The sequence below is a fragment of the Takifugu rubripes genome, chromosome 2 (genome assembly GCF_901000725.2).
Source record: "Takifugu rubripes chromosome 2, fTakRub1.2, whole genome shotgun sequence".
NCBI lineage: Eukaryota > Metazoa > Chordata > Actinopteri > Tetraodontiformes > Tetraodontidae > Takifugu > Takifugu rubripes.
In genome coordinates, this window is record NC_042286.1 from 4,735,402 (window position 1) to 4,873,768 (window position 138,367).

The 138,367-nt window shown below is 48.0% G+C and overlaps 5 protein-coding genes across 15 annotated transcripts; 1 reads left to right on the plus strand and 4 right to left on the minus strand.

Moving 5' to 3' along the window:
* Positions 1-493: 493 nt before the first annotated feature.
* On the minus strand, positions 494-14,999 carry palm1b (paralemmin 1b). 10 transcript variants are annotated; one of them, XR_003887559.1, is made up of 9 exons: positions 14,557-14,999; positions 6,703-6,745; positions 6,115-6,195; positions 3,198-3,313; positions 2,705-2,775; positions 2,111-2,491; positions 1,515-1,557; positions 1,003-1,047; positions 494-884 (listed from the first exon to the last, which is right to left on the minus strand). XR_003887559.1 is itself a non-coding variant. In XM_011615257.2 (8 exons), exons 2-6 carry the CDS (start codon positions 6,742-6,744, stop codon positions 2,112-2,114), a joined length of 690 nt encoding a protein of 229 aa, XP_011613559.1. In that variant the 5' UTR covers position 6,745; positions 14,557-14,999; the 3' UTR covers positions 494-884; positions 1,003-1,047; position 2,111. The 10 variants fall into 10 exon arrangements, 9 of the variants coding, with proteins under 9 accessions (XP_011613559.1, XP_029688456.1, XP_029688455.1 ...); XM_011615257.2 differs by lacking the exon at positions 1,515-1,557; XM_029832596.1 differs by having other exon boundaries at positions 494-1,047.
* Positions 15,000-20,918: 5,919 nt separating this feature from the next.
* plppr3a (phospholipid phosphatase related 3a) lies at positions 20,919-37,210 on the minus strand. Its single transcript, XM_029832891.1, has 9 exons — positions 36,492-37,210; positions 33,122-33,225; positions 32,775-32,960; positions 30,531-30,660; positions 29,778-29,973; positions 28,843-28,900; positions 27,533-27,706; positions 24,400-25,221; positions 20,919-24,248 (listed from the first exon to the last, which is right to left on the minus strand). Exons 2-9 carry the CDS (start codon positions 33,200-33,202, stop codon positions 23,238-23,240), a joined length of 2,658 nt encoding a protein of 885 aa, XP_029688751.1. The 5' UTR covers positions 33,203-33,225; positions 36,492-37,210; the 3' UTR covers positions 20,919-23,237.
* A 2,674-nt stretch (positions 37,211-39,884) lies between these two features.
* Positions 39,885-90,843, minus strand: grin3ba (glutamate receptor, ionotropic, N-methyl-D-aspartate 3Ba). Its single transcript, XM_029832922.1, has 12 exons — positions 90,057-90,843; positions 63,820-64,511; positions 59,737-60,233; positions 59,133-59,404; positions 58,317-58,553; positions 55,343-55,489; positions 54,984-55,129; positions 52,764-52,879; positions 45,335-45,486; positions 44,338-44,502; positions 43,341-43,408; positions 39,885-42,889 (listed from the first exon to the last, which is right to left on the minus strand). The coding sequence occupies exons 1-12, from the start codon at positions 90,585-90,587 to the stop codon at positions 41,941-41,943; spliced, it is 3,972 nt and encodes a 1,323-aa protein (XP_029688782.1). The 5' UTR covers positions 90,588-90,843; the 3' UTR covers positions 39,885-41,940.
* A 27,408-nt stretch (positions 90,844-118,251) lies between these two features.
* Positions 118,252-120,964, plus strand: cldn11a (claudin 11a). Its single transcript, XM_003962376.3, has 3 exons — positions 118,252-118,655; positions 118,789-118,953; positions 119,967-120,964. Exons 1-3 carry the CDS (start codon positions 118,430-118,432, stop codon positions 120,227-120,229), a joined length of 654 nt encoding a protein of 217 aa, XP_003962425.2. The 5' UTR covers positions 118,252-118,429; the 3' UTR covers positions 120,230-120,964.
* A 1,425-nt stretch (positions 120,965-122,389) lies between these two features.
* Positions 122,390-136,437, minus strand: slc7a14a (solute carrier family 7 member 14a). 2 transcript variants are annotated; one of them, XM_029832909.1, is made up of 10 exons: positions 136,347-136,437; positions 130,095-130,611; positions 129,778-130,014; positions 128,778-128,995; positions 128,541-128,687; positions 127,593-127,801; positions 127,366-127,513; positions 126,771-127,269; positions 126,462-126,698; positions 122,390-126,118 (listed from the first exon to the last, which is right to left on the minus strand). In XM_029832909.1, the coding sequence occupies exons 2-10, from the start codon at positions 130,399-130,401 to the stop codon at positions 125,820-125,822; spliced, it is 2,301 nt and encodes a 766-aa protein (XP_029688769.1). In that variant the 5' UTR covers positions 130,402-130,611; positions 136,347-136,437; the 3' UTR covers positions 122,390-125,819. The 2 variants fall into 2 exon arrangements, with proteins under 2 accessions (XP_029688769.1, XP_003962448.1); XM_003962399.2 differs by lacking the exon at positions 136,347-136,437 and adding an exon at positions 135,984-136,040.
* Positions 136,438-138,367: the final 1,930 nt, after the last annotated feature.

Genomic DNA, 138,367 nt, shown 5'->3' on the forward strand with positions numbered 1-138,367 from the left:
CTGCATCACTCCCAGAACACTTTTGCCTGTTAAATTTAATTCCTCAAACATTCCCTGAATATATATTTCCTAAAATATTCCGGTTCAACATAACTGAACATTGAACCTAGTGTGCAAAACAGCTATTTATTCATTACAGAGACAGAAGTGCTGCTGCAGAATTATAGTTTAGCCTTTGGATCTCTGACCCCTACTGGGTGAGTACCCTGTTTACATTCCCCTCTTTGTTTTCACCCTGAACAACCCCCCTCCACCCTACAACACACGGAATGCACTAATTAAACGTCGAAACCTACCTCTGAAGTAGTCCACAGGCGCCGCCTAGTGGCGCGTCTGAGCAAATGCTGGCTTTCGTGTAAGACTTGTGCGGGATATTTGAGAATCTTTTAATTATTACCCACAGTGTCTGAAAATTAATACAAACACAATCGATCTGCCTCCGAGGCTGCGAATCATCTTGCCATAAAGGTGCCGAAGAATGCACACGACATCCTTCCAGGTGTGTGTAAACAAAGAGCAGTTTTATTGGACACCAGACATTCAGACAAGCACAGAATGGATGAACAAGCATCATCCGAACACAAGGTTGCCGTTTTCTGTTGCTGTCGGGGACATCCGCCCTCAGACAAAACCTCGGCTCCACCAATTTGCACGGAAGTTGATGCATGTTGATAATTCTAAACACGTCATATACATGTGTATTTATATATGCTGAACACAGACGAACAGTCTCCTGCAGAAATGCTTCAGTCCGGGGATTCGTTCGACTTTTCAGTCTGCATCATCTGCTGTGAGAGCTGTACTGGTTGAACCGGTTGGTCTGATTGACTGTAAGAGAAGGCAGTGTTTCCAGTGGGTCGGGGAAATTGGCGGACGAGTCCAACCTGACAAAAAGGCACCAACAATACACAAGTGTAGTCAGCGTGTCCTCGGAAGTATAGCTAAACACAACAAACCACCGCAAGGAAACATGCTGAAAGGTGTGGAGAGTGTTTGTTTCACCAGCTCGCCTCCCTCTGGGCTCCTGGGAGGGATCTTTGCTGATCTCTGCAGGAGGAGATGAGATTATTTAGCACCAACTTCAGGGGGCTGGAGTCGCACGAGCAGGCTGCTGCCAGTGGCGGCGAGGGGTCTTTACTGGGAAAACTGGACTCGTGTGATGGCATTTTGGAGGGAAGTCAGGGGTTAAACTGGGAGAGAGCAGAAGACACGCCAGCAGCCAACTAACACACAGCGGAATTACAATATCATCAGTTTATTTGGTTCATAAAGAGACAAAAACAAGCCCCCCCCCCACCAATTTAACCCCTGGTTCTACATTCATGTGAACGTGACAACGAGTGGACGAGTGACGAGCAGACAGAACAGTTGCAAGGCTTCATGCAGCGCTACCTTAACTACCCATGGCGAGACGAGTGGAACTAACACACCTAGGAGCTCTCGGCTGCGCTCTGCACCCCCCCCCCCCCATCAACACTAAACACACCTCAGGTTACCTGGGTGCGAGCACACACCTGAGAGCGCACGCCCTCACCAGCTTTGCCATGCGGCCAACTTCTGGAAATGAGTCAGAGAAACCGAAAACAATAAATACATTGTATAAAACATAATTTCATATCAATATATTAATATTAAAATACTATTCAAAATAATATCTGTGACCATATTGCGATATGAACTTGGCTGATAAATAGTTGGCCCGCACAGACGGATGGATTGATTTATGGATCCATCCGAATTGGCTGATTTGACTTGAAATTAATTTCCAGGTTTCTCCCACTGGGTAGCAGTACAATCCAGAGAGCTATTACAATATCTTTTTTTTTAATATATATATATATATCCACCAATAATAACAATGAACTTACAGTACACAGTCCCATAATAAAGATATACATACTGAATACGATATAAATGCCAAGACGGAAAAATAGAAAAATATTGATAGAAATCAAAGGTCAAATACATATCAGAGAGTTTACAGAGCAGAGTGTACTAATGAGTCTGTGGTTCTTGTAGCTGGAGCTCGGAGCGGCTCCCATTGAAACTGTACTTGGGTTTTGTGTGTTTCCTCCCTCCCCAGTCCTGACACGTGCCCACGCACACGCACCTCACATGACCGTGCAGCATTTGCAGGTCTGTTTCTTCTCCTTCTCCTTCTCCCCTTCCTCGCCGCCCCCGCTGGCTTTCTCCTTCTCCGCCATGCTCCCGTTGGGGGGGGCCTGACCCGCCGTGGCCGCCTCGCCCCCGTCCTTTCCCTCCCCGTCCTCGATCACCACGAACTCGGCCTTCACGTTGCCGTCCACCCCTTCCATCCCCAGCGCCGTGCGGGTCTCCTGCTCCTCCTCCACCGTCTTGTATCCCATGAACACCAGCGTGACCGGGTTGTCGGCGCTGGCCTGGTCGGGACTGGGCCCCAGCAGCTTGGCTTCGATGCCCGTCACTTCTCTCTTGGGGGTCTGACAGGAGTTCTGCACTACTCCGTTCTCACCTGTAGGAGGCGCCAGAGGATCATTGAGACATGAGTGCAAAAAAAGACCGACAGCCAGAGTCGGAGAGAAAAAGATAATGTTATTTTAATAACCTCCGGAGGAAGGGGATGATTTAATATAACAAACCAAGAGGCTATTGTTAGCTTGCGTTCTGGCTGCAAAGGGTGGCCAGGGTTTTGTTGCCATGGTTTCGTTGTTGCCCGGGCGCTTACCTCCATTTTCTTTGGCCACACCCTTATTGGTCAGCACGCCTGTTTCCAGCTCTTCAATCTCCTGCTCCAGCCTGGTTCAGAAGCCAACAGATGAGAAACAAAATTTAGAGATGCTCCATGTGCAGCGAAACCCTCCGAGTCTTCACAAGAGCATCAGAACAAAAGATCCGTATCCTGATAGAAAGGAAAGTTTCTTCCGATCGTCTTAAGTCTGACAAATAAAGCTTGAAAACCTTGAAAATCCACGTGAAAACCATGGTGAGGTGAGCCGCATCCTGATAATCCTGATAAATCCTGATAAAACACTGACCCCTCACATCTTAAGCCAGGAATCCTACACATGATATTAATTATTTACAGTTTCTGAGTCATCCGTCTGGACAGTCAGAGCGGATTACGTCAGCCTGGATGCGTCGCCGCCATCGCTAACCTCATCTAGGCGGCTCGCAGGTTGGTCACAGGTTTAACGCCCGTGCGTATTTCAGATGCTGACCTGAGGATCACCTGCTCCAGCAGTTTGGTCTTGACTTCATCCTCGTGCAGACGCCGCTGAGTCTCCTCCTCCGCCGGAGCGCCGTCCAACAACCAGCGCTCTCTCAGCGCCTTTGACTGCAGGAGACAAACACTGGCGTGAGCGTCTGAACGGGAAGTGGACTTTTGATTAGCAGGAACTCATGTAACGGCTCTCTCAGCCATCAGCAGCGCTCCACACACTGGAGCTTGAATGAACTGACCCTTGTGCCAACCAGCCGGAACAAACAGGAGAACAGCTACTACCAAATTTTCCTGTTTTAGTTCTGTCTTTCTGTGTTTATTTCCTCCATGTCCCCCCTCTTATCTGGACCCCAGCACACATTCCCTCCTGCAGATAAGCTAATATCAAAGCAAATACTTGGCGTGCTTCGAGGTAAATATAACGGCGTCTTGCTCGCAGCTGTTATGTGGCACGGTGGAAGACAACGCCGCTCGGCCACCCCGGAGGGAAAGTGTCAGAAAAGCTCTTGTTTTCACAGGCTGGCCTGGAAATCTGGACCTGCGCTTGATGCAAATTCCTGACCGGTGATGCAAGCAGAACTTCTGCAGACCCTCTTCCCCTTTTCTTCTCTCATACCGGACCGCCGCCCCTTCCTTTCCCCTCCACGCATCTCTCTATCGGGAACGTTGCGCCGCGTCGTGTTAAACATCAGCAGGGTTCCAACGTCTACTGTTTGTCTGTGTGCTGCCTTTCAACACTTTGCTTTCCCATTGAAGAATTGAGACACACGTGCGCGCGCGCATGCACGCGCACACAAACGCTGTAACCCAACACTCCTCGTACTCTGGCTCTGCAGTCTCCTGGGCCCTGAATCTCCCCCCATTCCCCCCTCTCTCTGTCTCTCTCATTTTTTGCTCTCTAACCACACCCTGCTATCCAAAAGCCTGACATCACTTAATGTACTCACTCATGCATATGCACACGCACACACACATGCGCACACACACATACACAGACGGTCAAAAAGCTTTCTTGCTGAAGTTACATCTCTCTCCATTGTTCTTCGGAGTAAAAGCTGCTAACGTAGAAGACAAAGAGCGGAATCAGGATGCAAACACACACGCACGCACGTTTACAAACACACGCGCACGCACATTCACAGCTGGTTGTTTAAAGAGCTTGATTTCATATTTACGCTCATTTAGAACCCAAAGAGCAAACCTTTTGGAGGACGTGGGCACAATTTAACTTGTAGCACATCAGTTATGAGTCATTAAGAGAGCAAGTCTGTTGCTCAAGGTCCAAATTATTAGATAAAAACAACACGCAACCTGTTGCTTTAGTGTTTCCATTTGTATAAAGACATTCTAACAGGAGCCACAGTAGTTTATATAGAAACTACTATATAGAAACTTCATAGGGACCATATGGATCCTATAGACAGGAGACACATCTACTTATGACTGAAGCCAGTAATGTAGCGTGTTAGCATGTGCTGCACATGTGGCCTCGAAACAGAGGACGAGGCCGAAGCATCACTGGCCTGTAACAGCGTTTAAAATGATCTTTCCATCCCCACACAGCATCAGCACCCTTGCATTACTCTGCTGCAGCCATCCTGGAGCACGTGGCCCCGCATCAGTGAGGCGTCACAGCAGGGTGCCGCAACAAAACCCAGTTAATGGCGACATTCATTGGCTTTTCCATGCAAATGCAGCCTCTGGAAAAACCAACATACGTGCTTTTCCAGAGAGCCCTCCGGTGCCTCTGTGTGGCGTGATTGCACTTCCCTTCGCCGTGTCTTTTTCTGCGTGCCTGTGAGGCGAAAGCGGGGCGCGGTGGGTGCGAGAGCGGTTTCCTGTTGGTGGGAGTGGGACACAAATGTGTTTCCTCTGCCGAAGCCCACCTCATTGTCTGAGGCCTCGCTGGTCTTTCATGCGGCGACCCGCACAAAGAACCGCAGACACAAACGTACAGACACGCACAAAGATTCGCCCTAAAAATAGAAAAAAAAAAAGGGGAGCACACGGGGGCAGCGGCGCAGGTCACATGGGCACGGGACGCGTGCACGTCCGTGCGCCGCGGCCTGCGCCGCTTTGATAGTGCTGACACACACGGCGAATAGCTTTGATAGTGCTGACACACGCCGGCAAAGGCACGGGCCCTGATATAATGAGTGTGTGTCTGCGTGCAGGCGCGTGCGAGCGGCTGGCGGAGGAGGCGCTGGCGTTATCTGCTGAACATTCCGTGACGGGAGCAGTTGGGCAGTATCTGACTGTGTGGGACTGTCGGCTTTGAAAGGAATTGCTGAGTTAAGTTGTTTAAACATCTACAACCCAAACTTGTGAAAACAGGGCTCTGGCGCAGAGAGGAGCATGTGGAAATGTGGAAATGTGGAAGTGCGTCCGGCTGCTGCGGTGCGTTTCAAAAGCTGCGACATTTTTGGGTTTAACGCGCCAGGAAAATGACAAACGAGATGATGGTTTTTATTTGTGACTAAACCAAACAGGAATTAGAGATTTGGAGCAAAAGATGAGCTGCACGGAGGATTTATAGTTGGGCGGGGTTAGAATAGAATATTAACTGTTTGCTTACACAGTGTGATCATACTATATAATCAGAAATGGGATAAAACTCAGAGATAAAGTGAATTTAACAGCCATTGACACGGGTCCCCCTCCATGGGTCAGGACGTTGCTTCACCATGTCTCTACGGGAGCCTGGAAAGGCCAAACTTGAATCCAAATAAGTCTTCTCGAGTACAAGAAATGAATCCAGGTCCTCGAGGAACAATGCAAACAACTGATCTAATCGAGCCGCAACCTTTGTTTCCTCCATCTTGAACCGGCTTTTCTGATTTTGAGATTTTCACAGATGAAATAAGTCAGTCGCACAAGAGCATGAAGGCGTGCAGGGCGAATTAAAGATGCTGTACCTTGAGATGCTGGAGTTGCCGTCGGTCATCGTCCAGCTGCCTCCTCTTGTTTTCAATCTCTGTCTGTTTCTTCCTCTTCTCCTGTTACAGGACACACACACACACACGTTGATTTCTCCGTGAGGATGCACAGCAGGTACACAGCAGATGGCAAAACAACAACATGGACATGGCCACTTAATATGGCGGTGTTTTTAGATATAACTGAAGCAGCAGATATGCAGATGACACCTTGCTATTCAAGATGTTTGGCTTTTCTAGATTGGGATTATTCTTCACTCTGGAATTTCCTGCTTTAAGCCTTAGCCTTTCCGCACAAGTGCATGGAGAGGCAGGCAGGCGTTCTCTCTCTGTGGAAGCATTTTTGCCGCTGACTGGAATTCTTCCATCAGGGCAGGAGGAGAAACGCGGCGAGACACGCTTGCTGAATTAGCAATAAATGTCCTCTAATGGCCAAAGGAGATGGCAGCTAAAAGGTTAAGTCAATAAGATGAGCAGTCAGATGCTGAGAAGCATGTTGTTTCTGCGAGCCTCAGTGTGCCCTGATGTGCACTCTGTGTGTGTGTGTGTGTGTGTGTGTATACGTACAGCGATGGCCTGGAGTCTCTCCTCTTGTGACACCTCAGCCATCCTGATGGAAAGAAAAACAGATATATTGAGGGAGGGACAATGTCAGGGGACCAACCTTGTGACCGCTAACAGCAACAAGTCCCACCAAACCCGCCCACACACACACACACACACACACACACACACACACACACACACACACACACACACTCCGTGCGAACGCTGTTTACCTTACAACAACGTTCTGCCTGACCGACGACACATCTGCCTAGCTGCCCTGGGAACGCCGTCTCGTTCCCGTCAGTGTGACGTAGCGCTGCGAGCACATGCTAATGTGCAGGCGGCTCTGTTGGAGATTCCTGCTCTAATAGATTCCAGGAGGGGAAGAAGGACAGGAGGAGGAGGACTGGAGGCTTCCCCCCACCGCAACAATGTCGCTGACCCTTGACGGAGCAACCTGGCACCCTGATACATGCCGCTACCCCGATTCAACATCAAAATAACACCGTAGATCAAGCATAAACACACACACACACACACACACACACACACACACACACACACACACACACACACACACAAGGCATCCTCCTTTTCAAATTATTTAATCAAAAGTGAGTTCATATAAAACTGGGATTGTGACTGAATCTCCCTGTTATGTGAATGCGTCCCCTCCCTCGCTGGGAGCGTTGCCTGGATTGCAACACTTATTTTCACCCCCATAAAGGCACGTGGTCTGAAAAGATCTCGGAGCAGCAGAGAACGGTGGGGTTGTTAGAACTGTACAGAAGTGTGAAATCGCTGAGACCTCAGGGCAGGATAACAGGACATCGCCATCACATGGAGGAAGACCACAATCAGCTGATCAACCCACAAGAACTGCCTTCACCATGTTTTTAGCTTTAAACACGGGTTCTGGATGCAGAAAGAATGTGTTCATCAATAATGTCAAGCTACTTTCCCCTCAGGTTGGAGCCAAATCAGAAGAATGGATTACTGATGCTGGATGTGCAGAATAAAGCTAATTTAAGTTTCTGTCTTTTATATTTTGAGACTAAAAGCAGAAAATATTGAACACAAAGTTCTAATAGATTACCAGATTATGAAACAAGCCATGAATATCATCTAGATTTAGGATGCATTTATAGAGTACAAATATAAATTTGGCAGGTTGATTGATAACATCTGTTATTTTAAAGCTAATTCGCTAACCTGATTCTATCAGTTTGTTTTTGCGTATGAGTTCCATTACTGGACCAACTGGTTTTTAATGGTAAAAGCCACTTGCCCCTTTGAGCACCAAGGCCCCCGACAACTTAAGGGGTCACAGGTTAGCAGAACTACCCTACATCTGCCCCAACGTATTGGTTAAAACTGTCCAAAGACGGAGAAAGGGGTGGACCGACGTCTCTGCAGCGCCGGCAGGGGAATAATTACATTTACGGCCGAGATGGAAGGAGGCAGGAAGCCGCTCACAGGCAGGTCCAGCAGAAACATACTGAGACAGATAAGTCTAATATCTCTCAGGCTGCAGGGGGAGGAACTCTCAGCTGGGAGACGCACACGCGTACAACACCAGCGGCTCTTTAGTCAATACTTCGAGGCAGGTACATGGCAGGAGGACTCGAGAGAACAGACTAATGGCTGGCCCGATTCCCTGCTGGGTTCCTGCCGCAGACTGGAAACCAGGAAGGCATTATCGGTCTGCCCAGAGCGCTGGTTAAATACAGCGTGCTCATGGTCGTCCAGCTGCAACTTAACACCCTTTACGGCGTGTAGAGCTGCTATATCTGTATATATTTGTGCTGTAGATGAGTGGATGCCTCACATAGTCCGAATGTCACACTATTTTGGCACCAGTTGAAGCAGAAGCCCACGGATCACCTGAAGGGAACGCTGAAGAGAACATTCACACGTTTGGACCCCAACTCGTGCGTGAGGGAGAGCCGGCGTTCTATTGGCTCCATGTCATCAGACCAGCTTTCGCCGCAGCCATTCGAACTAATGTGTTGTGAAAAGTCGGAGAAACCTCCTGTGAATAATTTACGCTACACTGTCTGGGAGTGAAAAGGTCAGGCAGTACGCGCCTGGCGTGCCCCAGATGATGGCATCATCATCGGATAGCGAAGCCTCGCAGCTCTGGCTGGGACAAACGTGGCACCGGAGGTGACGATACACCGTATTTGCTAATGCAAACGCCTCAGTGGGGATTAAACGCCATCACCACCACTAGAGGCTGAAAATAGTGCGGCTAAATACGCCGCCCCTGCTTCCAAACACCACAGACACCAGCTGCTCCAGCAAAATATTACTAAGACCCATTTGTTTTTAAAAGGGCTCCCAGTTCAGCGCTGGGAAAGAGGCTTCCTCTTGATCAATGAGTAGATGGATCGAGCGGCGTTAAACGAAGATTACTCACACCTCCCCGCTCTCAGAAATTTGGCTGCTCTTGAATGAAATTTCGACACCTCCAGTTGGCACAAAAGCGTTTCCTCTTCAGAGAGACTATAAAAACGAGTCTCTGGGCTTTAATGACCCAGAACCAGAGCTGAGGGAGGAAGCTAATCTCCAGTCCTCTCACACTCAGCGTCGGTGCTTCTCTGCTCACCCCCTCACACACACTCTTACCTCGCTTCCTTCCTGTAGGCCGGGTGAGCGCGAGGACAACAATGCTCCTCCGGGCCGCACAAACGCGCCCGTCTGGGACCGGCGTGCACGCCGCGATCTCTCGACTCCCTCAGAGGAGCGGCACAAACCGCACCAAACAGAGTTTGCCACTAATAAAAATGACAGGAAGTGTGCTGAGGTCAGATGTTACTATTCAGGTTCAGAAGGGCAAACCAGGGCCAACACCCCCCGCCCCCCCCCCCCCCCCCCCCCATTAATAACCCTCCTTTGAGTGCAGAAGACTGTAAATTATCGCAGATCAGTGGAAGGTACTTAAAAAAAGACTTAACTTTCAGATGAGGGCCCTTAAATCTGTCTGCTCCCTAGATGGGGGATTTTGAAAGAGGCGGGGTCCGGACTTCAGACTCCTCTGCTGCCCCGCTCTGCATCTCATCTCCCTCCACGCCGCCGACTCACCTCTACCTCGAAGGTCTTCGCCTCACCACCTCTATTACTTCCAGGACGACGGCATCTGATGCTGCAAATCTCTGGCGTTCCGGCCTTTTGCTCGTTACTTTCACATCCCTGCTGAGACCGGGGCTCCTGTGGCACGGCGCTGACCCCCGCCCTTTCATTACAGCCGCCGCTCGGAGCGCAGAACAGTTCACGAAGGAGAAAAACTAAGAAAAGCTTGCAGCATCTTCTGACGCCAGGGAAAAGTCTTGGCTCCCTTTAAATCAATCCGCTCTGATTTTAAAGCAGTGCGTTTTAAACCAGGAGCACATTTACTCTATGGATGTACAAGGTCACCGGCAGTTACCCGGCGTGGCTATTGATTCACTTGTCTACGGCATCATATTGAACCACAGAAAGCAACAAGAAGTCAATGATGTCCATCAGGAACAATTTTGTGTGTTTCACCACTGATGCAGCACTCAGCAGTTAATCTCAACATCGCGTCTGTGGTAGCTTTGGAGCATGCTAAAGTACGCTAGTATGCAGAAGAATACCGGGGTCATTACAGTCAGTAAAGAAGCTACCCTTCAACTGATACATCCACACAACAAAACTATATTCCCAGTTTGGCCAAAGGGTTCGGAATGCTCTTTTTAAAGAAGCCATTCTCCCTGTAACTGCTTAAATAAAAAAAAAGGACAGAAGACAACGTTTCCTTTGTGTTCTCCATTCTCATATGCCTCGGTGTGACTGGACACATCAGGCAGCTTGTGCTCCAGGAATCCTTCCCGACAGGGCTGAAACGTGTTGCACCCAAACGCTTTCAGGAAGTCCATCTTTTCCCCTCCGTTTTGCATTAGCATTAACATGAGCTGCTGACAGCCGTGTTTTATGTTTACAGTTGGTCAATTTCTATAGAGGCTGCAGTCTCCTGTGTTCCGGCAAGCTCTCAGTAAACTCTGTATCCGGACATAACAGGACTGGGTGGCTGCAGCCTCTCAGCAAGAACCATTAGGCTAAAGTTACTGTCCCCTATGGCCAAGTCCCAATCCCCATTTGTGGCTCTTAAGATGTTTTTTTTGCAACATTTTGCAGCATTGTTGAAAAACAAATATGGTTGCTTTTCAGCGGGACAGGACATGGATTCATCCTGCTGGGTTCTGCTTATCTCCGGGACACAAGGGTGGATGATGGCTGCTTATCAATAGTGCTTTTGATAACATCGCTGTAGCAGCTCTGGTGATGGTCATATGAGTGTTGGGGTGCGCGCTCGTGTTGCAGAATATGCCATTCAACACAATTCCCTCTGAGGTTCAAACCACTCGGAGGAGGAAAATGACAGTTTATCAGCTGGGAAGAGAGCGGCGAGGGGGGAAAACACACAAATCCTCTAACAGGCCTCATCAGACATGACGAAGCAGCACTGAGGGAGCAGTTGTGAGAGTTGTTCCGGGGAAAACAGAGGAAAGTGAATGTGCCTACCAGAAAGGAAAAAACAGAGGAGGAGATTTATAAAAAGTGGGGCACGAAAGGGCAAGGTGGATCGCACTGCACTATCAAATATCTGAGTGTGTTTGCTTCTATTTCCTCTTTTTATCCCACCACTCAGTTTTAAACAAACACCACTCTCAGCGGATACAAAAGTATCCCAGTGACACCAGTGTCAATTAGAGGAATTAAGAAAACCCGCTGCCCCGGAGCTACAGCTCACCGCAGGATCTGGCCTCATGCTGATGAACGAGCTAATCCTGTCAGAGAGATGTGCCTCGTCAAGAAACAGCAAACACACTCCCGGTTTGTTTGACCCTCCCAAAAAGATGCCAACTTTGAATTCTTCTTTGGCCGGTTTACTTGGATTTAATATGATATTTTCCAACCTTTAAAGACTGTTTTTACTCAGCATTCAGTTGCTAACAATGAACAAAATTAGAAATGCTGTGGGTTGGTGAAACAGGAGGAACCAGCCACCCGGGGAGCTGGTTCCATTAGGCCTGTTTTTCTTTTTGTTACTGATGTCTGCTTGCTGACCCAACAGCAACGGCAGCAACAACAGGGAAACACAGAATGAAACTTTGCCGTTTCCCTCTTCGTTTGGCACCGCGTTGAATTAGCTGCAAAATAAGATGTTTAGCTGTGCAATTGTTCCCAAGTTCCTGTAGCGCAAACACACCCAGAAGGATGAAGTGCTGCCAAACATTTTTAGGAACTTTCTACAAATTTTTCCAATGTGTGTGGGGGTTTGAAACCCAGCAGCCTTCCAAATTGTGCCAATAGATGTATGTGTATAAAAACTTTCTGTCAATGAACTTTTAATGAAGCTTCCCTTTGAAAGTGGATTTCTTTGAGTATTTCTTTCATCTATAAAACTTTGCCCGTATTTAATGCACAGTAGAGCGTCACTTAAACCTAATTTACCTAATCTTTCAATAATAGCCCAGGATTAGGATTAATGCACTTCCTTTCAGCCCATTTCCTCTCTGAATTAGTGAAAACCGATCTGTCTGGTACCAAACCCGCCACCAGGCCGCAACACAACCACCATCGTTCATCTTTTTTCCCCCCCAATGTGCAATGACAAAGAAAACACTCACAGAGAGAGAAGCAACAACACAACGACGGTTGTCCAGATCCGTAATGTCGCGCCCTGATTGGCCGGACAGGACAAGCGCTGTCAGCACCAGTTGCTGATACAACACAGAGCAGCCGGCCGGAGACGAAACGTCAGCTAACACGCTGCCGGGCAGAGGCCTAAAAAAGGCTTAGCGTGCTCGGACAACAAAATGACAGGATAGACCACCAAACTGTGGGAAGGGTTGTCAATTGGGAAGGCCCTTGTTTTGTGGTATTCTACGGAGTTATTGGCGACTCGTCTGCTGCGCCAGAGAAAACGGTTCTCACGTCCAAATGACGCCATTTTGTACGGGCAGCCCTGGTTTGAGAGCTTTGTTCTCCACACTTCTTCCAGGTAAAACTTTTCCCACTCCTGGTGTTTGAGAACTGTTCTGTGATTGGTTAGAAATGTAGGATGGGCGTGGCCAAAGACAGGAAGTAGAAAAGTTGTCATTCTAAAGTTCTAAGCAACAGCTAGCCAAGGAGGAGCCAAGAAAAAATGTAAGACACAACATTTATGGTAAATAAGGCACACAAGCAGGGGATAATGTGAAGAAAGTGGTAGAAGTAATGTGAAGAGAAGAACGTCTAGCGTTAAAGAGAGTGAGAGTCAGAAACACTTTTTACAGTGTAGCAATTGCGAAATTTAGCTGGAAGATGGAGGGTGACCCCTGAAAGGAGTTCAAGTCACATGCGTCTAAATAACAAAGAGGGAATAAAAACACCAATAAAACCTTGGAAAAAGATGCAAAAGAATCGTTAGCTATAGCTGGGCTAAACAAATGCTAAAAATATTTTTGTACTAACAGTTGAGGCCCAGAAATGCATCAAACCTCACCAAGACAAGATATTTTTTAGGATCTGGGTCTAGAACATGTGAGATTAGAACAAATAGAGCTTTGGTCCGCCTTTCAGAACCAAAGCAGAGTTTCTAGCGAACTTTTATCAGCACAGCTGAAATGTGCAGACTAATGAAAACAGTTTCTCACGTAAATGTGACATTTATAAAAGGTTTTTATGAAGTTGTCATGGATACATTAAACAAAAACAAATGGGTGTGGACAAAAACTTGTATCAGAATATGTGCTCTTTCGCTCCTTAAGTACTCTAAAATGTGGCGTTTCAGGGCCTCTAGTTTTTAAACGACCTTTACTCGAGGAAAGAGGAGGTGATAACGAGTATCCATGTAAGGAACGCGACGGCATCGAAGGCCGTCGCGTGTCTCTCTGTGCTCCAGGACTCAAACAGGTGTCCCGTCTGAACTCCCAGGACTCCCAGGACTCCGGCGGGTGTGTTGCCTCTGAGAAAGCCGGCAGAACAACAATAGAGCCGAGACCAAACCCAAACATATCCGTGTCTGGTTCTGCTTCGCCCGCTGTGATCAAACAACCACACAGAACAACGATTAAAGAAACAGTCCCGTCTGAATGCCGGTGCATTCTGGGACAGGAATAGACACAGCAGCCTACGTGATGAGGCTCAGGAGTCTGACTTTTATCACCAGCGGCGCCCAGAGCTGAATTTAAACCCCGATAGGCTGATAGTGATGCACAAACTCATCCTCTGGACCCTACAACCAAATCCTGGTCCGGTGTCTCAGGCCCGGATTCCAGCAGGACTATGTAATGGCCCTGGGATTTGGGCTCACGCACGCCATGTTGGAGCAGCCAGCTCACATCACAACAGCAGACCCCCCCCCCCTCCTCCTCCTCCCTGCAGCCTTCCAGCATCTCCCTCTCACGCATCACCGAAGGATCCCTCTCCTCAGAAACAGATCGATGGCTTAGATCCCCGCCAGCGCGAGCACGTCCACCGCTCCACCTGTTTGGATGCGCCGAGCCGTCCAAAAGTGGCCATCTGGGCTTCTAATAAAGGATGTTGACCCTGACAGAACAGCGAAGCCACATCCTGCGATTCAACAAGCGCCCTTAAACATTTGCATGCGCGCCTCCTGAAGGATGCTGTAACCTCCCGGTGGCGACCGCGTCCGCGCGGAGCGATGCCGATATTTAAAGCCCGGATTATTCCTAGTTTCGCCTTAATCTCCCGGGAAAAAGATGCCGCTCGGCTCGATCGCTGAAATATTGCGCCGCTGCGCGACGTGCCGCTCGCCAAATCGCCGAAAGCAGGTCAGCTTCGGGGACACGCCGGTGCACACGCACGCACACGCACGCGCGGGCGGGCGAAAAATCTACTCACTCAGTTACTGGATCCCTTCGCGTCGCAGAGCTCTCCCGAACGGGGTGTCTCCGGGGTTATTTTAGAGTGTCAGGTTTGGGAATGCTCCTCAAACACCTTCTCCTCCTCCCTCTGCTCCTTCTGCTGCCCGGGCCCTCTGATGATATTGCCGAGGTGATGGCGTGCGCGAGCGGAGCGCACAACGCGTCTCTAACGCGAGCCCGGCGGTGTCTTCTGGAGCGGAAAATACGCGCGGCTGTGCGGGTGGAGAGCTCATGGGCGTCGGGGCGTCGTCTGAAGCAGGTTGTAGGCTAGTTAGCGTATGGGTGAGTGCGAGGGGGGAGTGAGAGTGGTATGTGAAGGGGTGTGTGTATGTGTTGGGGTGGAGGGATACGCCTCCTTCCCTGTCAGAGATAAAGGGGGCCCAGGCCGCGCGTGTTGACGGAGATGTGGGTCCTCCTCTCCAAACGGGGGCTCTGTTGGCGCCGCTCCAGCCTTCTCCGATGACGTCCACGGAACGAGACTCGCAGCTTTCAAGGCTGCAGAACCTAAAAGTGGAACTGGATCCAGATGGGAGGAAAGGACGGTCTCCTCAGCACCACCTAGCGACGCAAGGCCTCACGACTCCTCAAGATGTCTTACGTAAATCATCCCCTCGGCGAGGCTGTCCCCTGTCCCCGGGTCAAAGGCCTTTGGGAAAGAAATGTGAAATAAATCAGTTCAACTGGGATCATATTTGACGTTTAAAACTATTGTGAATTTGCCAAGCAATTTATACTTTCTGACAAAATATTATCCGTTACTTTGGAGTCAACCGAAAAGCGCTGCACCAGCACACGATAACCGGCAGGTGGCGAACACGTGCAAAAGATTTCGCGTGTTCTGCCGGTTCACCTGCAATCAAATGTAAATAAGATCACGGTACAAGGGCATCACATAAGATAAACTACTCAAAACACGAGAATGTAAAGAGACTACACAGATTCAGATTCAGTTTATGATGTTATTTCTAATCATTGTAACAAGACATCCATTGTTAAATTTGAACATCACAGTTGTGTATGTGTATGACATCATTTTAACCTGTAAATGATCCTGATACGAATAAATTTTACTTGTTTTGTTTTAGGCGGGAATTGATAGTGTAGCTTAAATATCATCAGAGACGAAAACCCTCGATGTGGAATAAGAAACAAAAGATTATGTTCTAATCGCATCTCCGTCCTAACATTCCGAAGGTGACTGTTTATGAATCTGTGGGTGATCAAAGAGCCCTAAATTCTCTCGCAAAAAAGCTCCTGCTGTGGAAAAAGCAAAGAGCACTCAGGTTACGTAACTCTGCAAAAGCATATCAGTGACTAAACATCAAACGGCTCACTTTTAAACTAAATATAACCAAAACCTCTGAAGAAAAAAAGAGAAGTTCTCCAAAGCATTATTATCTCCAACTCTCCTCTAGCTGTGACGTGGGAATAATAATGATTAAAAAAACAAACTTATTTGTGGTTATGACAGCATCTGCATATGTACGTTCGGATTTATTCTGTGTTTTGACTCAGAGCCCTTGCGGCCCCCGGAGCCAGCTCCGCGCTCCGCTCCTTATCTCCCGCTCAGAACCACAGTCATGAATAAACATGGACGGAGGGGGGAGAAATCACCCAAAATGAAAATAACCAAGTGGAATTTGGAAGAGGCGGGTGTAAAACCCACAGCAGGGGAAGAGGACTGTTGAGAAAGTCGGTGGATAAGAGGCTCCAGGATGGAAGGAGGGGGCTCCGGGATTGGAGGAAGGCAGGTTGAGGCCTGGGGTCGGGGGTATGAGGAGAAGGTGCAGAAGGATTCTCCTCCAGCCTGGAACACATGGGCTCCTCGCAGTCTGGTTCCGGTGTTCTGCTATAGGTTCCTCTGCACACCGGGGTGTTTGTCTTCTGTCTGTGGGCGTGTGGGTGCTTCCATCCTTTTCACCGCCTCTCCGAACTCGTTGCTTTGTCACGAGCTGTTTCGCTGCAGAAGAGCAGAGGAGAAACCCGCCGACCCCTCACCATCTCCCATGCTTGCCGTCTCATTTCTGACTCTTTGTGATTCTCCGCACGGCGGCCGCCAGACTCGACAGGAGCGGTGTGGATAACGAGCGCTCGGTCCGCCTCCGACTCGTTTTTAATAACGGCTCCGCGAACATCCGTGTTCTCCAGCCTGCGCTTCCACTGGGGGATGATTAGGGCACCAGGCACTGATAACGCGTGTGTACAGACTCATTAGGTTACACCACTCAGCTCTGCTGCCTCTAACAGCAACGCGTTTACGCAATAACTTGTATATTAATGGCCAATTGTCCTCACTACGCACTTTCTATATGTAAAACACACACACACACACACACACACACACACACACACACACACACACACACACACACACGGAGAGAGAGAGTCAGTGATGCAATGTACACAAAGAGCAGCATTTTCTGTACATGCAACAGAATCATGCCTAGATCTGATTCTAGCGCGTGCACACCATCCATTCTCCAGCTGCTTATCCCAACCCTCACCATGACAAGTGAACCCCTAACCCTAACCCTAACCTAAACCCGATACTAACCTCACCCTTCAAGTTAAACCTCAACCATCAGCCTTTTAATGTTTGCTCGTTGCAGGTGTGTATCGGTGCCCATGAAGAAAAGTGAAATCGATATCTGTCTTCTGTTCTCGGGAAGTCTTTTTTCTACAGAATTAATGGTTTGTATGGATTTTATTAGAGTTCCATTTTTGATACTGTATTTTTTTTAATATACAGTAGTGTAATGCACTTATAATGACGTTCTTCGCCTTGCAGACTAGTAAATTTACAGCCATAAATAGCAGAAAACTCTCGTGGTTTATATTTGAGTGGGCAATTCTGATGTTATTCCTGTCTTTTATTGCTCTTCTCTGGTTTCTGTTTCAAACTGACACCAGATGTGATAACGTGGTAATCTGTGACGAATTTAATCTTTGCTTTTCTTCTTTCATCTCTCTGTTCAGCTCTTTCTCTGATCTCATGCTGCTTTGGAATCATTTTATGGCCTTAACTGTCCCGTCTCTCATATCCTCTTTGGCCTCGTCCCTCTTTTATTCTTCATTTCCCTCCATCCTTCTATTGTGTGAGCGTAGATCCTTCCTGTCGCTGCATAATTCACTCGTATTTACTCATGTGGATAAACTCGTCTCCGGCCTTGTTGCCATGTGAAATAGAGCAGATCGCGCGCATGAGGACAGAGCAGAAGAGCGCTGCAGCTCTCTAATTTTGTCATTAACTCGACACTCCCCCAGCAACTGATTTAAACTGGATTAACAATTGGGCCGTCTTTTATCAATTCCATGCAGGGTATTTCAGCAGGGAAGGCGCGCGCGCGCAGGGGCACGTGCCTGGTTTCCAAAACGTTTGTGTTTTTGTGTGTTGCACCCCCTCAGCATCATAACTGCGCTGATGTGAGGGCTGAAACTGGGTCAGGCGGTTGCGAGTGTGCATGATCTCGTTGCCAAAAGGTTTGCATTAAAAAAAACCCCAAAACAAACAAAATCCCTGACAGCTTCTCCCGGCAGAGGAGAGACGCGGGACTTTGAAAAAAGAAAAGGCAAATGTGAGTAAAAGGTAAGACGAGCACGCCAACATTAGGCATGCACGAAGGGAAGAAGCCGCTGGGAGAGCGAGAGGAGATTGTGCATTTGCATGGAGGCGCGCGTGGACCAAATGTCTGCTGCACAGACGTACATAAACATAACCCGATTAGTCTGGTCTGATAACTGTGTCAGTGTGTTACTACCCATCGCAGAGCCCGTGGCTGTTCAGGTCATGTGCTGGAAAGTCTTACTCATGCATGTAAGGCCACACACATCTGCCCAGCGACACACAGGTCCCCTCTGCTGCCACCCATTTAATGAGGTTCCACTTGTGTATTCCCTAAAGAAGAACCCAGTCCCCCATGTTGTGTATGTTTGGTTATAAAACTGTTTTTATATGTGCATGTGGGGTAAAATGAGGAGTCTGTTTTTTTCCTGTTTTATAGCCTAAAGTCTCTGAGGGAGGCGCGAGGCCGCTGAGCAGAAGCAGCGAGTATAATTGGAGAAGCAGAGCAGACCAGAAGTCTGCTTAGCAGAGTGTGTCTTTAAGCTGTCACACCAGAGCTTTGCATCTCTGTCGAGCCAACTTTTGAGGAATTTTTAGAAGCATCTTTTTCTGCCGACTGTCAGCCGTGCCGCCAGCCGAGCGCCGCCGCTGACAGCATCCTGGTGTCCTCTTTGTGTTCCCCACCATTCAATGCAACCATCCACAACCTCCAGAGTGTGAGTCTAATTGACAGTCCTCTGCATCGCCGGCGGGCTGACATTTGTGGTTTGACTAAAATGGATGTTATGATATTTATTGCAAATGCTCATCTGCCCCTCAGGATAAATTACCCCACCCTGGTAACTACGTGAAGTCCCCTCAGTCATTGATCGGCCTATTAAAATTGCATTGAGATTTTTGTTGTCAAAAACTAAATAGACACCGACGCGTTGCTCCTTTTAGCAGCAGTAGCATTAAAATTGCTTTATTTATTACTTTTTACTATTGGGGAGATAATTATAAAAACATGGATCATCACTAAATATACAGCAACACACATCTGGACTGGAAAAAGGCATGGAAGCTATCGGGTGGTGTATATCCTTAAAATAAACTGCACATTAGCCACAGCGATGCAATAGTCCGTAATTGCATGCGGGAGTTGTGTTTTTCTTCGGTCTCGTTTTAAAATAAACTCCCCCCCCAGCCTCCTCCCCCATATATGAGCCTGATTCTGCTTAAGTTTTCTTTTTGCCACTATAGCTAGCTTTGACTCCAGCCTGCAAAGCGCCTAAAGTCAATTTTGTTTGTACTAGACACTATAAAGCAATTGGAATTCAATTGGGATGTTTATGAGGATAGTTTGAACTGTTTTGGTCCAAAGATTCAGTGCTCTCTACAAATGTCAGCCTCCCCCTCTGGCAACTGACTGGAAAAATTGGGCTGGGGGGGCTGTTAAACAAGACGCAGAGGATTCCATGGCCTGATCATATCACACATTGTAACCAGAGGGGGATATTTTCATGAAAAAGAGAGCTATAATTGATCCCAGCCATTGATTAGACAGAAAATACACCGATCTCTGTCACCCTTCAGAAGTCTAATCCGTCATTCATGAAACTGAGAACTGGAGGCGAGTCAGGGTATAAGCTTCAAATCCCCACGTGTGAAAGGATCACAGGGGATGGGCAGAAGGCGGAAAGTTGGGGGACATGAGGAAAAACCCACCTGAAAGAAGACCTTCACGCTGTCCTGGAGCAGCCGAAGAGTCCTGATAGAAGGTCAGCAGCATCCTCCAAACAAACTAGTACTTCTATCTCTCTGGGGACTTTCATAGACATTTCCTGTCCTTTCTTCTTCACCACATATACAGGCAGAAAGAGACAGAGACACAGAGAGAAGGGGAGAGAGGGAGGGAGAAGGAGAGAGAGAGAGAGAGAGAGAGAGAGAGCTGGCTTGCTGGGTGTGATTCATGGACAGGCCTCCATACACCATCTGCAACCTCAATGCTTATACAGTCTCATCACACACACGCACACACATACACGTGCACAACCCCTAACTCAAAGCAATTTCAGCCAACCCAACCTTTCACCCTCAGTTCATTATTGGCCCTTAAATACAAGTCAAACCCAATAATGTGGGATCTAAAATGGTTGGTCCCCACAGTGGGATGAAATAATACACCAGAAACAATAGAACCTGTACAAAGAGTACAGTACCCCAGAAATACAGAAAAACAATAACACAAACACACACTATTTGCTCCGTCTTTGCTGCTCTCCTAACTTCTAATTTGAACTCTTGAATAAACTGTTGGCTCCAGTCTAATATAACATGTTTTTGTATATAGTACAAAAGCACACACTTCTATTCGCTTTATGTTAATGTGCACAGCTTAACCCTCACACACACACACACACACACATACACACATACACAGGCAGGAACACACACACACACACACACACACACACACACACACATACACAGGCAGGAACACACACAGAGCCACCACCGGCGGTCATTTAGGATTGACCAACATTCCGGGAGAATTCATTACGGAAACCCGACACTCGCCCGCAGGAAAACTGCAAATGTTGCACTGCAAATGCAACACATCCGTCTGGCCGTGAGTGTGCACACATACAGCGTGTGTGTGCCGAGAATGAATGAGCATGAAAGTACTCATTACCAATGAATCCATGGAGAAGGTCCTTTTCATTAGCGTGGCTGGAAGCGCCGACGCTGCTCACGTACGATTTGGCTGCCGAGTAACGAGATAAAACCTCCATTAAGAAGTCCTTTTTTTAATTCAATCAGCTTATTAATAATACACATCAACACAGATATAAAACATGAGCCCATAAAAGAGGACCACGGCGTGATAACAGAATGAATAATATCAGGTTAATATTGGGATATTTTACAGTCAAAATGGGGGAACGCAGTACGATAATCACCAGCACTGAAAAACGCTGCACGCTCTGTCGGAGGCGACGCTGCAGACTTGAGCCACAGAAACTAAAATCAGGGATGCACAAGATTTATTGGATGGGAAGAATTCTGCTTTACCTCTTACACACAATACACCAAAACTGAAAGCCTTTGTTTAAATATTTCATACGCTGCTGTGAAGACACCTTGAATTGGTGGTTGTGTCATAATACCATTGTGCATCCTTGTAATTAAAAATTCTTTTAAAAAAAACCCCAAATAAAAACACGCTCGTACACACATGCAGCACGAACTAACGAGCAACAGTTTCTACCAGCTCTTGTTTCAGGAGCTCCACTACAGAATACAAACTTGTTACCTTCGACCCCCCCGTCAACAATATCCTGTAACCTGCCCTCTGGATCAGTGGAGAGAAAAACCTGTTTTCACCTGTGTTTTTGTGGCAAAGATTGAAAATAAAGGACCAGTCTGTATGATCCGCACCAGTTCACGACTTTATACAATATACAGTAGATACACAGGAAGGAGGGGTGTTCGCCCCCCCCCCACAGATATTTTGTTCATGGTTATTTTCAATAATTTATTACAGTTTCTGTGAAATGGTTTACTCTTCTTAAAATGTGGCGTTGAGGTGCTGGACTAAGTTAAAGGACTGATGGCAGTGCATGGTCCTCATCTACAGATGCATTTTGCCCACCAACCGTTTCCACGGCAACTGGGAGACCATGTTTGCTGATCAAGCCATCGCTGTGGCAATATTCCAGAGCTGGCGAGGAAACCCACTTTCGCGGCCTTTTACAGATCTTGTCAGCGTGAAGTAACGTGTTGGTATCACTTCCTCATATGGCATACTTAAATAAGGGCGGCGCCGACAGCGCCATGATGAAGGCGTACGGGAGGATGGATCACCTGCCCTTTCAATTTCAAACGGACAATCCCGAGGCAGCTTTTAATATTGGATTTCTGATCAATAACACATAAATAAGCGCTCATGAAAAGAGAAAATACTCAATAATAAACCCTTCATTAAGTATGCATAGCTAGAAGGTGGTACCAACGTCACTCAGATGCTAGCTGACATTAGCAAGTCATGACAAACGGTCCCAGACTGAGTCAGTATCCATGCTGGTGGTGATGGCAGGCTTCACTCCCAACTGGCCACCTTTGCATTGACAGTCCCATCTCTGTGAAGAGCCACGGAGGAGAGGCTGTGCTAGCACGGTTTGATAAACAAACTTTAATCTCCTTAGAGCCGCCTCGGGCTCTGTGGCAGGTTTTTTTTATACACAGAAAGAAAAAAAAAGAAGAGAGCGGCTGCCTGACTCACTATGGTTCGGTCTGCCCGGCCTACCTTCATCAGTTCAGAAACAATTCCTCACTCCGTTCCACCACCTCTCATGTTTACCGTGCTAATCCAATCAGTGTCTTCTGTGTAGGGCTGCCCAACTGTGAGCAATCCTCCTTATACCCATGATTCCTCCTCCTCACGCTCCTTTCAAGACGGCCGCTTCCGAAGCTTTCTTTTTTTGGTGGAAACCGACAGATTTGTTTGGCTTCAGACGTAAAATCCCCTATTAGGTCGGCTTATTTCATGAGTAATGTATTTGTGGGTCGTGGCTCTCGCAACTCTAGTTAAACTCAGTATCGCTGCCTTCAGGTTGTAGGGTTTTATTTGGCTACAATAGCAAGTTTTTTTCTTTCTAATGGATAGAAACCTGAAGCAGCTGTGCCAGTTTATGGAGAGCAAGCATTGCCTGCAGTTGTTTTGCTTCCTCAGTCTTATTTACCTTCTCAAGGGAGATTTGAGCGAACAAATCCCAAACCATTCTGCCTGATATCTCTTTCAGCTGCAGCCTCTTCTGTTCTTTCTATGAATGCAGGGAAACAAGCAGGAAGTGTTGAGTTGAAACTGGGATCTTATCAGAGCTGTTGTGAGCAGGGAAGAAAAAAAACAGACCCCCTGCTGAGAATGTGTGAGCCAAAGCTCCCAGTGGTCCTCCAGCGCTAATGCTCCTTTCTTTACAGCATGATGACTGAAGATATCCAGGTAATGACTCGAAACCTTTTTGTCAATGGTCACCTGCTTTGTTTCGCCACCTCTCCCAGATGTTTCTCCTCAAGTCCAATGGCTGATGTAGCAAAGACCTCTGTCGTCGCTACTATAGCATCCTCTCGTTCTGCATGGCCTTGTAGTAATGCTCCTGCTCTGCGTGGCTGCGTGCGGACACGGAGGGCCGCCGAGGCAAAGTGGAGGTGCGGGACAGCGACTGGCTGTGGCCGTCCAACAGTAGGTCGGGATGTGGCGGAGGGGGGAGCATGCTGGAGGACGAGGGGTGCGGCGGTAGTGGCAAAGGAGACAATGATGGGTGCGGATGGTGGGACATTTGGGAGGACGATTGGTGTTGGTGTGGGTGCATTTGAGAGGAGGATGGGTGTGTTGCCATCTGACACGAGGACGGGTGGGGAGGTGGGGGGATTTTACTGGAAGATGAGTGGGGAGGTGGGTGCGTTTGGGAGGGTGGTGGTAGTGGCGGTGGAGCCATCTGAGAAGACAGATGAGGTGGGGGAGGCATGTGAGAGGAGGTCGGCGGAGGGAGAGGGGGAGGCATGGGAGAGGAGCACGGCTGTGGAGGGGGAGGCAAGGGGGAAGAGGAGTGGGGGGACAGCGGAGGTAAAGGGGAAGAAGACAACTGTGGAGGAGGCGGCAGAGGGGAGGAGGTGGTGGGGAGAGGTGGGGGAGGAAGCTCAGCACCTCTGTCTGCACCCCCGCTGGCTGAGGAGGAACACTGGGAGTCTGTTTTCATGGGGAGTGTCCGGTAATCGCGGTACTGAGCGACGCTGTCCTGTCGCTGAAGAGCTGCCCGCTGTTTGTCCCCCGCCATGTCGGAGGCTATCATGTGTCCGCTGATGGTGTTCCTCCACTCCCATGGCTTCCCATTACTGGCAGACACGCGGACCACCGGATGATGGGGGGCGTGAGCGTCAATGGTTACAATGCTCCCGCTTCCAGCGATGCTCCCCGGGTTGCTCCCCATGCAGCTGTCGCGATCAGACGGGATCCGGTAATAGGGGGACTCGGAGCAGTTGGAGCCTCCGCCAGATGAGGAGCCACCTTCTGATGTTTTTGTAGATGCGGCGCTGGGTCCCTGCTGCTTAGACATGGCTATTACCTGGATGATAAAAGGAGAACAGACTGGCATCAAGGGCTAGGACCTGCAGGATATCTATCAAAATATGTTGGACCAATCTTAAAACCTCTTGTTAAAGAACTGAAGACATCCTAACCCAACGGGGTGTCAAACGGAGGTGAGGTCTTCTTACCTGAGTGACTCTTTGCTGGCTGGGGTGCTGGTTGGGCTGAGTGTTGGGCACACGGGGAGTAGACACCTCAATGGGGCCTTTGGATGGCTCCTTCACTGTACCCCCCTCAGTTAGTGACAGCCACTTAGCCCGGGTCTTGGCGCTCTTGGGGGAGACTGGTGGCGGGCGCAAGGCCTCTTCTGGGATGTGAACAAGTGGGGGTGCCACAACCATCCTGGGTGCAGTGGGGGTGGCAATGCCTTTGTTGGCTTGCACTGTGGGATAAAGAGAAGAAGGCATCTCCTGGTTCCTCAGTTCTCCCGATCCTCCTTCATCTCCGTCTCTTTCGTCCGGCCCGTCCTCATCCTCCCTGGAGCTCTGGCTGCGGAGCTCCAGTGACCTCTGTTTCCACTCAGTCACCAGCTGCCGTGATCTCTGAGAGTCATAGGGGACGTGGAAGGTCATGTGACGTTGGGTGGTAGCTGGCTCGTCCGATGGGGAGATGGGGCTGTTACCATTTGCGACTCGGGGCAGGGTGTTGAATGTTACCATGGTTTCCTTGCCCATAGGGCCACGAGTTGCCAAGAGCTCCACGTCAGCGCTGGCTCGTTTCAGGGAGCCCAGGGAGGCCTTTTCCCTCCTCACTTTGCTGCGGGCCCCAGACCCCAGCCCTGCCCCCAGCTCCTCTCTGCTCTCAGACACCCTCGGAGTTTTCCGGTAGAGCGAGTCATGACTCCGCTGACTCAACACCCTAAGGCCATCCTTCTGCTGAGCCGGGGTCAGTCTCTGTACAGCCGGGGCATCTTCTTCTGCTGCTTTAAAATTTCCCACTGCGTACACAGCCTGACAGAGGACAGACAGAAATAAATATAACTTTTCTAAGCATCCTGAGAGCTCTCGGAGTGTCCTCCAGGGTTGGATATTATCCTTAGATCCTAGGGTAGAAATTCTAAACATTTGCCTCATGCAGTCTATGAGGACCTATGTTCTCTCCACCCAGGCTCTGCCCTGCACAACATTGAGAGCATTACCTCCTCCTGATTCCAGCTTTAGCACTTGATTAGCAACAACGCTGCATAACATTACCAGACTAGTTTATGTGAACTGGATAGATTCCCACGGAACAGAGCTGGAAATTTGTTTGTGCCTTCATCAGCAAAGACATTAAACCTCATCCCTCACCTTACCCCATGTTACCAGGATCGTTGCTAAGATACGGTGGCAGCTCATTTTAATTGTTGGATTGTGGGAAGACTAAATCCTCAGATGCGTTATGAAAAGGTCAAAAATACAGTTGCCCTTCCAGGCTGAGCGAAGAAACTGACGACCAGTTGTTCGTCCTGTTTAGCATGAGAGTAACCTGAAACATTCCCGGTAACATTCCCGACCGCCTTGTCTCACAGTTCAAACAGTATTGAAACAGATACACGTCCCACCTCCTTAAAACAACATGAAAAGACAGTAAGAGGAGGGAGAGGCATGAAAAATGGCAATAACAAGTTTCTTTTAAATCAAGTGTGAAATTGTTCCAGAGAAATCTTATCGGATTATTCTTTCTTTCTTTTCCCTCCGTAATAGGAAGAGCTATAAATAGAGCATGCCAAAAAAAAAAATGCTGAAAGAGGTGGCAAAAAAAGCAGTGTTTGTTAGCACATGCTGCCACAGTGCTAAATTGTGACTAACACAAAGAGACACAGCAGCCAAAGCAAACCCACCAAAGCAATTCAAATTTATATGGATAGGTCTGTTTGCAAAACATATTTTTAAATAAACACCAACACGGAAAAATTCAAAAGGAATTTTGCAAGAACAAACGTATTTTTGTTAAGAAGCAATTAAAAACACCCCCCCCCCCCCCCCAAACTACTGTTGGTGTAATGTTCCCTGTTGTTATCTGTGTTCATTTATTCCCCATTCAAGTCCCACAAAACTCATTGTATTGTTCAATGTTTTGAGGAGATTTTGATGATTTGGTGTTTTGAGGTGAATTTTTAGCATAAGGCGGGGAGTCGAGGCACTTCAAGCGGCACGTTTGATTGTGCTGCTTGAGGCTGCTGAGACTCGTTTCACTCGGGTGAAAAATGTCAAAACCGGCAGCAAAATTTGCTTAAAAACATGCTGGCAAGTTGGGTCCCAAAAAAGCAAAAATCGCTTCCGGGGATCAAGAAACCTGGAGACCAGGGAGGATACCAGTACATCTACCAATAGGCTAATGCTGCTAATGAACCGGGCGTGAGCATTTCTATGTATTTTTATATTGAAGTCCCACAAGCAGCCTGTTGACATGGAGTGTTTGTCAAATCCAGTAGGTGTTTTGGTTAATTTAATATCCGATAGAAAATAGCTTTTTGTGAAAACAATTGTTGCAGTGCATTTGGTTTGACGTTTCACACCCAGGCAGTGCAGTGTTACATGTTGTGAAATAAAATAAATGTCGCCATGGTGTACACATAGTGTTGTTTCCTTTTTGAGCCAGAAAGGCTATATAAGGTGTTGCTCCGTTTTTGCACTGAACCCCGTTTTGTTTCGCTGAATCCACGCCTCAATCAACTCTGAGACCTCCCGACTTCCTTCACAAATTAAGCACTGGCAGTAATACAAGCCTACATAACAGCTGGTGGCTATATGATCAAGCCTTCCTGTATCTGGATCACCACCAAAATTTACCGTATTTTCGCGACCATAAGGCACACCGTATTAAAAGGTGCAGTCTCAGTTACGGATGCCATTTCTGTAGTTAACACATCCATAAGGCGCGCTGGATTATAGGGCGCGGGTAAAACATACTGGTATGCTAGCTTAAAACATGCATGCTAGCATGTGTTTAGCAATGTACTCACGTACATCATCTTCTGTATCCGAAAAGAATCCAAAATGGCTTTTGCGAAAGCCGAAAAGCCTTTACAGATTTTGGAACTCGGTACACACATAGGGCGCACCGCATTACAAGGCGCCCCGTCCATTTTGGAGAAAATGTATGACTTTTAAGTGCCCCTTATGGTCGTGAAAATACGGTAATCTTCCATGAACCACAATCAACATTTTGAGTTATTTTGCGTAAAAATGCTGGCTGTGGAGGTAATCATTTCCTTTACACATAACAAGCTTTATATCAAGCTGAAATGTTCCCTGAGGATGCGCTTGGTTTACTCACCAGGTAGACACCAATGCCGGCTCCTACCAGGTACCCCACGTAGACGTCGATGGGGTGACTGCGATACTGGGTGATCTGGGTCAGCCCCGCGAGGCCCGCAGCCATGCAGAAAGCAAACACCAGCAGCGGCTTCAGGAGCTTGGTGGTGCTGCTGATGGTGGCATTGAAATACATCTGCACGGAAGGAAGAGGAATGATCAGATGCGAGGTCTTTCACATGTCCGTCACATGCGGTTTGAGATTTGGTGATCGATAGAGAGAAAACAGGCCGTAAGTTAGCAGTTAGCTCAGCTTATTAGCACAAAGCAAACTTTGGGGAGACAGTTGCCTGGCTTTGTTACCCGCATCAATAACCTCACCTTTAAAATCAATAGGTGACAACATGTTCAGTAACAACTGAAATGTGATGGATGACAGGGTGAGAGTGGGGAGGAAAGCTGGAGGATCAGCTGCATGCTCGCTATACTGTGTTCCGACTGCGTAAAGGGTTGAATGACAGGAAAGCTGCCTTTGCAAAAGTACAGATTTTAAAGTCTTCTCTTTCAGTGGTGATTTTCCTACAAAAGCATGAGAGGGACAGAAACGTCTCTGCAGGGGGCCCTTCGACTTGCTGTCAAAAGCTCTTTCTGTCGTTCTGCAAAGGCCTTGCACATACGAGACTTTTCCCTGCTTCTTAACTCGCTGCGAAAGGACTCTGATCACAAAAACAGGGAACACGTGTCTCTATGTGGTGGCAAGTAAGGAACAGAACCCCGGAAAATTGATCGGAGGGCTGCTAATTTACTTTGCAGAGAGAAAAAGCCCACACAATTCTGGGATCGAAAGTCTCTTCTCCCCCTTACACCCCCCCCCCCCCCCCCCCCATCCCCTCTCTGCTGCCTTTGCTGCCTTTTCTAATGAGCTTCCTGTCTGGCGAACTTTAATGAGCCAATGTCGGCTCAGCGAAGCAGCAGCGGTAGGACCAGCGGAGAGAATCTGCATGTGGAGGGAGGCTAGCTTAGAGAAAAATAGAATTTCTACTTTTCTCTGCACTGAACTAACTTTGAAATTGTAGTTTCCAAGTTCTAATCGGATTCAAAGTCTAATGACTGAGAGGGAAAAGATGTCTGATGTCGGTGTATTTCTTTCTACACAGTTTAAGCAGCAACACTTGTTTAGATTTAGCAGGACAGCTGGCATGAATGCAGATAATTACACCAGTAAATACAGTGCTGAAAAGAAATGTAGTGTAAAGACACTAGTGCAAAGTGAGAGGTAAATGCTTTAGGTTACAAAAAGGCGGTTGTCAGGTGAGAAGCAGGAGTGCTTACGGAGATATAGACAGCAGCGAAGCCAGAGAGCGTTGCATGCTGGGATGGGAAAGTTTTCCTGAGGGGAGAAAGTGGGAGAGTTAGGCGCGAAAGACTGAAACATTAGCTTTGAGTGTATTTATCACGCCTGGAATAAACCAGAATCCAGGTAGGAGGGTTGATTATTAAAGGATAGAGTGATAAACATGTCTTTTCCAGAAGCTCTTTTAAAATCAAGAAGTTTGAAATTGAACTCCAACGTGGATCAAAGGATCATCAAAGGGCCTGCGGCCGTCAAAGCCCAATTCAAATGACAGCTTAGCTAGAATTTTGCATCTGTTCCTGCATGAGTGAAAAACTGATTTGTTTTTATCATCAAGCTAAACTCTGGTTGCAGAACTCCAGAAATCCCGGACCATCTTGATGCCACCGATGATTTTTACCTTTTGATGCTTTGTTACATCAGCTTGTACTCATCCAGGCTGCTTTCCTCTGAAACACACTTATTTGGCCCCTTTTGACTCTCTCAGGGGTACGATTTGGAGCGGATCCACTCCTGTGAGCTGATTTGGTGGAAACAGTACAGCAACAACAGGCCCGCTTTGATAACATCGCGAAGCTGCTTCCGCCTTCGCGACTCATGTGTTTTTGTTGTTTCTGGGGCAGATGTGGAAACAGCTGGCCTTGGCACTGGCCAACATCATGCCGGCAATATGTTGTCTGGACCCTTAAACCAACCGCAGCAGCTCTGGTGCAGGAACTTCCTGCAACTGCTCCCAGGCAAGGAATAATAGCCCTCATGAGCAGGGCAATTGTCACAAAACCAGCTGCAGAGTTGCCGGGAACAGCGGCACAACTCATCAAGTTCCTGCATCTGGGATTAACTCGTCCAGACGGAGCCGAGAACATTTATCTGCAGCTAAAATTCCCTCAGAAATGAAGCGTGAACATCCCACCTTGCCGACATGATGGCGTACTGGTCTTTGCCCATGCAGATGTCCTGGGTGATGTAGGCGTTGTTGTCACATGACACCCCCGGGGCTGTATAATTGGGCTGGCACACGGTGAGGAAGAAAGGGGCGTGATACCCGGTAGCTAACTGGATGACATCTGTCACCAGAGCTGTTGCCAGGAGACCAAACACATGAACACCTGAGTGAGAAGGATAGAAGAGAGACAGGGAATAAGATAAAAGCCCCTGGTGGATTGGCCACCTTGAGCTGGATTGGCCACACCTGTGGTCGAAAACAACGCTGAATTAGCTCCAGCGGCTTTAAAAAGGCTCTGGGAACAGATTTTCCTGTGTTGTGACGCGTCTGCAGTGCTGAATTATACTTATTTTCACTTCAAAGCTTAAAACTGGTTCAGACATCCCCGATTTGTTGCGCTTATTATATTTACCCAATCACTTAATGCCCATGTGTAGCTCTGCTGCATCCAAACAACAACGACAACGATTCTGGGTGGTTTAAATGATAAATAGCTTCTTAATCATCTTCGTCAACATCAGGGGTGCGCATCTATGGAAAATAATGTGTTTTGACAGCAACAAGAGCCTCTGAAAAGACCCCCCGAGGCTAAACTTTCCGCAGCAGTGAAGGACAGGAAGTGCTGTCGATTTTTAATGTGACCCCAATTCCAAAAGACTCGGGATGGTGGTCTGAAAAAAGAGGGAAAGACAGAAGGTAAGAGGTGCGACTCATACGTACCAACGAAGCGCACGGTCCTGCGTAGGAAGGAGTTGAAGCTGCACCCTCCAGCGTTGATGCTGCTCTCCGATTTGGGACACGACTTCAGTTTGGACTGCATGCAGTACATCAGCCCCTCCCCCAGCATGATCTGCAGAGAGACGGAGAGCGTGAGGAGCCGTGGCGGACGTTTGTGACAAAAGGAGCCTGAAAAAAAAAGTCTGTAGTTATCAAGGATCCATCTCTGTGAGGGAGGGGGGAGGAGGGGGGGTTTGTTATTGAATTGTAATCAGTTACAATCAGAGTGACGGATGAGTGTTGGAGGCGTTTGCTCGTTTCCGCGCTGCTGATGGATTAGCCGTGTGTGTCTGCATATAGATCGCGGCGAAGGTTCCCGCAGCGTGTTTGGAGGCGCGCCTCAGAATGTCAGGTGCGCATTAATCAACGCGCACGTCGATTCCAGGTTTCCGAGGGAAGAGCGAGGTTGCTGTGAGGTGACAGTTTGTGTTCCCATCATTGCTCAGCAGATGCTGAAGCCATAGGACAGCTGGGAAACGCCGCTGTCGGCCCAGTTTACCTGGCTAGCAACACCTTAGCAGCGGGCTAGTGGCATGTTAACAAGGAGACCGAAAGACCAACAGTTGAAGGAATATTGATCAAATACGGGTCGCGGTAATGTGCAGTGAAGTGAACGCTTTTGCATTTTTAACCCTGCCAACCAACTGGCTGGCTCATTCAGCGCACGTTACGGCGTGCAGAACGGAGTTATTTTGAAGGATTTAGGATTTTACCAATGTCTCTGAACTGATGTTTCCGTTCTTTCATCTATAATTGATACTGCGGTGCTTGGTGATCTGTCGTTTACTTTCATGCCAGATGACTTTGAAAGCAGAGTTTGAAACCTAAAAATACGAGAAATGATGCATCTCTTAATAAAATCTCCCGGGAGAGGACTCAGCGACCCTGAGCCCAAGCTGCAGACTGGGGGTGTGTTACTGACTTCAACATGTTTGTGCATCCGCTCTTGCTAAACTTATGTTGGTTCATTAAAAAGAGCAGCTGATCCGTTTATGCAACCCTGTCTGCATATATTAGCTTTTCCCCCATCAGTTAGCAAACACCTTTTGAAGACAGAACAACATTTTATCTGTTAGCTTGGCTGCCGATGTGAGGCAGAGGACTGTAGCAGCTCTGTTTACTGCCTGAGCTTCAGGCTCCATGAGAAAAGTGGCCACCGTGGCCCAGATGGTCTTACTGTAACAGCAACATGGAGAGCTTTCCCACCAAAATGAGCAGTTTCAATTTAAACTTAATGAATCATTAATGTTGAAACTGGGAGCACTAATCAGTTAGGCTGCTCAATAGCGCCAGGATAACGAGCATACACAATGACTACAATGCTAAATACCATCATTCTGTGTCATTCCACAACTGAGGGGGAAATGTTTTCACAGGAACCACAATCAGGACACGTCCAGAAACACGGTGAGGCAACATTCTAACTCCCATAAAAGATGGTGCCTAGTATTTATGTTCAGTATTATATCAAAATACATATCGTGGGACCTCTACTACCTACTACTTACGTCTCTACATGCGAAATTCTCAGGTTACGAAGCGTCTCAACAGGAAAAAAAATCCTCTTGTTACGAATGAAATTTCAGGATACTAAGGTCAAAAATACGCTACCGCTGCTACTCGCAGCTCGTGGAGTTTAGCGAACGCAAACATGCTTGTAGCTGCTCTGCCATTGGCTATCGCCTAGCATCTTCCTGTAATCCCATTGGCTAGGAGGGACGTCAATATGTACAGGTTTGTGTGTATCCCAGTGTCGCCTTCATTTAATTTTTATTTATTGTGGGTGTTCGTATGTTTGTCCATTAGATGGCGGTGTTACCACAAGTGTTAACGTTTGTTGCTAGTAATGACGGCTAATGTAAGATTAGCCTGTAATAAAGTAAATTTTGTTCCTGGAGAAGCCTTGCACTGAATTCCTACATTTATTGTGCGGTAATCTAATTGTAACATGTATTTGTTACATGTTTTGATGCATTTTTATGATTTATAAAAAATATTATGTCCGAATTTTTGGGGGCTTGGAACGGATTAGGGCATTTACATGGAAAACGCGTCTCTACTGATGTAATTTTCAGGTTATGAAGCAACTTCTGGAACAAATTAAATTCGTAAGTAGAGGTCCCACTGTATATGTATCGCTAGATTCAATGTTATTCCCTGATGTGCGTGCAGTCAGGTTGGACTTACAGATGCAGCCGGACCAGCGAAGGCCAAACTCAGGAGCATCAGCAGGGGAATTAGCTCATCCCCCGTCTCCACGTAGGGCATAGAGAGGTCACGGTCGTGGCAGCGGAAACCCACAATCGCCGGGGACAGCACATCCGTCAGCTCCAGGAAGTACAGGGACACCAAGGAGGACAGGACGATGGGGAGCTGGACAGGCACGACCACACAGGCAGCAGCGCAAGGACAAAAGAAGGACTGATGTTTCATAATAAGGCCATTCAACCATTTTTAGCATGATTCTAATTTCCCATGCACTTATTTTGCATTTTATTTCTCAAAGATGATTCATCAATGGAATCTACACGTACCTCCACAAAATAAAAGCATGGCAGCAGCGTGAGGCTGTCCTTGGGTGGTTTCTTCTTGGCCTTGCTTTTGGGCGACATCATCTTGGGGTGGGCCCAGTCGCAGCCTGCCGCGAGAGTGCGAGAAAGTTTGTGACGCGCTTCCGCCATCAATACTTCACACAGCGCGAAAACCCGCCGTTAATCCTGGCTCCTCCCACAGCCCAAAATTGCCAAGGGAAAATGTTAAAAATTAACTTTTCCCCCTGAGGCTTCCTCATGTCTGAACCCATTTCCCTTCCTTCCCGTTACTTAATCTCCCACCTTTCCTCTTCCTGTCCCCATTTTGATCATTTTCTCAGCTTCTTCCCATCCTGCCTTCAATTTAAACTTTCCTTCCTGCTCCCACGCCAGGTTCCATCTCAAAATTTCTCATTTTGCAGACAAATTGGTGCCTATTCCTAACTTTAATTGACAACTGAGGATGGAAAGACTTTCAAAAAAGACTGCTTTTTGTAACATGAGCATCCAATAATTGACCAAAATGCCTTTAACAACACTTCAATATGCAGCAATTACAGTTGGAATTTTTTTTCACAAACAATCTAAACCTGATCTTGTAGCCAATAGTTGTTCCTGAGGGAACTATGCTAACAATCCCTCTAGATAACAAAATGCCACTTGTTAAATTCCAACATTTAGATTTAGCCTAAAAATCACTTTCTCAGAAGTAACTATTTAGAAATGATGCATGTGTGGGCCTGTAGGCTGGATGGCTGCTGCTTTCTGGCCACTTTTAGCCTTATTTGTTTTGGTTTATTGTGACGGTTTAGAAAAAACATAGATTTCACATTCAGTTCCTGGATCTGCACCCAGATGTCACCAGCTCAAAGGCCTATAAAGGGAATTGGCAGAGGTATCAAGATGAGATGCGATGCGTGTGATGCAAAGGCAACCTGACGCAAGTCGGATTGGCTGATCTGAGGCCAGCCGTCGCAGCACGTCTACCTATTTCTGCCTCTGCTTCAATTCAGATTATTGTTTTTTGCGTCCTTGTTGAGCACTGCTCTGCTTTTTTTGCTGATGTTTGCTTGCCCTTCTGCCTCCTAATCCCCTCTCTCTTCTCTCCAGCACCTTCTCTTTCCCATGTTCCTCCTCTCTTTCATCACCATCCTCCCAGTTTTCCTGCCATGTCTCTCCCAGATAAGAGGCCCTGACCCTGAGGCGGTGCGAGGAGGAGGAAATCAAAGACTTCCACAGTCTCATTTCCATAGCTGCCAATAATCAAGGATGAGTGGAGAAGAGGGAAAAGGATAAATACATTAACAGCAATAAAACAAACACAAGAAAACACACAAAAGTTTCAGTGGATGGATGGATGGATGGATGGATGGATGGGTGGATGGATGGAGTGGAGATGTAAGCAGCTTAAGAAGGGTCTCATTCTCCCAGCCACTTGGTCTTATTGACCTACTCCACTTGACAATTAAACCCCTCTCTCTCACACACTCACACACACACACACGTTTAAATTTCCATCCTTCTGAGGACTCTCATTGATGATAATAATGCATGCCCCAGCTCCTATTCTTCAGTGCTACATGCCTGACCCTAAACTCAATCAATTTCTGACCTTAACCTCAACCAGGTCTGAATTCTAACTCAGTAATGATGACCAGGCAAAATGTCTTCTCTTCCTGTAATGTCCTCATTTTGCAGGTGAAATTTGCATTGTGGTCCTTACTGTATAATGTTAGCAAGAACACACACACACACACTGAGGGAAAAAAGTCTCTCATTTATCGGTCACAGCAGAATTTGTCCTCTGGGACACATCATGGTGTGTGTTGGGCTTCAGAACGTGTAGTCTGTGTGCTGCATGGTCCTTGTTGCCAACACCGCAGCAACATTTGCAACGCGTGTGAGACTGAGGTGGGCTAGACAGCCTGTGGTGGCCAAATGCAGGACTCACAGTCCACCTACAAGGCAATCGTGGGGGAGAATGGTGCACAGTGGTATCACACAGCAGTGAAATTTGATGTACTCGAATGCAATCAATGCTGATTTTTGGGCACATCTGTAGCTGATGACATGAATAATTGATTACACGGACATAGATTTTATCATATCACTAGCCTAACCTAATGGAGCCTCCAGAGCAGTGAGGGGAGATGCTGGTAGAAAACAAACACCTGAGAAAGATGAGCTGATCCACGAGCTTCCTCTGGCTCTCCCACAGATCCAGGAAACGGCGAGGGATTCTGTGCTAGCGCGTTTGTAGCACCCACCTCTCCCTCATCGCTCAAGCGATCTGATCCCAGGGCTTCCATGTAATTCTACACTTTTGCGCTTCACCATGTGTCGGATTGGTTTGCCATGACATGACATCATGTCAGCGTGACATCATCACCAAGGGCCTCTGTACTCAGGTAATTTAAAAAAAGCAACGTGAACATGTTCAATTCTCATATTAATATAGAAAATGTGACTGGGACAAGATCAGGAGCTGACCAACAGTGTCCAATCGGTGGAAAGCAGTGCGATTGGCTCCGCCCATTCCGTACCACTCTTCTGGGCACCAAAGTTTGGGAACCATGATAACCCCACCGCCTTCAGCAGCTTTACCTCCTTTGCCAGGGCCGGCCGTTTCAAAGTTCCCAACCCTGCACCAGTTCAGTCCCACACGTTTACACCACAAAATGAGTTGACTCTTCAAAAACAAGAACTGCTCGTGTCAGTCAACAGAAACGCCCCCTGCACATGAGGACGAGGTAGAATAAGTTAAACAAGCGACCCACCCAGCCTGGTTCCTCCCCTGGTGTTCAATTTCTGAATTCTAAGATGAAAAATTCACAGCGCACGCAGCAATAATTCACCCTACGCAAACCGTGTTTGGCATCATGTGGCGCCCACAGGTCCTATAAGCGTCATCAGAATGCACATGCGACTCTCACACACATCTGAGAATCAATCCTCCACCCCCCTGATCAGGCTCCTGTCAGCCCAGGCTCAGCTGCAGAGCCTGGGCCACTGCAGGGCCCCGAACAGCAGACGCACATAAAGAGCCATATGCTGCCCTGGATGTGGAGGAGGGCTGACACAACTTCATCGGCCGCCTTTGTATTGGAGATCGGTCCCGATATCGATTCAATACGGTGCATGCAACGGAGAGAGAGGCGTCCGTATGTGAAGGGGGTTCGTGGTTTTAATTAATCTCCATCTCTTGATCGAATAAACCCCGATAAATCTAAATATTCTAAAAGCACGCTGGATGGAACTCAAACACGGGCTGAAATGTGCACATCGCGCATGAGATCATCAATAATGGAGGCGTGAAACCCATGTGCTGGAGAGAAGAGCCCCACAGTCACGGTCGGACAGCCCGAGCACTCACCTCTGTCCCGGGGGCTCCGTGAATTCACCGAGTCCCGGCGCCCCCTTCCACCCCGGCGTGGTCGCGCGTGCTGCTCCAGTTTGGCGGCGCCCTTTAATCCGTCATCATCGAGCACACCCCGGAGCCCGAAACCCGAACCTCCCGGCGGCAGCGAGAGGAATTCCTGGTCGAGGATGGACGGACGGCGGGAAGAAGGTGTGGGAAGACAGGGGGGGGCGCAGTCGGGCCGCGAGGGGGAGCAGGAAAGTCCAATTTGCGGCACTTGTGCTCCTCTTCCTCCTGCTTCCTGGCTGTGGATGAGTGAGATTCACGTGCGTCCCGGTTCCTCCCCCTCTTCACTTCCACCTGCAGCTTTTTCTCTTCCACATCAGAATTGTCCTCCCCCCCCAAAACGCTTACTTCCATGCAACGCGCCCGTGTCGTGGATTTTCGGGTACGCAGTCAGCTTCACAGCACGCGCAAGCACTCTCTCTCTCTCTCTCTCTCTCTCACACACACACACACACGCACACACACACACAAAGGCACGAGGGCCGTGCGGGAGGAGGGGGTGAATGGGGGTGTGCAGGGGGAGGCGAGACGGTGCTGTGTGTGCGATTACGGTTGGGGGAGGAGACAGTCTGGTCAACACAGTGACACGCACGCACGCACACACACGCACGCACTCTTTCCTTACTGAATTCCTCTTTCGGGGTTACCACCGAGACAAAGAGATGGATTCGGAATGTGCGCGGATGTGTGCGTAATGGAGAGTGGGCGGGTTTTGGGAGCTATGTGCGCCCCTGGAAACAGGACGTCTCTGTGATCACGAACATCTGATGGGAAAATCAGATTCCCAGATTCCCCCTGGTGAGACCCTCGCTGTAATGCTGTGACGGCCGTGATGCATTTGCCTTTGTTTACCCTGAAAGGGCGTGGCAGCCCCCCACCCCCATGGGGGGGCGGGCTGGCTGGCTTCTAAAACACGCGTACCGTTTCAGCACACCCACAGACACCCATACGTGGCGTTCACTGACTCATCTCCAATGACATTGCGGCAATTAACTTCAAAGTACGGACTGTGCGTGCACGTGGACGCGCGCAATCCTCCATTGACGCGCACGCACCCTCCAAGACGCCCACCATTCCCCCATGATTAACCCAAGTGAAGGTTCAAACCCTGAATTTAAATCCTCCCAGTGAGGCGTTCACGGACAGTTCGAGAAGCGCTGTCCAGGATCACTGTTTCACACTCATTCAAGTATTTTCACCTCCCCTCCTTTTCTCAATCCCTGTCATTTGACTCTGTGAGGGTTGGAGTGAGAGGAATAGGGGCTCCCCCCACCCCCCACCATCCTGTTTAGTGTAGATCCTGTCTCCAGTTGCCAGGGAGTTTCTCTCCGGTCCTCGTGGGGGTACTCCCCCTGTGGGTCTCACAACAAAATTGAAGCCCCCTTACCCGTCGCTCCTAGAGCCCACACACGCACGCACTAGACATCGTCACACATGCATAAATCGACCCCCCCCCCAAGACAAATACCCAGGGGTAGGTCACAGCTGGCACGAGCTAATAAACTCATCACTCACCGGTTCTGCCTCCATTCACCTACTAGAGAAAGCAAGATTGGGGAGTGAGGTGCGTGCGTGTGTGTGGGAACGGTGTGAGTCTGTGTGTGTGTGTGTGTGTGTGTGTGGGGGGGGGGGGGGGGGGGGGGGGGGGGGGTCAAGCCGATGCAGGGATGCGGCACGTGCAGAACCTTGCCTGGCATGCATGTTAGTGCACGACAGGAAGTCCTTAGTTATTGCGTTATCACCATAAAGTTGGATCCTAATTGAGTGCCGGGGGTGTTAGTGGGGGGGGGGGGGATACGTTGGGGATTTTTACGTTTGATTAAGATCCTTCCTGACTGCTGTTCGCACATGTGACCCAATTCCTCCTCCTGAGCGCAGGAAACGGCCACCTCTCCGCCGTCAGACACCCACACAAAGCGCGTCAGCCTGTCTGAAATGTCAGCCCCGGACGGGTTTGATGCCCCCCTGGAAGCCTGTCGCCGCTCTGCTGTTCAGCTCTGCATTATTTTCACTCCGCCTCTGACAAAGGCCCCATTGTTTGTTTTATTACCGGGGGAAGGAGCAGGTGAATGATTGGCTTCATCGCCGTGACATTATCTCCAGTTTGTAGGGCCGGGTCGATGCACCGGCGCTAAATCATCAGCATGCCGGTGCCATCGCTCTCCCTCTGTCTCTCTTTTATCCTCCTCAAACACCCTGCGCGCTGTTAGCTCTCATCTCTGCTGAAGAATCATATTTTGGAGCATCAATTTCAATTCTCCCCTCGCCTAAGAGTGTCAGGTTACACTTAAGCTCTCAATTTGGGGTTGTCAGCCAGTCAGTGATGTGTGAAAGATGTATTAATGCCTCTGTGTAAAGCAAAAAATAAAGGGGGGGAAGTGGGAAATCCACTGTGGAATATGGCAAAACCAACAGATTAAGTATGTAGCCGTGACGTCTTTTATGTAGGCCACTACTTCACAGGAGCAAGAGTGGTTAGAGGAAGTACACAAACATGCTGGATGAAAGGCGGCCTGCTGGTTTTGCTGGTGGAAGGATCAGAGACGAGCACATGTCTCCATCCCACCAGGACCCAAGAGTCCAAGGTCGAAGCTCTGCATGCCTCCACGCGCCCCCGTGTGGCCAAAGGACGCCATTACGCCGTAATCCGGGTGGAGATGTGGCGCTTAAAGCGCCTCTCAAGAGCCTCAGAGAAGAAAAGAGGCTTCTCACAGTGAAAACACACTTTCCTTTGTCTGCACTTGTTAGATAACTGAGTCTTTAGAGGCTGTTTGGGTTTTCTTAGGATGATCCGAGTCCCACATGGCTCAAGCGCTCAGGGGTAAATTTACCTCACTTTTTGTGTCTTTTAGTTACATCACTGTGCTCCTCACATTAGCATAAGCGTGGAGCCAACAGACATTCTGACGCACACAAGAGCGGAGGCCCTGCTTCACACGTCCAGGGGTGGGAGGACGCTCCACACGCACAACTACAGCCCGGGTTTCAAGAGCAACATGAATAACGTGGCAGCACCAGGGCAGGTGTTAAAAAGACAACTCACGTCAAACAATTACTGACAATAATGTGTGAAACTATTTGTAGGCTTGATTAATACAGATCTGACTCAGCCAGTAATGAATTTTTTAATTCATTTTGTGTTCTGACTCTAGCCAGCTGGTCTTCTGGGCCTGTTTGACCTTCGCCCATTGAGCAATAACACATCCGCCACAAGCGTTTCAAACCTCACTGAAACGTGGTTTATTGGCATCAGAAATGTGCCAACCTGGGAAAGAAGATGAAGCTCTTTTCAGCATTGAGACATTTATGAGCAATATCCAGGAATTCAAGTAAATATATAAATATTTATTTCAAAACATGAGAATGGTTATTGTGATTAAACTTAATCATGTCCATAAGGAGTGAATTTAAAAGTATTTGTTTAAATATCAGTACCACAAGCGCTTCCCCATTAAAGATCTAAAATATATATATGTATATATTCTCCGGCAGACACCATGGCATGTGAACACAACCACTTCACACCACAGCAAAGGTTTAAATGTACATCTGATCACTGTAGAAAATACCCTCAAAGTTCAGCAGCAGAAGGACGAGCGTAAAGCTCCCGACACTGCAGCCGGGAGCTGGGAATCACAATCTATTGAGTTATTGTTGGGGGGGTATCACACGGATCCTCTGCTGCACAAACAAAACCCATCATCCAGCTGTTGGCGTTTCTTCATAAACTCACATTAATTTCAGAGGGATTGTAGAAAAAAAAAACCATTAAGAAAAGCACAACAACATAGCCGTGGGAAGCAGCTCCCCCTGGTGGTCGAACGCCTGAATGTCGGTCCAAAGAACCTCTGCCATCATTTATATTTACTAAGGAGAAGCATAGAATCACATATATATTTATTTTTTGTAGAAAAGAAGATATCATTTTTGAGTGTAGAAACAGTACATCGGTTCTGATTGCGAAATAAAATCACAAACATGAGCTATCACTTGAAATTCACTCAGCTCTGCACTCTGCCAGCAAATCGATTGTAATCTTCCGACCTTCCACTGTGTGAAATCAAGCACAGTATTGCCACTGAGCGCAAAATTATCGCCAGAGTTGCGATTTCCGACGGTGGCAAACCAAGGCGAACAAATGAGGTTTAAAAGGGTTCGGGCCGCAGCCGCCTGGGGATTTGGGAAAATGACAGATTTGATTGTGTTTTGGTTTCAGGTCTCCATATTCACACAGTGTTTTGTACATTACACCCAGGCAGATCCTGGAGATGAATCGTGTGCTTCGACACCTTGCTACGACAAGGTGCTTTTCATTCCTCGTGTGGCTCCAGATTTTCAATTTAAGATAAACTGAAGCCGCGTTTGACCTCGGGCAGATGTCGTAAATATCGTGAAGATTTGATGCTACAAATGGGAAAAGGAATTTTAAGGTCCAGTGTGTAAGATCTTTCATGATTTATTGCCAGAAATTTGACGTATTTTTCATCACACTGCTTTGTTGGTGGGATTTATATAAATATTGGAGTGGGTCCCCCGTCCAAGGATAGTCAACGGTTGCTCCACCGTGATTCTACGGTAGCCTGACATGGACAAACAGCCTGCATTACAAACGTTAGTATTATTTCAAATTTTGTCTGTGACTTTTGTTTAAAAGCTGGAGTCCAGATTTATACTAATTTTATATAAAACAGATCTGGCAAACCGACACAATGCTCTAACATAGGATTTCAGTGCAACTAAATATTTACAAAGGTCTTGAAATCCCCTTTTATCTGCTCGGTTAGCTCCTCTGACCCTCAGGGTTCCAGGATGTGTTCAGTAATGGCATAATGCTGCCACCAGATGGCGTCTGGTTTTACACACTGGACCTTGAAAAATAAAAGTCCGGGCTCCTTATATGACGACACGGATCTATTTAATCCTTGATCATTCACATTCTTGGGGCACAATTACCTAAAACATATATTGCAGGGTGCCTTAAAAGCTGGCTGCTGCATGTGGTTTAGTTTTCGGTCTTTTTGGCTAACTTCCTGTGCTCTTTTCTCCATCGTCCGTCTGTGCTTCAAGGCCTCTCAGTTGAGCAGACTGACCCCTGTCGTGTGTCTCGTAGTCCCTTCTGCAACTCTTTTAATTAGCTCTGTGATGGAAACGGCCAGATGGCCCCGGCCAGCGTTAGCGGGAGGATGTGGAGATTTTACCCAAATTGCTTCCCGAACGATAGATTATTTGTTTGTGGAAAAATTCTCTCAGCATCAACGTTATTAGCTCATAGGAGAGATGTAAATTAACATTTGCCGTCACTTTCCGCAAGCATTCGCTAAACTGAACCTGCTCTGGAAAATGGCCACCTTCCCACGGCTACGCCAGCACTGGCAGTACTCCTCCGCCCTCTGAGGGATCAAGTCCCGCTGCTGACGCTAGACTGGTTGGCTTTTGTCCTCTCCAAAGTGCTCGACAGGTTAGCCTTGTGTCTGTCCAGGCTCAAAGTGTTCCGCGATTGGACAGTTACGTTCCCAGGGCCCGGCTGGTTGACCCGACTCCGCTCCAAACTGGCAGAAATGCGTGACGCGACAGTCTTTTCGCCCGGCGGCGCGTTAAAAGAGCGTAACTGGTTCGCCCGTCCCCTGTCCAGACTGTTAACTGTGTTTAAGTGGCTGCTTCTCCCCTGCTCCTGATGGACGCCACCGCCTGATTGGCTGGCCCGCCCCGTTTGCTGATTGTTCAGGGTCTGCAGCTGGCTGGTCCTGTCTCTCTGAGGGAGTTTGGGCTGACTGGAGCTACTTCTGTCCGTGTTGATAGTCTGTCTGTCCCGCTCCCTTTCCAGGCTGGTATCCCGCCGTACGAGTCCGCTCCGTTCTCTCTCCAGGCTGGTCTGGATCTCAGCCCTCCTGGCCAGGGCCTCTCTCAGGTGGGAACGGTACATCTCGATCTTCCCCTGCAGGTCCTGGAGCTCCCCCTCCCACATGCTGGTCTGGTCCCTGCTCCCCAGAGGAGAAAGCACCAAGCCGGTGGAGGCCAGCGTAGAGACCGGGCCCCCGTTGACGTGCAGGCTCATCGGTGGAGGGGTGGAGAACCGCCCCAGGTTTTCCAGGCCAAATCCTCCCAGTCCCAGTCCAGGGCGGCCCACCATGCCTGGCCGGCCGCGCACCGAGGCGGTGTGAGTGCGCAGGCGGTAGCTGTGGAGGGTCTGTAGGTCAAAGTGCACGCGTTTCTCTTTGGGCTCGTGGGACGGCGAGGAGGTCTCCCCGGCTGCAGTGCAAGGATTGGCAGCAGGTGGGGGAGAAGGGGGAGGATTCAGGTGCTGCTTCCTGTGGAGGGTGCAGTTGTCTGAGATGCAGGAGGAGGGGCTTGAAAAAGACAGAAAAACAACAGACATGAGCGTTTCTCCCGTCACGTTCTACGGTTGAACCGCATGTGGGGTCTATTTCCATCCCACCGGCATGACCCACTTTAGCTGCACCAGCGTTCTGATCTATTTAAACTGAAATTTCCCATCTGCCCTTGGCGTGCACGGATCTAAGACTCCAACACCAACCTGACCCCAAATGCACGACTCCTCACCATCATCTACACTAACGTACTGTGTCTATAGAGGATGATGAGGCCAGAACCTGGACTGGATTGGTTGCTATGGTAACAGGCCATCATCAACTCTCTGGCTGTTTGGCCTCTCATTCTGAAGCTGCTGTGGCAACTTAAAATAACATGAAAATGTCCTTCTGGCAGCCTGAAAGCCCTAGTTTGGCAGGTTTAAAACAGCATAAAGACAATACCGCGGTTGGATTCTGCTTTATTTACTTTTCATCCAGGCCTTGCAGCTCCTTCCCAACATCCTCGTAAGTGGTGTGGAGGGCTCGGTGGATTTTCTGCAAAGAGGACAACCAAAAACTATCTATTACTGCAAAGATTATTACTTAACGTATGATAATTGGAGCAAAAAGCAGCAGAAAGGGTGAATTTGAATTTCAAACGGCCGTCATGTTATCAAGTCAGACTCTGTGTCTCCAATGCCTCGCAAATCCTGCTGAGCTGTTCCTTTGAATGGTTTATAGTAAATCACTGCAATTTAGAAAACGAAACCAGGCTGTTTTTTTTCCTCATTTATTTACCCGACATCTTTAGTTAGACCGAGAGGGGGAAAAAAGAAACTTTAAATTGGAAAATTACTCAGCTTTGATTAATCAAAACGTGTCTAAAGCTGTTTAGGTTGACTGGGACGCTGAGCTGTGATGAATGTTAGGGACGGCTTGGGAGCGCCTGCCCTTTAGAAGGGCAGCGGCAAACATATGCGAGCGATCTCAATATTCACATTGTCGACTCCATCATTCACTCAGCTATATTTCCACATCTCATTTGGTAATGGCGAGACTGGCGTAAACAACGAAATGACCTTTTATTTCCAATTGAAGGCACCTTTGGTGTGCTGTGTCACTGTCACCGCAGCCTCTGCAGTCTTTATTCTGCCTTACTGATCAAATAATCAATATTTAAGAGTTCACAACACAGTCAAATAAATTTTTGGATGAAGAAATGAAGTGCATTATGCTGATTACTACAGTTATACAGTTAAATATGTAAAACTCCTGATAGCTTCTTAATTAGTTAATCACGTTACTGTAATTAAAGCGCTAATGAGGCAATTAGCGGTGTTTCTCTAATGTTCATATATTTACTTTACATATATTTATTTAAATCAATCCTGTAAATGGTGCTGTTCTGCGTCCTAACCACTAGGAGGAGTAGTTTGCCTGTAGAGAAAACAGAGCGCGCCATTGTGCGGCGCGCATGTACTCACCTGGCTGGTGTGCAGCCAGTACTGCAGTGACTGGGTGCGCCGCAGGCGGGGGATGACCAGGTGATAGAAGGTGTGCTCACCTGCCAGCGTCAGCAAGGCTCCGCCCACTCCGATGCACAAGAGCACGAACAGGCCTGAGAAGTGCTGGATCCCCATTTGGAGAGTCTGAGGAGGAGCAGGAGGGGGTGGGGGGATGGGTTTCTCTTTACATAAGCAGGTTTTAGGGCATTTTTTGGTGAATCGGAAACGCGCTGCTGTTTTCAATCCAGTTTGGCTCTATAAGATCACGTGAGTGGAGACGAAAATGAGATGCTGGGAGGCGGCGGAGGGATAGAGCCGGAATGGCTGATAGGATGACGCAAAAATGACATTAATACAAAGAAACAGCAGTAAGCGTGGAGATGGTAAGAGGACATGACGGTTAATTGAAGAGCGGTTTGTTCCCATTTGCTCCGCCCAGATTCCCCCTCTGTCTCCTGAGAGGCATTCATCGCCCTGGAGGAGCGGAATTTTCCCTCACGCGGCTCATTTCTGTGCTCAGGCAGCAATTAGTCCCGCGCTGACTCTGCAAATTCATCAACGACAACGCTGACCTCCTTTTTGCTGCCGATTCAGGGGGCACGGCCACATTGTCTGAGCGCACGGTCCACTTTGTTAGGCGGCGGCGGTAACTTCCCAAAGTCAAGGTTTCCATCCCAGCGGAGAAACCCAGAAGTGTGTAATTGCATTTGTCTTAATGATTGGAGTCAACTCGGAAGTGGGATCTGAGAACAAGGGAATGGGATCGGCAGTGCTCCTGTGCTCACAGACAGAGATCGCCTACAGATACAGAGATTCCCAGGTCTTCAGAATGGATTAGGAAAGGCGGCCGGGAGCAGAGGGGGGACACAAACAAGCATGGACGCTCGGATGCTCCACGCCGTATCCGTCTGTAAACAGGCGACTCGGTGGGGGTCAGCGTGCTTCTGCACCCCGAACACGTGCGGCGGCGACTTACCTCAGTGGCTGCGAAGACTCTCTTCCCGCAGGGCACCACCTTATACCACTTGTCATGCAGCATGTCCATGAAGCCGTCAGACTTGTAGCGACTCACGAACTCTGACACGTTGCGCGTTAGAGGGGAACCCTGTGGCAGCCCGATGCCGTAGCCTGGAAGAACAACATACGCTTATGTAAACGCATATTACGCCCGCCGTCCGCCGTTGTCCGCGCCTCGGGCAGCAACTACTCCTGAAACAGAGTGTAGAAACTGGCGTCCAGGTCGGTGCTGGACAACCGTGACCGTGTGCACTTTGCCAAAGGACAGATGCCCCCCGGAACCCCAGTGATCAAACTCCGGTATTGATCAGCAAGTTGCTCCCTTTATCTCCTTCCAACTAGCCGCCCCTCCTGCTAAACCCCAGGCAAGGATGAGATCAGAATACGGTTACTGTGAAGGAACGGTATCATGGGGTAAGACTGGATCCCTCAACCCCTGCAGCCTCACTAAAGTTGAGAGGCCACCAGCGCCTGATTGGCACCTTGGGTTGAGGTTTGGAGCTGGTGTCTGGAGAGAATAAACGGATTCCTGCAGCCCGAAGCTACAGAAAGACTCTGGGGATCAGTGTCAAGACCAGTATTGTGCGGAGAAGCCATATTCCCATCAGGGTACTGTAGATTATCCCATACTCGTCTTTTAATGAGAAACACAAGCTCTGATGACAAACTGCCATCTGTGATTGGAGGATTTTTGGAGGGGGGGGGGGGCAGGCTGACATCACCCAAGTCGGACTCAGACTGATTCCAAGGATGAAATGTATTAAATAAGCTCATATTTTACGCCACTGGGCTCCCTGCACATGGTGACATTGCTTTGGGTGCACTCGCGAGGCTGATTTATTGGCTCGTATAAATTACTTCTGTGGAAATGGAAACGCTCTTTGTGAAGAGTTCAGTCCGGCATCACAATGTGACGGCCTTCTTTCATTATGAAGTTAACATTGGAAGTTTGGGTTTAAACTCTCTCTTGAACCAGCTCTTCTTTTGGTGAACCTCAAGTTATTTTTGCTTTCTCATTTGCTTGATTGTCTTATTTGGCCATTACATTTTCATTAGTGCTGCTCCCCTGAGGGGTGCCTGAAGAATATTAGGAGGTACTTAACACTAATTCAGCCATCAATCAGTAATAGATGCTTCACTAGCAGCTTTGACAGCAAATCTATAAATAAAGGGATATAATAATGTGTCATGTGTTGGGCTTCTCACCAGCAAAATGTAGCATTAAACAGGAGCGCAACCTTTCGCTACCTTGAACTAATCGACCCGAACACTTTTTTCAGATTATGACACATCCATCCCTCTATTCCACTCTCACCCCCCCGCTAACAGATACAACGCCAGGTCTTGTACAAAAGGCTCATTTGCATAAAACCTTGCTGACATGCTTTCGTTAGCGCTCTTGTTCTGCCGCTGGCTTGTTCAGCTCGGTTTGAAATGCTATAGCTTAGCACCAGGGTGACAGAGTGTGATTTGTAGAGTTATATCTGTGAAAGTTGACCTTTAAAATATCAGAGAAGAACATAACAACCTTCGAGTTTGCCTACTGAAACAGCACAGTGTGAAAGTTTTCAACTGTCAGACACCAAACAGAACAGGCGAAAAAACAGAACATTCCCTCCACATGGTGCAATTTAACAGATTGAAACAGTGTTTATCAGTATCGCTCATCAGCTTAATCAACCTTGTTTGAAGCAAAAAAATACATTTTAAACTCTATGAGCCTCTGAAATCGCAATCTACCCTGTCACCACTAGGTGTCGCAAACATTTACATCATACAAATTGTATGTTTACACATGGGTCCCACCACCAAATGGCTTTTGTTAGTGAGGAGTTTTTGTTGAACAGGAAAACAACAACCTAATGAGTCTGATACCATCACAACTATTGTTGTAAGGAAAATTGGCATAGAAATATTTACGTTAATCTTGCTCAACTTGAACCCAATAATTCCATCCCGTGATAAGATAGACGGACTGATATGACCATTCTTATAGTCCAGAGTTTCCATGATTGGTGTTCTTCCTTCGTTAGTCCAACTAAAACTGGATTTTAAATGCGCATGAAAACATGTTCGCTTGACCTTAATCTACGTTTTTAAAGTCAAGCTAACAGTGCAGCTAAAGCCAAGCTACTCCTACGTGTCTAAGAACCGGTTCAACTGGAACAAGATGTTCTGCTCAGGAACTAGAAAGGCCCTAAAGCAGGTAAACAGAGCAGCTCTAACAGAAGAAGCCAGCTGAAACCTGGAGGTTGCTTTTTGGACAACGAGTCTCAGGTGAAGGAGCAGAACAATTCAAAACACACGGACTGGAGGAAAAACAGGAAACTGGCTTTTAAAAAAGTTAGCTAGTCCTCCACTGATATGATGACAACAATGAAACATTTACACCCCACAACATGTAGCCTGGGACAACGACAACAGCCCAATTAAACAGCTACTTGATCTGTAGTTGGACTGAACGCTGCATGGAATCGTACTGACTGACTCTGACTTGCAGCTGCGACCGTCAACAACAGGAAAGGACATTGAGGTCTGTTAAAAATAGTCCTAATATGGACTCTATCCATCTGATTTGGTCTACATCAGGCCCCAAACCCCCAAACGCAGACGTTCCTCGGAGCTACTGAGTCACCGGAGCTTCATCGACATCACACAGGAAGTGCGGCAGCTGTTGCGCAACCACAGAGACAATTTGAGGCCGTATTTTCCCCATCAAAGGTAGCGTGGGACAACTCCATCCCGCAGACGAAAAAGGTAAACAATGATGAAGAGGGACACGGACACGATCAAAAAGGTCCCGCTTGTTATGTCGAAATCTGTCACCGGTAGAAGAAAAAGAAAAAGACGTTTGGTTTCAAATGGGACGCGAACCGCGGCCTCAATCCCGATTCTTCCTTTAATCTGTTTACACGGCGCTCGCCTGCTGCTGTCACACACGGATTTAAAACTTCAAACGGTGTGTTTTTTTTAAATTATGCAGCCGCTAATGCAAATCAGCGTCAACATACATTAAATATCTTTCTCTGCTCAGTTTGTATTTGTCTTGAACTTTGCCGTCTCCTGACAGAAAGCAAAGGCAGGAATTCAAGTGCGCGGCAGCGAAACACAGCGCATTTACAGGCCAAAAATGGGAGAAGTGTGATATCTAAATTAAGAGGCGGGCTTAATCACATCCCTCAGTGTTCACTGCTTTAATTCCAGCATTAATTTATCACCCAAGGCCTTACAGGAAGAGACACTCGCTGCCTTTCAAACACTCTGAAACGGCAACTTTCGGCGGCGCCGCACACACGGTCACACGCCCGCAGGTACGAAATGGGGGGAAATGTGTCCCTCAGCTCGGACCCACGGGGATGGATCGCATCTCCTGGGGTTGTTTGTTTCATTTCAGCTGTAGCCGCCCTTCCGTGTGCACGCCTGATTGAGTCAGAGCCGCCATAGCTTCGCGCGTGTGTGTGTCTGTATTTGCTATATAATGTGTATCAAACTACTCACTCTACTAGCAAAGTGAGGACATTTTTGTGAATTGTGTCCTCATAAATTCAAAGGACTAGTTTTAGGGTTGAGGTTAGAGTTGGGTTCAAGTCAGGGTGAGGGTAAATAGGGTGAGAGGGTTAGTTGGGATGGTTAGGGTTAGGGTTGGGAGCGAGGTAATAAAAGTCACCACAGAGATAGAAATTCAAAGGTGTATGTGTGTGTGTGTGTGTGTGTGTGTGTGTGTGTGTGTGTGAAAGGCTTTGCAGCCATGCAGGACACAGTTAAGGTTCATGGAACTGTCACACACTGCTTAACTTCTCCTCTCTTTGTCCTGCTGCCTTCCCCTCCAGTGTTCCCGCCCGTCTCCCATCGTTCCCTGACCGAGGTCATTTCTCTCCCACCGTCGCCGCCGGTCCCGCCCCCACCTCAGTTCCCCTCTTATCTCCTTCATCCCCTCAGTTCTGTCCAATTTCTGCTCCACTCTTCTCGTCGCATTCTCCTCTTTATCTCTCGGCTCCTCCCTCGAGTCGTTGCTTTGTCTCGTCGTGTCTCGCTCGTCTTTCCGCGTTTTTGACAGAACGGCAGCGTTTTCCTGCCGCTGTGCACGTTTGCTTGTGTGCATGAGCGGGCAAACTTGTCCGTCATTCTGCTTCTTTACTCCCAGATAAACAGGCCTGGAGTCATTTCAAGTCTTCTGCACAGCTATACACACACACACACACACACACACACACGCACACACACACACACACACTCCAGTTGTTCCGGTCCATCTCTCCTCTCAGCCAACCTTCTTAAAATTCGATATGAATAATTTTATGTGTAATAATTTGATTTGATTCCTACTGGAAATGCGCTGCAGTGCTGCCAGTGATTTATAGATAAATCGATCATTTTGATCTGCGACGTGACATTTTATAACTTCTAATTTGTCCCTCGGGGCCTCTGGGGCCGTTACGACTGTAATCACTGTTTTGTTTGTTTGCTGTAGTCCTTAAAGATGAAGTAATTCATGGTTGATTAATTTTACATTCTGTATTGAGGATGCCTTACTTTTTAACTGCTGAAACACACACACTCGCACACACACACACACACACCCACACCCACACACACCCACACACACACTCGCACAGCTATCTTTGTGGGACATTTACACTCACATAACCCCGGCCGATTAAACCCGGGTCCCAACTTTAAAGTTTAATGTTGATTGCGGTATTGATTGATCGCTATTAGAGTTAGAGGATCAAGCCAGAAGATGAGTCACTGGAATTCCTTCAAAATAAATTCTGGAATATTTCACTGGTGTGTTTGGCTCACAGTTAAGGGTTAAGGATGGCCGGCTTCTGCTCTAATTTATTGCTTTGTACGAGACATCCGTCGCTTATTATTTAATCTTGATGATTAACTTTTGTGAAGAGATAAATAAGGTCTATAATTCAACGAGTGTCGTGGTGCAGACTTATGGGTCAAAAACAGATGCTTTTTTAGGGCTGGGATTAATCTTTGGATCATTTTCTCCAACGTGCTCACTGATCTTTTCACGCTCGCACAGATCCATCCACCAACGCCATTCCCGGTGGGATAGCAACAATACCAATGCCGCGCTGAAGCCTCCTGCCAGCCACACTTCGAGCTGGGGGTCCTGCACGATCGAGCTCCTGCAAATCACTTCTGTGCACGGGGACGCACGGCTACAGAGGAGGAGCGCGGCGAGTTCGGCGGCAGCGTTATTGATGGTGTGCGTCTGCGCTGTCGTAAACATCTCTGCGCCGCCACACCTCTCCCCACTTAACTGGCCTGAGGATTCCAGCGGGGGCCTCTCGCCTGCAGCGACTCCACCGTCTCCCAGCCGTATCTCCTGACCACAAACAGCTCCATAAATCCTACCGGCATCCTCATACGGATCACAGAGCTCTTCCTCCCCCCTCCCCACATCTCCTACATGCTTCCCTCCCCACCTCCTGCTGTCCGTCGTCCAGCTCCCTGACTCCATATGCTCCGGGTGGAGGTTTGTCTTGATTAGGGGACTCAGCTGGCCGGCTCTTTTATCACTGGCCGTGCAGAAAGGCACAAACTGGCAGTGGGCAAATGAAAGCTCTCTATCTCCGTCTGGAGCTCAACTCCCTCCTCTGCACTCCTGGCCCTCCCTTCTCTTTACCTTTGTTGTGTTTCCCCTCCTTTATTTATCTCCCCTCCTCCACTTCCTCCACTGTTTTTCCTCCTTCACATTTCCTTTCTGGACGACTTCCTGCCCTTTCTTCCTCGTATTGAGTGTTGCTGCCCTGCGTCCGCTTCTTCCTCTGTGGATTGTGGGCTTGCAGAGCCAAACGCGGACCGTGAATCACGCAGCCATCAGACTGACCACCTCCACATCCCAATTAGATCTTGCTTTCTCATCCTGACAATAAGGAATGGGGCTGTAGCGCCGTCTCTCCGCTCATTTTGTCCGATGCGGCGAGGATGGCGGGAGATAACCTCCGGGGAACGAGAGCGGCGCCTCGAATATCAAATGTGGGAGCGGGGTCTTTCTGAGGCTACAGGCTTTTGAAAGATAGAGTCTGCTCCCATGCGGGGTGCCATCTATTTGCTTTTTTTATCTGCACGTTTGAGGATAAATGCGCTCAGACCTGCAAGCAGACGCGTGCAGCATGCATGTGGACACAAAGGCAAACTCCACACCTGTAAAGACCCTTAATCTAGTTTAGATTGAACCGATAAATCCAACAGGTCACCTTCACCATGTGCACATGTGCAGATGATGTAAAATACAGTAACTCTGCGCACCTCAGTGAAAGACAACTGCAGCGTTTCCCCCCCTGTATTATCATAGCAAAAAATAAATAAATCTGACAGCCTGACAGCAGTTATTTTTCGAAAACTACTATAAAATCTACTCTACCTTTAACTCCTGTAGTCTATCTTTAGCTGCAATTCCACGGGGCCGCCGGAACAACAAGATAATCACAACTGAATTGTTGCTTTTAGGGGAAAAAAAGTGAAATGATGTGCAGTAATAGCTTATCGACATGCTGACCTGCACCAGGAGCGCCGCCGTGATTCAAACTGGATGACTAAATGTTGCTGCCTGCAGGAGAATCTAACTGCATCCACATAAGCAGCTCTGTGTGTGTGTATTTGACTGTATCTCATGTGTATTTTTGAAGATGCTGTGGTTATTATTAATGTACAGAGTATATTGATAGCAGCTCTACGTAAGCAGAAGCTAGTGAGGAGGAGGAGGAGGAGCAGATAAACTGAATGGCATGTTTGTGATGATGTTAGACCTTCTGTAGCTCACAGTGTGATTTTCAGATGGAGGAGGTGTAAAAACAACATTACGCACAAACATCCACGAGAATACACCCACTCATTCAGCTAATGAGAGCAGGAATGTGGCGTGCCTACAGTCCGCTAACACCCAGCGCCAGTTAAAATCCTGACTTTGACTGAGTAGATAAGGTTGCGTTAAACTTGTGCCGGGGCATCCCAAAGTCTTGGAGCTGGGCCGCACCATGAATAATGGATGAGCGCGTACAGCGGTCCATGTTCACGTACTGAATCGCAGCATTATGCCGTCAATCCCACAGCTAACGTCAGCGTTTGATCTCCTAATACGTGCTAACCATCGCCTCGTTAGCTTCAGCACGACGTAGATTAGTCCACAGAAAAGAGGTGGGTGCCTTTATTATTAGAATAAAAAAGGTGAAAATTTGTTAATTTGTTCTGTGAGAACATAAACTGCTCGCTGCAAAGTCGAGTTTCATTTCAGCGCCGTGGTTCCTGCTGAAGTGGCTCCTGATGTACATGCGCTGATGTTGAGAGGGGAGGAGAAGGTGTGTTCGAAGGAACCTGCCGGAAAACGTTGCTACGACGTCCAAAAGTGTGCGGGTCTGATTTGGTACCTTCGATGGCGAAAGGCTTCCCCACGGTCAGCAGCTTGCACTCCGCGTCGATGGACACCTCGAAGTCCAGCAGGGCTTTGTCCATGATGAAAGCGTCCAGGGTAGGAGGATCTGTCCTTCACCACCAATGCACACACACACACACACACGCACAGACAAACACACACACATAAGAGAGGTGTTTTGACTTCAAACCTTTGAAGCCCTGCTCATCCAGCCCGCAGGACCACTGAGTTTGGGTCCAGCAGCCACTTTTGGACTTGACAGAGGACGAGATTAACGACATTCTGATACACTGTGTAAACATATACATCATTACCTGCACCAGCAGCCTCTGTGGCAGACTGATAAGCCTCTAAACACACTCCAGCAATATCTCCTGCTCCCGCGATATTGATCCAATTGAAACTAATTGACCCCTAATTATGGACTGTCCCTCTGCTGCCAACTGAGGCCAGCAGCCGGGGAGGAAAATAAGTAAAAAATGCAATTCACAGATGTATAATCATCTGAGAGCAAATTAAACTACAGCCAACGTGGATGAAAACACATTGGAAAAGGAAAAAACAGCCCAAATAAGTGGGATTTTGTTATTCCGAGGGCTCGATGCTAAACCAAAGCTTGACTTTAGAAAGTCTTTGCTGTGCTGGCAAAGCAGAAAACTGCCTTTTCTCTGCCAAGACCTGTCAAATGTGAGGCACAGGGAGGGGAGAGGGTAGAGGCTTCTTTTGGGACTAAAGAGGGTCGGAAAACATCCCATGCCTGGCCTGTGCGTGCGCGTGTGTGTGTGTGTGGTACTTCCTGTAAGTGCATATGTTTGTGAGGGGTTTTGAGCACAGTATTGGGGTCACTAGTTCTGCCTGTGCAGTGTTTTACAGCTGCAGCTCTCTGCTCCTGCTTTGCATCGTCTCTCCGGCTCTCATCCTCTTTGGATCTTCACCCGCACTACAAACTCAGCACATCGGTTTCTGAGGCACGTGCTTCACGGCTCCTGTATAATTCTGTTAAGCAGCTTGATGATAATGGGGTCTGCGGAGACCCATCCCTCGAAAACGGAGAGAGAAGCGAGCACGTTTGGTTCTGCTCCACGGAGCGGGAACATACTGCAGGTGATGGCGTCTAGACCCGCCTCGGACTACTTTCCAAAACGCAACTTTCCAAATGAGCCACTGTTCATCATCTGTCATCTTTTTTTTGATGCATAGTGCTTTTTCCTGCATTATGTAACCAGCTGCAAAGTGCTTTTGTGAAATGAGTGCATTTCATAAATAAACTCCTGCTTTTAAGCCCCACCGGACCGCTCATCCTGGGCCACTGCTGTTCCTGACCCGCATTCATCGGCCCATTCAGTGTGATTAATCAGTCGAATCTGGAGTCAGCTCCGACCCCCCCACCCCATCCCCGCTAAATGTAGCATCTCTGGAAATGTTTGAACACGTCTGAGTCTGCCTGATGCAAATGTGCTCAGCAAGGCTGGGGAACCAGTTCAGCGTATGTTCTGAAGCACATTTCCTATCAGAAAACATCTTGTTTTTTCTCTACAGCAGATTTTGATTTGACAGGATTAAAGTCTCATCAGTGTCAGTGAGCCAGCGAGCGTGCACGCCTGATGTGGAGGTCTGAAAGCTCTGCTGCTGCTGCTGCTTTGCATGAAAAGGACACCAGCTGGGTCAGTGCGGCGGCTTCTCGCACCCACCAGCCCCATAAACACGCCGGGGGGGTCACGGCCTGGGCATGCAAAACTCTGGCAAATGACGAAACAGGATTAAAAGTGCGCCGTGCCTTCATGTAGTCGGCGACACTGAGGAGAAGTGTGGGCGTGTTGCCACGAGCAGCTAATGAGAGGGAGGTGGGGGTGCCGCATCCACGAGTGGCCTGTTAGGAGACTGGTGGGGGGGAACGAAGTCAAAGAGTTGATGAGTGAAAAGAAAGCTATAATAAAGTCCAATTTAATCTTGACTTTCAGAAACTATGGAAAAGAAGAAAAGATGCATTCAGGAGCTGTGAGAGTCAAGGTGTTTATCCTGCCTTTGAAATCCAGCCAGAGCGCCTGCTCATCACGAAGGAAAAGCATGAAATTACACCCTTAATGGACAGGACAAAGTCAGTCTGGAGCTCTATTAAGCTGGACTTTACGGTTCTAGCAAGGGTCCAACAGGAAATACTGGAGACCCTCTGGATGAGGCCGTTGTGCGTGCGCGCGTCGTGTGCTTGTCTTACTTTAGCATGTGGACGCCCTCGGGGGTGGTGGGCTGGTTGTAGCGCCTCATGTAGTCGTGCATCTCCGGGAAACTCTTCTTCATGTAATCCTCGGCGCTGCTCTCCCTCACCGTCCCAAACCGGAAGCCCAGGGAGGGATGGTGCAGCTGAGGAGATGGAGGCAGAGAGGAAGGAGAGGGGTTCACGGCGGAGGTCGCGTTCTATGCATCCTCGCCCCGAACCCCCCGTGGGGGTGGGGGATCTGGAATCTGATAATCCCTCGCAAATGATTCCTCTCTTTGCTCATTAACCCGTCCGTGCGTGAGATTAGATTGCATGCATATGCATCGTGTGGGTGCACCACCACTTTTGGGTCTGACCTTGTCGTCGTGGATTCCCGAGACCTGCTCGAACGTCTTCTCCCCGACCATGACGGCGGCGAGGTTGGCGGTGTAGCTGGACAGCACCAGCAGGCAGAAGATGGCCCACAGATTCATCAGGAAACGCCCGGTCCAGCATTTGGGTGTCTGCAGACAGGAGAGGGGATTAATCACGGAGGAGAAAATGAGTGACAGGCACCCTGAAAATACAAATATGCTCATTTTGGGAGGAGACGTCAGGAGGCTCTTGACCTTTCGGCCCCTCCTCTCAGATCGCCATTAACCCCAGAGGAAATCATGCTAATCAAAACAGACGAGTGGCACACGCGCTAATGAAGAAGAGAGAGAGCGAGAGGCTTTACCTAAAAAAGTCCGGAATGAGTCCGTCATTTGCAGAGATTTAAGAGCTTAAGATTAATGAGGCAAGGCTGCTTATTGTATTCAAATGTGTTTAGGTTGAGCTGAACTCTGAGCATAATTAGCCAGTCAAATGGTGTGTGTGTGTGTGTGTGGGGAGGGGGGGCATGATAAGAAACATTTCTTCATTTCAATATCGATTCAGGAAAGAGGGCGCTATCAGATGCAACCAGACTCCAGAAACAACCAGATTCTCCAAATCAAAGTGTCAGACTTGAGGAAGCTACCAGTGCGTCTGAAGTCCCTTCCAAGATGCTCCTCGAGAACATCTCCTCTCCAGTTGCTCTCCTCAAACAACAATAAACATTTTGCCTGTTTTTGTCCAACTTGTGAGATGTCCGTCGTGACCCCACTTGACCCCACGTGGGCGTCAACATCATACTGAACGTGCTCGACTCTCATCTCCTCCGGTTTCTTCGTCTTTGCCCGTCTGAACATTCAGCAAACAGCAGGGAATCAACGGACGTGTTGGAGATTTCGTGCACGAGTGGAGCAAATACGCCATTTCCCTCGTCGATACTTGTGCATAAACAAGCGCCTCGCCGTCCCCAGGATCTATTCTGGCATCGGCCCGCACTTCCAGAGCCGCCCAGATCTCTTCAGCTCTGCAGCTGGAGGAGATCTTGTTATCGTAGCCCAGAAAATATCACTGTTCTTCACCCTCAGGCAGCTGGAGTCTTGGCGTATGCGTCAGTCAGACACACACACACGGACACACAAACACACATTGCTGCAGAGCTTCTCCTCTATGCGGACACATTTATGTCTGGACTCCTACGTCAGTTGTTGTTGCGTTCAAAATTCAAGGAAACTTGAATGTTGCCAATAAAACCACAAAAAGTTCAAACGAATGTTTCATTTTTTATTAATGTTTCCAATCGCTAACAAATTCAGATGCAAAATAGCTCCGAACACTCATCCATGTTCTCGGCACTTATCTGTAGTGCACTTTAATTGAGGTTAATAAATTCTTTAGAGGATGTGTGTGCCCGCGTGTGTGCGTGCGGGTGCGTGTGTGTGTGTGATAACCTCGAGAATGCCAGAAAGAACATTAGTGTTATTGTGCTGACAGAACACCATTATGACTGTCTTTTTTTCCTGTCTAATTGGTGGAAGACAGAAAAATGGGATGTTGCATTTGGATGTTGGCAGCGAAGGTAGCACAGCCAAAAATCCATAACCTCAGCTCCGCTGTTTGTGTATTTGCTTTGATTTTTGTCAGTTGGGGCTGCTGGAGTGTTCAAAATCAATTACGGACAGAAGACCCTGGAGCCGTGACCGTCGGATATATGAGCCACATCCCAAGGTGGTTCAATCCAGCCCATAAACCCACAAACCCACTGTACCTGCAGTGATTTCCTTTGTTTTTATTCGAATGGTCCAGTCAGTTGACAGGCAACATTTCTCACTGTAAAAGGCGCCCCAGCGAGATATTACGCCGCTACCGATGCCACGCGGAAGGTGCTAAATGAATTACGCTAACTGGCTAACCCCAACAACAAACAAGTGGTGAGAGTTTCTGCGTTGAAGTCTCATCCCAGATCGATCTTATTAAAACTGCATGCTGCAATAACTGACCCAGTGGAGGGGGGAAAAAAGCTATCATTAGCAGATTAGCAATCAATTTAGTTGCCCCAAGAAACAAGGCGATTTGGCTCTGACACAAAGGTACAGCGCTGCGCTCGAGGGCGTTTTAACAGGTCACGGGGCTGCAAATGGACAGAACCTATTAATTGACACGTCACTAGTTTCAGGAATAAAACATGTGACCTTTCATTATGTGAAGGTCTTTGCTTTGTAATCACTCTGCACATGACCCGTTTGCTCCAGGGCCAGAGTGCGACGGTGAGTCTGGAGATGTGCTTTGGTGGGGGGGGGGGGGCATATGCAGCAGGGCAGGGCTGCATCGGTTTAAGCAAACAGTGTGTCCGTTTATCTGTAGTGGGATCTGAATGGAAGAAATAGTTACAGGGATTTTTTTTGTTATAAGGCAGATTCAAAGCAGCCATCTCTGAATACAAATCTCTCTTTTTTCTCTCCCATATTAACCCCTCTTCTCCAAGCTTGGACGACCTCTCCTCATCCTCTTGTTCTCCTTTATTTCACTCTCATTGCCCGGCTCCTCTCGTCTCTTACGTTTACCCTCTCAACCCTTCCCCTCCCCTGAACCCCCCGCTACTCTTCTTCTGAAAATCATTTTTCAAATTGACTACTTGAGGGCGCCAACCTCTACCTGCTCTCTTTTCTTCCACCTTCATCCATCCCCTCCTTCAATCTATGCCAGCCCACTTACCCTTTCCCCTCTCGCTCCTTGTGTGTGTTTTATCCTGGTGAACCCCTCTACTCCATCACTGCCTACCCTCCTCACTTCTCCCCCATCCATCTTTCTCATCCACAACCATCTATATCATCTTCCTCCATCCTTCTTGTCCCACCTATCTGGACTCCGCCTTATTGCTTGTGCGGTCTTTCCCATAATGCACATCCACTCTCATTGCGGTTTCAGATTCCCATCCCACCGGACGCCGATTTATCATGCGGCAGCGACACCCCTTACCTTGGTGGCGACGGTGCGTCCAAACAGAATAGCGTAGCAGAGGTTGAGGGCCGAGGAGTAGGAGAAGACGCGCAGCCTGTTCCTGCCGTGAGGCGTCATGCCGAAGGGGCTGTTCCACTCGTACAAGGTGAGGAAGAGCGCGGTAAGATGCAAGGTGACGAAAATCCCCACCCACATGGACCAGTGGAGCGGCCACATGAAGGCTCCGATGGGGGCTGCGGTGTCTTTGCTGCGGACCTGGAAGGGCGAGAAGCCGAGTTTATTGTAGAAAATGGAATATTCTGAGAAGCAACAGCAGAGGAGAAAGTGTAAAACCAGCGTTAAATACTTGCTGAACTGTTCGGAGGTGGAGACAGAACCGCGAGAAGATACCCTTCAGAAAGCTTTTTAATAAGGGATTTTCGTTGCCAATTCTTCTACCCTTGATGCTACATTTTCATATTCGCATGAATAACAGGGCAACAGAACCCTTTAGCTACTGTATGCTGATTCCTCTCCAGATAGTCTGCATTTATCGTAATTATGTGCTTGTTTTAAGAGGCTGAAAGGTCTCCAGCATATTGGAGGTCTTGCAAAGTTGACTGTAACATGTTTATCAGGCAGCTACACTGTGAAAGGAAACCTTCATTATTCATTATAACAACCATTTATTCTATAACCTTCATTTTGAACTTGGTGTAATTAGCATTTTAGCTCAAATTACAGTAAGCCACTGATGAAACTAGGGTGTGTTTTCAGGACGTGCCCTTTTCTCTTAAAGTCATTGAAATACAAACTGTGGCAATCTAATGATGACTTCAAGCAGTGGCGCAGTACCAGGATGCCGAGGCTGGTGGAGTAGAAGGGGGAGGTGAAGTCGACCACTCTGCTCCTGGCGGAGTTGATGGAGAAAGAGGTGACAGCCATGTCGGCCATTCCGCTCAGGAGGTCTCCCACCAGCCCCGTCCAGCGCCCCGTCCCGCTCAAAGCGCCGTACTTGCCGTCTCCCACGATGTAAAGGTCAAAGGTGAAACCCATGTCTTCTGCCAGTTTCTCCAGCAGGTCTATGCAGTAGCCATAGCAACACTTCCTCAGGTCATCTGGCAGGTCTGACAGGACAGAAATAGCTAATTAGCATATTTATTCCATGTGTGGGTCCACAAAGAGCCTCTGGTGTTGCTGTTCCATTGATTTTATCTAAGATAATAATGAATCCATATCAAATCCCCTCAAGCCAGACTGCTTTTTTGTCTTAATACCTCTGACTCTTCTTGATTCGAACCATCTTTATTCAAGAAACAGAACTGGAATGCTTAGGCTTCAAAACCACTGTCAGATAATCTGAGACACCATCTTTTATTGATTGGACATCAGAAACACACTCCAGTTGTCAAAATGCTGCCAGTGACAGCAGACAGTTCTGCACAACTGCAAAACTCACCAGCGCCTTCCCAATCCGTAGCTGTGCTGTTCGGATTGCGCAGCTGGTTGAAGAGGCTCTGGATTACATCCGACTTGTTGGTTTTGGGGTCCAGACAGAGCTGACCTGCGGGACACATGCCATCTTCATCCACCTCCCGCGTGAAGACGAACGGATGCTCCACCAAGGTCACCACTCTCAGGCGGTGTCCCTCAACGGAGATTCCTGGCCTCCAACGTCCTGCAACTTTAGCATCCCCGTAGCCGTCGCCTCCCCTGACTCCGGCTCCAAGACCCTTTCCCGGGCTGTTCCTGAACCCTCCCACCAGGCCCAGAATCCCTCCTTCCAGCTCCAGTCCTCCTCGGGTCCACTGGCCCACAGTCACCCAGGCCGGCTGCCCGAGGGCTCCTCTCTTCAGACTCCACACATGGAAAAGCTGAGAGGTCAAGACCCGAGAGAGGTCTGGATCCACCTGGATCAAGCCTGTGGCCCCGGAGAAGGAGGTGTTGGACAGGAACCTCGATGGACAGAAGAAGACAGAAAATAAACAGAACCAGCCTCACAGAGGATGTCAACATTTATAGATAATGGGGGGTTTAAACAGCCTGTTCTCTGCCCCTGCAGTCATTACTATTCTTCTCAGACCCCCCCATTCACCCTGGAATGCATTAGGAGCCCTCCCTGTTGGTACATAAATTCACCCTGACCTGCTGAGCCACGCGGGGTTTGTTAGCAGATGTCTTAGTGATCGTGCGGACAACACCGTGCGATGTCTCAATGTGAAACCAGACGACAAGAGTTTGATCATGTCTTCATTAGGCCTCGATTGTCAGAGGGCTGCTGGGGGGGCGGGGGATCATGGAAGGGAGGTTTAAATGTTAAAGTATGCAGGGATCACTGCCTTGGGGATGGGTGTTGAACCGTGCAGGGACTGCTGATTACGCCAAGGTCAAGGCCAGAAATGGCAAGTTTTCTCTCCTGTTAATGGAAAACGTTGTCAGAGCTGGGACCTTCTCCTGGAGCTGAGAAATTGCTTCTCCCCTTTGCTCTTTGGTTTGTTCCTTCTTATTCCTCCCTTTGCCGTCGCCGAGCTGCACGAAGAATTGATGAGGAGCTGCTGTAGAGCGGCAGGGGAGGAGAAGTTTCTCCGTTAAGTACAGGAACGTGTGAGGGAACGACGACATTGATCAGGAGGCCGTTGAGCCCAGACAAAAAAAAGCTCATCCCCACCACACACAATGATACGACGTTCTGCACGGGACTCTTTTCCCCACATTGTAATTTTGCTCCGTGGCGCCGCGGTAATTTTTAACGCCACTCTTGGCACCGCATTCCTCAAGAGGCTGATTAAAAATGCCTCTGATTTAAAAGTCGCTCGCGTCCCGTTCCGCGCTAACTGATGTTTCGTCATCAGTATCCGCCGCTGTCTGCGTGACCGTAAAGCGAGAGTGCTAGCCTTGTCTTCGGCTGAAATCACTCATGGTAATGGCGCCGCTGAATCATCATATCCTACAGACAGCAGATTTATCAAGCCAACCCACTCCAGCCTGATATACTATTACTGTAGTGTGCTGCAGCTGGCCAGGAAAAAAATTAGCCACACACTTTGCTTTACATCTCTTATCTGTGCAGTGTGTGTGTGTGTGCGTGTGTGTGTGTGTGTGCGTGCGCGCGCGCATTTTGCAGCCTTTGACGGCGTTGGATTCAGGCCCAGGTGTAAAAACATGATGTATGTCTAATATAAAGAATGGCACGCATTCAAAGAGCATCACCTTTTAGTTAAGGGATGTTTCAGGTTTGTGCCGCGGCGGGCAGGAGGCTGCACTTAAAGAATGACTGTAGAAGTGGATTGATAAGTCAGTCAGCGGCATCAGAGACTGATGGCTTCCTCCCGCTAACACCCGTCCCCGGTTTACGCTCCCGGAGAGTAAATGTCAGTGGAGTGGATGTTAAATGATGGGTCTATAAGGGAGTCCCAGACACGTCTCACTTGCTTATCGTTCCATCTCTTTTAGTTTGGGAGGAAGTTTACTCCCTCTCTCTTTGTCTGTCGGGGTGATGCTCGTCTCATCGCTTTTAATCTGTTCCGGGGAGATGGAATCTGAGCGGGAGACGGCAGTGACGGTGACTGGCAGATCCATCTGATAACAACCACCTTCTCTCCCTTATTCCCATTCCCCAAAAGTTTCTTTTACGTTTCTTTGCTTTGATTCCAACTTCCCTGTCTTTGATCTGCAGTGCTTTTTTCTCTTTGATCTATTTTTGGGAATAAGGGACCATTTTTGAATCCTCATACGCTTTATACGAATCTTTACTCTTCCCTCTCGGTCGCCCTCTCTCCCTCCCTTGCTGCCTTCTTTGCTCCATCCCTTGAGCATTAAGGCGTTAATTGCCTTTTCCATGTGGAAGTCTCTCATTTCCTCCGGCTTTGTCCGGGTTCCCTGGAGCGGTGGCATGTCTGACTGTTGCTGGAGAAGGATAACGATCAGGCAGCCCGGCGGAGGGCTAGACGTCTACCTGAAGTTAGCAGTGAGCAGAGTCAGATAGGACAGCTTCTATTATCAGCTTCCCGCGGGTCAGGAACAAAAGTCGGGGAAGCCACGGAAAAGAGGAGACCTTCCTAAATGTGGCGTTCCCGTGTGTATTAATGAAAAAAGAAAAGTGGCCACAAAGTCGGGGCGCAGTTGCATGAAGTGTGCGTCCAGGCTACGTTGCCCTCTCCCGCCCAGTGCCGGATTGATACCCTGACCCTGATTAGTGGCGGGTGAGGGCGGACGGAAAGTTGCAGGTCACACTGGTGCAATAAATGCAACAATGTGAGCAGCAATTTGAGGATATTGCGTCATATTTGGATCATACTCCAGGCTCGGGCTGGGGGACGGTGCGGATCTGAAATATTTTCCAAAGATTTGTGTCCACTTCACATGGAGTACAATCTAGGGGTGCTCGACGGCCTGTCGAGGTCATGAATTTAGCCAGCACTTGTCAGAATCACTGTAAATACACACTGTTGGGAACCATCAGGGGTTCCAGCAGCATCACTTCCTGGCAGAGTTTGACACGTTGGTATGAAAACAGCTCAATAAACCGACATTCCCTGAACAGATCAATTCATCAGCAGCTCGGCCAAATGGCGCTTTGCACGTTGTGCCATGTTTTTTAATGTCAACCATTTAACTTTGAACGGGACCTGCTGCATGGATTAGACGTGATTCTGAAGCATTTGAGGGTCTTATTGTGGGCGGACGTGTGTAGAATATGTTTCAGTGTCTGTATTTGGAGCTGTTGAGATCACATCCACACCTCCACAAAGCTGTCAGAGGTGCTTTTAACACGCCTCTCCTGGTAAAGGTGTAAAGCAACAGACGGAACTCTGGGGCGGATGTCTGAAAATCTATGTGTCACCGCCGGTAAGACAGCTCCAGGCCCCCCGCGGTGCAGAGGACGGACAAGGACGGCACCTGGAGCGCGCAGCGCCCCAAGCGGTGCCAGGAACGTCTGCTGGAAAATGCCAAACTGTCACTCAGACGGGTAACAGGAATACAGATATTTAGCGGCGTGTTGGGAAGAATTTAATTGCAGTTTGGAGCCCAGACTGCTGATAATTGGAAACACAAGATAGGAGCAGCGTGTAATCGGGAGACTTATCGGCCAATTACAGCATTTAGAAGGAACCATCAACACTGCTGAACTGTATGTATTTCTTCTGATGTGACAGATTGAGAAGTCGGCTCTAATTACTCGAACGTGATGCAAACCATTGACAGACGATGTATTTTGCGTCAATGACGGAATGTTTTAAAAATGACTTCCTACAATATTTCATCAGCGAAATTCTGAACTTTTGTATGCAAAGATAAACGTTCATGTGAACATTAGTGTTTATGGTTTATGGGTCGGGCTTGGACATCAAAAATAAACAATCTATCGTCACCTTCACGCAGACGTACGTATATCACCTGGTGAATCTTCAGCACTTTGTAAATCACCCGAATGTAAAGATCAAAACGTCTAGGGGCTTTTTTTGGGACATCGAGAAGTTACCCCTACGGGAATACCGTGATGATGCTAAAGACTTGTGCTTTATTTTAAACATCCAAATACCTGGCCAGGTATTGTCCTGAAGAATGCCTTTCGTTCCGGTCCTTCTCGTAACAGTTGACCACGTTCTGTATCAGAGCCAGCTCCGGCCTCACCATGGTTGCCGCAGAGACCGCGCGGCTAATCAACTGCAAGGCATCCCGTATGTAGAAGCTGATTGGCTTGCGGCCAACCTCCCCGTAGGCTAAAAGTCCGAGGGGGCCTCCCAGAGTATGGAGGGAATCTGGAGACAGGGGAAATCCCATGATCCACTGCAGCGCCGGTAACGATGGCGCCATACGCTGAGCAGCCCGTAGGACCGATGAGACGCACTCGGGGTCGGAGCCCAGGAGAACGACAGAGGAGATGGGAGAGGGGGAGCGGAGAAAACGAGTGGAGAGTATCTTCAAAGCCTCCTCTTCCCTCTGATCCTCCCTCCTCTCCTCACTGGCCTCACCTCTCCTGTCCCCTCCCTCGGAGATACGAGTAAGGTTAATGATGTCCCATAAATGCCAGTTAGACCCGCTGTGGGTCTGTAAATTAGACAGCAACCCGTCGCCACCTTCCTCCCATCCGGGGCAGATTACCGCCGCTCCTCCCCAGCTGCCTTCACCCTGGCTCCCCTTGTCGCCATCTTTTCCCTGCAGAACTGCCAGCAGGAGACTCCCAAGGGTTGAGGGGGGCACGCGAGCGGACATCTGCAGGTGGAATCCATTCTGGTGTAAAGGACAGAGAGGGGGAAAAAATAAATAACAGTTGATGGCGGGAGAGAAAAGAGAAAACAAGAACAAAGCCGAAGGTAACGACATGGAGCCGGCCTGAAAACCTGTGAGGGGGGGGAGGGTTGCATATCAAACATTGCAATCGCATCAAATGTGGCCTTTATGAACTCCAGACCGCTGCGGTAATCTCACCTCAACGCTGATCAGAAACAGTCACTCACTTCTGCTCATCTGCCCTCGCTCAGGGTGAGAGGCCGATACGAACAAGGAGTCAATGATTCGCGTCTAATCTGCAACATCACAGTTGGCAACGCAACAGTAGCATCCACAGTTCGTCCAAAAGCCCGCGGTCCCCAAAACCCTGCTGAAAACACTGGCTTGTTTCATGCTGTTCCAAAATGGACACTGTTGTCCTTGAATGCAGCTCACAGATGGACTGTCTCCCCGCTTCCTCTGGGGCTTCTGTCCATTTATCATCCTATCAGCACTCCAGGCAAGGTTGGAGAGGAAGACCAAAGTTGAGCCTGTCACACAGGAAGAAGTGCAGGCGAGATCGCAGGTGAGCGTCACACTGGCGCTTAAAACGCTGATTCATCTGTAAATGAACGCGTATATGAGCTTCTGGAGGTAATACAGGTATTTAGTCCTGTAACAACTCACAAAGTTTATGCAAATGGGGAAACATCCCAACCGGGACCTTCAGAGTAAACAGAGCGTTCCTCTGCTGAGAGTCCCTTAAGATAGGGAGGGGGGAAAAGTTTTTGAAGTCTGAAAAGACATGGATAAATTAATGCAGCCGCTTACGCTTTCATCCTCCTGGGAGAGGCTACGAGTGTGAGCCAGCCTGCGAGGGCGACCAGAGAGGATCGGCCTCTGCTTTTGAACTCTCCGGGGGTGCAGACGGCGTCTGAGGTGCCGGACGCAGTGGCTGTGAGGAAGGGTGGCGTTGATGCCGTCTAAGAGCCATTTAGCTAGCGGGGTTGGAACCAGCATCCTGCATATTTGTGAGTTCTGGCATTAAAACACAGCTTCAGGGCGTGTGGAGGAATTAGGATGTAAATCTATACCTCCTCTTAAGATGCTTCCAGGGAGCTGTGTGCTTTATGAATGTGTGACTAACTGATAAATGACGCTTGTGTTGTTTCTCTCATTAAATCAGGCGTAAGTGGCGTGAAATAGGCGCGAACCAACTGCTGATGAGTTTGCAGCTCTAGAAGAGAAGCTTCTCAAATGGATAAAGAGTAAACATTGTAACCATCCCCATCCCAAAGCTGCTGCATGTTTTTGGACCGGAGCAACTTTATCCGTCCCTTTATATTTTGGGTATATCAGAGCTGAGCGCGAACGTTGGCCGGAAATTAAAGTGGATGTCGTAACAGATAAAGTGATATGAGCCTTTTTTGCAAAGTCAGGAGTTCGGGGCCATAAATTTGGGAGGTGTCCTGCTGGTGTGACTTAAAGAAAACTTTAAAGAAAAAATACTGCGAGTTTTCCGGCGTGACAAACACCAGAGTGGACCCAAAGTTGCTTAAACAGAAAAGCGGACCGGGAGAGTTATTGCCTGTTACAACTGCAGCCACCTTTGTCACAGTAAATTCTGCTGAGATATTGGGTTAAAGTTACAGATGTGACGCTCGGAACCTTCTGGAAAAAAAGGTTGTGTTCAGAGTCGTGACGCGTCCATTAATAACAAAATGAAGCCGCCTCAAGCGAAATCGCTCAAAAGTTTCTGCACAAACCCAAAGTGGAATGTAGGAAATCACGTCAGGCGGGCACTTTGGTTGGCGATGTTTTTCGAGCGACCAGCAGGGGGCAGTTGTTGCGTTCTTGTTGAGCACGCCTCAATGACGGAAAAACACACTTCTAAGTACGTACTCCAACAGGTGAGGCAGCCAGTGACCCGGGTCCTTCGACTTTTAACTGATAAATAGATGCCGATGCTGAGTGGACGACAGCGTTTCCATCGCTGCTGTTGTGCAGAACTTTGCTGCTTTGGATGATGCAGCAGATTTCAAACATTGATGGTTTATATGAAATTGGGAGTTTAATCCTCTCTGATGAGCGAGGTACTCCCATCACCGCGGCCCATTGTATATTTTTAAGAGACGGCGCAGTTTTCAGTCCCAACATCTGTATCTTGATATTGTTACAACAAATCCGGAGCCGCGTCAATGCCAACCCGAGGCGGACCTCGGCGCCCGGTGCCAGCCAGACTGGTTTTAATATTCTTTATGGACACTTTAAGAGCCCACTTGGTCTTTGAGCAGCCTGAACTAATCAACCAATGACAAAATCCGTCATGTGGAGTCTTTGCAGTGCTCTGGAGCGTCGGGAACAATGAGGCTCTGGCCAGACATGAGTGGCCAGTTTAATCCAGCGTGTCATCTGGAGTTTCTCCTCAGCGGCGAGGGAGATATAACACAGGGAACTTCTGTGTGCTCGCCTCGGTGCTTTCAAAGCATCCACGGAGGCTGTCAGGCTGATTTATTCCTGACATTCCCTGTTTGGGCCTTGGGTGTCGGCCAGTTTTGTTGTTACTGGACATCTGAATTTAAAATGATTCTCATTAAGATTTTAGGCAGCCCGAGTGCTGCCTTGATCGAAACAGGATTCCAGTCCAAACAAGGCTTTAAGGCTTATTTTTAGGACGGGCCTGCAAAATCTGCAGACCATTAGCAACAGAAACAGTTGCCTGTCAGCGCTGAGGTGCACGGGGACCGTTAGCTGTAATAAACAGGCTTCCTCCAGCCTGGCCCAAACGAGCTTCACTGAAGAACTCAGATCTTTTTCAGGTTGGTTGGGGATGTAATGGAAGTTTTCTCAAAGCAGCCGGCTGCACATTTTCACCCTGTCAGGACCCCCGGAGTGTGCGTTCCAGCGTGTGTGTGTGTGTGTGTGTTTTTGTGTGCATGCTCTTATCATCTTTTTCTCCTCTCAGGTAAAAGCTTCATCGGCAAGTACCAGGTTGTAAAGACTCTAGTCGGGATGCGCGATAAGCAGAGCTGAGAGGAGCGTCAGCGTTATTCCGCAGAAAATATCAACTCTGCAAATTAAGAGCCTTGAACCGAGATCCAAGCGGCTCCGCGCACTCAGAAAACAGACAAACGCGCTACACGCGCGCAGCACGAGGCGTGACCGAGAAAGCCCCACACAATACAAACGCAGCGTGGTGCGAATGCGGGAGCACAAACCCGGAGGGATCTTCGGGCAACGCGGAGAAAGTAAAACCAACAAGGGCGCGTCGAATCCCAAAGATAGGGCGCAGCCCTCATTTCTTATTTAGGCAGCCGTTAGAAAGGCAACGCTTGGAAGGCGCGAGAGAGAAAAGATCTCCTGGTGCAGAACACAGCCGGCGCAGACGGAACTCAGAAGGCAGGAAGGTGGGAATTTGGATAAGGAGGGTGATGTTGGAGAGAGACGAACTGGCTGTGACACACGCACACACACACACACACACACACACACACACACACACACTCAGCATAATTTCGGGGCCCGCTCCGTGTGTGGACCTCTGAGCCCCTGGACGGTTGTTCAGCATCCCATTCAGTCCCAAAACAAAGCTCGGGGTCAGGGCAGCACTCCAGACACACACTCCACTGAGCACATTCATATTTCACCGCCATTGTCAGCAGGTGCAGGCAGCCGGAGACGGAAAGAGACGCGGACGGCGAGCGTGAATATATGTTTGAGATGAGCGATAGCAGAGGCACTGCCTTGGTTTAATATCCGCACTTGAGGAGGGAGCGGAGAGGCGACGGTGCGCGTTTGTGCGCAGCGCCGAGGAAGGATTGTGTTTCTTTCAGCGGCAGCCTTGTCTTTCGCACCACAACCCGCATCCGAGTGAAGTTTTCCACTATCTAAATGTCACGGTGAACTCATCTCAGCCCGACGGTTGTGATTTAACCCTCTTTCCTGTCAGAGGTGTCAAACAGGAGCAACCGCCGCGCTTCGCTTCAGCTCATGTAAAACAAACAGAGAAACTGTTGAATGAGTGTGTTTCCCCCGCGCACGGCGCAAATCTAGAGCCCTGATTAAATTAGGCGCTCGGATTTGTTTGCACAGTTAATGATGCAACGCTGAGGAGAGCTCTTTAGGTGACCAGACGGAGGCTAACCGTGCTGTCAGGCTGTTGTGTAATTACATGCAAATCACATTGTTTGATTTTCCTCTAATTTCTTCCCGTCCCCCAGCGGTAAAGGCTGCTCGCTCGGCCTCGCTAGCAGCACGCATGTGGCAGGCTGCAATAACAGCGCGGCGAATGACTGGTTAGCCCAGCACGGCAGCCAGTTAGCTGAGAGACATTCGGTATTAGCAATGGTGGAGGAGGAGCCACATCTCTGGATTGGATCCGACTCCCACGGTTGCGGGACAGCGTGTCTAACACACTAAGAATGATTCTTGATTGCATTCAACCAGTTGCCTGATGCTTCAGCTGCTCGTCTCCGAGGCAATTCAGTGACGGCTGGCGGTCCAAATGTGAGTCCATTTGCCATAAGTACCTTGTTCATTTCCCTGCCACCAGGAAAGGTACAGCGGGAACATGCAGTGAAACCATCACGGCAAATCTATATCACAGGATTCTCTTCCTCGGGAGTCCATGAACAGGTGAGATGGCCCGGAGAAAATGGGATTCGCCCATTTTGCATATTGGTGTCCAACCAACCGGAGCAACGTGGACGTGCAATTACCACTAAAATAAAATGTGAGCACGGCATTTGGCGGTCTGCGAAGACTGCTTTAGCGCGCAACCGTGCCGACGCGAATCCCGGTAATTAACAGAAAATCAATGTAATATTGTTCTCAGCACGGCTTTAAATCAATTCAATTAAAACTCAGAGCACAGAGTCATCATTTTCCTCCCGGAGGCCTGCTGGCGCGCTGCAAACACACGTGTGACAGGTAAGCAAAGCGAGCGCCGCGGCGGGCTCACAGCGGGGAGACGGGGCGTTATTTCCCGTCACGCCACCCAATCAAACAGCAGGCGTATCAAACTGCGCTAACGTGGCGGAAACAATCCGACGCAGACTTTTCTCATCAGCTGACTGTTTCTGATTTAATGACACCCCCACCCCCCCACCCCAACCGGCCTGCGATTGCCCCGATGTCATCAGTAACGATCAGGTGGTGGAAGTCTGTGAATGACTGGTCAGGCAGGTCTGGAGTCAGCCGGCATTAGCACTAAGTGCGCCGCTGTCATCTCAGCACGCCGCATCTGCACCTCTTTTGTCTGGAGCTCCTTTGATCCCCCCCCCCCCCCCCCCCCCCCACTTCTGCAGAGATAGAAGCCTGCAGCAGAAATATGCTGAATGGATTCATGTATCATCCTCCCCCCATAAACAGCCTCTGGCCCCCGCGCTATTTATGACTGTAATAGCTGCTGTTATTTATTAAAGAGAGTGATTGTTGTCCTTGCTCAATAGGCAGCGTTGTTTTCTTTGCCGGCGAGAGTATTTGTGTTTTCCTTGATGCGGCGCCGTGTGCGACGCGAGGCGGCGCACTGGAAACGATGGTGATTGATTCCGGTGTTGAACCGTGGAGAGAGGTACAGGAGCATGCTAATCTGAATTATGATTGCCACTGTAATCGCATTTTCCTCCCTGACTCATCCATCCACCTAGCGCCGCGCGCAACGCCGTGTTCTGATTACGCCGCACATCTGTCAATAAGAGAGTAGGTGCTCGCTCCTCCGCCGTCGCCCTCTGCCTTCTTTCCACTGCCATATTTTTCTATTTCATAACTCTCTCCTCTCCTGCAGCCCCCGTTTTATCTCTCGGCCTCCCCGACTCGCTAACCTGTCCTCCAGCAAAGGCGGTAATCACGCCATCATACGGGGCAGAATGAGCTGTTTGGACAGCGTGGGGCTGGGGAGATAATGGCGTCATTCTGGGCTCGAGTTTGACCGAGAGGCGGCTCGACAGATGAAATGGCAGCATTATTTAGTTATGGGGAAATGATAGCAGCATTCCGGGCGCGGTGTCAGCCCACAGGGGCCACGACAGCGCGGACGGATTTATTCTCAGCGCCCCGGTGGTGGATTCACAGGCTGGTAATGAGGCATCTGGAGCTTTGGGTGAATGTACAGAGGTTTCCACCAACAGGTGAGAAAACACCTCTGAACCAGTGATGGATGTGGAAACCAGACTTCCCGGGTTTGAAATAACACAAATGGAAGTCGTCTGGGGGCACTCGAAGGCCCGTGTGTCGGTTAGCATGCGCGGGCTCCAGAATAGATGGGCTCGCTCTGAGTAAATGACCTGCCGTGATGCAGCCTATCAGCCGAGTTCTCCGCCCAGACTCTCCAATATCCTCTTTTCATCCGTCTCTATAACGGAGAGATGACAGAGGGATGGAGAGGCAGGCCGCCGAATTGAGTGAATGATTTCAAGTGCACGAGCGAGCATAAAGGGGCTAATTAGAGGCGGGGGGAGAGCGAGGGAGACAGGGGGAGTGAATAAAAGAGTGTCGGGCTCTGATCTGAATCAAGGGTGTCTTAAAAAAAGGCGGCTTCCATCGACTGAGGGGCCGTTTGAGGTGAGTCGGGATGGAAAACGGCAGCTGTCGGCGCCACAGTTACAATAAACTTGACGTTTTTGTCAACCCTTGTCTAAGTAAACTCAGGGCGTCATACGGGAGAGTGTGGATCAAATGTCAGATACTTTGGGTACAACCGAGTCCATTGTGAGAGTGACAGCCACAGCGTGACCTCTCGTAGCTGTCGCGCAGCCATTACCCAGCAGGAAGCTAACGCCTCCAGTTCTGGCGCATTTACTACAGACTACAGATTGTCGCTCGCTGGGGGCTCCTTTAACTGTTTTTTTTTTTACACACTTTCATCATCAGGAAAGCTGCAAAGTGGAACCTTGTATCATTAAAGATACGACATATGTTCTGCAATTTAAAAGAAAAATATGCAATGACGGGGGCTGAAAAAAGCATATTGCAGGATCCAAACGACTCCTCTCGACTGCCAGCTGTTGAGCTGCAACAAATATGATTATTTGCATCCCTCCTATGTCTTTCATCAGAGCCTCAACTACAAACCATAAACAACGGCACTCGAGGCTGTCGAGTGCAGCAAATCTCTCTCTGGAGGAAAATGCTCTATCTGTATTTTTTCCTTTGGATAATCACAAACAGCCTTTTTTTGTTTGCAGGTAGCTCAACTCTTCGCTCTATTAGGGGGAGGGGTAGCGCTCAGGCACGACTAAAGTTGAATCCACGGTCACGGAAGGTTCACCGAGGTTAAATAAACAACAACTGACCTTTGCACCTCTTAAAAATACACTGAAAGTGGAGCTCGTGTTCTTTAGACACCTTCACTGATGGAATCTATTAAAGAAAGAGTGTTTCCCCACTGCTAATGTGGTGTACTCAACATCCTCTGGGGACAAAGTGATACAGATTAAATTAGCAAAAAACTTTGCTTTTAACAGCCACCGAGTTAGCAAACACGCCATTAGTCATTTGGATCTAAATATTTCCACCAACCTCTCCGTACTTGCACGACCTTTAAGAAACTGCAGGCACTGTTTATTTAAATATAATATTCCACTGCTCCAGTTCTTTTCACAACAACAGCATAACACACACACACACACACACACACACACACACACACAAACACACACACACACAGGAAATACGGCAATCGCCGCCGCTAGTGCGCCCGGTTCCATTCATTGATGCATCGGGACCCATGGCACGCGACAAACGGCGCCAATTGACCCGCCGGTCGATGAGAGAGACGGAAGAGCTCACCTTGAAGACCACCTGTACATGTTTTACACCGTGATATAAGCTACGCTTCTGCATCCAGGCCTTCTCTGAGGAGCTCAGATCCAGATCTTTACCTGCTGTCTTTGACCTGGTCAAGTTATTAGCCTAGTATGTTTCTGGCCACGGGGGAATCGTAGCAGCTTGTGGGCTAACTAAACAGAAAGGAGGGAGACCTTAGAACCCAACACCTTCGTATGGTGAGGTTACAGTGCTGCCACAGAGCCATACATAAAGAACTTACAGATATTTGATCCCCATAAGGATCCTTGACAGCTGTTTGTTTTCTGTCCTGTTTTCTAATCCAACTAATTAGCATATTCTCTGATTAGCGCCCAGAGAGCGCAGATGTGGTCTGTGATGCTATGTTGTGTCTGGAAGATAAAAATGTTCTGGCAGATTCCACAGGGCTCAGAGCCAAGACAACCTCCCCAACTCATTACAACTGTCTCAAACATTGTTTGGAACGTGGTCTCTTTCCTCAGAGCTGAAGACACAGCTAATACGGCCCCCCGCTACCTCATCTTTAGCATTAATTTTCTCATTAAATAAATGGGCCAAATCTCTGCATCAGTTCTTAATCACTTATTTGACATTAGCTCGTCCGACCAGGGGTCCTAATTGGAGTTGTCAAAAACGCAGAAAGGGCAACTGGCGTATGAGCGGAGGGCAAAACAACGGGACTGAATGATAACCTCATGGTTTCGGAGACGCCACATGTGTGCGGCGGGGCGTTCATACGCAGATGCTCACGCCAGTAATGAGGCGTCTGGGGTCATTTGTGTCCCACAGAACGGCGGTCTTTGAAGTTCAGAATGTACGGGGAAAAAAAAAACTCATCACGCTGGAGTGGGACAAGCGTGCGCGAGAGCGTGCGCATGCAGACGCTGAAAGGCGAATTCGGCTGCCGATAAGACCCAGACTGGCCTCAGAGATGTGGTCCCGCTCTCCCCAAAACCCTGCGATGAGAAAAGGGAAAAGAGAGCGCCATAATCTTTCTGTAAATGCCAGCTCGGAGTTCAGCACCCGACAACGTCGCCCCAAGTTTAGGTTCACGAGAAGATGGCGTGCGCGGGATCTGACGCGGGGGAGGGGCTTTGTGGAGCGCCTGAGCCTGTCAGGGGTCCTACAGTGATGTGTGACCCTGTTAATATCCGCTGGTGTGTGAACGTCCCCCCTCCTGAGGCAGCTGATCCGATCTCAATGAAGATGAAGAATGAAAGTATTGATTGATGTTGATTGAAACAAGTAAAGGCCATGAAAGAACGCGGGACGCCGCCTTATTGGCGCCCCGTCACACACGCGGGCTTCACACTGTTCCACCCAGCATGCCTGCGGAGGAACACACCATTTACAAAATATCACAGATAATCGAGTCGAGATTAACGATGTCATTTTGATTAATGCTTAATGTTTAATTAACTGGAGTTTGGGTCTTTGGCTTTTCCTGCATAGCAAACAGGCCGATCACTCCGCGTCGGCTGCACCGAAGGCATCAGCGCACGAATGCGACAGATGAATTTCATATTAATCTCCCGGAATGATATTTGTGAGCCACCAGATTTGATGAATAATTAATATTAGTTGCAGAAAACAGGGAATAACAAAATAATAAATAGCAGATGGCTGCGTCCACGTGGTGCGTTTGTGTGACTAAGCGACGCCAGCCCCGCGTCGACGACACGTTATACGCCAACGATTGGCCGCTCTTCCTTCCATCCGAGACGTTTCTTTGATGTTCAGGTTAGCTTACGAGAGAATGTTAGCGTGAAATCGATGCCCCGTCCGGGAGACCACATGACCATCCGGAACGGTGGCACTTGAGCAACAGTTCATAATCGTATAATCGCTGCTCTTGCGGTCGGGATATGGGAGCATAGATTAGAATTCTACTTCCTGTCAGCTGCTCCTCCCCAGGCTCGCGGTTGCCAAATACCATAACATGATTTCACACTCAAATCCTCCTCCTGATATATGCATCTTGCTCTCATTCCACGTACATCCCTGACACCCCCTACCGCCGCCGCCACCCCTGCTCCCCTTCATCTGTCCCCCGCTGCTGCACCTTACATTTGCAGGGAGGCTGCTGGAAGAGGAAAAAGGTGTTTGGCAGCGGTGGCGGGTCGATGTGTGAGGGAGAAGGTGGGAAAAAAATCAATGTCTTCAGCAGATGTGTCCCTCTTTTTCTTAGTGAGCAGAGGAGAGCGCCGTGGGAACATTATTGGGAGTTAAATGGGAACACTGGTGGCTAGTGTAGCATTTCAGAACACCTTTAAAATCAGATTAGCCGTCTGACAGATAAGGAGAGAGAAAACCGCACCCTTATAGGAGAGAGGTTTTGATAGATCGCCAGGGGATAAAATGACATTTAGAGAGCAGATCTTCACACATCTGTCATTCTGGAACGTCAGAGAAAGCCCTCAGCCGATGCCCAGCCTTCAGCAAATCAACAGGAAATTCAGCTCTCAGAACATCAGCTCTTCTCCGTTTTTCTGTAAATAGTTGAATCAAATGTCAAATAAATCTGAGATTAGCTGCTAGCCTCCCGGGCGACCACTTAATATTGGGTTTCTAGGCTGAAGCATTTCCAGGGACCGTCCTAGAGAAGGTGTTTAGCTGCATCTGTGCGCGGGTCAGAAACCAGAGTGTAGGTCACCATAAGCTGCTTCCACAAATGACCTTTGGGGCTTCTGGAGACAGCCTCATAATACAGGGCTGCGCTCTAGCATCACACGGTGGCGGCCCACCAACATCAAAACAAAGCAATGAAATATGATTCACAAAGGTTCGGCCACAAAACCTCGTCCTGCTCTCCTCTGGGACGGCGGCTGTGGTGCAGAATGTTGCAATGCTGCCGCATTTTCCTGCAGCCAGCTGAAAGACTGCGCTATGCTCATTGTGTTAGCCATTTAAGAGCAGTTGTTCTTCAAATTTGACAAAAACGTTGCTGACATCCAGACCAACATCGTGGTTACTTTTGGAAACGGTGACACGAAATGACAGAATATAACAACGCGTCCGACTGAGCAGAACGATGCATCAGAGAAGCTAACGAGGCTAAAGCAGGACTGTGAGCACAGAAAATAGGTCTGCGTCTGTCAGATGGTCGGTGAATATTTTTTTTTGCCTCCTGTAATTCAGCCGTCATCCACACTGACCTCAGGCAGCCGTGACACCCATCCAACCACAATCACGCCGCGTTTGACAAAAAAGGCTACAGCAGCGTGACGGTAGCTTTGGATTAACAAAAAAACACCTTTTCCCTGCTAAATCCAAACCAATTCCTCCAACAGGCTTTCACCAAACCAGCAGGTTTGTGAGACTCTGACCGGCGTGGAACGTTTCCAGCTGTGTGTGAATCACTTTGAATGGAATATAATAACTCAAACATGGGGCTAGAGGCTAAAATCAGCCCGTTTCTGTGAGCATCAGGGGTGGAAAAACTGTGAAAACGGGGCTGCTGAGGTTTACGGGAGGAATTAAACGTGTAAATGCAGCTTTCCATCTCTAACATCTCCAACATCTTTATGACAAAAAGGTTGAAATGTTTCATTATAAAATATAAATGTTTCCCTCGCAGCCCAGCATCGTTAGGATTTCATGGCCATGCAGCAAATATTTGTCGAAACAGAGAGAGAGAGAGAGAGAGAGAGAGAGAGAGAGAAAGAGAGAGAGAGAGAGAGAGGGAGAGATGAACATCATCATTCTTGCAATCATGATATAGAATTTCTGCCTAAGTGAACGTCTGGCAGCTGGGTGTTACAGGCCAGTGAGAAGGTGGCATTTGGATAAAAATAGCCCTGCGGCGGGGGTCTCGTAAATGGATGAGAGACACTAAAGGGGGATGAAAAGAAAAACACACATACATGAGCACACAAACAGAGCAACAGCAGTGATTTCATTTCCCTTCCTGCCACAGAGGGGCTAAATAACTCCGCTCGCGGTATTACAACCGCTAAGTTTGATGGTTGTGAACAGCCATCCCATACAGGTGGAAATAGGAGAAGAAGGGGGTGGTGGTGGTGGGGGGGGGGGGGGGGGTTGTAAAAGCATGAATGGAGAATAAGGCTGAATGGATAGACCAAGAAGCAGAGGTTAGAGGAAATGGAAGGTGTAATCAAATGGAGAGGAACCAGAGAGAGATGGAGGAATAGTAATGGGAGAAAAGAAGGCATAATGAGAAAAAGAAAAATGGAAACACACACACACACATACATAAATACACACACACACACAGTGCCGAGTTGAGATTTGACAGTTGGAATTATTCCTCTTAACTAAAAAAAAAAGTGCCTTTGAACACACACGTGTGCGCACATGCACACACGTAGTTATATCTTTGTAAGGCCCTTCATAGACATAATGCCTCTTACTGTAAACATCAACCCAACTTTAACCCTAAAACCAAACCTGAATCCTCAAGCAGCCTTCTTTGGTCCTCACTCTGTATCATGAACAAACACACATACACACACGCCCACATTTATTCTTATCTTTCTACACTGTGCAGTTTTTCTCGCAGAGGGAGTCAATGATGAGGTCTTATTCCTTTAAATAAAGCAGTATTAATTACAAAGGCAGACTTTGGTAATAAAGTGCATTAATCGATCGGCAGTCGTTAAAGTCCGTACACACAGGTGCAGCAGAGGTTTTCCACTTAAAGGAATCCCAGCCTTCCAGCCAGCACACGAAGGCCGGATAAGAGTGAATTTAGCCTTCAAGGACATTTGATTGAAGCCATAAAAATGAAATATGGTTACTGGAACGTAGTCACTGCAGAATCTCTCCCTCAACTTCTCATCTCTTCCTCCTCTTCTCTTCTCTTCTTTATATTCTGCTTCCTTCCTCTGCAGATGCTTGATCCTGCCAAAACACTGCCTTCACCCCTAACCTTCAGGGGTGCAGGAGGCAGGAGCGAGAACTAACAGAAGCTGACACTGCGGGGTGAGCGGAGCAGAGGAGCAGCTGAAAATGTTAGCCGCACTGCAAATATGGAAACAAGGCCAAGTAAACAAGAGCCAAAGTCATGGGCTCACACTCCAGCACTTCCTGTCAGGACTTGGATGAATGGAATCATTTGAAGATGGAAGTGCCCAACAGTTTGCTGACAGCAGGTCAAACGCTGTCTGAAATCTCGGCAGGAGGAACCCTGACAAGAGCAGTTGGAGATATTTGGTCAGGAAACTGAATCTGTCACACAGCAGCAAGCTAGAGGTTTAATTTGACCTCATTGAAGAGACAGCTAACGTTCTCCTGGAGCAAGATTGGTGGGAAAACAGAAGCTTTTAGCAGGCGGAAACCGCCATTAGACCCCGGCTGCAAGTGGGTAGTCAGATCTGGCGCCATCTGGCTGTTTCCTCAGCAAATATCCAGCTGAAGTTCTGCAGTTTTACCTGCCTGAGCAGTAAATAAAGTCGAACAAAAGGGTTTGTTTTTAGGGACAGGGAGAGTGAGAGCTGTTATCTGGTTTACCATCGCCACTGGCTGCTGGGTCCGCATGTGTTGTATCTACTTATGCAAATGTGTCCACATCTCAGCTCCGCTGAGACCATAAAACCTCATACAACAACAAAAGTGTTATTGCTGTGTGCCGCACGTGGCTCCATCTCTGGTGTGTCTCCAGTCTTGTGGACGCCGTGTTTGCAGCCTGTGCCAGGAAAGACAAAGCGCGTCCCCGCCCCTCTCTCATCCACCCTCTTCCTCTCTATGCCTCCTATGCTAAAGCCTTTGCATATCTCCCTTGTCCATCCGTCCCTTCCAAACCTTTTGTTGTGGGATGTTTTGATGTCTTAGAGAATGCTTGCTATCGATGGAGACGCTGGAGGACGGGGCCGCGGTTATTATGAAAGCTGGGTTAACGCTGCAGCTGCCTGACAAAAGCAGGACTCCACATTGGACAAATCAGTCGATGGGGATGGACGGCTCCAGGTCTGGGACACGTCAATCACAACCTGATTTACGCAAAGCAGGAAAATAAGTTGTGCCTGTGCAGATCGATATCTCATCCTTTTTAAGTGCCAGCGAGGACGTAGAATTGACCAGCACTCTGAAAACACAGCGTCACAGGCTCGAGCACAATGGATCCACATTCAGGGTGGCCTCCCTGTCGCTCTATTAATTTTAAGTTTTCTATGACTGATTGGTTTAAGGTTCATGTTGAAGGAACAGCTTGTTCAAAGAAACGCTTTTTTTTGCAAAGTTGCCAATCCGGCGCTAATGTGTGAGGCTCAAAGGCAGCTAGCATATGCGGACAAGCGTTCTGGTTCAGCAGACAAATGTGCTCAGGATTATATTCATTAACTGGGTTTAAGATCTAACCGCAAACTAAATCCTTGCTAAGATTGCAGAAGAGAGATGAAAACTACGAATCTAGATTAGAGTGGATTAACTAGCCTAATTCACAGGAAGATAGCATTATGGCTACATATCTGTGTTAAAGACAGAAGCAGATGTGCTACAGCGAAACAATGAAAACTGCCAAAAGATGCAGAAAGTTGAGGGTGAAATACTTTTAATTGGGCATATAGTACCTCGCCTCTCTGTAGCTTAAGCAAAAAAATGGTCCAGTTTTTCACTTTGACAAATGCTGAAATGAATTTGACGTTTCTGGTGTTTTTGCCAGCATTTTCTGACGTGACGCTATTGGTAAAAATGAATAATGAAATGTTGCATCCTTCAAGTGCTGCAAAAAAACAGAAGTTCTTGTGTCGTCACATTGCTCATTCTGTGTTTCCTTAAAAACGAGGCGTCTCACCAACTTGGACCCTCCTCGTCTATTTGCACGGCCAAAAGAAGACAGCAGCGGCATCCAAAACCCACAAGCCCGAGCAGCAAATGTGCAAAGACACCGCACAAAAGCATTTTTCACATCAGACATCACAACAAAGACACAGAGACAATACATTTGGCAGAGCGCTGCGGCCACCGGGGCAGCTTTGGCAGGCGACCTGTGGCCCAGCACTGCTGCTGGTCTGACTGGGAGGAGGGAACGGGCGGGCTGGGGCGTCCTGTTGTATCTGCCATACAGCTAATGAGGCTGGCGGTTGTCGTTTAGGCCATAACATGCTGCCATTTTCAAAATTACCACCCCCGAGCAAAGTCTGTCGGAGAAGCAGCTGGGATGTAAAAAGGATGGTTTGCTGAGTCATAACTTTAACTTTCTTTCCGTCGGGTGTAAAATTTACACCACTGGCTGCGCGGAATAAAAGAATCCGTCACCAAGCATTGGAAACACTGCATTATAATTTTAATGCTTGGTTTTGTTTTCGTGGCCTGCAGCAGAATCGAGTATTCAAGCGTTCAGGCTTGCTGCGGGTCCGGGGACCAGCATCCATAATGTGCTGTAGCATTTTGGCACAAGAATGCTATTAGAAACCAGGCACTGATTGATCAGAAGCTAATGGTGTTCTGGCTCAGCCGCCCGAGGCCCTTCCTGGACAGTTAAGAAGGTGTGAATTGTATTAGCAGACGGAAATGTCTGCACTGTTAAAGGTGAGATTTCTGCTAATCTACCGTTAGACATTAAATGTAACAGTAACCCTGACATGTTATCCTGAGCATATCAATCGTGCTGTGTGCTCACTTATTATTTATTCATGTGAATACTGATACAGCTTATGTTTCTACAGCGGCCTGGAGGAGACAAACAGAACTAATTTAAATAAGAATTGAATTATCTGAACATCTGTAGTTGCCTACAAACTTTAATGTATGAAGCCATGCTGAAATGTAAAGCAAAACTGCTTTGATGTTTTTCTTTTCTTCACATCACCGAGGAAACGGTACTTTTATCCCTGACAGATCTTTTTATGCTGCCATGAAAATATTTTCCCAACCAACCATTTTGTCCCTTATCCCAGCCTGAAAAAGACCAGTCGACCAGACGGTTCCACCAGAGCGCCTCGACAACGGTTCCTCCTGACAGTGTGACATTACCCGGAGAAGAAACAGCCTGACTGGCTCCGCTGCTCTTGAACTGAAAACAAAACAACCTTTAGAAGCTTCAGCTCTCTGCACGTTCCGTTTGCCTCAATTAAGGCACGTTCTGCACACCTGAGGGAATTCCACGTCTCGTTCTACCACTCGAAAACGCACATTTATATCCACCCGAATCTCATAGGAAAAGCACATTTGTTGCACGTTGGCGTCGTCTTTCAGTTCTTTTTAAAAAGAAGTGGGGAAAGTTGGAAGGTGCTTTGATGCCAGAGACCTGAATTAGGCTGAAATATTGCTGCGTTCACCTGTATGACTTGGCATGAGATAAGGAGAAGGACTGTGCTGCTACAGGGAGGACACTCGCTCCTTGTCTTTGAAGGGCAATGAGGAAAGAAAACCGATCACATCTCATTCCTCGTCTTCCTATCACACTTTTCTGCTCTTTATTATGCTGCCTCTTCTTCTCTTTTTGTGTCTCTTCGCCCTTAAGCTCTCATTTGTTGTCACCTTGCCTCATTTACTCCCCGGCTGCCTCGCCTCCTGTCCGCGTCAAATTCTTCTCACGGGTTCGTTGTGGCGCAAGAGTATCCGATCATCTTTATGTCTTCGGCGTCGGCACTCAGCTTGAGATATTGCTCGGGTTTATCCGCCGTTCCGCGCCGCTGCGCCCACGCGGGCGGCTGGGACGGAGGTCAGGATGGAGAGAGAATGGTAGAAAAGGCAAAGGAGGGAAGATAACGAAGACATCCCGGCAAAGGACAGCCCCTGCGGTTTGATGGATGGCTCCGGAAACAATCTGACTGAGTGTGCTCACCCACACGTGTGCGGCGTGCCGAGCTTTGACAGTCACTTATGAGTGCGCGGTTTGTCAAACAAGCACAACTTTATTTATTATCACATCTGCAGCTGTATATCTGTGTACTGCGTGGGGCCGCGACCACTTCCACAGGCCGCCATCGTCAATTTTAATCAGAAGAGTGACTGTTGAGACGTTAATATCGCCGCATTAAAGCGCCGCTGGATGATGGCCAATACTCAATATACTGAGATATACTGATGTCCCAAACCTATTTGATACACACAGGCCAGTGGTGCAGTGCTTGGCAGAGTATGTGTGGAGTTTAGGTCCCACCGATCTCAAGTCAGACTACTCAAAATGCGCCGGAGGATCTGTGTGATCGTGAGAGTCACATTCCTGAATTAAACGAGGTGTATCCGTGGATTCATCAGGAAGACGCCCTCAGGAGGGAGCTGCCGAGCTGAGACATCAGAGGACGCGAAGTAATAAGGAGAAAGAAAGGATCCCAGCCCCCGTGGAGCTGCCATCAAAGAGGCTGACATCGAGGTGCCCAAGCAGAGAGCAGGCCCATAGAGTCAGGACAGGGTACAAACACGGGCTGTGGATTTAAACTCTGCAGGTTCTTTGGACACCAGATTCCAATGAGCAAAAGAAGACATCCGGAGAGACGTTAGCCTATCGATGTGCCAGTGAGATGCGCAAAATAGGAACTTTTCTGGCCAGAAAACTTAAGCAACAGCCAAAGTGAAGTCCTGCATCAGGGACCCTTTTCTTTTATCCATTCCTACAAAGCAGGAAGAACAAAGCAGCTTGCAAAAAAAAAGATCAAAGCAAAACATCCAATTCAAAGCTAGAACTGTATGCTAACACGCCGTTTCCGAGGCCAGGCTGGTGTTGGAGACTGTCAACAGAGTTTTACCAACTGCATGGAGACGTGGAGGGGGGAGCGGGAAAGGCGCATGAAAGAAAAAGGCCATCAAAATGTGTTTAGGTACTAAAAGCTTTAGTGCCATCCTGGTTGCAAAATTCAGACGCAATCTAAGGCGTAATAACTCAGTTCCTTTATGAAGGTGTCATTATCCCTCATATCCACTGCAGAAAAACATCCATAAATCAGGTCTCGGAGGACGTTTTCCAATACGTGTTTATATACAGGTAAACAAGCAAGTGTGACCAAAATATAATCTGTCACAATAAACCTACAAAAAAAACACACCAAATAACCAGCAGAAGCTACGTCCACTGCTATTTTTCCATGCTAACAACCTAGCGGCTGCTACAGTCTTGATTTGAAGGTCAGCGTCCAGAAAACGACAGGATAGTGCTCAATTTCAAGGTCTTCTCAAGGTCGCATCGCACGAAAGACCAATGAGACACTGTTGAAGAGTAGGTGAGACAATGACATCCCATAATGAAGGGTAGAGATTAATAGAGAGAAGAAGAAAAATGAAAGTCATCATTCGGCAACAAAGATGGCAGCGAGTCTCTGGCGGTGCATTAAAAAAATTCGTACACTTTGATGAAATAAAGTCTTTGATGTCTGCAGGAGGCCATAATTCTTAGTTATCCTCTCCTTTTGATTGATGCACCTCAGCAGAGAAGAGGTTTAGTCTTCGATGAGGCTCTGACACCCTCCATCGCTCACTTCGCTCTTATATTTTGGGCAGTAGGTTAGCATCTGCATGCAAAACTGATGTGAGGTGTGACGACCAGCCTGTGGGCCAAATAAGGGCAAACCGTCTGCTCCTCTACACGTGTAGCTGATGCGAATGACATGTGTTCGCGTGCCTGCCGCTGGTGGCCTGTTTCTGCCGACGTTCGGGCAGCCTCCCAGTGAAGGCAGGTGGTGCTGGTGCCCGTTCCAGATGGGCTTTAAATCAAGCCCCATTTCCTGCCAGCTTCCCACATAGATATCCAAGACAGAAGACAGAAGCTACCTCGGGGGTCCGCCATATTTAAGTTTCCATCAGACATGCCTCTCAGGTCCACCCAGATTTTCTGCTCTGTCACTTTCAGCCCCTCCACCTCTGCATCCTCATCAGTTTACTCCATTTACTTTGATTTCTTTGGTCTCTCTTTCATCCCGTCTTAATCGCTCACTCATCTACCTGCCGTACTGCGCCATTCTGCACCTTCCATTGTCCTCTCCTCCTCCATTACTTACATTTCAAGTCTATTTATGGGTGTTTCCCTTCACCGGTTCAACTCCGACCTCACCCTCGTGTGTGCGTAACCGTCGCTGGTCCACGTCTGCCGGCCATCTGCCAACATCTGTTTAATCTCCTACCAGCACATGCCTCTGTCACCTTCTCTCGCCCGTCTTGCCTTCCCCATCTGCTCGTCTTTCACCTGTGACCTGTGGGAGCCTCGGTGTGTGTGTGTGTGCGCCCTCCCAGTCGGCCCTTATCACTGAAGCCCAGCTGGTCACATTTCTTGGTCACATTAATGCAAAATCCCATTAATGCACATGTATAAACAACTGTCGTGAACCAGCACTGTGCACAGAAAGCCAAAAGTCTGCATGTCTGCATTTGCCATTGCTTTTTGGAGAAAAATGATCTAAATGAGCACATTGCTTGCGTGCATCAGACCTTGCTTGTGCACGTGCGTTGGCTTATCTATGCGGATGTGCACGTGTGGGCTGTTTGTCAGTCGCAGACAGTTTGAAATTATCACTCAGTAATCCTCTAATGAACACGGTTTAGATAAACCTCCCTCCATCACGTTCCTCCACAGAAGAGAAAACATGGCTTCCTGTCAGCCGTCCTCTCGTTTATCCCTCATTATCTTTTCCATCTTCCTCTTTTCCAACATTTTCACACATGAGCCTGACAGAGTTCCATTGGAGGGGACATCCTGTAGCATTAACTTGCATCACAGACAGCTAATAATTGGACCTTCTGCTCCTGTGATGGCAGTACTACTCCACACCACAGGGGGCAGTAATCCACATTCTCCAATATGACACTGATTCCAGCTTGTAGCTGTAAATGACATCATCACAACATGGCAGCACATGTACCAGAGTGATTTAACCAGACAGGTGACAGCACAGGTGGTCTGAACCTCAGAAACGAGCTGAGGAGCATCACCAGAGAACATCTGCACCGAGGGGTTTCAGGTATGTGGTCAAGAAATCTCCCCCGGGATGGGGAAAAGCCACACATGTTGAACGGATTTCATTTCCCATCTGGCTTTGTTCACCTGAGGGAGCTGCAGGAGGTAGCGCCCCCCGTCCCCAGCGCCATCTACACACTCAAACCTCATATTCCTGCCACCACTTTCCTCCCATTTTTCCTCCCACTCTCTTGCTCCATCCTTCCACTATTCCCTCTTTCTTCCCTCATCCCGCTGTCTTTGATCCAGGCCCATCTCCCCGATCCCTCTAAATTCCCATTCTTCCTCATCGCTGGACTCTGTCACTTTTCTCCCCCTGCGGCTCCGTGGGGAAATAACGCAGTGGTTTCGTGAAGTTACTGGTGACGTTTGTGTTACCAGAGGCAGAAAACCACAGCAAACACTAACTCAGACGCCACGTTGAGGCGCTCCAAAAAAGGCCCACGGTCCTCACGGGCTGACACGGCGCTCCGTTTCTGCTCAATTAATCTGGCAACGTCAAGACGGCCCTGAACTGTCATCATCGCGCCAATAAAGGAAAAAGCTCGGAGCTGCTTGCGTTAAGTGGCAAACTGTCGCTTCGCCTGCGGCTCTGGTTCGGCACAACTTCTGTCCATCTCTTTCAACTGGTTTATTCCGTTGTGGTCGACGCTCAAATCCCCTCATCAGAAAACACTGAAGGCGCCACGGCCTCGCAAAGCCTCATTAGGCTTAATATCCTTTAGTAAGCACAGAACAGCCAGCTGAACGAGCGTATGTTCACGTATGCAGGCGTGTGCACATGCTTCTCCAGCGTGAGAGCGCAGGTGTGTGTCTGTGTATGTGTGTGTGTGTGTGCGTCCTCTGAGAGCAGGGCTAGCCCAGAGCCACAGTGGATTAAAATGTAATTTCATTCAAAGTCGCAAATTGAGTTTTTTACCACGCTAATCTTCATTTTGCTTAGCAGAATGAGGGATGTCATTTAAAGGGAAAAAAGGAGAAGCGATTAATGACTGAATGCAGGTGGGATGAATTGCAAAAGGGAAAAGTGCTTCAAGCCAAAACCACAAAGGTTATTCCACATCATAGCACCTTCATTTATGATACATAATATTTTTTGTCAACCTAAATGTTCCCAAGACTTTGAGTGATGTATTCAGAGTTCTACAGACTTCAGGTCGCCATGTTACCTTGGTAACCAATTACAGTATTGTAGATGGCTAAGGAAGGGAAACACAATCCAAGACATCAGCATTAGCGCACAATTCCTAAAGCTAAAAAGACTCCATGTAATGTTGAGCAGCCTATTTTATAGTGGCGTAGAGGGAACTATGTTACAGTCACTCTGGTTTCACATTTACTTCGCAAAGAATTGTAGAGAATTGCTTTGATCTCAGAAACAAAGAGAAGGAGAGAACAGAGGGCGAAAAGGAAGAACAGAGGACAAAAGAATGAAAGCATGAATATAAATAAATGAAAAAAGGAGGAGTCGAAATGGTAGAAACAGATTTATGACAAAAGAGGAGAGAAAGAGAAGCATTAGTAAAACTGAAGGAAACAGAATCCTCAAGTGGAGCAACAGGATCCAAAGAAATATGCTAAAAAATGTGCATACATATGATCAACAATAGGAAAGACAGGAAATAACAGCAAAATGCTCATTTATATTATAGATATTATATCCTTTTCCCAACCAAATAATTATAAAAAGCCCAATAAAGAAACCAGAGGCCAGAATGCAGCTTCCACTGTGAAGTATTGCGAATAATGAATTTGTAGCGAGCCGCCCATCTCACCTAATCGCAGCGAGGAATCAGCAAAAACCATTTCCTTCCGCTCTCACCGCTAATACATTTCCAGAGGAGAAATCATGATCCACAAAATAATTCCTGTGATCTTATCGGCGGATCAGGGGTTGTTTGGCGAGGCGGGCCCTTTTAAAATGGCCGCCTGCGTTAAGAATGGACCTAGATTGTGTTTTAAATTTAATCTGTTCGTGACAGAGCAGCTGAATTATAACATTTATAATGAGTCTCCGTGTCACCAACACGCGCTAGCGTTCTAGCAATTCCAAAACCCAGCTCCTTCATTTTGGGGGGTTAATTAAGGTTATTTGAGGGCTGTTTTTGTCACTGAAACATCAAATATCTCCAATTTCATTTCTTCCTCTAATTCCATGAAAAAATGTGCCTGATGGGGAAAAACAAAACAAAAACCAAGCACCTGAAACGTCCATTATGATGCCGATGGGAATTAGCAGTCCATTTTCCTTTTCCTTAGCTTCCTCCCTAGGTCCCCTCTTCCCTTCCCCGCCCCTCATTTGGCCCGCCATAGATGGAAGGGGGAGATTTACGGCCCGGTTGGGGGGGTGGGGGGGTGGGGGGGGTCACGCAGTGCTTCTAATTAGCTTAAGTAGGCTGGGAGGAAAAAGCTATTCCACCTCTCAGACGAGTCCCACAGCTCAACCTGGGTTAGCAGGGGAAGGAGAAAACAGGCGGAAAGCTGATTTGCTGTCACTGAAACTCTGTCAAACTACATAAAATGATGCATCAAGCCCATAATGATGACTTTCGGTTTGGTTAGTTATCACCAGAGAGTGATTAAAAAAGATCTCCCACATTCCCTGACTCTGCTCAAAAAACCTTTTTTCTTTGCATCCACACAGGAAACATTTCTGGATCAAGTTTCAAGAAGATCCAGCCGGTTTTTGGCACAAGTGTGTGTTTTGTTTCACTTGTTTCCTCCTTGTTCTCCCCGGAGGACTTATCCTGTTCTAAAGCCTACCTTCCATCTTTAATTAAAACCCGATGCTCCATTTAAATTTGTTACGCATGATTCTGTGGTTCCACTGGGTAAAGTAGAGAAAGTACTCACAATAAAAGTGTAATACTTATGTTAAATAAGCCTGTTTTTTTTTAACTTAAAATGTTTTCTCCTGAATTTCAACAGTGTAATCTTGGCACAACTTTCTCGATTCTAGTAAAATTCTTTAGAAAGTATATTTTGACTTGTAAATAGCCTGAGAAATACTTAATATCTTTTGCATTATATCTAACATTTTTGAAAGCAAACCAGTGCAACAACTGAATCAAAGCAAGACAAGCCGACGATGATCAACACAAAGGGTTAAATCAATAGTGTCTGCACGTCCCTGGGAGTGAAAACTCTCTTCTGATGGGTCAGAAGAGTGACCTGCAGAGGCTGAGGTCTGGGAGGGTCGATCATCTTTTGATCACTGCTTATGAACAACCAAATGCTCCTCAAAGACAAGCCCGAGAATGTCCTCTGAGGAAGGGTTCTGATAGCAAAGGGGGGGGGGGGGGCGAACAGTCACATGACCAGGAGGCGTGAGGGCTTGTGAATTCTCAAACATCTCAGGGTCATGGAGAAGATGGCTGAAGCTGGGTTAGGGTTAGCCTGAAACTGACGCGCATGTTTGTTTTCTGCTTCAGCTCTTTTCCCCTTTCACCACATGGTCTTTTATAAGCACACCCTTTAAAATGACTGTAAATATGGAGTTTACCTGGAAACGCTAACTTATACGAATTCCTTTTAACCATATTTACCATCCTTTTGGAATTATTTGTGGTTCAGAACAACAGATACACTCAGCATATTTCATATCAGGTGAATATGAATAGTGCTTTACATAAATAATTATGCTAAATAATCCATAACATTGATAAAACATACGTTGGTAAAGGTGGTGCAAACCTGTCGTACACAGGTTGTGATAAGGATGTTGTATCTTTCACAAAACATGTTTGTACTGGACAAGATAGAGTTGGTGTGATCTTTTTAAAGATTGCTGGGTTGGAAAAACTTATCGCTGGACATTGGAGACTATTTTTGCCATCCTACAGCAGCTGCACAGACTGTTACTATAGTTACAGCTGTTTTGTTGGTAAAATTGTAGAACATTGCTTTGATGAGATGAAGGAAAAGTTAAGAGCGGAGGATCGGGGAGAGATAAAGTTTCAGGAAAGATGGCCTGAAGAAATGCATAAAAGGGAAGAAGAAGAAAGAGATGAGGAACATATAGAAGCATAAAAGAGCCAGAAAGACGAGGATCAAAGCATCAAAAAGCAACAGAGCAGAAAAAAAGAAATGAGGAGGTAAAAAAATGGGAGGAATAGAAAGAGCAGAAAGACAAATCTTTACTCTGCACCAGCATGCTTGAGTTTCCTGCGTCATGAATTCCGATTTTTCAGTGGTCTGATTCCCTCCTGCCTCCGTCATTATCAAGATTTTGGTTTTTTTGTAAAAACAGAATCCAACATTCATTCGTCACTACACGTTTTGGAGGAAATTTACCACATACACTGTGCTGCTGGTGCATCTGTTGCTGCGCTCAGTCCCAACTAAAAACACACTCCTCCCTCATCGATCATGTGGGACTTCTCCCAGCAACTGCACAGTTTTTCCCAGGAGAATCACCAGCCTCACACTTTGTGCAACATGTTAGGAAACAGGTGGGAAAGGCCCAGAGTCAAAGGCAAAGCTTGATTTTCCCAACAAAAATAGGAAAAGATACGCGAGATCACACACGTCCAGTGCTCATTCCCTCATCTGCTGCAGGGTTTATTTTCAATTTAACAAACACTTCTCAAGCCACTGTTTTCCCTCCTTTAGCCAGGCAGCAACAGCTACATGGCTGATTTCTACAGCTGTCATGAGGTTTCGTATAAAAACATCTGTCCTCTACCTGAACCTGCCTTCTCTACGCTCCTGAGCTTGACTTTTCATGTCTCTGCTGCCTGTGCGTGTATATGTGCCTCACACTCTAAAACTGCACACACATTCTCATTCTGCTTGCGAAGTGAGGCCATTTTTGTGATGTGAGGACATTGTGGCTGGTCCACACAAATTCAAAGGACTGTTTGAGTGTTAAGGCTTGGTTTTAAGGTTGAGGGTAGAATTGGCTTTGATCAGGGTCAGGGTCATGGGGTTGGTTGGGATGCTTAAGGTTCGATTAAGAGGCTGGCTAATGCATTATACCATTATATGTGAAAGTCCTCACAAAGACAGAAGTACAAGGATGCGTGTGTGTGTGTGCAGCCTGCAGTTCCAACTGGACCTGGACCGACTGTTGCTAGCGTGAAATACACTCCCATTGATTTCCTGAGCAATGCTCTCTGTCTGTCTGTCTGTCTGTCTGTCTGTCTGTCTGTCTGTCTGTCTGTCTGTCTGTCTGTCTGTCTGACTGACTGACTGACTGACTGTCTGTCTGTCTGTCTGTCTGTCTGTCTGTCTGTCTGTCTGTCTGTCTGACTGACTGTCTGTCTGTCTGTCTGTCTGTCTCACCAGCATCCATCTCTGTGTGTCAACATTAGCTGGGAAGTTGCCAAGATGCCACAGTTTTCTCTCTTTCTCTCTCTCTCTCGCGCACACACACACACACACACACCCCTCTAATCCTCGGCTGCTTGAGCCCAACACAAGACAAGGCCAGCAGATATTACAGATGCAGCGGGCCTGCAGCTTTGGCAGCTCCTTTGAAATTAATCTGAACAGCAGGAAGAACATAATTAGGTGAACAACTAAAATAACCCCGCGCACCAAAAGTCTTAAAATGTGTTTTGCTGCCTTATTTTATTTTATTTATCGCTCTTGCCCTTGAAGAACAGCTCTCAATGAAACACTGTTGCCTTGAAGCGCGCATGCTGTGTCCCTCCCAGCCCGGCTCAGCTCTCAGATCGCCCACAGGCGGGTGGGTCAGTCAGCGGTTCAGCCCCGACTGTCAGCTCTGTGATAAACGCCAAATGGAAATCTGTTTTTGGCCCTTGGCTGCTGCTGACGGAGGCACAACGTGCGGGAAGCATGACAACCAACTAAACGCGCACCAACGAGGTTTCTGGTCGATTAAATTCAAATAATACAGTTGATTAGAGGCGGCGCACCGATGCAGAAACTTACGCGCTCCGTCCACCCACCTTGGTAAGAAGAGGCTCCGTGTCCTCCAGGATAGAGATGAAGGGGATTTCCAGGAAAGAGGAGAGGAACTCCACCTGGATCAGCTCCTCTCTGGAGCGGGGGAAGGCGAGTACGGCTGACACCCCTCTGACCACCAGGTCCTGGCAGGCGCTACGGGACAACGAGAGCGGGTCTCCTCCCGCGGGGGACCGAGCCACCATCTCAAGGCTCATGTTGTAGGGCAGCAAGGGGGTTTGGGAGTTGGTCGCGGCAGAGTCTGCCCCGCTGCTCTGGTGCCGGAGGCTGACCAGGGCGCGGTTGAGCGCGTTTTGTATCCGTGCCGGCTGACGGGTGGGCAGGAGCGCGCCGAGGCGCACGGTGTGTCCGATCCGGGCGAGGATGTGGCACGGCTGCGGGTGCGGGAAGCACGACTCCGGGGAGCAGAAAACAGCCGATAAGAGTAGCAGCGGCAGTGATCTGGCAGAGAAGAGAAGGAGATGAGGTCTCCTGGGGGCAAGGCAGCAGGTCCAGAGTCCAAAGAGAGACAGCATGCTGCAGCTCCGACACGCAACAGTGGAGGACTGGGCTCTGCGCAGCGGGAGATGGCATAGCTCCCTCTCTCTCCCGGCTTCCTCCACCGCTTCTTCCCGGACTTGCTGCTCCTTGCCTTCTCCCTTCTTTGTCTTCACTGATGTGCGGTGTCGACGGCGGTTTGTCGGCTCTCACCTCTTCAAAGTTTTCTTGTCGACAGTGAAAGGCGCGCCGGCGAAGGAGGAATGAGCGCGCACAGCTCAGAGCGGTCGCCCCGCTTCTGTCAGTCTCTGCTGGAGGAAGGCGCACCAGCTGTGGTGTGTGTGTGTGTGTGTGTGTGTGTGTGTGTGTGTGTGTGTGTGTGTGTGTGTGTGTGTGCGTGTGTGTGTGTGTGTCCGTGCGCCTGCCGGCCAATAATCTAACCTCTCACGGAGCCCGCTTCTTCCTGAATTTTAATGAAAAGTCGACGGGTAACATTTCCCTCCGCTTCTCAGGGTCTTCACCACAGAAGCCGCAGCACTTTATCAAACTGCGAGTCCAAGCAACAGCAGACTGTTGCTTTTGATTATTTCATGAGTTCTGACACACATTTGGCTCCATTATTATGCTTGAATTGTGTCTAGAGCAGGTGAAAGGACGCTAATAATTTCAAATAAATGTTCTGGTTATGGTGCTTATTTGCTGTGCAGGATAACTTTCCCAGATGCACCTCCAGTCAGTTGCTAACACATTTGAGACTGGATCTAAACACCTTCCTTCAGTCCAAACAGAACATGATGCATTTTAAAGACGTCTTTTCAGCACCAGGGACAGAGCAGACCCGCCATAATTCGGCCCCATGCAGGGGCCAGCAGTAAGTCCTCCCTTCACTCACTCTTCTTTCCTCTGATCTAATTTGCCGTCATTAGAGCAGAACAGGCAGTAAATCTCAAAGTCAACCCAGTGAAATCTGGCTCTGTGGGTCCCCGCGTCCCCGTTTCCAGATAATCCCTCGTTTGTCAGATACCGGTGGTGCTTCGAGCAGTCATTTGACTGGTTTTCCGCCTCTGATTCAGTTTTTTTATCCGCTCCCATAAGGCTTCGGCACAGGGGTTGATGCTGCAGCGCCTGGTCTGACACGAGAAGGTGTCCACCGCGTCCCTGCAGATAGAGGTGTCACCGCGCGGGATCAACAAGTCATTTCACAGCCGACTAGGTCAGTGTCGTTTTCTGACAAATCTGATACAGTTTGGCAAAAACAAGGCTCCCCCACCTGTCCTCCTCTGTCCTCCATGCTCGACTTGCTTCATCATAGTGGGGAGATGAAAACCAACACTGGGGGCTTTGTTCAGCGGGAGAAACCAGCTGCATTAAACATACATGGATCTTCAGAGGTTCTCCCTCGGGTACCTGTGGAAACAACCAGGACTGGTTCAAACTCGGGGTTTAGAGGGTTTATCTCTGGGTAAATGGGGCACCACAGCATAGAGATAAAGAGTATATCATCAGAGGACAGTTTATCACCATTAGAAACCAACAAGATTAGACCATGTGATGTTGAATTCTAACACTAAGATTCTATCCATTGGAGTCTGACCATCAATACTGCCACGTACATCATGCAGGAAAGCCTTGTTTATGTTTTACTAAACTTGGTGAGACCCTCATTCTTTACACAAACCTGTGTTACGGGTGTTTCTGTTAGGCTAGGAAAGAAGGACCCACAAGCAGAGAAGGCGGCACCAATCTTGTGTATTAAATGATTTAATCAATCTTCAGAAAACACCCATTAACCAGTCGAGTCGAGGTCGGTGAAAATCCAAAGCTTGTCCTATATGTCTAAACACCATTACGAAAACACAAATCTAATCCTTGGGTGGAAAGAAATAAAGGCTGCAGACATGCAAGAGCTCTGCCAAGCTATAGGAGTACCAGGCCACCATCTGGCACAGGCTAAACTCAGACCAAACTAAGATCAGGTGTCTTTACAAAATGGAGGGAAAATAAAACAAAGACAGGAAGTAGGTGGGCGGAGTCCTCGCACACGACAAACCTTATAGACAAAAACACAGACACCTGTGTTTGAGGAGGAGACTGATTCAGAATAGTTTAAGAAATGGACATCTGACATCTGTTGCTGCCTCTGTCTAAGGGTCCATGAGGGCACTCCCAAAGAGGGACAAATCATTGGACAACTAAAACTTGGAAAGATATTTCCAATTATTAGCTATTTCAGCAAGATAAAATTTAAGCGAGGATTTCTCTCTCACCAAAAACACACACACACACACACACACACACAATGAGGCAAAATCCCTATAAATAAACGACATAAATCGAGTACTGGATTAATGGATCCAGCTAAATGTTTTCATTTTACACCTATTGTTCCCTGAATCACAAGGTCTCTCATTGCATTGTTCCATACATCTAAAAATAACAGTCCGAGTGAGGGGATCCATCATTAGTGTGAGCAGAATTAACTGTGAAATGAATTAGTGGCTTCAGACACACTTAATATGCTGCTAAGTGGCTGAAACCCAAACGGAAGCAGGTTGTGCAAACAGAGATTTTTCAGGACACAAACAGAATTTTAAAACGATTCTCTGAGATGGAGTTTTATTCTTGGACAAGGTGACTCGTTCTCACTTGTTGCTGGGAACAAAGCTGTGCTCCGAAGAAGAAGGAGAAGAGGAATGGTCGTATGTATATTTGAGCACCGCCATTCCTTCTAGGAGGGGGGCTTATGAGGTCTCTGGAGTGAGATTGCATCCCCACCCTGCCGCCCTTCAGAGCTCAGGGAGACGGATGAATGGGACGCGTCCTTAGTTTGTCCCCAAAGGTTATGCACATGTCCCGCATGGACACTCAATCTGCATTAGTGTTCCCTATCAACAGCACCCAACCCCAACCCAGCCCCCACCACCCCTCTTCCCCCCACACATGGGTGTGCTTGTTTTGATTGTGTACATTGTCAGGGATTAATATGAGAGTGGGATTAAACCGACATCGGGAACTCAATTAAAGTAGGCCTTCATCTCCTCTAACAAAGACCGCCTCTCAGTTTCACGGGGTGGGATTCATCCCTCACCCTCTCCTCACCTCCTGCCCTCTGCACCTCCCCATCTTTGTTGGCTACTCACCTCCGCCTACAGCGATACGTTAGCCATTAGCGGACTCTCACGTGTGATGAAACATGGTCCGCTCGTATAATGAGGCAGAACATGTTCTAATGCGATCCCTCCCGAGCAGGAAAACCCTGTGCATTATACTTCTGTGTGGGTGGGACTTGACCTTTGACCCCACACTCCCTTAATTCTTCCTTTTAGATTTAGTTTTTCTTTAGAGGGAGACAGAAATGTTGCTCTCTGCCCCCAGACCGCACAGCCCTGACCATTAGAGCACATCAGTGGCTCATCCTGGAGTCCAAACTGTAATTACACTGGTGAAAGGCTTCTGGAGACCACAGCGGTTCAGCTGAGGGGTGAGCCAACAACTGCCAATTTGAGGAAGGGAGAATGCACCGTTGCGAAGGGTGGGGGAGGGGCAGGTTTGCATCGCATCGCCTGTATCTAATCCTCAGTAATCTGTCGGTACACACCCAGGTAGCGCCAAGCCATTGGAAAGGCCCCCAGAGCTTTGACTGGATTTTTCTGGCACGCCGCTAAAGGTGCTAATTTCACCTTTTAGCAAAGCAAACGAGGAGCCTGGCAGAGGTGGGAGAGGAGAACAGAGAGGGTGAAAGAAAAGAAACAAAGAGAGTTAAAGAATCGAGCGGGGCTGCAGGAGGAGCGCCAGGAGAGGAATCGGGCGGAGAGAGGAGGGGGTGTGTTTGGGGATGATTTGGGGGTTGGCATTTGCTGTGTCTTCAGAATTAAAACAAATTAAAACACGAGTTCATTCCTCTCAGTTCCTTTCACCCTCAGCTCCCTCTGATGTACAAAGACACTGGTCTATGGAGAGAGACTTATCAGGAAGCACCAGCAGTGCCTGGCATGTGTGTGTGTGTGTCTGTGTGTTTGTGTGTGTATTATTTCAAGAAGTTGGAGTGTCTTCTGTTGTAACATACTTAACACGTGTGGCACAATAAACACTTCGTAGGGGCCTTTTTAAAAACTGTAAACACAGCAAAAAGCAGTCTTTACTGTGTCGTCAACGCCAAGGCGACATTAACGTCTTCAGTTGAGGCTTCCACTAAATTAGTGACCGCAGCCGTAAATCTAACTTCAAGCTGTTTCCACGGCACTTAACCGTCTGCACAGCATAAAGCTCCTCATACAAGATGATGAAGCACGAGTGTGGACTCTGCGTAATGACTCTGGCAGGAGAAGAGAAGCTTCTGAAAAAGTTTTGGACCAGTGCGGCACAAAAATCCTTCAGAACGTGCAACAAAGAAATGCTCTCAAGTGGTAAATTATTACACACCAGAAGCCTTTAAACAAATGAGCATTTCGATGAAAAATTAAGATTAGAGTTGGCCAATGTTGCGTTGTAGTCCTCATGTATTCTTTAAAGGGGTTATCTATAGTTTATGTGCCGCGGTGAAATCACAGAAAACAACGTAGATCCACTTCCGGAATCGTTTATTGTTGTTTTCAGGGACATCAGCCCCTTGTAAATGAGAAAATAAACACTGAAATATGAAGAGACTTCAGCTATTTTAGGAATTTCCGCCTTTGTTTGGGCCTGTACGTCCTGGGAAATTTGTGTACAGATGATGAAAACGACAACATGGGGAATGAGAAGTAACATGTTATTGTAGTGCTAGTTATTGTAACTGCAAAGGATCTAAGATATAAATCAGATCTTTATGCAAGCATGCGGTAACAGCAGAATAGCTCGCAATTTAGCTTGGGAGATGTAAAATCATACATTTAGCAGTAAAGATTTTGTGCGTCTAGCAATTTTCCGACTGCAAAAAAAAAAAAAATGCTGTTAAGCCAGCAACAGCTGCTAAAACAGCGTAGCGGCATGAGCTTTAGCAACGAGCCCTCAGAGGATGATGGATTTCAGTTGTGCACAACAGCCGACATGACGTGAAGAAAAGCTAATGAAGCTTGTTGGCGATTGTGTGGATGAAATGTCGTCCGTCACCGTGACAGACTCCATCTTCCAGACAGATAATTAGGGAAATACCCACAGAGGCGACGGGGACAGTGTGCTGATGGAAGCATCGGATTTAGGGAAACCTTGGAATTCGTCTTTATAACCGCAATCATGTGATTATATGACGTTTTAAAAAAAAACAATCTGGGACAGAGGCTCGGCGATTCGCTGCGGGGAACATCCTCTTCTCTCATCAAATTATCCATTTCGGCCATTTTTCCACAACAAAACCTTCAGCAACATCTTGCTAGCGATGGCCGCTGCTAAAATCAGCCTTGGCACTCCTGTGAGCACCTCGGAGGTTCATTTCTGTGATTGACTGGGAAATAAACCATTAATTCGCAAATGATGAAGGTGAGTTTGGCTGCTGTATGCAGCCTGAATACAAACGAGCAGCAGGACGGAGCGTCTGTGGTGGTAGTGGGGGGGGGGGAGCATCCACCAGACTGATAACACACCCCAGGAAGAAGTTTTGTCCCTTATTCCACATGCATGTTCATTCAATCACCTCCCTCAGTGCAATTAAGACGCTCTGGTAATGAGCTAATACATACATTTAATACCCAAGAGTGCAAATGTTTGTAGAATTTCTACATCTTTATATCTGATTAATATGTGCATAACACTTACTATCTCATTTCAGGCTTTAAAGAACACTCATTTGCCTGAAGTTTTGCCTCCTCTGAGGATCTCAATTGACATTCAGTGAGGAGGGTCTCGCGCCTAATTAGAGAGACTTCTACAAGTCAAGATTTGACCAATCAATGGGCTGCTAATGGTCTGTCAGTCAGAAAACAGGGCCTGGGACAGGTCAGGGTCGCCTGAGGAATGCCTTCATTTCTCAGAAGAATGGGACAAAACAGGTCAGATAGAAGTCCATCCAATAGGGGCAATTATAGAAAATGATGAGGTCCAGGATGTAGGACAGGATGTAAAATGGTGTGTGTGTGTGGGGGGGGATTTACGGCGAGCTTCTAAATCATTTAAACTTTCCCATGGTAGAGTTTCCAGTTGCCCGCAGCTCTTTGGCTGCCTCCTTTCCTCTTCCTTCCTCTTGGTCTTCCATTAAAACTGAAATTACCTAAAGTTTCTTGCAGAAATCAGCCCAGACATCCTACATTTACTCTTCAAAGACAGGTGACCTCTGGTAGATTTGAATCCCGCTAATGGGTCGACACACTGCCTGTCCCACGATCAAAAGTAAAATAACCTTCATCTTTGATAAGTATGTGTTCACTGATTCATTCCGAGGAGCATTTTATTCGATCTCTTCCTTAGCATATTTTATTGTGGAATAAACAGCTTGAGAAGAGATTGATCGACTGAAAGAGCAACTATGAGGAATTCAAAGCGCAAGAACGACATTTCTAAAAATATCTGGATGCCAGCAAAGAGATCCCAGACAGTGCAAATACTTGTGTGGATGTTAGCAGACTGCGGTTATGGGTTCCAACTTTTCTGTTAAGGTTTTGTTTTGATGGGATTATTTTTGTTTCAGTGAATTACAGGCTGGGATACAACCAATAAACACACACACACAAAATCTCTGTACATTTGCATCAATGCTATCATTTGCAACACGTGTGAAATGTGTTAAATAAATAAAAGTGATCCCAAACTAACGGTCAGGTCAGGGACCACTTGTAATGCCCTTATGGTCCACAAGTGGGCCACGGACCACGGGTTGCACTCTAAAGTATATGATGGCACTGCTATGCATATGAGAACACACACATCTATTTAGTTTAGCAGATATCTTAGGTAAATATTATTAAGATACTTTGAGCAGTAGCCAAAATGTGAATCTAATGTGATTTCCCCTTAAAACCGGAAAACCAGGAACACCTCATGAACCACTGAGCTCTGGCCCTCCTGCTGTCCTCAAACGTTACCTACAGATCATGCTAGGCACATAAACCACGATGCGGGGTCCTGTTCAGAGCCGACTCACAGCCATAAATCCAGCTTTGCTCCGCTGCTGTGGCGCCCATTGTAGGTTTGTAGAACCATTAAAATCAGTCTATATTTAACAAAATACACCTTTAACCACGCGTCAGATTGCTGCTTCCTTCCACGCTAAACATGCTTGACAGCACATATTGTGAGTGGAATTATCTGCAGCTTAGCCCGCTTCAGATTGTGTTTGGATTTTTCCAGGCCGCCAGGCAACGTCTCGCTGCCTCCATCAGCAGCTGCAACACGCAGAGAAACAAATTATATCGACGGCAAAACAATATCTAATAATCAGCCGCAATAATGACGGGAGTCATCGTCAGCATCAGGTTATAACAGACTGTAAAACAAAAGCATAAAACAGCTGGAAACTCCTGAATCATATTTAAATATAAATTAGCCTCACAGGTAGTAAAACTGTCAGGTTTTGGATTAGTTAGGCAGATTATGCTTAAAACTTTCATATGATAAGAGATGGTGGAGTCAGAAAACATTTATAAATTAAAAAGGAAGTGGAATGATGGGCTGAGGCTGATGGGAAACGTGCGCTTAATTTAGAGGAGCGTAAACAGAGTGAGAAGAGATGAGGTCTGCGCCACCATGCTTTCGTTTATGTGCAGCAATTACAGCAGGGATTTGGAATTAATTTCACCACGGCGCTGTCGCACGCTTAGACGCGCAGCCCAACGTGCAGCCCAACGTGCACGGATGCAGGAATCCCAATGTAAATGTGCAGCATCTATTAAAGTGGCCCATTCAAGGTTTTTATTTGCTGCCTTTTAATCCCGCTCGGTGTAAATTTCCTCAAGTCTGCTCCTTGAAGAAAAGTTCGGCCGACTTTTGGATTTCTCAAGAAGCTTAATTTCTTCATTTCATCATCGTCTTCCTCGTTTCATCATCAAGTGAGAACCTTTGATCCTCAATATTGCCAATTTTCTTACAATCTTCATCTTTTAGACTGTTTCATTAAGTCAAATTTGTATCTTTAACATCTAAACAGCTTAAAAAAAGAAAAGATATTTGTCCCTGATTCAACTGATACTGCGTGTGTGTGTGTGTGTGTGTGTGTGTCCTTGTACTTGCTTTTATTTAATACTCATTTTACCAGCTACGTGAGGACATTTTTTGTGACATGGGGCCATTTGGCGGGTCCCCACGACTTCAGAGGACTGCTTGAGGATTGTGACATGAGGTTAGAATTGGGTTTAGGTTAAGGTTAGTTAGGGTTGGGGGATTAGATGCTTAATGTATGCTTAATGTATTAAAGTCCCCAGAAAGTTACAGTTATGATGATGAGGATATGTGTGTGTGCGTGTGTGTGTGTGTGTGTGTGTGTGTTTCCTTTGGTTTATCTGCATTCAGAACAGTTTCTGCACAAAAATAAACAACGCTAGCATAATCGAGTCAGTCCCGAAACAGAAGCAGCCTTTCTAAACATGGCTGGATCCTTCTCTTCTGCACAGCGGCAGAATGTCACGTTGAGGAAAATGTACACGAGGAGTTCCACAGGTTAATGTGCCTCCCCATAACGGCGAGCAGCAATAATATGGCAGAGTCGTGGCCATTACTCCCATTGTCGTCACAGAGGCCACGCTGTGCTGAGCTGGCAGGCTGAGGTACAGGGATTACATTAATATAGGCCAACACGCCGTCCGAGCACTTTGCGAGTCGTGGGGGAGGGGGGGGGGGAATCACCCCGGCGCAGGAGCACAGGCCAGCTGGATGGTAATGAAGGGTCCTGTATGAGGCTAATATGAGCTAATCTGTGTCTTCTATGATCTGTTCTGATCTAATCAGCCTCTGCGGCATGCGGGCCATTCATCATTTGCTAACGTGGGACTCGCTAATGAAGTTGACGACAGGCAGGCTGCCTCGCCGGCCGGGACGAGTCACAGACGCACGCCCCCTCTCGGTGTTCACGCTGGTGTAATAGTGCAGTTCTGACGCTGGGTTCACAGACTCCGCCCACAGTCTCAGTTCGAGACCCGGCGCAGACAAAACATGGAAGGTGTTCTGGTGTCAGGTGGAGGGGGCAGAACACCTCCAGAGCACTGCCAAGGCACCCTTGAGCAAGGCACCGAACTCACAAGCGCTCATATAGAGCCCTGCGATGAACTGGCAACTCATCCAGGGGTGGACCTGCCTTTGCCCACTGCATACCCTCCCCGTGACCCCGAAAGCGATAAAGCGGTTAAGACGAGACAGATGTTGACTGACAGATTACTCCACCTGTGGTGAGCATTAGCCGTAACATTATCTTTTAAGCACGTAGCCTAGCATACGTATACAGACACTCTCAACATATTGTGCTAGTTATTTAGCAGCAATCTTTCCAGGAAGCGCTAACTCCGGAGCAACATTAAAAGTGATGCCCCGTTGACACCGGCAGCATGTAACAGCATGTTTGGACAACCAAACAAAAGCCTCACAATAAACAATAAATGAGCTTTGCTTCCACAATGATTCTGTCAATCAAGAGCCGGGGCTAAAATTAGGGCTGCTGTTAGCTTCAGGCCAAAACCAGTGGGTGGGAAATTTCACAGTATCACCGGGAGCGAAGCTCAGATGGAAACGAAAGAGATGAAGTAATGACGCTCCGGCAAATCACGGTGTGTCGGGGAATTAGAAGTTTTAAAAGAACAGTAGATTTAGGTGTTTCAATCTCTCATAAGTGCAATAAATCATTCGAGAGCAGTTCAAATATGCCTAATCTTACAGCTACAGTAAATTTCATGAATGGCGAACGGGCCCTGACGGGTCGTGCCTCCCTTTTTATGGCTGCTCCGGCTGGAGCGGTGGCGCTGCCAGTCTGTCACAGTCGGATCATCAAATACAATGAAGCCTCGTCATGAACGCAGTCGACCATAAATCTGAAGAGGGCTGATTACAGGCCGACTCTCTGTCTCACTTCATCACCTCCTCACTCAATAATCACTCTTTCCCCTCCTCCAGGTCCCCTCTCCGGATCCTCGGACCCCCTCGCCCTCTGCCATCCTTTCTCTCCTCCTTCCGGCTGAGTCACGGGCTGCTCCTCCACCTTTAGAACCATCCCTCCCTCTCTCTCTTTCTTTCCCCCGGCATGCTCTTCTGCGCACTCCTCCCTTCCCTTCTCCATCTGTTCCACTTTTGCTCGCTGCCTTCATCCATCCTTGTCACTTTGTCTCGGGCTTCCTTTTGTGTTCCTCTGCCAGCTCCTTGCTCCACTCCTCCTCTCATCCCTCTCTCCTGCTTTCACTCCCAGTCATTATGCACTTTGCCCAAAGCCCGATTTTCCTTTTTCTCCATTCATTCCCCACTGTTTGCACTGCCAAACATCTATTATTCTCTCCATCTACCCAGTCCTGATCTCCTTCCATACATTTCTCACTGCCTTTCCACCCCTCTTGTTGCCTCCGTTCACTCTGAGCGATGGACGTATTGATTCTCTCTTTGATGATATTGCCCAAGGACAAGCACGAGGAAGAAAACCTCTTTAAGAGAATCAGAGAAGGCAGAGAATCTCTGTGTACAGTGTGTGTACAGTTGTGTGTGTGTGTGTGTGTGTGTGTGTGTGTGTGTGTGAGACCACGGGGCAGTTTAACTATATAGGAGTCATCAACACTCACATGTAAGATTGCTGCCTCTGGCCTCTCTCTCCTTTTCTATATGTCTCTCTCTCTCTCTCTCTCTCTCTCTCTCTGAATCCTCCACACATCTGTATTTTTAAAAGGTTCCAGTTTCTTTGAGCCACTCTCAAACTTATTTCCTGCATAGCTCCCCTGATGTCATGTTGGGGGCGTGGCCACAGATTACCTTCCCCTCGGTCAGCAGTTGCAGAGAAATATATACAGGGATGCCACATTGGCGGGTCTACAGGGCGGCCATCTTGGTTCAGAACCACAGACCCTTTGCCCCTCTGACCCTTTTTAAAGGTTATTTTTTTGTTTGTGTTTTTTTTACATTGTCCGGTATGTTGCCCTAATGTACGATCTAAACAAACTGGTAGTTTCAACTGATGCTAAGCTGTTGGCTAGTGTACATATCAGGACCCAACGCCATTGTCTTACCCTTAACCTTCCAGTTTGCGTAGGTCAAACTGGATAAAACAGGTTTCTATAGTTGAGAAACATCATGCTAAAATTCATGTGATGTAAGGAGCCATTTTTGGAAATTGTGATTTATACTGTATTTCTACAGTTTTTTGTACCTGTGATACTTTCCTGTAAGATGCTGGATTTGTTCCTGAAGTATGATTTATTAGAAATATGTTTCGTATTTGTTTGACCGGGTTGTTTTGCACTTGCAACGCTCCACCCAAAATCTGGATAGCGTGTTCCGCTCATCAGAGCGACCAGACGCAGCACAGTCCAGCCAATCAAATTAATGGATCAATCATCTGGAAATCGTTGCTGAATTCAGCTAACAACTCTACTTTGGGTATAGGAGTACTTCTTTCCTTCGTAGATATACATGCACGTCCCTCCCCAGTCAACATAGCATCTTTGTATATAATGTATATGAGCAATTAGAGGATACACATCTGTGTTTGGGATAATTGCTCCCTTCCGCTCAGGCTTCTTTCACACCTCTTCGTTCTCAGCCTGACCCATGCGCCCCCCCCACCAGAATAAAACACCCTAAATCTCGTGCACACGCACAGATGGACTGACAACATATAATTAGACCTATACACACATGCAGAGAGGCAGAGCTGGAGTGTGGTGCCGCCGCTGCTGCAGTTTTCCTGAAGTTACCTGAGATTTTGAGCCGCGCAGCAGATATTTATTCAATTTGCAGAAAATAAACCTGCTGCGACGGCTATTGTCAAAATTCCGCTTTGCATGCAGCTATCCCGTATTAGCTCTGCGGGATAGCAACGAGGAGGCAATTTGTTTTGCTTACGATGTTTCCACCTATACAAGCAGCTAAAACGCCGCCCCCCCACCCCCAACCCTGCCCCTCCTGCACACTTCTGCACTACTCTCCGCGGGCATTTTAATTCACTTCTGGGAACTCGGGTTGTAAAGCAAACCCTCCGGAACGCCCCAAATTGATTGAAAACACGCAATTTGCTGAACAGGACAGGGGGAAGTTTGCCGTTAACCAACTATAAATTTCAGAGCTGTTGAATTTAACGAGGGAAAACAACATCTCGTTCTCATCAGTCTTTTGATCGGGCAAAAACTCCCCAATTCAAGTCATTTAATCCATCAGTGTTAAATGCTGCTGTGATGATCTTTAGCTCCTGAATGTTCCCCTCACTCCTCTCCATGAAAACAATGGAGACGTATTAGATTAGAGGCATTTCAGCCCCTGTTCCCTCCAGTGACTCAGTATTTCCTGAGGCCTTCTCTTTGTTTGACAGTGTCTCTTTTTAAAGGAGGAATACTTTTTTTTGTTATTATTCCTCAGGTTGCTGTCAGATTCCAACACCAGAAAGAACCAGCATCCGCGCCTGGGATGGATCCCTCTCCTGATGTGATGTCAGAGTATGAAGACATGAGCCTGTTTCAGTTGCTCACAGCTGAAACAGGCGCCACCCGTGTCATGTTTCATTTGTAACACCTCCTGAGATACGCTGTACAATAATTGCTTTGAACTGCAGGCGGTTTGGCTATTTTTCCAGGATAAGATAACACAGTTCAGGGTCTAATGGAGCTCCTATGGAGGGCTGAGAGAGGGGGAGGGGGTGAGGGAAAACCCTCCATCTTCCCCTCACTCCCGCTGTGGATGTGCAGGTTTTCCACACATCATCCTCAACCTCACGCGCTCCCGCACGCCAAATTTCCTGCAGGAGAGGCAACGGACACGTACGCACACTCGCTGTTCTGAGCCAATAATACGAAGTGAGAGCGCGCATAAATTCTAACAGCTTGTCCCGTGAAGGTCAGCGAGCTGGTTCTCAGCAAGCCCGCCGTCTGACGGATCCCGGCGTCCTCCTCCTGCATCTGTGCGCGGCCAGCGCGCTCCTCTTCGCCGGGCTTTTGTTTCGTTAGGTTTGCATTTGTTGCTCCTGGTTTTCTGTCAGTCTCCCTGCTGGGTGGCTTTATTACTTCCCCTCCCTCCCCCTCCCCTCTCACTTTTTATGTCTGTTTATTGGATTTTTAACAACAGGTCGTGTGCACGTTAACCTTCAGCACTCTTGCCCTGCAAACAGTAGAGAAAATACATCTGTTTGAATTGCAAATTAAAGAATAAAAGAGATTTTTATCAACGGGTTCCACATAACAGCACGTATCATCAGTACGTATCACCATTGGGGATCGTTGGTCACTACACACAACAGCAACATTTAAGGACAAGGCAAAGTCGAAATTACTGATATTCCCAGCCAGGACAAACAAATGAACAAAAAATATATTTTTAGATTGGATTCACCAATGAAAAGACTTTGATGACATCCAGCCAATCAGAATGAGGTATTCCAGTCAGTTTTTCAAGATGCTTCTCACTTTCTGTGCCCTCTTTTGTCTTCTTTTTCAGAGCTTCTTTGATTTCCATGTATTTCACTCACTGTGTGATCCCTCCTATTATTGATAGGATCTTTGATCTGCTGTACATCAACACTTTTGGGCTGGAAACAATCCCTCATCACCGCTGTCGCTTTTTGACATCCCTTTATCCTGTGAATTGTGTGCGTGAGTGTGTGTGCGCGTTCACGCGGGTGTGTGTCTATCAGAGGCAAAGCTAATTGAGGTCATGGGTGGTTCGGGAGCTGAAGATGGCAAAAATGAGCCCATAGCTTTGAACCTTCTCCCAGCTCAGCACACTGCCAAAAAAAAAAATCCTCCCCTCCCTTATAATACACTAATGCCACACACACACAGGCTGACACACACACACACACACACACACACACACACACACTCACACATGTTTAATGCGCAAAGAAATGGGAGCTTTTAATCCTAAGATTGTGGCGAAGCTGTGCATGTGTGTTTGCAGTGCCCAACTGCACACGTGGGACTGAATATGACAACTCGCACAGTTCTCCCGCATGCAAAGCTAATGTGTAACATTTTACATTTACATTTTAGGCATTTAGCAGACTTTTTTGTCCAACGCGGTTTACAGCGAGACACTTAAGCCACTATGCGATTGAGACCAATATGAATAAAACACAACCTTACGGACGTACCTGGTACAGGTGATACTAACGGTGTAGAGCTGCAGGGAGGGAGGGAAGAGGGACAGAAACAGGAGGAGACGGGAGGAGACAGGAGGGAAAAGATAAATGTCGTTAAGAAAGGAGGTGGTTTCAGAAGAGATGCGTTTTCAAGAGCTTTTAACATACCTGTTGCTGATTTAGAAGCATATATCTTATTATATATGCTCCAAAATCAGGGAGGATGTTGCCCATATATCAGCACAGGTGCTCACATATAAATTACTCCACTTAAAATTCTGTGTGCACATACACAGCACAGATGAGGCACAGTGACATGTGCCGCATGTCAGCTTTACGTTAAGTAGACCCAGCGTGTGTTATATAATCACAGCTGCATTAATAATCATGAGGAATGTCGATATGGACAGATGAGAGTCCAGTTGCCAATATTCTCATATATGGTTGGAGCATTATAGAGTGTGACATGTATACTTGCTGTATATGTAAACGCAGATGGAAAATCAATATAGGTCCATTTAATAAACGAGTGTATGGGCCCTTATGAGGTGAGACAGAGATAAATCAGAGCACACTCTTTCACCCTGAGGGTGCTTCTGTCCTTCTGGTTCTAAGACACACACACACACACACACACACAGACACACACACACACACACGGACAGTCCCTCCACACATGATGCTCTGGGGCCACCTGATGGTGACCGATAACTCACAGATCGTGCAGCTCCCAGCCCCAGCAGGGCTGTTCTGGACCCTCCTGAAATAATCTTAAACGGAGGTCGGCAGCAGTAAACAGCTTCACACATGTCAGGAACCACAAATGTGGAAGCGGAAGACTGAGAAGCAACCCACCAGTTACTGACATTAGAAGGTGTTAGCTGCTAAAGAGCTTCACATTAGCTAGCTTATATCGCTGCAAATCCACTTTAAGAGATTTGACGTCCTCTGAAAGACTCTTCAGCTTTTGTGCAGATATTCCCTTCATTTACCGGTCTTTCTTTAAATCTCTTTTATAACACTGCTGTGGGCTGAGCTCTCTCCACCACTCTGACAAACACCCAGGAAAAACTCCTGGCTCGGCTTTATTTGAATTTCCCTTTACTTTAATAGAGAAACAAGTGTCGACTTCTAAAGCCCAGCTTGAACAAATGGGGTTATAGTGGAATTTTCCCTGTTTAGACACTTTACTGCCCGATATAAACAAATACTGTGTCTGCCGTGTCTGGTCACTTCTCTACAAGCAAGAGCGGTTTAGTCCCCTCCACAAATACATCAACCACAAATCTGAGTAGTCACAACCTTTAAAGAGGACTCCAGAAATAAATAGTCCAGTCAATAAAGAATCGATCCATTCCAGAGGCAAAAACAGGAACCCAGTCAGCTCAGCTCCTGCCTTCGGGCGCCGTGGCGTCATTTCTAAGTTATGAGACAGTTCGGGTCATCGATTAGAAAACTGCAGGGTCGGGGGGCGAGACGAGCGATTGGACAGTAACCCGCGGGCCGCCGCACGCCAGGAGGCCCAATAATGAAGCGGGAGCAGCGTTTACTGAAGCCGAATCATAATTAAGCTCTAAAGTGACAGCTAATGAATATTGACCTCACAGGGTGGAAAACAAAAGGGCGGGAGTTCCTTTTTTACTCCCGGGGAGGACAAATGCATCCGTCTTATTTATGGGACCGGTAAGATCACTTGTTTAAACTGTCATCTGCTGTTTGAGTCAAGGTCAAAGTGTGACGGCCAGAAAAACGGCGCCTTTGTGTCAGACAAACAGAATGTATTGATCGGCCAAGTGTGTTTTCCAGTTGATAGAGCTGATACTGCTAACGTGGAGTCAGTTCCACTCCTCAGAAGTTCCGCTTATTTCATTCATGAGGATTCCTCCATCCCAGCTGGACTTAAAGGGAATCAATAATCCCGCCACGGAAATTATGACATCAAAGAATCAAAGAGCGGGCTGGTATCTGCCTGACCTGTGCTTTAACTCTGCTGCAGCGAGCCAATTAATTATCGCGCTTCAGAGATATCCCGCTCCGATTTCACGGCTCCGTCCGTTCCGGACAGGAAGTCATCGGGACGCACAAGGACCCAGATTTACAGGTTTGCGGTAAACACAGTTCCAACTGTCCCCAGAACCATAAAAGGGAAAACTCTAAATCATCTAAAAGCCATATAATTTCATTGTGGCCATTACTGCTTCACTTTCTTGTGCAGTTTCGGCTCACCATTAGATTATGAAGACCTCTCCTCCTCTTCCTCCGTCCCTCCTTCCTCCGCTCGGACGCGACCCGTTTCATTCATATTCAGGTGCCGTTTCTCTGCCGCACGATCGGCGCTTTCTGTTAAAAACCTCCACCGTAAACCACTTAATCCAATCTACAGACGATTTCTTTTTCAATCAGCATTCGCCATGGCAACAGGAGACAAAGGGGCGGGTTTGGACTGACGGAGATGAAGTTTTGGTTGACCTTGGTCAGCGTTCATCTGATCCAGAACCACAACTGGAATCTCCATAAGCAGCCTGTGCGAGCGGAGCTGTGTCCTGGGTGGCGTTTTGAGCATTTCGATTCTTCAGGTCGGACAGTTTCCGGCTCTCTAATCGACCTTTTTCATGGTTATGTTAGAGAGCGCCGCGCTCACACATGCTTTCCTGCTCAAAGACTGAGCTACATTTCATGTGTAAAAGGAGCTCGGCAAATAGTCTGTTAGCTCGGTGTAAACAAAGGGGATAATGAGGCCTTGGACGTGCCAGCGAGGCCGTTTTTGTTCAGTGTGAGTCATCTGAGCAGCGCTGAAACGACACTAACGGGAGGTTCTGGATCCAGCAGGATGCTCTAATCGTGCTTGACGTTCCAAAATGCAATCATGTTGGGTCTAGATGCTAAACATGAAAAGGTTTCTGGAGACCACCTGGAAAAACAGCCCCTTTCATATCCTTAAGTGGGCATAACTCACCTGAAGTGGGAAGCAAAGGAATTATAAATAAAGACCACTGAAGGGCCCACTTTGGGTTGTGAACCACAAAAACAGCATTTAATAACAATATTTAGAGCCTAAACATGCCTTCGATTCGGCTTCGCTTCAGATATGGAAGAATGAGGCCTTGAAAGAGGAAGAACAACAGGTGTAAACTGGATAAAATTCCCTTTTTGTCAGGTTAGTTAAGCCCTGCAAACTGTACCGAGCACACATTTATAACGTTTATCGACACTGTGGCGTTAACAGCGGTGGTTGCCATGGCTACCGGTGACATCACGATCAGACATTGCAGGTTCATGGACTTGAGGAGTCAGAGGTTTGCCTAGAAGGAAGGACAATGGCTCTATGACATCACGGTCCCTGTGTGAGCGTCCCTGGGGGCCTATAGAATATCCAGGACCGGCCCCGGGGTTCCTGAACGCAGCAGAAGCCTCGGCCTGGCTGAAAACATCTGCTGATGATGTATCTCCCGCTCCACAGCGTCACAATGCTTGTGCGCACCCAGCACATCCTGATCAGTGGCGCCGGCCCGTCCTGAGCGGCAGATGACCCTCGGACGGCTCCTCTTATCCCTTTAAGCCGGCCCGGCTGGAAAATAAGCGGCGGGGAGCCGACGTTGGTGCATTTGATAATACTGTCATGCGGAGTCCGGGCAGCCATAAATAATTAAATCTGATATTTCACGACCTGTTTTAGCGTTGCTTCATCGTGTGAAACAGGCATGACGCAAGGCTTCCGATGGCGCGCGTGTGGAGTTTAAGACGGGAAATATCTTCCCAAATGCCCCATGATACCAGTTTCCTTCACAATGACACTTTCTTTATGACATCCCTCTGAAAAGGAAGTAGTTGAGAGCTGGTTTGTGCCCCCGGGGTTTTAAATCTTACATTCCTGTATTAAATTTGCCAATCAGCCGGCGGATTGAATCACAGGCGTAAAAAACTGTCCTCGAATTTCTCAGCCTCTTAAATCCCCCATAAGCAGAACTTGCCAAAGCGCTGCGGTCATTTCCACAGCCGGCGGTGAACTAGCAAATCCCTTTTCCCCCGCCTCCCGCGGCCGCGGCGTCCGTGCGTCAGGAGGGGCTCATGGGCGCGTGTGAGTGGACCGACGGGATGGCCTCGGGAGGCAGCCCACTCAGGTAGGCCCGCTCCCGTCCACGTGCGAGCTAACGCGCATGAGCGAAACCGCCACACGCGCCTCGCTCCGGGCGCCGTTTCTCGGCGCCTGGCTCGGTGCTGATAAGGCCGCGGCCCTCGCAGGACTTAAACACATCACAAACGGAGGAGACAATTAAGCCTTTTGTTGTTTTACAATCAATAATGTTGCCATGGCGCCGCTAAACCGGAGGACTGCGTTGACTCAGTCCGACGGCGGGTCGCCGGTTGTACCGCAGTTATACGCGCAAGTGCTTCTGTCACGGGAGCGCCAAGAAACAATTGAGTTTTGAAGCGGGCGGCGCGTCCCACCGCTGGGGGTGATTTATGGGGTGCAGGCCGGCCGCTCCGGGCCTGATTTATCTGCTTCTGGGTTGAATCCACAGCATTAATCTCCTGCGATGGACAGTTGCTCCGGTTCCATAAATGATCAACACTGGCCCTTCCAGACACGGGTTCCCTTTATTTCCCAGCATGCACCACAGCAGCGCAGAGCCAGAACTGCACCCTGCGTGGCCGTCGTGGATCCCCGATCAGCGCTCCGAATCAGAAACCAGCCCAGCCCTCCAGATTAAACTCTTCACTCCAGAACCCCCCCCCCCCCCCCCCCCCCCCCAACCCACCCTACCCCGCCCCCCCCCCCCCCCCCATCCCCCCCACTCTGATCCTACTGGCCAAGATCAAACAGCAAATTTAGAAAAAGACCTTCAGAAAGCCCTGATTCAGACGGTGGTGTCAGCTCAGCTCCAGCGTCTCCCCGTGATCCCGGGCCGTCCATCTACTGCTGCCCTTCGGACCCCCCCCAATCCTTTACACACACACACACACACACACACACACACAGACACACACACACACACTCTTCTTTCTTTTGCCTCCCAGCAGCAGTTAAAACTTCATGAGCTCCATTTACCTCAGACAGTGTGTTTAACTAAAAAAAATACTGTCTGAGAACTTAAATATCTATGTTAATATTTGATTACCAGTAACAGCTTTAAAATGGAGGCCTGGGGGGGGGGGGCTTCTGCAACCTGAGGAAGGTCAAACCTTTAAAAATCTCCATCTAACCCCTAAAAAATGTACTTCCTTCCTGTCTTCCTGCTGTTTCCACCTTGTTGGCACATCTGTAGGGGCTTTTGATGCTCCTGAGTCTTATTTTTGACACAGAAATAGAACCCACACAGGAAAAGTCTCAACCCGAGCGATGAAACGCCAACGTGTGGGAGATTTCTGATCCTGAGAACAGATGCAGACGTGATCCATCGGATGTCAGCGGGAATAACCAATTTAAAGAGCAAAGCTCTCAGCAGCAGAAGGAGGAGGAGGAGCCGCACAAAGACGATAACGTTTCTGTAACAGGACTGAAAACACAACCCAACCATGAAATCTGGATTTATTTAGCACATGCTAACACGATAGCGGCCAAACCCAACAGTCCGGCTCACTTCTGAACCACTGTATAACCTGTGGAGGCACAAATGACACGTACCAGTTGGTTCCCAGCCCGGTTCATGGTGTGCCTGAGCCATCCCAGAAGAACTCACCGTTCCCCTGAAACCAGACAGCGACACGACAGGTAAGATTCTAGAACGCAGTCATGACCACAGCAACCGCAGTGCTTTTATAGTTTTTCCAAACTTTCTCATAAAAAGAAGTTTAAGCTAAGTTGGATTTCTGGAGGACATTCATTTCTCTCATTTAACGCATGAATAGATAACGCAGCGCTGAGCTCGTTAGCTTCTTAATTTTAGCATTAAGACGAAATTGGAACAAACCGATATTTTGCTCATGAAACGTTCCAACAATTATGTGATCTGCAGCAAACTGACTTAGACACAAAAACGACAGCGAGCAAAACTAAGCATATCCGTGAGCTCAGCTGGGCCCAGTTCAGCTACTGGGTTCCTCCCCCTGCTTCTCTGGAGCCGGCTGACAGACAGGCTTATTGAAATGTGCCATCTGTCTTTCCTGGTGGGCCGAAGTCGACGCCGCTCTCATATGAGAGGGCTAAAAGCGTGACAAACGGCCGCCGGACTTGCCAGCGGTGGCAGATGAGGGGCAGAGGGAGGGGTGTCAGCCATTTTGATTATTAGGCTAATGCAGATTCTGCTTCACTTTCCCCACCGAGGGGCCCGCAGCCAGACCGCTTCTTCAGAGCAATAAATTAAGCTTCAACGCCGCCCCCCCGCAGGAGACAGCGAGTTTGGAATCAGAACAAAACATAACAGAGGTGCGGCTGTTCGCACACGGATGATTGATGAGAGGCATCATCGGGATTTCCTTCGGCTAAACGGCATTAAAAGTAGCTGCTCGCCGCATCGCCTGCCATGGTGTGTTTGTGCACGTGTGAGCGCATCTGAGGCTAATCTCTGTTTATCCAGGGGAGGTTTGCTCAGCACCGGAGGTGCTAGGAGCTAACACACACTCTTAACACTATAAAGTTGGTTATAAACATCCACACGGAGGCGTTTCTGAGAGCAATTAGAGCTGCAAACCGCTGCTGCCATGAAGCAAAGACACGCTTTTTGACGTGCCTGCTGAAATACATTGAAACTGTAAAGTTGCACAACCGTTGCAGTCACTTGGGGACAAGCCAGAGGGTTCTTTTTTTATTACTTTTGGCTGGAACTGGCTGACAAAGCCACTCTGATCTTAAAGCGTGCAGACGAAAAAGTCATTAGGATTAAAAGCCCAATCAGATGCTAATCGACCGAACTTACACATGAGGCTGTTGTTTTGTGTCGTGCAGTTGATGCTGCACAAATAAGACGGCGAGACGGAGGCGGCAGGAGTCCGCGCGCACGTGCAACACGAGGGGGCAGGTATGCCACGGCTGGCTGGCTGGCTGATAGGCAAGGTCATGCAGATTTCCGATCTGTATGCCGGGCACCGCCGGAGCCGGCGCTGACAGGGGAGGATGCACGTGCGCGCGCCTGCAAATGTGCACACCGTCCTGTGGGGATCGTTGGTCTCTACTGCACACACAGAAACGTGCACGGATATTTGAGGCACAGACACACAGACGCAGGAATGCACAAGGGCAGAGCAGCCTCCAAGATTAAATTGGTTTATTTACAAGGGGGGAAGCAGGTTTGCAGCCAGCGGAGGCAGATAGGAGATAAATACATTTAAATGCATTTTTATGGCAAAGTTTAACTGGAAGGTTCAGAGTTTAAAACTAAGTATAAAGTTGGAAGGACGTAGGATAGCCGCCATGAGTAAACGCAGGGAAAAGTTGGGCGCTGGAACACACACAGGTGTGGTGCAGGTGTGTGAGCATGTTAGCATATGCTACAGGCATTAGCATGGGCGCCATGGCCCCTCAGAGTGACAGACGAGCTGGCAGAGATGTTCCCAACTGCCCTTTTGACGGGCAGCTAAACCGCATTAGCAGAAACAATGGAGTGCTCAATCTCCTCCGGTTCCCCCGAGACTTCCCGGAGAGGGGGCGGCGAGGTGAGAGGAAGGAGATTTAGCCTAATATACGCTGGGAGGCTGGGGTTTCGCGCTGACCCCGTTTTCGGCGGGCCCGTCTGTCAGCTGGTAATTGAGGAACACCGAGGTGCACGTCAGCGCCGGCGGATAAGTAATGATCGTCTCGGGTCAACGACCCCCGACTGTTCAACTTAATCTCACCTGGAAAACAAATAATAAATTCTGCCATCCCAAGTGCATCAGCACCGTGGGATCACCGGCAGCGTCAGCGGTAAAAGTCGACACGGAACAGCTGCCTGGATAAGGACTCTCTGGTTAGCTTAGTTGTCTGAATGTAGCATCATTTCAACCATTATGGCATTAAATCACCTGATCAGCCTTGTAGAAAATCAAATATATGTAAATGAACAACAAATGAGGCCTAATGTCAACACCCTTCTTCTTCCATGTACCTGTAATAAACACAGTTTCTACCCGTCTCTAAACTGCCTCATGCTTGTGGAACGTGTGAGCACATAAATGTTTTAAGTTAGCTTCACGCCCAAATTTGACTTGGAAATGCCCTCAATAACTCTGAAATGGTACGACACAACACTTAAAATGGACACCATCACAGCCGTATGTCCCTGTTAGCGGTGCTAGCATGTGGTTGGCTAATATAAATATGACTGTTTCACAGTCTGATTAGCTCTCTTCAACCCAGAAGCTCCAGTAGCCTTTTCGCTAACTGCTTCAAATGTCTGCTGGTGTAACTGAGCTGTTTTGATGAGCGCAGTCAGTCTATAAAGCCAACGAATCGAGACACCCAGTCGGCAAACGAGGATCTTGTTTGAGGGTCGGGGTTGTAGCTCTGAACAATCAAACATTGTAGCCTCACAATCTCGCTTTGATAATGGGAAAACATCAACTCCCGCCATTTTACCGTTAGAAAAGTGATGAGCCTTTACACCAATTTTAGCCTAAATAATGGCGGCCGTGCTTGCTAAGCAGCACCACCAGAGTGCCCTCTAAAGCTGACACATTCAGATGAATTATCCATACTTTATTTAACCTCCATACAGTCAAATAGATCATCTGGGCTTCTGGAAGAAAGTACCAGCCATAAATGGGAAGTGACGCTGCCTCATTTAAGTGGCAAGTTTTGGCACCATTAGGCACCAGTAGTCGTTAAAACTTCCTCGCGCTCCACAGATTGGTTTTAATTTCTACCAGAATCAAATACCCTGGGGTTAGCGCTTTTTCACTTTTTTGCCGAGTCATCCTGGAAGATCTGGAGCGTCCTAGTTTTTATCAGCGAACCTATGGTGGCTGTCTGGGAACAAAATGACTTTATATAATCTGTCCAAGCATTTCCAGCCCAGAGGTTCGTGTAGATATATTTAGAAAGTAGCAACAGACTGTAAAATTAAAAGATCAGAGCTGAAGTGATGTTAATGAAGGCTTCAATTCATATTCTGGTCTGTGGAAACGTTCCTGCAGGAGGAACCGTGCCGACGTCGCGGTAGCGTGACGGCGTAGCTGCGGCTCCGGCCGTCCTCCGAGTAGTTCCTGTTCGTCCTGGTTCCCTCGTCCTGATTGGAGCACGTGGACCCTGATGGACAGGTGACCCGCCCCCCTCCCCCCCACCCACCCTGATTAGCAATAATGGGCGGTAATCAGAAGATGGATGCTTCATATGTGGCGTAGCTTTAATCCCCTGGCAGCAGTGTCAGATTCAGATGATGTACAGCTGAAGCCCCGTGATTGAAGGCGGTTGCCACGGCCGAGCCGGTGCAGTGGGGGGGTTAATGTTTATTGTGACAAGACTAAAAAGTTTGAGAACCTTTATTTGAGAACAACCCCCCCCCCCCCCCCCACCCAGCTCTAAATCTCCCCCGGCGATAATGACCTATTCTGATGTTTCACTGGGAACAAATTTACAGTGTTGACAAAGACGCCTCAGCCCCTGGGGGCCGCTGTGACCTATAGATCACCGAGTGCCCCCCCCACCATACGGAGAATGGCACCCGTGTCTCTCCTCCCCTCCCACAGGGACGCGCTCGCACTAGTTAGCAAGGCTGGTGATGATGTATGGAGCGTAATGGCTAACAGAATTTGTTGAGATTAATTGATACTAATGGCTAACACAGTTAGCGATGAGCGATGGCCTCGACAAGGCAGACACCCGTGGGTGGGTGGGGGGGGGGGGGGACTCGGCTCTGCCGTGGCAACCGCCTTCAATCAAACGCTGCAATGAGAAGTGATGAGAAGTCTCATCGTTCCAAGACCGTCTCAAACCCACAACAGGAAGCGTCCTGGTTAGGATTTAGCCGCGTGATTCACCTGTGGACTCCCTCAGCGGAGACTGGAGGGCGTCACCATCTGTAACTGTTATCTTTTTGTTGGATTTTGCCCATCTTTCCATCTCTCTGGATAGAATTTGGCGCTTAGACCGGAACGTGTAATCCCATCCCATAATATTTACCAGATTATGCCGTTTTTTCCTTGGCAGTGGGACAAACCCACCAAAATCACGACCGGGTTCGGCGCCGAGCAGCGAATAATGAAGCAAGCGACTTATTTTCAGGCTGGAGGCTCCGCTCGCCTTCAGCGGTTGGTTCCGAAGCTCCTTTTGGCCGCGGCCACCACTCACAGGTGGGCAGCAGATCAGGGCCGCCGCAGGACTTTGTGTGGAATAAGGATAAGAAAAAAGAAATAAATAAAGGAGCAAAATCCATCCTAATCCTGCTTTTGTAGATCCCGACAAGAGATGCCTGCAACAGCAGACGGAAGCTTTTTAAACTGCTTTTACTGATAAAAAAATAAAAAATCTGAATTCTTTTAGAAGAAAAAGCGTCTTATTCGTCATAAACTGCGTCCTGGTGGGAGACTGCAGGGCGTCCGTCTCCTGTTTGAGGGTCGCTGGGGTGCTGGAGGACATCCCAGTGGGAACACTGGACAGGTGCCAGGGTCCATGACAGGACACCCAGGCTAAACTGGGAGGGCTTCAGCGCCTACGCCCGGGCGGGAGTCGAACCCAGGACCTTGGTGCTGGGGCGCCGTCACCGAACTGATTGTTTCGCAGCAGTTCGTGCACGTAGCGGCTTTGATTGATGAGCGCTCCTGAACACACCAGCTGTGACGCGTTTTGACAGAAACCTCATCAGTCTGAGCCGCGCCGCCGTCACCCCCCCAGTTTCTGGCTCTTGCTAATCACAGAATGTAGCCTGACAACTAGGTGAAAAAGTGCCTCTTGCCCCCCCTCCATCGGCCGGGATGACTCATCCATTATGGCTGCCGCTCCATCACGGTGGGCCGGCATCTCTGGGTCCTCGTCTCTGTCCAATCACTTTATCATAACTCCCCTTCGCCTCCCCCCACTAACCCCACCGCCTCTGGACCGGGCTGCCACTCTCGCCCGGGCCAGGCAAAGGCGGCGTCATTAGTTTCCGTCTCTTCCAATTGGCCGACCGTCAGCCGTGACGACGTGAAGGGCAGCAGAGGAGTCGTCCCCTCGCTCCGCCGGGCTTTAAACTTCAGCACCGCTGTCCCAGGAGGGCCGAAGTCCCATCATTCCTTTGCGTCAGTACCTCGGTGGCAGCCTCTCGTTAGCATAATATTCCCATTCGTTCGCCTCCTCCTGCCTCAGACAAGCTGTTCCGGGACTCGTGGCGGGAGTCCCCCGCTCCCGCTCCACCGCCTCGTGTGACGTTGCCACCTGCGTTTCTGCACTGTCGTCCTCCAACGCTGAGACAACCGTCCTCAGGCTGTCCAGACAAATGGAGGCATCACGCTTCTGCCCGTCCGTCAACCCGCTGAGTCCAGTTAGACGCACGTCAGAAAGTTCGGACTCCCAACAGGTCAACCGGTGGCGTTCGTTGGGGGGGGGAAGGGGAGGGGGGGGCTGAGGTTTCACCCCCACCCTCCAGCATGACTTCTCATCATGCGCTGTTGAATAAACATGATGCCGAGGTGATACTGTAGGCGCACGGAGGGCGAGACGCCGCGGCTAGCACTAGCGCATCAAAAATTTATCAAGTAATAAAGTTCTGCTGGCTGGAATCACCATCCCAGCGAGTGTGTACAACAGCACGTTATTGGAAAAACTAGCTTTAGCTTTAACCTCACTTATTAGTTTTCTGTTTTAATGGGTGTTTCTGGGCGGAAAAGGAATTAAAACAGACATCACAGCTCTGGAGAAGCTATCTGAGTTTGCTGTTAAAATATCTGTAGCATTCTTTCTGTATATTATTAATCATCCGGATTATCTGGAGCCCTTTTGTGGGCTGACCACAGCATGTGTAAAGGGGGAATTATGCACCAGATTCTGCGGCACCGTCCCAGCAGTTGTGACTGCTGCTTGTTTACGTTTCCTCCTGCACGATTCCATTTCCTGGTAATTATCTGCACCACTGTTTATCACATCAGTGCAAAAACCATCAGGTGGGAGAAGATTGGCTCTAAAAAAAGCTTCAGTCTGGATGTAAATCACGCTGTAAATGTATGAATTTCTACATGGCGATCAGCGCGGAGCTCCCCCTCACGCTGGGGTCCGACTACAGGGGGATTACTGGGACATCATTTGACCCTTCCACATTATTTTCTATTGCTCTTCCCACGGAATTTTCATTTTGAAACAGCTGCAGGGAAGATCAATAATTTATGTCACGACCACAAAGCTGCCACTGCTTCAAATTTCACTTGTCTTATTTTCCTGTTCATATATTTTCGTTATTTAACTTTTGTATTTCTGGCTGCAGCTGGTTGAGTTTAATTAAAAAGCAGAATAAGATAAAAAGAAAAAGACATGTCGAGTTAGTTTGAAGCATCAGGATGTAAATGTAATCAGCAGGAGCCTGATGGACTGTCGCGGAGGAGTGTACTGTACTACCTTGAGCAGTTGTGTGACACAGGTGACCCGCTGTGCCGAACACCTGCCCGCCTGCCCTCGGAGGGGCCGACGACCTTGTGGAAGTGAGTCTCAGGCTGTTTCCAAAACCACACACTCGTTCGCTATTCACTACTCACTACATGGGGGACATGGATGGAGTGAACTACGTAGTTAGTATTAAGTATTAGTAGTAATAGTATTAAAGTTAGTAACGGCTTTGACGCTTTAGTATGAAATGTGAAACAAACAGCGGACAATACATACATTTGTAAGTCATCTCTCCTTGTTTACCCGCCATTGATAGATTGTCACGTGATACCGTAAAGGCTGATGGGATATATTTTTCAAGTTAGGGTGCATCGGTTGTACACTACTTCGTGCAGTGCATTGTGGGATACATTGAGTGCACTACATAGGGTCCAGCGGTGCACACTAGCATTTCGGACACTATTTCAAAATGGCGTCCACACTATTGAGTGCACTATGTAGGGTATAGGGGGTGGTTTCGGAAACAGCCTCAGTTTGTCCTCCATTTGGACTGATTGCTGCAGCCGCGTCACACGGCTGTGAGTGATGAGTTGAGGACTCCGAGGGCAGGAGGGAGGAAGGAAGGAAGGAAGGAAGGAAACACGTCTGCAGCCGCAACCCTCGCTGTCCTGCACCGCCCCCTGCTGGTGATGCGGAGAACAGCACCAACGGCTCAGGTACAATATCGTGTTATTGGAGGAACGTTTAAAACCACACTAATATGGGTACAAGCCACACATGCACACATTCTTAGAGGGGGGAGGGGTGGATTCATTTGTTTCTGGAAACATGCTGACGCGAAGGGATTTTCCATATTATATCTTTTCTTTTTATTTAAACTCCCCAACCGAATCCTCTGTTTCAACCACTCGCCTGAAGATGGCAGCAGATCTCACGGTGAATGTCTCCGAGGCCGGAGGAGCGCACGGACCTGCGCTTTCTGTGCATATATTAAAAGTTTTGGGGGGTTTTCCACGTTGTTATCTGAGTGGGTTTGTGATTGGTGGAGAGTTTTGGACTCTTTTCCATGACTCAGCTCCTGTCTATAAAACCCCGCGATGATGGCGAAGCGTCATTTATTCGGCTCCACTGATGCAATCAAGGAGAAACGGAGGGGGAAACGAGACACTGGAATAAAACTCTTGCTGGGAGATCCTGGTTATAACGGCAGCAGTTGATTCCGCGGGCTACAGAGTTTACTCAACAGGTTCCTGAGAAGTAAAGGGGGTCTTTACGCACTCGCTTGCGCCATGGCGAACTCGTGTCTGCAGCTCGGCGGGTTCCTGGTCAGCTGCCTCGGCTGGATGGGTGTCGTGATCGCGACCTCCACCAATGAATGGGTGAACATGTGCAAGTACGGCCTGAATACCTGCAAGAGGATGGATGAGCTGGAGGCGAAGGGACCCTGGGCGGAGTGCGTCATCTCCACTGGACTCTACCACTGCGTCTCCCTGACGCAGATCCTGGACCTGCCAGGTGGATCCTCTGGAATTTTATTCATCTGATTTTATAATCAATCTGCCTTGTTCTTTTCACACTCACTTTTCTTTATTGTGCATTCTGAAACGCCCTCAGACCCTTAACGCAAACGTCACGTGTGTCTCTGCAGCCTACATCCAGACCACTCGTGCCCTGATGATCACTGGCTCAATCCTGGGTTTCGTGGCGGTGGTGATGCTCCTGATGTCCATGCCCTGCATCAGCCTGGGCAACGAAGCCCAGGGCTCCAAAAACAGACGCGCCGTCCTGGGAGGAGTGCTGGTTCTCATCGTCGGTAAGAACTGAGCCAACCGCTCGCTGTGACCCCCGACCTCTTCCTACCCTACCTCATTCTTGAAAGCTTCCTGAACCCTTCCCCACAGATCCCATCACATTCCTTCCCCCCACCTACTTTCATCCGCGCCCTCTTCATCCTGCGCCATATGGAAACTGTCTTCAACGGTGATTCTAAACGAGCTCATTCTGGCAGTTTTCCGACGCCCACATCCTCTAAACGTGGCTTCAGCACCTGCATCCGTCCTTTTCCAGTGTTTCCACAATAGCAGGAGCCTTGTTGTTGATGCTACTCTCTGAAATCAGTAGTTGGCTTGTTTGTCCGAATGTGGCCGCGTCTCTCTGTCCTCAGCTGGGAAGCTGTCAGTCCTCACGTCATCTGTTAGCCTTCTCCTGCAGGATGTGCACGTTTGAGAGATTTACACGCTCCGGAGGCACCAGTCCAACACACGCTAGCTCTGCTCCTCTCAGCTGTGGGGGGATTTTCAGTGTTTTTATGAATCTTGGATCAAACATCTCCTCTCAGGGTGAAGGTGAGGCTCACAGAACGCCACGAGGTCTCACTGCTGACGTTGTTCTGCAGACTTCAGCGCCCTCTGCGAGCAACAGCACGGGCCATCTGAAACATTGCTATCTTTGGAACGCCTCCTCGAAAACAGAACTTTACAGGGAATCTGGTTCAGGTTAATATCCGACTCCGGGAACTGAAGCGCGTCTGATGTGACGGGCCAACGCTGACGCATGCGTCGTGATAAAGTTCTGCTTCAGGAGCAGCATTTTACACCCCACACCCAGAACACAGCAGCAGGAGGGACTCACGACAGTATAACAGTCGTCTGTTTTGTTTCTCACCTTCCAATTCCCCAACGGTCGGCTGATATTTTAGCATTTGGAAACAGTTTTTCTAAAATATTATGTTGGCTATCCCCGTTTTGCTTCCCCAGATGAGTTTGCTGGGACATATCTTGTTCAGTTTCATCTCCGTGGTTTCTAACCTCGCTCCTGTCCCCCCAGGCCTGTGCAGTTTGGTGTCCACCGTCTGGTTCCCCATCGGGGCTCACCAGCAGGAAGGCCTCATGTCCTTCGGCTTCTCCCTCTATGCCGGCTGGATAGGCACCGTCTTCTCCCTGCTGGGCGGCTCCCTCCTCACCTGCTGCTCCTCGGACTCCCTGCCCCGCTCCTTCCAGGACAACAACCGTTTTTACTACTCCAAACAGGGAGGCGGGAACGCACCCGCCACCTCCGCCACTAATCACGCCAAGAGCGCCCACGTCTGAGTGGAGGGACGGTTGTGGCTCCCGCCTGGATAACAGGCGTATACAGACTCGCACAGGCAGTAATGTGGACTGGAAGAGGAGCAACCACGCTGATTATGTTGATTTATATATGATTAAACAAAGAAAACACAAGCACACATGAAGATGCTGACATGTGCCGCTGTGACTGTCGCTGCCGAAGCTTCTGTTCCCACAGCTGGAGCGTTTGTCCCGGTTTACCTTCAGCCTTCATGTTGGACAAACGGAGCAGACCAGCTGCTGTGGAATACATCACAGATCGCTTCTATTTCGCTCCTGGAGATTCTCTTTAATCATTAAATGTCATATCTTCGTGATTTCTTTTCCAAAAAAAGGGTTTTTGCTTGTGTTGATTACTCGGCGTTATTTACAGGGTTTTTTCTTTCCTAGCAGTATTAACAACTATTGTCCGTGTTGACTGATGGATATTTAGATTTTATTTTTTTATTATGGGATGGGAGAACAGATCGTTTGGGTTTCTGCACTGAGCTGGCACAAAAGGAAAGATTATAAAACCTTAATGGTTTGTCCCTCATCTGTTATTCCTAATCAAATGTTACCGTACGCGTTGTAATATGACTAACTCCCTCTTTACCTTTCACTGTGTTTACGAAGAGTTTCTGTTAAACATCTTTGACAAACTTGTCCCCAGCTGCACTGAAAGATACACTTATCCTGGAAAAATTAAATAAAATAAAGCAAAATTGGCAATTTGGACCCCTTATTTATTGTTTCATTGTTTAATTTCTACATTCTATAATAAAAAACAATTAAAAATCTATATTTGACTCCCTGTTATTACTCTGGAGATGAATACATGCTTAATGTGTGTATGTGTGTGTGTGTGTGTGCGCTTGTTACATTTATCTGTGATTATAGGCTAAGGACAATAGGAAACCATGAATTATTACTCATGGACCATATCAGGTAACCTTGAGTTTCAGAGTTGGGTCACCACAGATGAGGCAGTGACAACACACACACACACACACACACACACACACTCACACACACACACGCACGCGCACACACACACACGCACACACACACACACATGCACAGACACACACGCACGCACACACGCACAGACACACACACACACACACACACACTCACACACACACACACACGCACGCACACACACGCACAGACACACAGACACGCACACACACACACACACGCACACACACACACACACACAGCAGTCTCTGTATCTCTGCTGTCCAAACGAAGGTCATCAGATATGACATGATACTGGTGAAACACAGTGTGCGTCTCCCACTTATCTTCAAACACCCACAGACACACAACCTGCACATCCAAACGTGCTGTTATGACTTACTGTATTTGCACAGGTCATTCTGTCATATTAGTGGCTGTGTTTATCATCCCTGAGTGTGTGTGTGTTCCCTGGAATGTTCAAAGCACAGAGGCGTTTAATTTGCAGGAAATGGGGAGTGGGAGGACCTGGACAGGCCACAGTGTCCCTCTCTTACCCAACAGTTGTTAGTGTGTTTTATTTTTGACTCCGGGGGAGTTTGGAGTTTGGATCAGACCACAAATATTTTCTTACATCTGCAAAATGTTCTGTTTTGTACACACGCCCTCTCCAGCAGCAGTTTCATCCACCACTGATGTGTTTCTGAGGGTCATTCTGAGGGTGTGTAAATTCCCCATGTGTGCTAATGTTTCCAGTAAACATTGATCATTTGGATTTTTAGTGGTTCGCAGCTAAGTTGTTGGTTACCTGAGCTGAAAGATGCAGCAGTCCTAGATTTCCCTTGATTTCCTTGAAGGCCTTGATGTTGTCCTCACCTCTGTTCCAGCCTCAATCAGGCATTCCTCCAAACTTAGTTGATCTTTGGCCACTTTTTTCTGTTTCATTACAATAAAAATAATTATCTCCACAATGGGATTTGTGATTTAGTTTCATAAATATCTGTTTTATAATGAATGGAAGCCAATTTCTTCTCCTAAAAATGACACAATATAGCAAGAATTTGTGATCTAATATACCAATTTCATGAGTTGGATCAAAATAGCTCATGTGTGACCTTAGTCACACAAAATTACACAGTTTTGATCCAATATTGTTGGAAGTATCTGAAAATCTTCAGAAAACGAAAGGAAAAAGCAGAGAAAAACAAGTCATTTTTGTATTTGCAATAAATAACTTTCATTGTTGCATGGAAGCAATATCAACAACTCAGCGAAAAACAGTGCAACCAGGAGCAAAACCCAACATGTTTGGAAGAAACCATTGAAAAAAAACAACATAGAAACAACAATATGATACAAGTTGATACCAAAATATACAGAAGAGAAAAGGAGCATCCAACTGCGAGAGAAGCCAGTCTTAACGAGTCCGGCACGCTGACTGGACGCTCGGGAACATCGAACACAGCACATGAGCAACATGGCACGTCTTCATCCAGACCAAAGGAACCAAAGAGTTACTGACGTTCAAAGCAACATTGGTGATCGGAGTGTATTAAAATAGTTTCTGCGTGGTTTTCAGCTTTGACTTGAACCTTCTGCTAGTTTTCTCTTAACACAACCTTTTGGAAAAAATGGTTTTACGCTTCATTCTGGAGACACTAAGGTTGTTATAAAATATTGTTGAGCCTTTGTTTTCGGCCACCTTGTGACTAAACACACAGGAAAGTGAAGGCTGGTCCCTCCAGCCGGCTCTGCTGTGCATAAATACCCAAAGATGACCCGGAAACAGGTGCGAGCCGTAGAAAAGTACCTTCGTTTTCCTCCGTTTTGCGATTACCAGACAGTCGTAGCTTATTAGCTGACCTCCTGCACGCGAACCGTGAGCAAACCCGGTGAACTTTGGCTCGTGCAGACTGAGAGGGTTCGAAAAGGCGGCGGCGGGACCCCGCGTCCACGCGTTTGCTACATCTCCTTGCTTTCAAATGAAGCCCTGGATTCCATACCTGGGGAGGAGATTACTGCGCGAGCTGAGGGTAATCTCCTTTCCAGCCGATCTCTATTCTCACCCCTGATGATATCCTGACGTATAGAAGGAGATGGGGCTGTACGGTTGATTTAAATGGGCGTAAATTGGTCTGAGCCGTTGTTCCCAGGTATAAAAGCCAAACCTGCATTTGCTTCACTTGAGTCACGACATGCAGATACGACACCGACGAGCCCATGCTACACGTTCACCAGACGGTCACATCGAGGTGCAGGCACGGACCCCACACACATACACACACACACACAATACAAGCAGACAGTACATTTTTCATTTTTGGCTGGGTTATGAAAGCAAAGCGGAGTGAGGTCATCTAAAAGTGGGTGTTTTTATATAAAACTGCGATGCAGTTGAATACTTTCGCGTGTAAGAGGGAGTGCTAAATTTCCAGGATGTGCTATATTTTTAGGAAGGACCTTGATCTTTCACCATGGTGGGGGATATTACAGACACCCCCCCCCCCCCCCCCCACACACACACACATACATATATACACACACACAGACCCCTGGCGTGATTCTTTGCTGATGTTTTCCTGTGCAGAACTTGGCAAACATTCCCATCATGCACTCCACCATCTATAGTGGCCCAATGAACTGTGGCTGAAGAGTGATTTCAGTCTAGATTAATTAAATTAGCGAGTTTAATAACGAAGGAATAAACTCGAATAGCGCCAAGTAGCATCTGGATGCTCCATCATCATTGGAATTTCTTGGCCCGGTCTTTGTTTTGGGCCTTTAACTCTGTGAAGCTTAGCTCTGAGGTGTGGATTAATTGGGGAGCAGCAGAGGGAGGGTGGTGGGTGGTGGGGAGGTTAGCGTGGCATCCTTGGATTTAGTGCATTAGACAAATAAGGCTTCCCTGAAAGGGACAGGTGCAGCAACAAGGGGCAAGAGGAGGACAACCAGGGTGGACTGCAGCAGGACTGTCCACACCCTCTGCTGTTTGGTTTATGTGCCATGCTTCACCAACGCATACATTCTTTGTTTTGACATAAACACTTGGCAGGATTAACTTTGTACGCCAACACCGAGCTCTACAGTTCTCCAGTTACCAGCATTTGAGACCCAAAATATCCTTTCAGGATGAAACAACAGCATCATTAATATGAAAATAGGAACAAGACGGGGCAATATGGAGCGTGAGTGAGGTGGGTTTGAGTCTGGGATGGAGCAGAAGCACAAAGAGGAGTCAACGCCCCATGGACCAATCAGGAGAGTCATGAGCTGAGATGGAACGTAATAGATCGCTGCTTCAGATGGAAACCAGTCCCTAGCCTGTCAGGGTGGCAGCTCTGTGCCCACATGGCCCGATGAGCGTCGACATCTAGGTGAGGTTTGAAACTGAAAGGAACAGGAAGTGGTGAAAGAGAGTAAAGCGATCGGACAAGAGAGCCACAATTTTAACGTAAAAATCAGTAGCGCATTTCAGTATAGAACCTATGTCCTTGGTGTAGCATAAAAGCTTCCACAGTGTCTTTATATATCTGCGCAATACTGAATTTAATGGTCCGGTGTGTGTGGTGTGTATAAACTGTATTCGCTGAATCATTTATAAAGCATATCTAAATGTGACGTAAATATCACTTTCTGGAAATAGACACTGGACCTCTGGAAAACGACCAAAAACATTAAATGTAAGTATCTTTTAACTCAAACATGATTTTGAAGAATAACACGATACTCGCAGAAATGAGAAAAACACATTTCCTGGACCAGGCGGTATAAGTCATCGCAGTAAACCCGCAGGTTTTCCACAACGATTCAACCTTTTCTGTCTTTTCTTCGTTTACGTTTAACGCGCCATCAGCGGCTAAGTTGCCACGGGATTGATTTTTTGGATTTCATGCTGGGGGCGGGGAGTGGGAAGAGACCACGCATGCACGGTTACGCAAGAATGCACCTCGTCAGTGCACGCACACACAGAATTGGCGTGAAGGTCTGATTGTTCGGACACCCTCGCACGAGAGAAGATACTTATGAAATTAAAGTAGAAACCAGAAATAAGAAACACAAACACGCACAGTAGATGAAGGCACTATTGCAAGCAAAGTCCACGAACTGCCTGTGAAAATATCAACATGGTCTCTTTCTTGACCCCAAAACCTTGGGCTAGAATTTAGGGTTGATTTTTGTATAAAACACTTCATATCTAAAGAATTTTGTTGATCTTTGAAAGAATCCCAGCACACATACAGGAAATGGGCTTGTCGCATTGTCACTTCCTGTCAAACTAGGAAACAGGAAGAAGAAGATGAAAAAGAAGAAGAAGAAGGTGCTGATTCATCCGTCGCTCACTCCACCTCTTCTCTTGTCCTCATTGAATCTTTCATAATTTCGTCTCTCTATGCTCTTTTTTTTGATCAGGCCATTGCGTAGAAGTCCAATAAGTGAACTGTGACATTTAACAGATTCCACGGGTGAGGAAGTCTCCAGCCCAAGGGTTGGACATGCAGCCAAGTACACACACATGCAGGCATGAATAAACACATACGCACGTATACAAACTCATCGGAGCGCTGCCCCCCCCCCCCCCATCCCCACGCAGCAGACAAGGCGGTACATTCAGAGAGATGCAGAGTCGGTCCCTTCAGAAATCCATTGGATCCTCCTCGGCGAGAGCGCGATTGGCGACAGTCCTGTCTCCGCCCCTCAGTGGCTCCCCGCCGCCTTTGGGTTTCGCGATGGGGGGCGTGGTCCCCCCCGACCCATCCTCCGCCCCACCCCAGGCGTCAGAGGTTGGCGGGTAGAAATCGTCGTCGAAGCCGCAGAAGCCTTCGTCCACGCCTTGGTCGTAGCGCTGGTAGGTGGAGGCGTGCACCTCGTTCTCTCTGGCCGTGATCTCCAGGGTGCTGTTCCACATGCCGTAGCCAAAGTAAATGAGCACGCCTGAGGAAACACACAGAGTCACCTGTACGAGTGAACAAGGGCGGATGCAGCTTAGATTTTTAACGCTAACTTGTGCTGGATCGTTGGATCGTTTCCACGAAACTGAAACACACTCGCAGGTGCCCAGTTCAATATCACTGAGGCAGGAATAGTAACAAGTGACTTCATCTGTGGTTTCTCTGCACCAACTGCAGGTAAAGCATCATTTACAACAGAGGGGGCGCTATAGAGGCAATTGCAAAGGCTTGCGACAGAAACCCCTCTGATCAGAGAGTCGGCTGAATTGTCTTGAGCTTGACCTATGACCTCACTATGCGACGAGTTGGGTGGAGAGTCCACTTACCCACGAGGCACCAGATTGAAAACCGTATCCAGGTGATGGCAGATAGTTTAAGCATGAGGTAGATGTTAACAAGCATGGCTGAAGCGGGCACAAAGGGCACACAGGGAGCCATGTAGGGCAGCCTTTTGGGGTTCTCTGGCTGCTGGAGGATGATAACGACGAGCAGGACAATGAAGATGATGAGCACGACCAGCAGCAGCAACGCCCACCAGTGACCCTGTGCAATGCTGCTTGATCCTGGACAGAGAAAAGTGACGTTAATCTGCGTTTCCCACAGAGTTCAGCTGGAATTTGTATGTGCGTTCTCACCAAAAATGATGAAGGAGCAGAAAGCAAAGAAGAGGATGAAGAGGAGCAGCACACACACAGTCACAGTTTTCCCTGTGGCTGGAGTTGGCCGGTCCATCTTTCCCGGCAGCCCCAGTCGGATCCTCAGGGTGTAGTAGCGTGGTCCGATAAGCTTCTTCAAACGCCGGGACATCCCGCCTTCGGACTCCTCGGCCTCAATGCCGGTGGTCATGTCGACGGTGCCGTAGTTTGGGTGGCTGGCAGCGTAGGCGGTTTTGTCCGGTTTGCCTATCAACATCTCATTGTCGCCCAAGGACGGCAGGTTTTTGGCTCCGCAGGTGTTGGTGGGTGGACCGCCGTATTCGTCGGCTTCACTGGTGGGCGAACAAGCATCCTTCTCGCACTCTGCCAGCACGCCTTCCTTCCTCTTGCCCTTGTTCTGCTCCTCCGAGAGGAAGTTGACAAAGCCGTGGATGTCCCCTTCAGGTTGGTATCGCAGCAGGAGGACACACAGGCTCACCTGCGGACGAAGGAAAGCTTTAGGTCTGGGAGATAACAGAAGCTTAAAATCTGATTTGTTAAGTGTTTGGCCTGATGGACAAAGGTAGAAACCCACCAGAGTATAGGCCAATAGGGTTCCAATAGACATCATCTCTATGAGGTCTCTGAGGCTGACCAGGAGAGCAAGAAGGCCCGCAAGGAATCCTGAAACCACACAGGCCACAGCAGGGGTCTCAGTGTAGGACGACACGTTGGCCAGGAACCTGGAAACACGTGAAAATTAATTAGGCTGGTTGTATTTTGATTGAAAGAAAAAAAAAAGTTACAAAAAACAGGACTGACTTAAACAGCAGGCCATCTCCCGCCATGGCATAGATGACTCTGGGCATGGGGAACAGAGAGCCCAGGAGCGACACGGTGAGCCCAGCGATGGAGCCCACCGCTACGGTGTACTTGGCAAACATGCAGCCGTGCACGGCAAACATCTCCATGAGTGGCGCATCGGCATCGATCTCGGTGGAGGGAACCATCAAGGTCAAGATCACCGAAACCTAGGCAAAGAGGGTGGAGGTCTAAATAAAATCATTCCACCTTGCATTTTATTAAAAAGGAAATAAATAAAACTGTAAAATTCTGAACCGGAAGTGACATTTTGACCACACCCCCACCTGCAGGTCAGGATCACACTGTAGTGAAGCTTTTATCAACCTCTGCAGCATTAGTCTGACAGCTCTGTGTGTGTGTGTGTGTGTGTGTGTGTGTAGGGGGGTGTGTGTGTAGGGGGGTGTGATCCATCCAGCAGAGCCATCTGTCACGATGAGGGATTTGCCTCAGCAAATTGCAGAAAGTGAGAGGAATAATAAAAGATCAACCTTCACAGAGCGCGTCCCCTACCAGCCTTCAGCGTCCTTTGACCCATTTGTCCAACTAGGTGGACAACCTTTGCCAACCATTTATGACCACACTCCAAAACGGCTTCCTACAGCATCTGCTTGTCTAGTGTCAGTGACTCAAAAACAGGACATGGCTGTACTGTAGCTAGCCTGGGTTTTGATGTAATCTTTGGCTCCGGGATAATGCTAAAATTCCCATTCTGACAGGCCATAGCTACACGGTTGCCATGGCAACAACCACACAGCAGAAACAAGTCAAACTCAGGCTTAATGGGTATTAATATCAGCTGTGGGTCCAGCCGATTAAACTTTGGGAGAAGGTGCTGTTTCATTCATATTCCAGACATGTTGAGGATTAAATCCTGCTAACAAGCTAATCTGAAGGTAAAAGACTCACAGACACATAGGCAGTGAGGCAGGTGATGAGAGATGCGGTGATGGCGTAGGGGATGGAGGTGTTGGGACTCTTGGCTTCCTCTCCTGTTGTCGCAATGATGTCAAATCCAATAAAAGCGTAAAAACAGGTAGCTGCTCCCTGCATCACCTGGAGCGATCAAGAGGACAAATATGGTGTTGAAGTACCCCCCCATTCATTTTTTATTACTTTTACAGCACCACGTTGAGACAGACATACCCCCGACCATCCGAAGGGCAGGAACCTCCCCTCGTCCCAGTTCTCCACGTTCACGAAGAACAGCCCCGCGATCATCATGAACACCCACACCATGAGGTTGATGACGTTCAGCACGTTGTTGAAGCCCACGGAGTTCTTCACTCCCAGAGCCACGATCACCGTCACCAGCAACGAAATCAGCAGAGCCAGCAGGTCCGGGTACGACTGCTCCCCTTTACCTGGATGACAGGGTTCTGGTTATTTTGCCTGTAGGTACACACGTGCTGGTCTTGATTAGTATCTCATCTTGTGCTGGAAATGGACCAGTTGGGCTTCAAAATAGTTGCATCAGGTAACTTTAAAGCACATTTCAACTCAAATGATAATGTTAAAAATGCTGCATTTCCATTAAAAATGGATGCCTTCAAATCAATAGAAAGGTGGAGGCTTTAGAAAACATATTTCCCTAAAAACTAAGTATGCATAGTCACTGTGCCTCTCCCAGGATCAGGTCTATATGCTGCAACCCCCAGGATCACATTGTGCACTCAAAAGCGAAAAAAAGAAACTTATTCTGGGAGATATTCCAACCCGTGTCTGAACCTGCTGGGTTTTTTTCTCTCTCCGGGTTGGAAAGGAAACAATAACTTTCCGTGATGTTGTGGAACAGCTGCTCATGTTGCTTATCATGTGACCGCAAGGCCTTTGTCAGTGTTGGACAGGAAGCGCCTGTCAGGGCGATGTCACCCAGATAGACCGGGCTGGCACACACCTCGGCGATAACGTTTCATCAGATTAGCTCTCGTCACCGCGATCTGGAAATTTGTGCATTACGAATTATAACAGCAGCGATAACTTTCCAAAAATATTGGATTTCCAAAATATGCAATATAAATTCTGACTGGAAGAATCTGATAAGACTTTGATTTCACAGGCGGTGTTTTTTTTGGTCGTGGCACTGTTATGGAAACGCACAATCCCAGGAGCTGGCGTGGTAAACGTTCTGGCGGCGGTCGCTCACCCAAGCCGTTGAGGGTCCCTATGTGAGAGGTCATGAAGTGGCTGATGCTGCGGTTAGCCAACGAGTCCGCCATGCTGCTGAGAGCCGACGCCCCCGCCGCGGTCCCGATCAGATACTCCAGAATCAGGTTCCACCCGATGAAGAACGCCACAAACTCTCCCACCGTTACGTAGCTATACGTGTAAGCCGATCCCGTGGTCTTGGGCACCCGCACCCCGAACTCTGCGTAACACACCCCTGCGGAACAGGTGGGTTATTAGTCGAGTGAAAGAACTTTAGACCAATGACAGAAGGAGAAAGGAGGCAGGTCCACCCACCTGACAGTATGGAGGCCACGGCAGCAATAATGAAGGAAACTATGACGCCCGGGCCTGCCATCTCCTTGGCAACAAGCCCCGACACCACGTACATCCCCGTCCCGACACAGCTGCCCACGCCCAGCGACACCAGGTCCACCGTCGACAACACCCGGGCCAGCCTGGTCCCGTGCGAGCTGGTCCCCGACATGGACGAGTCCAGCATGGATTCCACGGGTTTGGTCCTCAGGATACGGGACGTAAACGTTCTCCATGCCGAGCCCCACTGCACCCTGCGGGGGTCAAGCTTCCCGGCGAGGCCACTCATACTGAGGGCTAAAGGTCAAGTGACAGGGTCAAAGGGCAAAAATGAAAAGTTTGCTTTGTGATGTTTTCTGTGTGTGTGTGTTTTTTTAACAGTTTTATAAACTATTCTTTATATGATGGAGTCTTCCAAGGCTTTGTTTTTGTCCCCAACTTTCATGTCCTGGATTACTTCAGTGGCACCTCAAGTTGTCTCCACATGGCTATAGATAATCTGTAAAGATAAAGAGGAAACTCAATTGTTTTATAAAATTTACCTCTGCTATTGTCTTTCAAAACATGATGCCAATTTTCAACTATATCCTCTAAACACAAAAAAGTCAACGATGGAGCTTCATTCCACATGTGTCGTCAGATGAAGTCTACCCGAAAGAGGAAGTAGCTAATTAGCAACCATCCCTCCGTAGCACCGTTGCTATAGTAGCCAAGTTCACCCTTTTCTATGGCTTAAAACCCTTCCACCCAAACCACATCCAACAGCTCGACCTGTATCTCCTCTGACATCTCATGACCGCCGGCACCATAAAAGAGCCTGAAAAAGAGAACTGACCGTTTGCGTTTCTCCTCTCAGCCAAAGTGAGCGAACATATCATTCACCCACTCTCAGTGAGTGCTGTAATTATTAAACGCACTCCCAAAACAGTGTGCCGCTCTGCCTCTCAGCTATAGCGCGAGCCACTCAAACAAATGGCGGCCGCAATTACCCAGCTGTTTAACTGGGGTCCAGACCTCCACTATAGTGTCGCTGTATTTAGGGGGAACATGAACGTGCAGAGAGAGAAAAAGACTCATTTATGAGAGCGATACAGGCAGGGAGGGAGGATGAAGGGACGTTCGTACCCAGGTGGAAATGGATGGACGGATGGACGGATATGCAAAGAGAACATAAAAGTAATTAAAAATCAAAGAAAAAGATGTGAGACGGCATTAAAAAGTCAACAAATCTGTGTGTGTGTGTGTGTGTGTGTGTCTTCTTGTACAAGCTACATAGTGAGGACCAAATTTCTCTGGTATCTAGGGACATTAGTAAGATGTGAGGGTATTTTTGGCTGGCAAATACAACAGAGGGCTGTTTGGAGGCTAAGACTTGGGTTTTTTGGTAGTTAAGATTAAATTAAGACAGGGATTAGCGTAGGGTAAAATGAGTCCTCACTGAGATAGAAGCACAACTGTGTGCATGTGTGAGTGGGAGAGAGAATCAAAGAACTTTCCTGTGAACCTGATGTGCGTATCAAGCTCCAGCCAATAAAACTATAAACCCTTTAAGAAGGATATTTTAATCAACTACTACACACTGATGGCTGCAGTTCTGTCTTTGTGGGGACTATCACAGACAAAACCGGTCTCACAGCCTGCTAGCCCCAGCTAACCATAAATTAAATGTTCTGTCTCAGTCACCACCTCCTGCCTTCACCCGAGTGTTTGTCAGCAGACGGATAAAACTGAGCTGCGTGGAGGACCACTCGAAGCAAGCAGGTTACAGCGTGCTGTCTTTACACAGGCGTCGATGTGGGGACAGAACGCCAGCCAACCGTTAGCAAAACAGCAGCAAAAGCCGCTGGAGTCTTGTCTGTCGATACTGACCGTCTGGTAAAGGTTCACGTTGCAGAGAGGCCGTATCGACCAGCCCGTAAACACGCGGATAAATTCCATTCACGATCGGACAAGAGAAATAACATTGCTTGTGAAATTGAGGTTCACTGTCTCTCCCCTTCTGCTGTCTTAAGCTAAAAATGGGTCCAGTAAGGCTTAAAGGAGAACCGGATCAATGTTCTGGGTGGAAGATTTAGCTCTTTTTCTGCTAATAATACCACCTGTAGCTTTATCAGAGACAATAAACAAACAAACCTGCAAAATCCTGAATGCTAACAGAGAGGCTAGCATTAAGTTATTCATCACAGAGTGGTTGTGAGTTGGAGAAAAGACAAAAAAGGCCATGTCATTCGGAGGCAGGAAGTCCCACGGTGTGTGACAACAAAACAGCATGAGGACCAAGCGATCCACGCTGCTGAACTAAAGAAAGCTGTGAGCCAATAAGGCGCTTTGAGAAACTGCTGTCATTTCACCAAGGGCGAGCGATACGGCGGCCACCTTGTCATGCACAGTCATATCGACATTAGCGTGCTGAGCAAACAGTTAACAATTGAGAGCTACTTTCTATATAATTACTGCCACCCCTCCCTGGCGACGCTGCGTTAGCGTTTCCCCTGCAGCTAAAGCGGTTGACAAGCATCCATCCTTGTGTTTAATCAGGCGGGAATAATCCCGTCTCGGCAGCTGCCCCTGCCTCTGTCTGATTACCAGCTGAATGAGTTGACTGAGCTCTCGCTGCCTTTACAGGAAGAACCGCCTTAATAAAGCTAAGAGCCCTCCTGAACAAGACCTGGCAACCAAACCTGGCACGCGACCCTGACGTCCCAGGACCGGCGCGCAGATGAGGAAGCGGCTCACGCGTCAGTGGGAAAAGGCGATCCTTCTAAAGAGCTGTCACCTTTCCTGTCAGTCACATCATCATCCGTCGCGTTAACCGTGTATGAAGGGTGGGAGGAAAGGTCAAAGGTCAAAGGGCGCATGCGTATGACAGCAGGTTTATCCCGAGGATTTGTTTGAAAGCGTCCATATGATGAAAAAGCAGGAGTTTTAGCAATTTAGCAGGCAAGAGAGGAACCTTTGTGTTTACTTACGCTAGAAAACTCCCATGATCCTTTGAGATCCATACGTGGTCTGATCAAACCTAGCAACCTTCAAAAGTCAATTAAATTTGCTTCTGCGATATCAGTTGCGATAAACTGTATCCCAGTGAGTCAATGTGAGGTTTGATCCCCATGGTAACCAGTATTCACACTGGAAGCTCAAAAAACAGTCAAGTAGAAGCTGGCAGAGCGTTTCAGGAAGCTGTAAAACAGCCTGCAAGATAACAGGGCAGATAAATTCCTCACTCCTCATCCAGCCCTCCTCATCCTCATCCATCTTCCCTAACGCAGCACGGTGGGAGCCTGGAGCCTGACATATGCTCAGCCAGCCTCCAGACAGCCAAATAAAGAAAAAAAACAACAGCACCGCCCCTCCCCCCATGGCTCCTTGGCTCACCGGCCATAATAGGAAAGCTCCCATAAATTGAAGTCCAATTCCGAGCATTCAGTGGTATAATCTGATCCACGGGGTCTTAAATCCTGCCCTGGCTCATTGATTATAATGTACTGCTGACTAACTCTGACGAGGAACCGTTTCCATCGCCACCATCGAATGGCGGTGACGTTCAGAGGAAATGGTGAAAGGAAGCACCGGCTAAAAGACATTTTCCTCCCGCAACATCGTCACTATCGATCCAATCTGCTAATGCTCATCTCTTGGAAGGCGTGTCTTTAACTAGTGAGACAGATTTATTTATAGTATCGCCTTTATAACCATCTTTATTTTTACCGTGGTTAATGGGGGCACATTTTGAGAAAGTACATGAGAGTAGCATCAAGTCACATGACCTTTGTTCCCTTCTCTTTTACTATGGCAACGTGAGAGTACACCTGACCTTCAGCGTCTTCACACCAATTTTATGGCAGTCGCGACTCTAACAATTAGCACAGCGCACTTAGCACAACGTTATGGCCAGAGAAGCTAACACATGACACTATGAGCAATGCACGCGTGTGTGTTGACAGTTAGCTTAGCTGCTCTGGAGTATGTTACTAGCCCCCTGGCTGGCAGAATTTAGTTGTTTTTATATCAATAGTTTCTTTGATGGGTTTGATCTTGTTTTCCAAGCATTCATAGTAATATCAGGAATTAAAAAAGCACAAATGTATCTTAAATGCAGGAAAGTCAACATGATGAGGATCCGATTACATTTAAAGCCCTCATCCTTCCACACAATAGCCCCGGGCCGCATCTCTTTGTCCTGTCTTTACTGCCTGTTGTTCCAATAAGCCGAGCCGTGCGCGTTGGTGCGTCGCCCGCTGACAGAGATGAATAGAGACGACGAGTGTGTGCGTGCGACTTGGAGGTCCTGATTCTATTAGCCTTTCTGCACAGACAGGTCCGCTGACGTCAGTGTCGAGCAGTGTCTGATGGGGGGGGGGGGGTCATCCATTCATTAATAGAAAGGCCACAATGTCGCTTGAAAACTGTTGCTAAACGTTTACCTGCACTCACTCACAAGCTTCCATCTAGAGCCAACGATGAATTGATGAATCATTAATGTCGCACTTGAGGGGCAGATTTAATTACATTCAGATCGGCGTTTCATCAGCCACGCATATCCGTGTTCCGATCCGATTCCCTGAGAATCATATGTAAAGCAAATTGACATGCGAAAAAAGTCATTCAATGCTGGAGCTAATGGAGTATGGATTGATCGAAGCAGATCTTGAATCCATTCATCCATATATCTACTCATCCGTGACACGTAAACACCCACGTTGGGAAAAGTCTGGGATCGAACCGGCTCCAAATTGATTCAATCATTGGTAAAGAGGGATGAGCTGTTTTAGCTAATAACCCCCAAAATGCAGTGATGTTACGACTCAAACTGGTATCAGTGACACGTTCTAGGCCTCTGATGAGTTTATGAGTTCCTCAGGTGCTGCACAAACATGTGACCTGTGCTTCTCACCAAGCTTCAGCACACTCGATGCTTCTTTTGCAAACAAGATGCCGCAATGATTGTTCCATCTTCCTGCTGATGACACCTTTATTTTTGAATCTAGGTCCAATTCTGCATCTTTGCATGTACTTTTTTTTTAACCCATCTGTGCATCTTCTGTCAGCTTCCTGATCTGACATTATTCCAGACGGTTAGCACCGGAAGACCACACTGATGTTTCACCTGGCTCACCGGCAGACAAATCTACCGTATCTCCATCACCCTCTGTCAACAACCAATCAGAAAACTGTCACTTTAGCGTCAAAACTTCAATAGGGATGGGGACGATTACATAATCGTGTCCGTGTTGGTACACTTTTGTTTCAGAAATGAACAGATTAAAGGAAAAAAGTCAGACACCTGTTAAAAGATGCACCTGTTAGCGCAACGTTTCCAAGCACCGGCGCGCTATCATCAAGGCTTAATAAACGTGGGCAAAAGTCAACTGAGGGGGCAAAGAGGAGGAGGCTGTGGTAAAGAGAGAGACAGAGAGAGAGAGAGGGAGGGAGAGAGAGACAGAGACAGAGAGAGGGAGAGAGAGAGGGAGAGAGAGAGAGAGGGAGGGAGAGAGAGAGAGAGAGGGATATCTCGCCATGTCATTAGGGATTAACCCAGATCTCCAGCTTGAGGCTTTCAGCCACTGAGTGTCCACAGACCACAAAAAAAATGTAATGGTGCTTTATATCAAATGATTACTAAAATACATGCAAAATATTACCAAGGAAACAGGAAAAAGGGTTATAAATATTACATAGTTATCAGTGTTTAAATCAGCTGACACCCAGTGGATGAAGTAGTAAGAAACAGATAGATAGATAGATAGATAGATAGATAGATAGATAGATAGATAGATAGATAGATAGATAGATAGATAGATAGATAGATAGATAGATAGATAGATAGATAGATAGACAGACTGCCTAAGCTCCACTTTCGGATGCTCTCACCTGCAGCCTGCACTCTTTCAGCCGCCTCTGTCTCCTCCTGCACTCCCGTCCACCCTAAAACCGCCCCCCCCCCCCCCCCCCCCCCCCCCCCCCCGCTGCTGATGCAGCTCCCGTCGGACACACACCCCGAACTCTCTGCTCCCGTCTGTCAGGGACGTTTCCTTCCTTTAATTCCCTTTCTTCGGACTTATCACCGAGGGCCACCGGTGCGCTATGCGCCTTCGCTTATATGGAGAATATAATGAGGAAGAAGAGAAAAGGGGGAGGAGAGAGATGCAGGCACCGAGGGAGACGGGAGGCGAGGAGAGACGCAGCGCGATGGCGAGGAGGAAAACGGGGGAAAGCGGAGGAAAAATCACTCACGGTGCCGCGGCGGGATCAGAGGAGACCCTCGTCGGATGCTGCAGTCGGTCAGCATCAGCAGCATCTCAGGACTGCGCGGTGCAGCAGCCCGAGGGAGGGAGGGAGGGAGGGGGGGGGGGGGGAGGAGCTGGGAGGGGAGGCTGGTGATGTAAAGAGGTTTGAATTATTCAGGCGCCCGCTGCACCACATGTGACCGCGTGTTATTTATCTGGTTTGAGCGGGCGTCGATCCCGGACCGTCCGGGACCGTCATCACGACCCCCCCTTCCCCAGCCCACCTCCCCCCTCCCGGAACCTGTGTCAGCGGCGCAGCGGTTCGTTGTGTTTATTAAGTTGTCAGTGAAGACGATCCAGGGAATTAATCTCTAACAATTTAGTTAGGATTTAGGGGCAGCGGCCATTTTCTCCCATTGTTGACCCTCTCTGTCCCGGTATGACCAGTCAATCTGGCCCATCTGTCCCAGTAGAACTGGGCTAAATTTACATAACTTAGAAATAAAGTTATACAGTACATATATAAAACAAAAGCAATCTGCTTCATCAGATAGTAAAAGCGCAAATGGGAACGCAAACTTGATAAGGGAAAATGTAAAACTACCTGGAACAAACAAATCCAAATCTGATTTACAGAGATTTACAGCTCTGAGTACAGTGACAGACAAATTTGACATTATTGTTAATGGCTTTGACAATTTCCTTGTGAGCTCATTTGAGGAACTAACAATGCACTGTCCCGACACCCCATCTGGAGGCGAGCAAACCAATATCTAGTATACAGGAAACATCTGCCTCAGGGGGGTTGAAAATAATTTCATCCATGACAAAAACTCTGCCCTTGCAAATCCATTTGGACAAATTAAATGTATCCATAAAACAGGAGAAGGTGCCGTTGACATGGAGGTTCCCCCAGTCTTTAAGAGCAGTGACAAGAGGAGGCCAGAGAATTATTGACGGGTGAGATGGGTGAACACAAACAGTGGCCATCCCCATGTTCCTCCGATGCAGTTGGGATTCCATAAACATCCCTCTAAAGAAGCAGTGACCTGTTATTTTCTAAAAATAAACCAGGGTGGCTGTAATGGTGCTGTGTTTAAAACAATCCCTCATTACCATCAATCGCAACGTGCTTCTTGTTTAAATGATTCCATTTTCTTTCTCTAAATATTCACATTGTTGGATGAAATGATACTGAACAGGCAGAAAAGAAGCTGTAGAATTGGGAAAAGTCCCAAAAGGCTCATTACTGGGGGGGAAACCCAATTCAGCCTTTTTGTCAGCGACCTACCAAATGTCTGCTTAAATATCAAAATGCAATTTTTTACCAAATAAGAACTTTGCTGACTCTAAAGTCAGGAATTTTAGACCTCTTCATTTTCACCACTGTAATATGAGCAAACAGAACATTTTAGATTTGGACAGCTATCTGTTGTATTTGGGCATCTATTTGATTTTTAAGCTATTAAATGGGCTTTCCCGTCCGCCATCAAATGACAATATGTTAAAAACGTAACAATAAAGTAAACACAAGATTATTAATGAGGAGAGACTCATTTACAACAGGAGTAAATTGAGCGGTACCAGAGGCACACAAGCATGTAATACCCTTCCACTTCATGTTCAGAGGTGGCAATAAAGGTACTGCAAACTCCCAGAAAGACCGGTTGCACAAATTATGTGCGCCAATCGAGCCGATTTCGATGTGCAGGTAAACGCACTTTATGTGTCTCCGTGTGTAATTTCATGTCTGCGTTTAAGGTTTGTTTTTATGCCTGCTTAGCTAATGTGAACAATCGCTAAATGGTGTCACCAGTGTGCTCTGGCATATTTCCAGTAAGGCCTAATGGTGACATGTTGAGTGATGGGCTCTGTCTTCATTTCAAGGAACAATAAAAGAAAGAAACGCAACAGTAACACAACAGGTTTTTCCCAGTGGGGCCTGAAGTGGTCTTCCTCCTCCTCACCTCGTATGTTCACTGGCCTTAAGCGGAAGATCAATGCAAAGAGTTGTGAACCTGCCACTCA

Bases quoted from the DNA above. Each gene is read 5' to 3' on its own strand.
- plppr3a (XM_029832891.1), bottom strand. From the start codon at position 33,202: ATGATGTCGCCCAAAAGCAAGGCCAAGAAGAAACCACCCAAGGACAGC. The intron at 29,974-30,530 runs GTACGTATGAGT...CTTCTCACTCAG, and splicing joins CAGGACCGTGCGCTTCGTTG to GTGTTCATGTGTTTGGTCTC. The intron at 24,249-24,399 runs GTAAGAAGACCT...TTTATCATCCAG, and splicing joins GCCAGCAAAGAGTCACTCAG to GTAATAGCCATGTCTAAGCA.
- palm1b (XM_011615257.2), bottom strand. From the start codon at position 6,744: ATGGCTGAGGTGTCACAAGAGGAGAGACTCCAGGCCATCGCT. The intron at 6,196-6,702 runs GTACGTATACAC...GTCCTGTAACAG, and splicing joins AGAGACTCCAGGCCATCGCT to GAGAAGAGGAAGAAACAGAC. The intron at 2,492-2,704 runs GTAAGCGCCCGG...CGCCTCCTACAG, and splicing joins TGTGGCCAAAGAAAATGGAG to GTGAGAACGGAGTAGTGCAG.
- grin3ba (XM_029832922.1), bottom strand. From the start codon at position 90,587: ATGCTGTCTCTCTTTGGACTCTGGACCTGCTGCCTTGCCCCCAGGAGA. The intron at 59,405-59,736 runs GTGAGTTTTGCA...CTGTCCTGTCAG, and splicing joins TACGGATTGGGAAGGCGCTG to ACCTGCCAGATGACCTGAGG. The intron at 55,490-58,316 runs GTAAGGGGTGTC...TCCTGTCTGCAG, and splicing joins GACGCACCGTCGCCACCAAG to ACACCCAAATGCTGGACCGG.
- slc7a14a (XM_029832909.1), bottom strand. From the start codon at position 130,401: ATGAGTGGCCTCGCCGGGAAGCTTGACCCCCGCAGGGTGCAGTGGGGC. The intron at 127,270-127,365 runs GTGGGTTTCTAC...CTTCGTCCGCAG, and splicing joins CCCTATTGGCCTATACTCTG to GTGAGCCTGTGTGTCCTCCT. The intron at 126,699-126,770 runs GTGAGAACGCAC...TTCTCTGTCCAG, and splicing joins CTGCTCCTTCATCATTTTTG to GATCAAGCAGCATTGCACAG.
- cldn11a (XM_003962376.3), top strand. From the start codon at position 118,430: ATGGCGAACTCGTGTCTGCAGCTCGGCGGGTTCCTGGTCAGCTGCCTC. The intron at 118,656-118,788 runs GTGGATCCTCTG...GTGTCTCTGCAG, and splicing joins GCAGATCCTGGACCTGCCAG to CCTACATCCAGACCACTCGT. The intron at 118,954-119,966 runs GTAAGAACTGAG...CTGTCCCCCCAG, and splicing joins AGTGCTGGTTCTCATCGTCG to GCCTGTGCAGTTTGGTGTCC.